This window comes from Gekko japonicus, unplaced genomic scaffold, assembly GCF_001447785.1.
Source record: "Gekko japonicus isolate JY-2015 unplaced genomic scaffold, Gekko_japonicus_V1.1 scaffold718, whole genome shotgun sequence".
NCBI lineage: Eukaryota > Metazoa > Chordata > Lepidosauria > Squamata > Gekkonidae > Gekko > Gekko japonicus.
Window position 1 is genome coordinate 505,240 of NW_015161425.1, and position 131,237 is coordinate 636,476.

Sequence of the window (131,237 nt, forward strand, 5' to 3'; positions counted from 1 at the left end):
AGATTACAGAACAGACAACACCCTGCAACCCGTCTGGCAGAATTCTTGAGCAAATTAACTTCACCCCTCCCCCCTTATTTTAAGAAATGTGTACTGTAGTGTCATACATAATTGCTGAGATTAGTCAACCCATTGACTTTAATGAACTTAGAAGGGTGTAACTCTTGTTAGGATTGTGCTGTTAATGTACCATAACATAGCCTCGTGGCTTACAGTCATATATTCTTATTGCCCGTTTAATGCCTATCTTTTGTCCTAGTTAGTGAAATATAGATATTTGACCAATTTATTGCTAAAATGAGCTGGGGCATATTTCTCAAGCCAGTTTCTCTAACAACTTGTTCAGTCTTTCAAAATTCAAATTCATAATGTCCAAGATAATTTTTTAAAGTACATATGTATTAAATTTGTGAACCTGATAGCTAACAGTTCCTTTAGGTTAATCCATTTTTTAAAAGATTTTGTTTTTAAATGACATCAAAGTTAAATGTGATTTTTGAAGGTTTTTTTTTTTGAAAAAACTGTTTTGCATTTCCACAAAATTCTACTTCTTCTGTCACAGAAATACAAACAGGGCCATATAGATTACTCACTGTGTCTCCATTGTGTACATTTCTGGCCCAGATCTCCTGTTTTTGTCTTACCGAGAGCTTGTTTCTAATATAGATTTGGATTACAGACAGTACACGTAATTATAGATTTCTTTCACTCTCGCTACAATATCCCTTGTGCACTTTGCTTGCTGGGGAAAAAGGTAATTGTTAGTTTTCAAGGGTACTGGAAGTTAGTCCTATCTGTGGATGGAGCAATCTCTGCCTACCTCCCCAGTCGTGTTTGTTCTTCTATCCTCCTTTGCAGTTCTCTCTCCAAACATCACAATGGAGTTACCAACTTGTTCTTCCTCCTTAATATGTCATTAATTGCCAGAGCAGGGGCAGGGCACATTTATAACGAGACATGCCATCTGTCTTCATTTCTCACAGTGTTTTAAATGTCTCTGTGAATTCGCTCACTGTCATTCACATATAGGATGCCATTCTGTCAGCTGCAGCACTCAGAAAGGTCAGTCGCTGAAGACTGCTTATTTCAAACCCTGTATGTGGGATGCAGCACTTGGCAAAGCTTTGCAATTAGAGATCTGAAAATCACGAATGCAAAAGGATTTCAAATCTGGCAAGATTCTTGCTGCATATCATGTTACAGCCAGTGGAATTTTGGACTCAAGTCGGTTGTAGGTTTCTTCTCTCTGCTATTGCACAGACAGGTGAAACTTCACTCTTATCTTCAAGCTCATCTCATACAAATGTCTTGATCCTGTGGGCGACTAGAAAGCAGTGACAGCCATCCTCATAACAGGACAAATATGGCTGCTGAACAAAGGCCTGGGAGGAATCTCCTTCTATGAACAAGAAAGTACTTTGCCTACATTTACAGTGAAATCCTAACAAATCCAATGGAAGTGAATGGAAGTGAAGAATGTAGCTCTGTTTAGTAAGGAGGTTTGACTCCTGAAAGCTTATACCCCCAAAATCTCATTGGTCTCCAGGCTGCTACTGGACAACTCTAGCTCTTTTGTTTAGGACTATTTAGGACTCTATGTTGTCAATGGCTTTCGCGATCGGAGTTCATTAGTTGTTGTAGATTTTCCGGCCTGTATGGCCGTGGTCTTGGCATTGTAGTACCTGATGTTTCGCCAGCAGCTGTGACTGGCATCCTCAGAGGTATAACACAGAAAGACGGTCAAGGTTGACAATCAACATTGACGGTCAATGTTGACATAAACACAGAGAGTACTCCATCTTTCTGTGTTATACCTCTGAGGATGCTAGTCACAGCTGCTGGCGAAACATCTGGTATGCCAAGACCACAGCCATACAGCCCAGAAAATCTACAACTATTTAGGACTCTGTTAATCTATGTATGTCCTAGAATGATTAACGTCAAACCACCCTTAAGAACATCTACACTTTCCTGCTGAAAAAAAAATGCATGAATCACCCAACCTGTCATAATGGAATGCATTTATAATACAGCAGAACTGGAAGGAGTAGCCCTCAAGATGCAATTATGCTGGGTAAGCAGTGCAATCCAATGTTGCACTGGAAAGAATTAATGAAAGGAGTGACCTACAGAGCAAGTATGGCCTAATCTTATAGTCAGTGTTATTGTTTCCCCCCTTTAATGTCATCCACTGTATGGTTACTATCACAAGTCAGGACAGCCAGAGCAAATGTAAATCACATTTTTCTTATACATCTATCCACCCATCCTCAGTTGTGAAAGACAGGAGTGTCATATACAGATAATTGGCTGATTTAACTCTTGTATGGTCTACTGGAAACTGGCTAACGTCATAACTGTGTCAAGATCTATTCATGTATTTTCCCACTTGTGTCCTGCTTTTAAGATGAGAGGGCTTTATATGATGCCTTCTGGCAGTTTTCTGTATAGGATGAGGCCTGCTTAGCTTCACATGAAAGTTTCAGTAAGGGAGCGGTGGCACAGTGGGTATATCCCACTGTCTTAACATCTGAACTCTGTTAGTTCAAGCCTGTTAGTTCAAGCCTAACAGCCATCCTGTTGTCCCCAGCTCATCGTCCACCCAGCGATTTGAAAGCTTCGGCGAGTAGATAAAATGGGAACCACTCCTTAGAGAGGGTGGGCACGCCAATCTCCCTTGTGGGAGGGCGTTAGCTGACGGTCGGACGTCCTGGTCAAGGCTTGTAAGGCGAAACAGTTTCTTGGCTACGAAAAGAACTCCTGCAATGGATGTCCCAGCCAGGCGGTGGCAGTGTGGCGATCGACATACGGGTCCTGAAGCCTGGCCAGCAAGCAGCCGTGCGGGAAAATGACGGAGCCAGCCAGAAGACGTCTACACCAGGCAGTGACGGCGCGTGCAATTAAAATGAATATATGTTGTCTTCCCTATCCCGTACAAACATTGTTAGTCCCTTGTCTATATTGAGTAACTGTACATCGCTTTGAGCCCACTGGGGAAAGCGATTAATAAATGGAAAGTATTATTATTGTTATTATTATTATTATTAATCAGAATCATGTGATCTGAAATCATTCTTGTTCCCGCTATGTAAAATGGAAAGCATTGTTTTGTGTGCCACTCTTTTCCTAAGATAAATGTCTGGGTCTGTAATCATGGGTCAGATTAGCATCACTTAAGTCTAAGGAACAGAGTTATGGAGGATATGATCTATCAGCTCAAGGAATAAAAGTGCCTTGAAAGAATCCACTCAACAGACAGACTGGGAGCAGTTCTTTGCCTTTTTTCCAGATTAATATAGAGACAGCCATATGAAAACAGTTGCGGGTGATGAATACATAGTGTTTTATTGCTTTCTTTCTATATTAGTTAAACTATGAACAGAATGATGTACCACAACTCGGTTAAAATCAGTAGGACACTACCAGATTGGGGGTGTTCCCTTAAAGCAGGTGTAAAACCAGAGCCAGCCGCCGCCTTAACATAGTAGTGAGAGGCAATGGAAGTAAAGTTTATTCCTTACACTCATGCTATTCTGGAGGGGGTTGGGGCTGACCTGGAAAGTGTCCCACATTCACACTGACATGTGTCTAGTGTACTCGCGAATGCCTGGCCACATGCACAGTAACACCTGGACAAGACTAGAAAATGAAAATAAGCTTTGTGTCATTCCCCCTGCCCTGCGGTGAGGAAATGCAGAAAACTACACATCAAGAACACCTGGACACTTTTTGAAGGTATGTAATGCCTAACATTAAGCCATGTACATCATTTTTTGACTCCATTTATTCTTTTCTTGGTAATAAGTGATGGAGTGGATCCAATCATTCTCTAAAGAGCCCTTTTCTGGCCTAAGAAGCTTTCCTCCAATTTAAGTAGCTCTTCTGTTGGACCAAGAGCCATAGGGGTGCCAGCCTCCAGGTGGAGCCTGGAGATCTCCCGCTTTTACAACTGATCTCCAGCTGACAGAGATCAGCTCCCCTGAAGAAAATTGTTGCTTTGAAGGGTGGACTCCATGGCATTGGACCATGCTGAGGTCCCTCCCCTCCCCAAACCCCACCTTCTCCTGGATCCACCCTCAAAGTCTCCAGGTATTTTGCAACCCAGACCTGGCAACCCTAAAGAGCCATGTAAGCTGGAGGAAGACTCCTTAGGCTGGAGGAATGCTTCAGACAAGGGTTGCCATATCCCCACTGGCACTGAGCATAGTGGTGGAGGAAACGGGTGAGGGAACAGCAAAGCACAATGCCAGTGTGTCACTTCTGACTAGGAACCTGGAAGAGACATTGCTGTGTTGCTCGATGTTCTAGGAATGCTCCTGATCTCATCAGATCTCAGAAGCTAAGCAGGGTCGGCCCTGGCTAGTATTCGGATGGCCGACCTCCAAGGAATACCACGGTCGTGACACAGAGGCAGGCAATGGCAAACCACCTCTGAAACGTCTCTTGCCTTAAAAACAAGTCTAGCTCGCCACCTAGTGGTGCATAATGCTAAAAGAGCTAGAACTTTTGGCTGCCAGACAATCTTAGGATCTCCTGGCTATACTTCACACATGGCCATATCATCATCATCATCATCATCATCATCATCATCATCATCATCATCATCATCATCATCATCATCATCATCATCATCATCATCATCCTGACCTCTATGGTAAAGGGGGGGATCCCAGAATGCTGCATGACACAGTGATGGTACTTATATTTATTTATTTATTTATTCCATTTATACCCTGCCCTCCCCGTGATGCAGGCTCAGGGTGGCTCACAGTCAATACATGAATACAGTTAAAAACAACATAAAATCACCTAAAACGGTGCATCATGTTTGTGGGAGTATGAGGGCACTTGTATCTACAGGAGAGACCTGCAGAGACATGTGTCTCCATGGAAGGCCATGTGAAGTGAGGGAGAGGACAAAGGGACAGAGAGGAAGGGTCAGAGGGTTAAGAGAGGCATCCCATTCAAGGAGGTAACACCTATACACATTTAGAGTGATGTAGCGCCCCCAATGTCCAGGCATGCTGAGTTATTAGCAGTTAGACCCCTCCCACGAATGGGCAGTTTGAGACAAAACGGCCCTCTTTAAACATCACCCCAAAATCATGTGTGTACTGCACTCCCTAGGCTAGACTGCACTGCCTGGCCTAGAAGTGGAACCAAGATGGAGCTGGTACAAACAAAATGGACACTGGCCGGACACAGGCCTGGGAAAATATTTTGGTAGGTGAGCCAGGGCAGCTGACTCGCTAATAGCTCTCCTCCCCACCCTAAAAAGATATACTTACTCTAAACAATTTCCTGAGAAAACCTCTCCTCACCATGACTTAACCCCATCGACATCCTGTCACACCTTACCTCGTCCATTCACCCTAATTAGGGCTCTTCATACAACCTGGTAGCTTTTCCCATCCTGTATTCAAGGATCTTCAAGGAACATTAACACTTTTAGTTTACATCGAGTAATCTCATCAAGTGCCATTAACACCATTCAGGCAAACCTATCATGAGTTTCCCAAGGTCTTTGTTCACCCTGGGAAATCCAATCAAAGTATTGGTTTAAGGGCAAACATGTCAGACCCCCCCAGGGATAATTTTTCCTATAACTGGACACACTCTGCCCTATGGTAGTGTGTGTGTGTTCTCAGAGCTAAACATTGCACCTCCGCTTACGTGTGGGCTTCCACCTTCTCTCAAGGAAATGCTAGCCGTTTCTCTTGCTGTCTTCTGCAGACCTCGCTCTCCAAGACTTGGTAAATATCACCTTCCCCAAATCACTTTTCCCACTGCTCCCTTTTATTTTCCTCTTTGTTTGTGTATTCCCTGTGTGCTTTGTGTTTTTGCTCTTTCATTCTTTTTATAATAAAACACCTTTCTGGTTGAACGGCAGCCTGGTTTATTTTGAGAGTCTTCTAAGGGAACAATCCTCGTAAACATTGGTGGAGATCCCTAGCTACCCCCCTCTTGCTTGTCTCCAATTATGCTAATTCCTCCCCTCCCCCATTAATTAAGCGACTTCCATTTGGGTAACAGAGTTGCTCAATCTAACAGTTTGTTAGTAGACAATTCATACCGCCGTTATACACCTAAATATGGGGAAAGACCAGAAGACTAAATTTGTAATAAAACTGTCTGGTTTCTTTGTTGTTTTAAGTACTATGTGTTTCTAAAGTCCATGTTAGCAAGAAGCAAATGGTTCAAAATGGTAGCTTGAGAACAACCTGTGCCTGGATGAAATAGCTGTGCTGTAGCCATGGAAATTAATGATGAGGTTAACAAGGAACATTACAATGTCAAATTGGAAGTTCTAGAAAGGAAAACTGAATCTACTGGTAAGGCTAGAACAGAAGTCTTCAGAAAAGAGTGAATGGTGTCGATCAAGCAAACTGAGACCTTAAGCAGAAGGTCAGTGATCTAGGAGATGATTTCCTAAAAGCACATCTGAGTTACAACAGGATCCTGTGGGCACAATAATAGTCCCAACAGCTCAGATGACTTAATAAAATCAAAGACGATGATCATGTAACAGAAAAAATATATATCATGTCTTAGGTTATATTTTGGATTGTGCTAAGAAAAAAAAAGATAGGACTTGGTACTTGGTTCCTGTATAATCTGCTAGTAAAATGTTAGCAACAGGAGCTTCTATAATATAATTAGGTTTGTCAGAACTGATCTTAATAGAATTGACCATGACAACAGTGAGGATTAATGGGTCTGGCTATCACTGTTTATTCAGTTTAAAGGACTTTGTGATATCCAGGAGTTCAGCGGAATACATATGGGAGCTTTCTTCATTAATAAATCATTGTAGAAAGAGTTCCCTGAAGAAAATAGTCTTGATGCACTCACTCTCAGGCCCATGGCCAGTATTTTGCAGCTTGTCGGGCAAATTTTTTCCTGGTGGGGCTGAAGTTCTCCATGCAGAAAGAAAAGCCATTTAGCCAATAGAAAGCTATTACCAGAATAGATCTCTAAATTGCAAGCTGTCACTCACTTTAGATGTCAGTTCTCAGCTGCTGCAAGTTAATCACTTCTATAGTCAAGGAAGCTAACACTTAGGCAGAAAAACTCTCTTAAAGGAGGCCAGTTTCTTGACACAGAGTTAGAAGGGATCCTAGAGGTCACCTACTCCAACCCCCTTGCTCAGTGTGGAAATTAGTCAACTACAGCACCCCACTCTGCTTAAAAGAGCACACACCTTTTAAAAATGTTTTAAAATGATTTTAAAAAGCATTTACTGGAGAAATTCTTGTGGGGCTGTGGCCTCAAGAAAGAGGGTGGAGTCCCCAAAAGCCCCACTGTAGCTATGGGCCTACTCACTCTGCTTCTTAAAGGTGTTAGTTTAGGCCTCAGTTACCGAGGAGCAAATCAAAAGTGGCCTAGCCTGACATGTTGTCCTCTTTGAACAGGTATAAGAGAATCATAATCAGTATTCACTGGTTACAGGAACAATGCAACCCTAAACTTTTCAGGCCTGTTGACTTCAGCTTGACTTAGAAGGGTATGACTCTGCTTAGGAAACTGAATAAGTCAGTGTCACTGTATCAATATATCTACTTCTCATCGTGGCCCCATCTGTGGATACTCAATCCAGAGGCTGGAGCCATGAGTAGACAAGACATTTCTGCCAACTTGAGAAAAGCCACAGGTTTGCAGAACAATCTGAAATGTAAATTTGAGGCTGCCATTTGAGGGGAAAACATAGAGTTTCCCCCTCAAATGGCTGTGGCCCCGCCCCCAGCGTGCCCGGCATCGTGACGTCACATCCGGGTGACGTGGACGCCGGGGTGGGGTTTCCCCCGGGGGCTGATTCCGCGGGGGCGGAAATCGGACCTCCAAAGCGGGGGGAAATCCACCCCCCGGGGGGATTTGGCAGCCCTAAGGTACCACCTGGAGTCTAGCAACCCTAGTTGGGGTTATTTTCACTCATTAATATGAGGGGGAGAAATGGCTTGGGAAAAGGGCCTCACAACCAGCCCCAGCCCCCACAAAGGAGGCAGGGAGACACTGCTGGCTTATTTAGGCTTGCCAAGTCCCCCCGGGGGGCGGGGAAAACCCCGCCCCAGAGGCCCATTACCTGCCGGCAGCGGATAAGGCCCCAAGGGGAACCCCACCCCCAAATCATGCAACGTGCCTGGTGTCAGCACGTCACCTGGAAGTGACACAGTTGCATTGGGGCCTTGGGGGCGGGGCCGCGGTCATCCAAGGGAAAACTCTATGGTTTTCCTGGAGCGGCGCTGGAGTCCTCCCGCTGTACATACAGCGGGGACTTGGCAACCCTAGGTTTACTCCCAAGCAGAAGGTGCTGGGCTAGGACTGCCAGGTTCTCCAGGTGAGTGGGCAGGGGATGGGGAGATGTGGGCACATTGGGGGCAACACTCTGGTTTGTGGGCAAAACCTCTATGATAGAATTAGGTTCTTACCGTAGAGTTTTGCCAAAAAACCAGAGCGTCGCTTCCGGGTGTGTCACATTTATTTTCGGTTTCTTGCCTGTTTGGGGAGGGGGGTAATTTCTCTTGGTTCCTGATAGCCCTGAAGTGGGGGGAGGGGCGTCAACCCGGGGGATCCCCCACCTCCAACTGGCAACCCTATGCTGGGCCAAGCTGGGCAGCAGCCAGGGGAGGCCCAGCAGACCTGTCCCTCACCAGGTGAGGTGAGGCTGGATGGGTGTTTCCTATCCCCCACTGTGGGAATGCTAGGCAAGCACATCCTGTCCATCACTGTGGCAAGGCCTGGTAGGTGTATGCCATCCCTTGTTGTGGCAAGGCTGAGCGGGCACATTCTGTCCCTCCTCATGGCAATGGATGGCATGCACCTGTAGTGAGGCCTGATGGTCATAGCCTGTCCCTCGTCACAGCAAGACTGGGCTGGGCAAGCGTGGGCAGGGAGGGTGCATCTCTCAGCATGGCAAGCCCTCTTTCCCCATGCCTCTGGCTTGCACCCACACCTCTCTTTTGGCAGGGGATAGCCTGGACTCTTCCGGTGACCTTAGTGGACAGTCTGCCCCTGTTGTGGTCCCTGAATTCCCCCCATAAAGCTTGCCATTCATACTGTCCTGTGGTGTCTGCAACCTTGCAAGCTTGATCCAACGCAACTACTTGTTTACTGTGTGGGAAGTTTGATGCTTCATGTCTTGTTTGCCATGCACACTCCAGAAATGGAATTCAGAGCTGCCATTTCACAATGTATTACACAGATGCATTCCCCCCTCCACGCTCACAAATCATGTAACTAGTCCTACACCTTTATTCACTTCCTCATTTAAAGAAACACACCTTGGAGCCAAGCAACCTAATTATACTTCTGTTACTCATCATTCTGAGACAAACTAATTATAATTCTAAATACAAGGTAGGTGAGGATACAGGAGAGAATTAAAGCTGACACCTTAAATCAGGACTAAGTGTTACAGCTTAGTCAAAAATATCTCCATCTGAGGCAGAGATGACTAAATGAAGTATTATTAAGGAAGGCAGATAAGAAGACAAAAATAGTACCTTCTGCCCCTTAAATGCATTAAGCAACTTAGCTATGTCTTTGGATATGTCTGCAGCACTGGCCTTCCACTACTGTTTTTAACATTTGGTGTTTTACATTTGAGAAATTTTCAGAAAATAAGCTTTTCCCTCATAATATATATATTTATATATCTAATTCTCAACAGTCCCCTATGCCTGTGGATACTTATCTCCGCAAACAGAGGGCACTCTCTCCCCCACATAGGTTTTTCTACAGACTCAGGGGACTCTGTGGGTCTACAGAAAAATCCAAAAAGTAAAAAAAAAGAAATCTCAAGGAGGGTTGAGTCCTCCCCCCAATACTTTTTGAAATGGCTGCCACAGGGATCTGCTCCATGCTCCACCACATCAACAGTGAGAGCTAGACTGGCTGATAGCCAGAAAGAGAGAGATAATGAGTGGGGGAAGAGGGGAGGAAGCAAAAGTAGAACTGGAGTTGGGATTGGGGAGGATTCCTCCTGCAGTATGAGTGGCTAAATAGCAGGAGGAGATTTTAAAAGAACATCTGAGCTTCTCACCCCTACTTCTTTTGCTGCGGGCTCCACTGCCCTCTTAAAACTTTCTCAGGTGGAGGCTTCCAACTGCTTCTCCCCCTCCACCAGCTCAAGAAAGACTGACTGGCTGAGAGTGTGAGAGAGGCACACAGAGACAGACAGAGAGAGCTAATGGGTGGGGGATGAGGGGAGGAAGCAACAGCAGAACTGGAGCTGGGATTGGGGAGGATTCCTGGCTGTTGCTTGCCCATCTCCAATGTTGTTTTTCCTGCAGTATGAATGGCTAAATAGCAGGGGGAAGTTTTAAAAAGACACCTGAGCCTGCAAAGCCTTACAAGGGGGGGATCGTTTTTACCCCAATCTCTGTAGCTGTGGACTCGGCTGTCCTTTAAAACCATTGTCTGGCTTCTAACTGCTTCTCCCTCACCACCACCAGCTTGGGCACCGCTTCTTCCCACTGCTTCTCTCTTCTGACTGGCTATTTATTTTATTTATTGTATTGTATTGTATATCAGGGCTCTTTTTGTAGAAAAAGCCCAGCAGGAACTCATTAGCATAATAGGCCACACCCAACAGCAGGAACTCATTAGCATATTTGGCCGCACCCACATGTTACCAGAAGTGTGGTCATCCAGCCATACCCATCTTTTGCTTGTTATTCTGTTTACCTTGTTTGTTGTCAAAACCCAGGGCCTTTTTTTGTAGCAGGAACTCCTTTGCATGTTAGGCCAAACACCCCCAATGTAGCCAATCCTAATGAGTGTCTGCTGTTGGGTGTGGCCTATTATGCTAATGAGTTCCTGCTGGGCATGGCCAACTTGGGAGCCAGCTGGAACTCCGTTCCTGTGCGTTCCTGCCCAAAAATAGCCCTGATTGTATTGTATTGTATTTATACCCCGCCCTCCCCGCGAATGGGCTCGGGGCGGCTAGAAGTCAGAGAGAAGTTATAAAAGGGCAGCTGGGCCTTATTAATGGATGGGTGGGCACAGTGACTGAGAGGTAGGGGGCAGGTGGAGAGGAGGTGGGGATTGACACATCTCAGGCTGAAGAAGACTAGAGCCCTGCAACCACACAATTCTCCATGGCAAGGTGAGAGACTGAATGAGCAAAGGTGCTCATGCTGATCCATTGATAAACCAATGGCCATTTAAACAGCTGCTTTTGGCAAGGGCACTCAGAAGGAGAGTGGTACAGGACACCTGAAGCATCTCAAGACCTACAGTACCCAGTAAGACAATCTCTGAAATCTCACCTCACATAACCAAAGTGATTGTAATCCCCAGGCAAACTCCTCTTTGAAGCCAACTTCAGTCAGGACTAAGTAGATGAGTACAATTTTAAAACAAATTAATAACAGTTTTATTAGAAATATATATATAGCACATATTACAACATTAACTTATTTGGCTACCAACAATACTATAACAAGAACCCGAAAAGTTGAAATAACATATTCTGTAGCAACAAAATCCCATATTCATCTTGGCCCTGGCCCTCACACCAACACCAACATCATTGCCAACCAGACGACCAACAGCCTGGATTAGGGGTCGGAGAACACCCAGCAGTTCGAAAGCGTGTAAAACGCAAGTAGATAAAATGGGTAACTGCCCCTAGGTGGCAGAGGGCACCCCTCCTCCTTACGAGGACGTGTGGCAGGAACGGCGGCGGCAATGGTGACGGCGGCAGCCGAGTTGGCAATGGCGACGGTGGCAGCGGAGTTGGCCCTGGCGACCCAGCGTGCGCGAGGCTGGATGGAGGCGGAGTCATGGTGCGCGGTGGCGTGGCGATGCAGCGCGGTGCAACCTGCAGGATGGAACCAGAGTTGCAGCTGGTGCGTTGCCGAGCACCGGGTGAAGCCCACCGGAAGGAGCCACGGTTTAAGACCTGCTCCGGGCGCCAGGAAGTGAAGTGCAAAGAGCTGCCAGGGACTGAACAACAAGCCGAGCCAGGAACTGAATAACAACTGAGCCCGCGGCCGGGGTGCTGGTAGGTTATCACCCCCCATACAAAATAATGTGGCCCTAGTTAGGGATAAATAGCTGTGTAAACCGCTCAGAGACCCTCCGGGGTCAGAGCAGTATATAAGTCGAAAATAAAATAAAATTTTAAAAAAAATAACTAAATAAATGTTGAGAAAGTGCCGCCATCTTGCACTATGTTTTGTTCTGAGTAGTAATGGTGTTATATACTGTGATTTTAACTATTTTGTTCTTAGTATGTTGTGGAGTTTTAATGTATGCAATCATATGTACGTATTGTAAGTCGCCCTGAGCCCGCCACAGCAGGGAGGGCGGGATAATTTTTTTAAAATAAAATAGATAAATAATAAAATAAATAAATAAAATATTCCAAAAATTAGAATATCACAATACACTTTCTGAAGTTAAGCATTTGAATTATCATATTCTTAAATAAAGCAAGAAGTCAACATAACCTTTCATTAACTGATGCAAATGCTAAAACCAGAAACCAAATCAACTAAAAATCTGATGAACATGAGCCAGTTTCATTTTGTGCTATTTGAGAAGACAATGCTTCCATCAAGCAGAACTGAAACACTTTATCAAACCAACCTGAGACTGTAGGTGAGTTCGAATTTTCCAAAACTTCACTATTACCATTCTTGCAGCAGGACATAGTATCACTATTAATTCCTTTCTTGTTGCAAGTTCTTTTTGCCAGAGGTTGAGCAACATCAGCTCTAATCTCAATGGGACTGTGTGACCAGTAATATGAAAAATTTGTTTTTGTACCTGTTCCCAAAACTGTTGAATATCTTTACACTCCTACCAGCAGTGCTTATAAGAGCCTACAGCACCACAACCCCTCCAACAAAATTTAGAACTCTTTGGGTGCATATGATGCAATGAGTACAATTATGATGCTACTTATATGAGTCCCTATGTTTCTTCCCACCACCTGGGAATGCTGGTTTAGAATTTCATATATATTCAGTAAGCTTTTTTCATAAATAGGTGAGGTTTTGAGACATTTCTATGCTTTGGAAGAACACATTGCAATCACAGCTCTATAATATGACTGCAGATTTGCCTTTAATTTTCTTCTGTGAACACTGCCTTAAATATATCATTGTGCAAGTAGATAATATATAACAGGAAACTATCTTTAAAGATGAATGCATCCTGAAAACATAATGGATATCAATTTGCAAGCATCATGAATGGATTTAATAGGTTAAGTTATTCAACTTGTCTGTAAACAAATGCTTACCCTATCCTTCATTACTTCCATGTGATAATGGAAGATTTATTGTTGTGCAGCCTGCCCAATGTGTGTGCATCGTCTTTGGCATTGACTAAAGTTTTCACATCTGCTCACAAGTGTCAGATGTAGGTCAGAAACAGTCAATGTTTCGAGCAGAGAACGTGAATCCAGATGGTTGCCACCTGCATTCTGAACAAAAATTTAGTGGAATAATGACCTAAATAATCCAGCCTGAAGCAGTTAAATATATTTTCTATTTTATTTTCCACTTTGTAAGCCGTTTAGATACAGATATAGATAAAGATACAGATATATAAAACCTCACATTTTGAGTGTTCTAACCTGAAATACATATTTAGTGCTTGTGAGAGGTATCAGTGTTTCAATCTGCATCCCTGGCAAAATTCCCACTGATTTTAATTGACTCTGGAATACACCCAACGTCAGCAACAGGACAGTGCATCATCTACAAACCAGGTTCCATAGATGCTATATTAGAAACACAAGAAGCATCCATTAGTAACTGCGATAGTGGCTATGATAGGAAAAATTAGACCTGGAGTGGATTTGGGTAAACAATAATTTGTTACCCTCAGAATGAGTTAGAGTATCAACCGTGGAGGGGGTATTAAGTTTTGTGTGGGAAGGACTCAATTTTGGGTAAGAGAGAGGAATGCAAACGTGAATGGTTATTGAAAGAAATGGGAGGTGCTGCCCCAAGGCAACGGCTGAGGGATCAAGGCTCCTCTTTGCCCCAACAGGTCCCGCCGCTATGAGACCAGCAGTGGCGACAGAGAGGCACACCGGGGAAAGCGAACAGGAGATCTAGCATCTTAAATATTTCCTTACCTTGTTGAAACAAGCAGCCGATGAAGCATGAGTCCATATGCCTTTGGAAAGCTTCCCCCAAACCCTCAAATATAAAAGTGGAAGGAATCAAGCTGCACTCACCCTGGGGGAAAAAGAAGCAATTTTAAGAGGTAAAGGGGAAAGCTGATTGGAAAGTATTATACAGCCCAAATAGAATGCAGACTGGTTAAAGAGCGAGATCTAATAAACTTACAGAGACTTTTTTGAACTTTTTCCTAATGTAAACACTGTCACATCGGGCTGAAAAAATTATGCCGAAAGTGAGATCTTCTTCAGGAACTGCTAGCTCAGGAGTTTCTGCTTCCGAACCAGAAGCAACCATAGACTTTCCTAATATGATAGCCACTGCATTGTGCCCTCTACTGGTCCAGATGACCCATCTTAATAATAACTTTGAGACTCTCCAAAAACAGCTAAAAAAACTAATATAAAAACAGAAAAAACAGCAAAGTTGTTGAGAAAAGTTGATGCTAAGACAAAAGCATTAAATCAGAGACTGGAGGCAGTGGAAAAAGAGAAAGATTCTGATAAACAACAGCTGCTGCAACTACAAATGGAAAAATCATCATATATCCTGAAATTCCAGGGCATTCAGGAACAAAAAGGAGAAAACCTCAAGGAGATTTTAAGTGAAGCCCTGGCACCAGTAGTAGATCTTAAAGCGAAACTTATACAAAGTGAGACGGATGTGGTCTATCGGACTTATCCAGACTACATCAAGAAAAATAAACTACCAAGTGAAATATTTGTGAAATTCTCCAAGAGGTCTACCAGAGATGTAATATTAAAGTGACTAACGGAATTACCCTAAAAATCAAAGGAGAAGAAATGAGAATTCTAAAAGACATTCCATTTGAGATAAGAAAGAAGAGACAACAATATAGAAAACTGACTACTGTTTTACAGAAAAATTCTACTCCCTACAGATGGATCTTACTAGAGGGACTTATCTTCAACTTCAAGGAGAAAAAATAAAAAATAGACTCTGTTGCAAAAGCTAAAGCATTTTTGGAGCAGCATCAAAAACAGAGAAAGAAAAAGGGGAAGTGGAGGACAACAATGCAGAAGAAGATAACAGCGAAAATATAACAGGAAGTAGTGGCAGTACACTGGGCAGCTCCTCAAGAGAAGACTGAATCTGATATGGGAGCAGCTGCCCCCAAACTCCTCAAAGACAGATGGGACTATGACAAAGATAAGCGTAAAGGGGAAAAGAAGAAATAACTGAATCATTTCTGAAAGTTTAATTTTATTAAATCTAATGTACCATTAGACAGTTTGGTGTAGTGGTTAAGTGTGTGGACTCTAATCTGGGAGAACCGGGTTTGATTCCCCACTTCTCCACTTGCACCTGGCTGGATGACCTTGGGCAAGCTGTAGCTCTGATAAGAGCTGTTCTTGAAAAAGAGCAGTTTCTGTCAGAGCTCTCTCAGCCCCACCTACCTCACAGGGTGTCTGTTGTGGGGAGGGGAAGGGAAAGGAGTTTGTAAGCCGCTCTGAGACATCTTTGGGTAGTGAAGGGCGGGGTATAAATCCAAACTCTTCTTCTTCTTCTACCAAAATACACCTACTTGGCTAATATTTTTTGTGCTGAATTATATTTGAAGCAGTTAATCTCATCCTTCATCTTTAGAATGTTAAAGCTAAGGGAAACTTTGAAATAAGCTATTTGTATCATATTAGATCCTTGTTTATAGGTTTTAGTTAGTGTTTCCTTATCCCTTGCCCTGTGTAGTATGTAGTGAAAATGCAATAAAAAGTTGCTGGTTTTTTAAAAAAAAGCATGACATGACATGACCCAACCAAAAACAGTCCAGTAGCCATACATTACTGCCTATCAGGAGTCCCTGCTTTTTCTGTCCAGGGCAGGAAGCCCCCAAATGAGGGGGTTATGGAGCTCTTTTTGGGTCAACATACAAAGCCGGTGAGTGGCCTCAGGCTTAGTAGCTTACCGGTTGTGGCCTCAGGCTTAGTAACTTACGGGTTATGCTGGCCTGTTCCAAATATAAACATAGCTGTTCCATTTGACCTTTCTTGGAAACTATTTCAGGGAAACTACTTTTTACACTTTGCAGTTCATGACTATAATGTATTCTAGTCCTGAGGATGTCTACTAGAAATGTATCTAACAGTCTATAGAAATAAAAGTCCAGACTCTATATCAGAGGTGTCAAACTCATTTGTTACAAGGGCTGGATCTGACATAAATGTCACTTTGTCGGGACGGGCCATGTCTGCCATAAAATGTAATGTCAGGTACCAGACATGTAAACTGTATAAAGGACAGCAGCTCATCAGCTTCGAGTTGGTGTATCCTCACTGCAAGGCCCCATGGGCTGGGAGGGGGTATAGAGGAAAACCCACATGGGTGGACTGGAGAGCCAGCGGTACAGCCCTGGGTAGATGCTCCCACACTGCTTGACTGCTGAAGACGAGGTTGTTCCGCCATGCTGAAGCCACAATGTGAGTGACTCCACCCCCTCCTCTCCCCGAGCAGTCTTCTGTTCCCTCTCTTGCACCGGTTGCTCATGGGCCGCATAAGAGCCCTGGACTGGCCAGTTCTAGCCCCCGGGCCTTATGTTTGCCACCCCTTCTCTACGTCATCTTGATCCTATGCTGGCATTGCAGAACCTAGGGCAGAGGTAAAGGTCTAATCCTGACCCAATAAGATGACACAGGATAACTATTGCTACTTAATTCGTTGATGTTTCTGAAATAGCCATCGCCCCTTTGCCTCTACTGGCGTCCCAGATCTCAGAGGGATTCCTTACATAACACTAGAGCAGTCATACAAAAGGCACAGTGATGTGGGAGGGACAGACCAAGAGCCAGGTCTGCTTTACCTACGCAACAGACACATCTTGATGGAACCGACACACCTATTTTCTAGCCACGGCCTTATCGATTAGGTAGAACTGTCAAGAGACTGAACCGGATGTCTCTCTCTGCCTTGTTTGCTAAGCATGCAATACAGCTGGAGTTGTAGGAGTGTGAACTTCTATTTTTATACCGTTGAGTGGATCTGTGTGGGGTGGAGACATCAGACAGTTTCTGAGGGTACTCCAGATACATTATATAGAACAATAATCAATCAGAAGGGAAGTTGTATTTCATTTGGGAGGGCAGAAAAAAAGAGAGCAGAACTTGCTGGCTTGAATGTACAGAACATTCTGTAAATCCTGCTGGGGAAAATAAAGGCAGAGGCGTATTTATGACCCCGGGCAGAAGCCTGCAGCAGGAGCAGTCAGCAAACACACACAGAAGATTAATCTTTGTTGTGCTTCTGGCCAGGCACGTATAGGGCTAAATGATTTTTGCACAGCCATTTAATGGATGGGCAAAACAACTTCGCCAAAGCACTTAAAGTGTATTCCATAGCTCCAAATGGAGGCCACATTATTACTCTTGGGGAAAGGCCCAGCAGAGAAAATGAATGGGTAGAAATGAGTGCCCTTCCCTTCCGATCCCTAATCTCCTTAATAAGATTGCCTGTTGACTAACAGACTCCTCATACTTACTTAATACAGCAACCCGGCTTCATTAAATTTCAACTAACTGTCCAAACATCCTCCACAAAGAGTTTACTATGTTCCCTTTTTTTTCCCCCTGCAGAAAAATGGGCTTGGATTAGTTGTGCATATTTTCTAGTATATATCAGTAAACAAACAAATAATGGTCAAGTTCTTGGGGTGCAATTCCATATCTGACTTTGCAGAATCATCTTGAGCATGAAACTTCCCAGTGGCTTTCCCTCCTACAGAACAGATAATGTCCTGTCCTTACTTACTTGCCGCTTTAACAGAGACAGTAAAGCAGCAGGAGTGGTTTTCCATTTACTAAAATGGTGGCTCCCTCCCCAATTCTGGCTATGAAGGGCAGCATGTCAAAATTTGCTTCAAGGCAGGTAGTTTGGCTCAGTGGAAAAAGTCTGTTTGCTCTATTTATATGCAGAAAAAAGACACCAGTCAAGCCCGTTTAAAACCAGTAGGTGAAATCTAGGAGGATTTCAGTGAAAAATGTTTGAAATAAAATAAATGGACATTGCTAGGGGATAAAATAGTCTTGTTCTTCCTTTTAAAGGACTCACATATTTTTTGCGCATATGTGTTCATCCTTATCTTTCTAAATCAAAGTTGTATTTTTAAAATGCTGTTAAATAGTTTATGAAGAGATTTTTCAGAATATATCAAGATTTCAAAAATGTGTCAAAATGAATGAAGAAGGGAAATGAATTCTTTGGCTCCACTATGGACACTAGCCAATAGGGACTTGCAACAGCCCCCCTGCACACAGTTGTGGAATTAAGGCTGCCACCCTTCCTAAAGAGGGAATTTGTGTTTCCAAAATAAATTTCTGAGTCTTGAGATAAGAAAACAGGTCTTTTTATGGAGTATTAATTGATTAAAGGTCAGCAAGCAGCAGAAAGGTAAATTTTCCTTTCCTTGAACAGGAAGTAAGTATCTCATGATATCCTTGAGGATAAGCTGGTTAAGTGTGGGCTGGATGGTGCAACTGTTGGATGGATTCATGGTTGGTTGAAAAATCGTACCCAACGAGTGCTCATAAAATGGCTCTGCGCCTACGTGGAGGGAAGTCTCGAGTGGAGTGCCCTGGGCCCGGTGTTGTTCAATGTTTTTATAAATGACCTGGAGGAAGACATAGAGGGGATGCTTAGAGTAGCACAGAGGATTTATCCTCTGGTTAACATCTGAACTGAACAGAGTTGCTGTCAATTCTAGCCCGCACTGGTGTGAGCTACCAGCCTTGTCCTCAGCTCGCCGTCCACCCAGCGGTTCGAAAGTTTCAGCAAGTAGATAAAATGGGTACCACTCCTTAGAGAGGGTGGGCACACTAAACCCCCGTAGGGGAGGTGTTAGCCGGTGAATATAATGTCCAGCTCTTATGCTCAGAAGACTGGAAAAAATACCTCTTCGGCATCAAGAAGCCTGTAATGGGCCAATCCGGCCAGGCGGTGGCAGTGCGGCGCTACGACTCAAAAAGCAGCCCAGGAAGAATTAACATAATCAAGCCAAGCCGAAATGAATGCCCGGAACACGACTGAAGCCTACAGCTGAACAAAAATCCCCGTCGGCTGCAAACGTGTGTGATTTAAAGAATTACATGTTGTCCTCCCTTACCCCTATCATTGTTAGTCCCTTGTGAAAACCTGTGTAACTGTAAATCGCTCAGAGCCAGCAGCTCTGCAGGACTGAGCAATCAATAAATCAAAAGGTATTATTATTATTATTATCAAATTTGCAGATGACACGAAGCTAGGTGGGATTGCTAATGCTGAAGAAGACAGAGTCAGGATTCAAAATGATCTAGATAGGCTGGAACAGTGGGCTGAGACAAATAAAATGCATTTCAATAGAGATAAGTGCAAAGTCCTACACTTAGGTACAAAAAAAATCAAAGGCACAGATATAGAATGGGAGGGACTTGATTTGACAGCAGCACATGTGAAAGGGATCTAAGTGTTCTGGTTGATCACAAGCTAAACATGAGCCTGTAGTGCGATGTGACTGCGAAGAAAGCTAATGCAATCTTAGGATGCATTAACAGAAGCATTGTGTCCAGATCACGAGAGGTGGTAGTTCCGCTCTATTCTGCTGTGGTCAGGCCTCACCTGGAGTACTGTGTCCAGTTTTGGGCACCACATTTTAGGAAGGATGTTGACAAGCTCGAGTGTATCCAGAAGAGGGCAACTAGGATGGTGAGAGGGTTGGAATCCAAGTCTTACGAGGAAAGGCTGAAAAAGTTGGGTATTTTTAGCCTGGGAAACAGAAGGCTTAAAGGGGACATGATTACAGTCTTCAAATTTTTGAAAGACTGTCATGTAGAAGATGGAGCGGATCTATTCTCTCTTGCTCTGGATTGCAAGACTAGATCTAATACCTCCTAATGTAAGAGTGGTTGAGCAGTGGAACAGACTGCCGCAGGAGGTGGTGGATGTTCCTTCGCTGGACATTTTGAAATGGAGGCTGGACGACCATCTTTCAGGTATGTTGTAGGGCTATATTTTGGCTATGCTCCTGCAGAGTGCAGGGGGTTGGACTAGATGACCTGCAAGGTCCCTTCCAACTCTAACATTCTATGATTCTAAGCAAAAGTTTCTTCCGATGTTTAGATTAAGGCTTGTTATTTTACATTGTCCTTAAATGACTGAAATCAGGGGTGTGCAGCAAGGTGGCCACATTTTTTTGGATTGCACCAAAATGATTCTAGGTGTTGAAAATCCAAGAGGCTTGTGAAGAGTTCCTCAGGGATGTCTAAATTTGGTGAATAGGTACAAAATTGAAAATGAAATTTGATGCAAAACAGTATAAAGTGATGATGTCCACTGCAGGCAATATATATATATATATATCCTAAAGCTTAATAAAAAGTGAAATTGGCATGCAGTGGCAGTGAGAAAGGCACATTCCAGGCTAGGGATGATTAGAAAACAGACTGAAAAATAAAATGGCCAGTATCATAATGTCATAAAACATGGGACCTCATTTGGAATTTTGCATAGCTTAAATCACCACATCTCAAAAAATTATTCTTTAGATCTAAAATAGTGCTGAAATCAGTGGGAAAGCGTCTGTTCTGCATGCAGGAGGTCCCAGGTTCAAAGACCTCTGCCTGAGACCCTGGAGAGCCACTGCTAGTCTGAGTAGACAATGGACTGATGGTCTGTTTCAGTATAAGGGCAGCTTCATGCATGATCATGATGTGCAGCTCAGTGAAAAAGACACCCAAAATCACAGTGTTCAAAGCATCTTTGCTCTGAGCATTTGGGCTTTTTTAATTAAGCAAAAGGTATTGAAGGGGAGACATAATAGAGGTTGATAAAATGACACATGATATGTCGGATGTGAATAGAGCGATTTCCCCCTCCCTTCTCTTTCCCATAACAGAACTCAGAGTAACACAACCAAATTGAACAGTGATAGATTCAAGATAGGCAAGCAAAAGGACTGCTTCACACAGCCCGTAATTAATTTATGGAACCCACTGCCACAGGCTTTGGAAAGGCATTTGTCACCAAAGGTGAGTTTATCAATTGCTATTAGTCATGATAATTAAATGAAACCCGCAGGCTCAGAGGGAGTATACCACTGAATGCCAGGTGCTAGGGAGGTAGCAGAACAACAGTAGGAGAGGACCTTTGTCTTTGTTGCCTAATTGCAGGCTTTTTGGAAACATCTGGCTGACCAGCTGGGAAACAGGTTGCTGGACCCAATGGACCTCCAATCTGATCTAGCAGGGCTTTTCTTATGTTCTCAGATGAAAAAAATTTGCAATCGTCCAGGAAATGTGCAAAAATGGTTTGACCAAGGGCGGACAAGAATGGAAATGGGTGCTGCAGGCAGTGAGGCTTTGTGATACTGTCCTCATAAATCTGGAAACAGAAAGGGATGGTTCCATGATTCTATGGCTTCATGACTGTGATGTGCAAATGCTGCTATTGGTACTGGGTGCAGAATTCAGCATCCTGAAAAAGTCTCTGCTTTCTTTTTCCTTTAAAAAAAAGTATTCGCAGATTGAAGCTTGAAAATATGGGCAACACCTGCTAAATTCTTAGAAGCCAGGTGAAGATCTTGTGTTCAAGCTATACATTACTGAAGTCCTGCCAGTCCTGTGCTACCCAGTACTATAGCATGAGGGGAAAAAATGTATCAAACAACTTTGTATAATCTATACCAGTTACACAAATCAGCTTTATTGGCTTGGAATTTGGGTTACCTTGATGCAGTCTATTTAGGCTTGCCAAGTCCCCCCGGGGGGGCGGGGAAACCCCCGCCCCAGAGGCCCGTTCCCCGCCGCCAGCGGATCGGGCCCTGGGGGGAACTCCACCCCGACGTGCATGTCACCTGAAAGTGACACGGCCATGCCTGGCACGCTGGGGGCGGGGCCACGGTCATCTGACGGAAAACTCTATGGTTTTCCCTCGCATGGTCGTGGTCCCGCCCCCAGCATGCCCGGCATGCCCGTGTCACTTCCGGGTGATGTGGATGCGGTGCGTGTGCGCTCCAGCCGCAAGCCGGGAGTCCCCCGCTGTGGCTCAATTCTCACTTGGCAACCCTAAGCCTATTCAGTACTTTTAGTATGTGTGTCCCAGATAGGGTTGCCAGCTCTGAGTTGGGAAATACACAGAGATTTTGGGGGTGGAGCCTGGGGAAAGTGGGATTTGGGGAGAGGAGGGACCTCAGCAAGGTGTCATGCCATAGACTGGACTCTCCAAAGCAGCCATTATCTCCAGGGGGGCTGATCGTGGTTGCCTGGAGATCAAATGTAATGGTGGGCGATCTCCAGGTGCCTCCTCAAGGTTGGCGGCCCTAGTCCCAGACCACCTTGGGTTCATCAGTCAGAGCACACAGAGCACACATACTTCCATTCATGGACTTTTTACACAATACACTGTACTATTAATGTGAAAAGGCTTTCTCCTTTACCTACGAATATATGGCATAATCAAGCAGAATCCATATTTGAAAGAACTTCATGAATCTAGCTTATTTATTTATTAGATTTATATCCCACCCTCCCCGCTGAAGCAGGCTCAGGGCAGCTTACATAAAAATTTAAAACAGTTTAAAACCAACATAAAATATAAAGTGCTATACATTCATAATTTTCCTGTGCAGCGGCAAACATATCCAATATTTTCATGACAAGAGTCAGCCAATACAACAATGGCTGTGGAAAGATCTTGGGGAAGGCTCTGATGTTATAACCAGATGTTAAATGTGGTCAAATGTGGTCAAATGCCTGATGGAAGAGCTCCGTCTTGCAGGCCCTGCGAAATTGTAGTTGCGTTTTAGGATGATCTTAATTTTAAATCCAAGCTCTGCCCATTGTTTGTGATACACATTCAGCATAAGGAAAACAATAACTTTAATTTCAGCATAGTCTCGCTAAAAGGGTAAGCAAGACACAAATTATATTTGATTTCCTTGTTTTAAAACTGAATGATCCAAAATGTTAGTAAAAGCTTTCCCTTTACTGAATAAGGCACATCTGATTTATATACATCAATTTTTACTACTGAGGTGGCCTTGATTAACGGCAGCTGCTTTATCAGGACAGAACCAATGCAATTTTTACAATGCAGTCCTAAACAGACTTATACTGCTCTAAGCCCATTGCCTTTAATGGACTTAGAAGGGTGTAAGTATGTTTAGAAATGCAGTGTCAGTGATCAAATGAGTTTTCAAGCCAATTGTCCATCTTCCTCCATGCTGTGTACTATAAATATTCTCCTCATCACTTTATCATTGAGCTGCAAGATGATGAATCTGATTATCTGAGATCATTTTTAGGTTTTAATCATATCATTAATGGCAGACTAATTGCTTTCAGCAAAAGTGATTGTCCTCTGTTGTCGGGTGTTCAAAAATTCCTCTTCATTTAAGCTACCAAATAGAGTTGTAGTGTCCAGAGCAGGGATTCCAAACCCTGTTGGGCCTGGGGGAATATCTGGAGTTTTGCAAATGAGCATGGGAATACCACCAAAAAATGGTTACCACGGGAGGCAGGATCAATCACAAAATGCCTGTGGGGGTAATCACAAAACAGCTGGAAGTTCCAAGTCACACATCCTCCTATGATGGGCAGCTATTTCTGAATGGGCATTCCCTGGAGTCCCAAAGGTGATACCTCCTGGGGACATCGGAAGTACCTCCTGAAGGAAAGACAAGATTGGCTCTTTGCATTTGATAAGTGATAATATGGGGAAGACCCTACTGAATCCCAGGAAACATATCAAAAAGGACCTCCTGTAGGTATGCCAGATGGTCACTGCTATATTTAGCAAGTAAGTAAGTATGTGTTTACTTACTTCATTTTTATTCCATCTTTCTCCCTAATGGGAACCAAAAGTAGCTTATATCATTCTCATCTCATCCTGGCCGCACCTGGAGTATTGTGTGCAGTTCTGGAGGCATCACTTCAAAAAGGATGTAGACAGAATGGAGAAGGTGCAGAGGAGAGCAACGAGGATGATGGGGGGCCTAGAGACCAAACCCTATGAGGAAAGGGACCTGGGAATGTTCAGTCTGGAGACGAAGAGGCTGGGGGGGGGGCATGATTGCACTCTTTAAGTATTTGAAGGTAGGGGTGTGCAAAAAAAATTCGGTCCAATTCAGTTTGGCCGAATCAGGCCGAATTTGATTTGGCTGGCCGAATGATCCCCAAATGCCACTCTCGGCAACTTAAGCCAAATCAGATTCGGCCAGGGGTGCCTGGGCAAGCCAAGGGAACCCTCCAAGGGGGGGCTTGCCCAGGCTTCCCGTAATTAAGGGAGCGTGCCACCTCTGCAGCACGCTTCCTTCATTGAAGGGAAGGGGTGGGAGCGGGGAGGCATTTAAATACCTCCCCATGCTTTCCTCGGCTCGCCCGCTTTGGTGGGCAAGCTGAGGAAGGCTTCTAGAGCCCCCCACCCTTCCCTGGCTTGCTCGCCTCTGCGGGTGATCCAGGAAGGGCCGGGGAGGGAGTGGGGAGGCATTTAAATGCCTCCCCATTCCTTCCTCCGCTTGCCCGCTTTGGCGAATTTCAGTGGTTACTTTTTGCGGCAGGCTGAATCAGATCAGAGAATCTGATTTGGCCCACTATTGCCCGAAAGGGAGGGCGGATGGCCCTTTTTGGGGGGTGCATTTGGTTCGGCACATCCCTATTTGAAGGGCTGTCACTTAGAGGAGGGCAGGGAGCTGTTCCTGTTGGCAGCAGAGGATAGGACTCACAATAATGGGTTTAAATTAAGGGCCGGAAGGTACCGGCTGTAAGAGTTACTGTAAGAGTTGTGCGATAGTGGAATCACTTACCTAGGGAGGTGGTGAGAGTGTGTGACTGGACCAAAGTTACCCAATGGGCTACCATACAGCAACCAAAATGGGTGGGGGGAGACGAGATTTGTGCTTAGCCAAACAGGCTTGGAGCAACCCAAACCCCAGCTTATGCCACCAGCATCACAAGGATTCACCTTGGACTCGACCGGTAGCTAAGCAGGTCTGGAAGGCAGCAAAGACCTACCTCCATCTTCTCCCACCACTTCAGCAGTGCTGCCAGTGTCCCAGTTGCTTGGGCAGAGATGTGGCCCTGTGTGCCAGGTATAATGGGCTGCTGTGCCACTTGGCATTTGTGCCTAATCCTGGACTTTTCCAGTGGCTGTTCCTAATGTATGGAATGGCGGCAGTGATGGAAAGTGACATCAAGTCACAGTCAATGTACGGCAACCCCACAGGGTTTTCAAGGCAAGAGAAAAACAAAGTTGGTTTGCTATTTCCTGCCTCCGCATAGCAATCCTGGACGTCCTTGGTGGTCTCCCATCCAAATACTTACCAGGGCTGATCCTGCTCAGCTTCCGAGATCTGATGAGATGAGCAATCCAAGTCAGGGCATTTTTAGGAAACAGCGTTCCTGATGTTGTTAGGAAGGCTTCTACTCTGTTGAGATTCTGCATATTTTTAATCGTATATTATTTTTATTATAATTGTATCTCACATTGAGTCCCGTTTCAGAGAAAAGTGGGCTAAAATGTTCCGAATAAACAAAGAAACAGCTATCAACATAGGACACAATATCTCCACTGCTACTTTACGACTACGTACCTGGAATGATATATGACATTTAATCAGTGCAACATATAATGTGTGAGAAGTAAACAGCTAATTTGTTTTACTTCTACTTTGCTGTAAGGTTGACGGGGTGGTGGTGGTGGTTTGCAATTTATTATTCCTCTCTGTTCACAGATCTATACTTAATGATCTGTCAAGATGTCTGTAATAAACCCCTCTTTCAGAAGCGTTACAGTAACTCACTCCTGGCTAAAACCTGCATACCTATTCAATGTTTCAAACCCCATTATTCTTCCCACTTTTGAAAAAGAAACTGGATTTTACTGTCCATAATAACTGGAAATCCATGGGCGTTCAGTTGTGAGGAAAGGGTTTACTAATGAGGGCTTCGTTGTGTTTCCATGTGGCCTTTTGCTTTTGACTACTCCTTTATTACTTACCCTCAAACCTTAGTGTATGCTTAATCTTACTTTTATCGAAGAAAGGAGGAGGGTGCTGGGGGTAAGAATTTCAGTTTATGGCTTGTTAGTGTTGCCTCGCCACCCCTCCTGCAATTTTTCATACGTAGTATACTCCGTGTAGTAAAAATAACTACTTTGGTCAATTATTAATGAAGACTGTAAAATTAATTCTTAATCCCAACTCCCTTGCCTCTCATGTCTAACTCCGTTGATTTTTAAATAAAGGCATCCTGTGTGTGCAGAACAATAAATAACTGTTGTTTTGTTGATTTCATTGCCAGGGGCTTTCTTGGGGTCAGGTAGCCTGCTGTTATCAGTAGTCTAAAGAGGGATGAACTTCTCTTTTGGGGCCATAGTAGGTTTGTCAGCTTTCAGGTAGTGGCTGGAGATCTCCCAATTACAACTGATCTCCAGGTGACAAAGATCATTTCAGCAGAAGAAAATGGCTGCTTTGGAAGGTGGACTCTCTGGCATTATACCCCACTGAAGTCCCTCCCCTCCCCAAACCCCCACCCTCCTGAGGCTCCGCCCCCAAAATCTTCAGGTATTTCCCAACTCCATGCGTCTCCAAGGTTTCTACGACTTACAAAAGGGTCAAAGCAGCATCCTTCCCAACATTTAGCTGCCTTCTTGGCAAGAGCAGCAGGAACCCTCTTGTCACTGTGAAGAGAAACTAGGGTTGCCAGCTGCCTGGAGAAAGAAGATGTCCTGTCCCTTGAACAGAGGCTTAACGGACAGTAATTGAGTGGGTGATGTTATCTACCTCTGTGTCATGAAAGCCATGAAAAACATCGAACACTCATTTTTTTTCACATTAAGCCTTAAGGCTTCACATTAAATTGACAGGATATTTCTCGCCAGACTTGGTTGCAATCTTAAATGGGAATGTCTGCGTGTATGCCATCCATATGCACACCACACTGGGGAACAGGAGGACAGCAGGGAGAGAAAGAGCAGAGGAAGACTAGGGCTGCCCACTCTAGGTTGGAAAATCCTGGTAATTGGGTGTGTGTGTGGAGCCATGGGAGGGTGTGGTGTGGGGAGAGGAGGGACCTCGGTGGGTATAAATACATACTGTCCACCCTGCAAAGTAGCCATTTTCTCCAAGGGAACTGATCTCTGCAGTCAGGAGATTAGTTGTAATTTTGAGAGATTTTCCCCAGGCTCCATCTGTAGGGTTGCCAGCTCTGGGTAATACCTGGGAAATAGCTGGAGATCCTGGGGGTGGAGCCCAGGGAGGCCGGGTTTGTGGAAGGGAGGGACCTCAGCAAGGTATGATGCCATAGAGTCCACCCTCCAAAGCAGCCAGTTTCTGTAACAGAGGGAGATCTCCAGGTGCCACCTGGAGGATGGCAAACCTATCCATCTGAAGGTGGGCACCCCTTAGGGATACCTCTACCAGCTGCACCACCTTGCTGAGGATACCCCCCCCCCATTCCTGTTCAGGTACCTGTAATGCTTGGGCATGGCCAAAGGTGCAAACTGAAGGGCTCGTCACCCTTAGGCTCTTAGCCTGTGGCTGGAGAAGCCAGCATATGAGTCCAGGACTATGATACAATTAGGGTTGCCAGCTCGGGGTTGGGAAATACCTGAAGATTTTGGGGGTGGAGCCGGAGGAGGGCGGGGCTCGGGGAGGGGAGAGACTTCAACAGGGTATCATGCCACAGAATCTGCCTCCCAAAGTGGCCATTTTCTCCAGGGGAGCTGATCTCTGTCGCCTGGAGACCAGTTGTTCTAGTGAGAGACCTCCAGCCAACACCTGGAGGTTGGCAACCCTGGCCATAATACAGTATCCTGTGGTGCTGCCGTTTTGTTATTGATTAGTTTTGCGTAGCATTTCTTTTCCTAATCATAAGCCACTTTTCATCCCTTTGGAGAGAAAAGCAGAATACAAATAATTAACTAAAGGGACTGACCCGGTGGGAGTTTGTGTCAGGTATGAGGAGGGAGGAGTCGTTTAGGAGATCGGTCCTGCATTAACAGTTACATGAATGGCCGTGTCTTATCTCTGACTAAAACACTAACGACTGAATTGTCTTTTACTGGCACAGTTCAAAACACAGTAACCCGCCTGGCTCAGATGCTGGAGTAGACTGCAGACCTACATAACAGGGTGAAGAGGAAGGCAGGGAGGCCTGCAGACAGTTCAGCTAGGGTTGCCAACCCCCAGATGGTGGCTGGAGATCTCCCAGCGTTACAGCTGGCCTCCAGACAACACAAATCAGTCCCTCTAGAGAAAAGGGTTGCTTTGGAAGGTGGACTGTGGTGACATTTTACCTCGCCAAGGTTCCTCCCCTCCCCAAACCCTTCCCTCCCCAGGCTCCACCCCCCAAAAATGTCCAGGTATTTCCCAACCTAGAGCTGGCAGCCATGAATTCAGCCCAGTAGTACAACTGGTGAAAGATTATTTGGTTTGGCAGCAGCACAAGGAGGAGGTACAAGCAACAAAAGGTCTCTGTAGGAAGCTTTCCATCCAGCCTGATCACAGGAAAATGGTTTGCTGTTTCTGATGATTTCCCACAAGCAACAGATTTATGTGGTGACATATACCTTTTATATATATTAAATAGCTTCTTTTAAAAATACTTTAAAGAGGGGGGGAGGGTCCCTTTCTGCACTTTTATGGTTTGTGATAATTTCAGAGGGATGTTTGGCATATGACCTCTAGTGGCGAGAAGAAGAACGGTGCTTGAAATCCCCAAACGGAGAGAGCACGTTCATTTCTAAGGAAACACTCTGTTACTTGGAGAGAGAAAAATAGAAGAACACAAGTGGAGACCCGCAACAAAATGTTGCGTACTGAGTTCATCTTGAAATCCATTCTCTTTCTTCCCCACCCCCAGGCTCTGTCTCTCCCCCCCTTCTCTCTCTCCCCCCTTCTCTCTCTTCCCCCCCTTCTCTCTCTTCTCCCCCCCCCACGATGGTGAAGATGAGGATGGCGGCCAAGGTGGAAGCCACCCAAGGGGGCCGCTCCGAGGCCGGCGGGGAGCTGTCCAAGCGGCTCCAGTTGCCGCCTCGCATGCCGCCGGCCCCGACAAGCTGCTCACTTGGCCCGCATCCCAGCGGCCCCAGCCGGGCTAGCTCCACGTCTCTCCCCCCTCCTCACCGGTCTTTCTCCCCTGCCGCCGCTGCTGGGCCTCACCGGCCGTTCGCTCCCTTCCCCCGCACGCAAGCCCGGTAGGTCGCAGAGCGTCTCCTGCGCATGCGCAGGAGATGCTCTTGCACTTTCGGGGGGATTTAAAGATCCCCCCGAGATTTTTTTCAACTTTTCTTATTTTTGTGCACACGTGGGGAGTGGCCCACATGTGCACAAACCTCCCCTGGCCCCTCAGCTGCCCCCGGAGAGCTGATTTAGCGATCCGCACTCCGGGGGCAACTTCGCTATTAGATATATAGATTTTATGGGTTAAAAGGATTAGTAAGGAAAAGTTGGTTTTCAACCTGAGACACGCGAGACAAGAATTTAGGGGGAAATGGGAGGCCAAAACAGGCTTAACGACACATACTAAAGCATTTCAGTGGATCTGGGAGAATAGGGAGACTGCTGTAGTGGTTAAGTGCGTGGACTCTAATCTGGGAGAACCGGGTTTGATTCCCCACTCCTCCACTTGCACCTGGCTGGATGACCTTGGGCAAGCCGTAGTTCTGATAAGAGCTGTTCTTGAAAAAGAGCAGTTTCTGTCAGAGCTCTCTCAGCCCCACCTACCTCACAGGGTGTCTGTTGTGGGGAGGGGAAGGGAAAGGAGTTTGTAAGCCGCTCTGAGACACCTTCGGGTAGTGAAGGACGGGGTATAAATCCAATCTCTTCTCTTCTTCTTCTTAATTGATATAAATATGAAAGAGAATTTTCGAAAAATCTGTATATGTAACTCCCTCACTGTGAATCCTTATATTTAAACTTGGGTCAACAGAATACTATTCTCATATAAAATGCAAATTTATTCCACGTTTTTGCATTCAATTAGACCTGGATTCAGATTACAGATACAATCAAGGAGACGACAGGATATCTAATACCATTTAGTCTGCTCACTTTTTACCTGCTTTATTGAACTTGACCTCATTTTGTGTGATTGCTATACCAATTCTCACGTGTGTTTGAAAGCATAGTGCCAAGTTGTTGACCTCCATCCAAACTGCTTGCTGCAGTCTCCAAATAGTGCTACTATGCCATTACAGTATCTGCCAATAGGTGCCATCCCTGATGACATGGCATCGTTCTGGTAATTGGCTCAAATTGTTAAAAATGAAAGTAAACAGATGGAGAAGTTACCAATCAGGGCTCAACTAGATGTAGGTCTGCCAGCCTCCAGGTCTGGGTGGGGGGTCCCTCAGCTTTTGGGGGCTCCAATCCGGCCCGGCCAGCTGGCAGGCAGGAGAGCTGGCAGGCAGTGAGACCTTTCAGCTTGGGGAAATGACACAGGAGGGAAAACATCGGGATGGTCCAGCAAGCCCCCAAGTCACTGCTGGGTATGTGACCGGAAGAGACATCACAGCAATGCCATGACAGCAGTCCCCCACCCCCACATTTTCTCCCACTGCTATACTGGACAGTAGCAGGCAGCCAGAGGCAGGAGGGGGTTCTCCTGCTCCCACTGCAAATGCATTGCATGTAAAAATTATCTCTCTAAGTGCCTCATTTAAGACATGCCTACAGATATGATACTTCTTGTGGCAAGCTCAGGGCCTGATGATAGAAGTGTCAGTATCCTTTGGTCCTATCCACATGCATCTATTATAGCCAGCGCTACAACTAATGCAGAAGTTGAGAGAACATAGCCACTGCTAAGCTCAAAGGGGAAAAGGAAAAGCCTTTGTCTGAGTCCAGCGCGCCTCCCCAGAATGCAAAGGGGATCCTGGCTGTTCGAAAAAGCCCAAGGTTCTTGCTCAGCACTTCTGATTTCGGTTGAACAGAGGGGGTCATTGAAAGTATCAAGTACAAACATGGCCTAAGTGATTTGCTCAAGGTCAACCAGGGAGGGCATGTCAAACTCATGAATCATACTTGAATAGCCCAAGGCTCATATTTTAGTACATCAACTCAGCTTAGTATCTTGAGCACCAGGCCTTTCTCTTCCCCCGTTTGAGCTGTCAGTTACGGATTTAGTGAGCAATTTCAGACATCCTGTCAAAAAGTGGTAGCAGGAGGAAATGGAAAGAGAAGTTGATTAAAGAATGACACTTACAATGTCAATATTACCAGAGCTTTGGATTTCATAATATTGTTATATGATCCAACTCTAGGTTTTTTTTATATTTCCCAGTGGTGTATGCCTTTGCCTGGTACCTGATGTCTCCACATTTTATTCCTCAGCACCTTCTCTCACTTGCTTGTTAAACACTGTTCATGTCATATGCAAAAATTACCCTCCATTGCTCAATGTAAGATGCATGAATTTGCATGACGGGTTCTTCTTCCTGGGTGAAACAGATGTCATGGTGTCTAACAAAATGAAGCACGTTTGTCATTTCAGAGCCAGCAGCAAGTTACCATAGCAACCCTCTAGCATTGTACTCTCAGCTGCTGTACATTAGGATTCTCTGTGGAGCTAAGAAGTCCACATTAGGTAGATGATACACAGGTAACCCAAAAGTTAAAATCCCTGCCTTTATGCGGGGCTTGTCTTCCACCTGTCTCAAAGCATAAAATATTAACAAAGCAGCTTCGGAGGCCAGTGCCTCTGAAGTTATAGTGCATACAATCGGTTTTATTCTTATAAATCTCTGTAAGTTCTTCCAGTGTTTTCTGGCAACAAACACAAAGGTAACATACCACTAAAGAAGTCATGTCTCATCAGCAGTAGAAATTCCAACCCAAGAGGAGAAAGGTTTCTGGGTGTGCATGTGGATTTCTTTTTGAATCCCAGCCAAAGAAATTAAGCAAAGGAAACATACATCTTGATCTGAACATCTGGATTTGCTGTCAGGCCACCAAATCATCTTCTGAGTTCAGATTTTGGGGGTTTTTTTTAAGGTGGCAGTGCCTCTTCAGTGACTCAGAGCTTTCCCAATCCTAATACTGGGTTTATATAGTTAGTCATGCTATATAAATATATTATATATGAATATGTATTGAACGTGGGCCTTCTTTGAGCAGGGCATGTCTTCCTCTGTTACAATTTTTTCCTCTCCTCCAAATAAAGAGCTGACAAGGATGAATGAAACCTGAGGAAGAATTCCTAAGAACAACTCAGCATTAAAATAGGGATAGTGAGAAATCTTCCTTCATGGATATTTTCAAGTGGCTGACTTCCTTTCCACTCTATGATTCTAAACACAGTCAGTCAGTTTTTAGAGGTTAAAAAGAATCGGAAAAGACCAAGGCGGGCCCAAAGTAACATATTATGTCTGCTCAGACAAAGCTTTATCCTACCTTATTCTCTGACTTCAGTTGCCCTGTAGAGATGCATAGGGTGCCGTTTTATTGGATAAAAGTCCCTGCCCTTGTCAGGTTGGGGGAAGATCAGTACAACATCTGCTCTAGGGCAAGAGCAGAAGACAATAAGGGCCTGACATGCCAGCAGTCAGTAAAATTTAAGGGTCATGGAAAGGCACAAGCATGTCAGTGCTGATTTAGTTCCCATAATAAGCTAGAGTTTTACAAGTGTTGGGGCTCAATTCATATAGCCAACAAATGTGGTATATGGGATGCACATACTGCAACAGGAAGAGAGAAAGTAGATTCTTTTTCTGATAAAAGGAAACAGAACTCAGCAATGCCAGGTATTTCCTGCTCTTCCATTATACTTCATATACATAGCTTTATAACAGGGAAGGCCATATCTCTTGAGGGCTGACAGTCCCAATGAAAATGAACCCTGGGGAATCTAGGAATCCCAGATGAAAACATGTGTCAAAGCAGTGATATTTCAATGCAAATGTTTAGGATTAGGGTACCACAGACCATTTTATCAAGATCTTTGCAGATTTGTACAGCAAAAACCTTCTGTTGAACAGAAAGGTAGGGGCAGGGGGGATATGTTACAAAGAGAGGCCAGTTTAAAATGAAATCTAATTAAGAGAGTAATCAGTCTACTCAACGCCTAGTACTAAACGGCTGTATTTTGCTACATAAAATAAATATATTTCAAATTATGAGGACAGAAATTGCAGTAGCAAACTTGAACACAAGATGGCAGATCTGTTTCTGCAATCATGGTGACACGTATTATGCCTCCCTTTTATAAAGGTCTTTTTGTGGGTATTTGCGTGCGAGTGTGTGTGTGTTTTCCCGGGTTTTTTGCCGTCAAGTTGCAGCTGACTTGTGGTGACCCCGTAGGGTTTTCAAGGCAAGAGATGTCCTGAGGTGGTTTGCCATGGCCTGCCTCTGTGCCGTCACCCTGGACTTCCTTGGTGGTCTCCCATCCAAATACTGACCAGGGCCGACCCTGCTTAGCTTCCCTATCTACATCAGGGATTTTATACAGTACTCACTATAAACATGAAGCCTGAACTGACCATTTCAAATATCTACCCATATGTTAAATAAAATTATCAGGCCAGATGCTGGCCAGAGGGTACACTTTAAAAAAAAATTCTGTGCGAACTCAAACTGTTCCCTTGAACACTCCAAACACTCAGCTGTATCAGCAGGTTGCATAAGGAAATCGTTAGGGATGAAGAAGCTTTCCTTCAGGTGCCACTACTGATCTCATTATGGAGGGACTGCTGATAAGCTTTCCAAGAAACCAGGAATACAGTTTGAAAACTACTTGTTAGAAAAATCCCCCCAAACTTATTAGCAGGATTTGTTCTGTGGTATATCTAAATTAGCGTTGCCGGCTGCAGCCAGCAACCTAGGGTTGTCAGCCTCCAGGTGGGGCTTGGAGATCCCCTGCTTTTACAACTGATCTCCCGCTGACAGAGATAAGCTCCCCTGGAGAAAATGGCTGCTTTGAAGGGTGGACTCCCAGACCCCGTCCTCTCCTGGATCCACCCCCAAAGTCTCCAAGTACTTTCCAACCCAGACCTGGCAACCCTACCTGAACAACCTAATGGGAGGAAAGAGCAGAGACAGGCCTTATGGCCATACACCATAGAGTTTGGGGGTGAATCCTAGGGTTTCAACACTGTCACAACCCCTGATCCGGACTATTCACTTTTTTAAAAACCAGCTTCAACAAGTCCCTCAGGCTGGACGGCTGAGAACCACCCCCCACACCTTCCTTTGCTCTTGCTTTTCCCCTGACCTGGATAGCCTACATGTGATGGAGAGTAAATGGTTAATGCTTTAATTGGGTTTGAGAACCTTGAGTGACAGGGGATTTAAAGGGAATACTTTAGTTGAGAGTGGTAGTTAGGAGTGGTAGTTAAGAATGATAGTGGATTGAGAAGGAGAGTTAAGGAGAGTGATACGATCACTTCTGCACTGTCATTTCATTCGTTTGTCCCTATTGCTTCAGGGTCCCCCCCCCCCATGTGTTTTACTTCCTCTAGTAGTCCCAGAGGGAGCAAAACACATGTGGAAAGGGGGGGGGACACCCTGAGTTAGGGAAATGGGATAAGTGGCCCTTCCCTGAGGGAAATGGGTCCTAGTAAACGGAGTTGATCCCGAACAACTGGTCAAGAAGGGATATTGGAACTTGTGTGAATGTTCCTGCCTTTACCAAGTTAAATATCTTGGAGATAAGAAAGCTTATGCTTGTTTATTTAAGCAGAGACTGCCAAGAAATCTCTCTCCTCAGTTTTAAAGACCTATCTATATAACCAAACAGCTACTTGTTTGGTGAGAAATTATCTGTTGTTTATATTTATACAAAGTTAATTCCTTCATGTTGACTGTTCACCTGCTAAATCCTAAACCTGAAACCTACCTGACCATTTCCCCCCCCCAAAAGTGAAATCAAGCTGTTTGTTAATTGTCAACCTCTTGTGTGCCATTATCCGACAAAAGAAGGATTTTAGTTGGTCCCTCAGTTTCCTAGGCTGGGTCAGTATCTGTCTATATACATTTAAACAATGGGTGGGACAGACTGAGAAACAAGGAAGAAAAGGGGCTGCTCAGCCAAGAAAAAGATAAAGGGAGCCAAAAATGGGAAATGTTATATCATGCTAGCCTGATCTCGTTTGGATCTCAGAAGCTAAACCAAGTCAACCCTGGTTAGTACTTGGATGCGAGATCACCAGTGAATACCAGGGTCGTGACTCAGAGGCAATGGCAAACCACCTCTAAATGTCTCTTGCTCTGAAAATCCCACAGGGTCGCCATAAGTCACCTGTGACTTGACAGCAAAAGGAAATATTGTTTATGTCCTAGGCAGAGGGGGCATACTTGTTTGATTTCTATTTGCTCTCTGCCATGTTTTGAAGGGCAAGCACGAGAAATCTAGGATTTCAAATGTTATAATTATGCTAAGGACTTGCTAATTATAGACTAAAGCAAGTGACTGTTGTGTGCTCTCTGAAAATGCTCACTGTATGTGACATATTAATAAGAAGCTTTGTAACACAGCTCCATCATGTGCCTAAACCTGCAAGGAGGGCCAATTACTTTCTTGTGAGTTAATGCTCCCTGTCCCTACTGAATCCAATAATATCAGATCTGTGCATGAATTTCTGCACCACTGCTCCTTGCTGGAGTTGCCCTTGTTGGAGACTTTTCTTATGCCACAATAAATTCATTCATTTTAAAGTGCTACAATGCTCTTTGTCATGGCTACCACACTACTATACAAACACACACATACCGATTTTATTTTTTAAAAGATGGGTACCTTAACAAGCTGCTGCGACATCTGTTGCCCTTGGATCCAGTCAGAGCAATAAGCGATCACATCTGAGCCCCAAATTAAATGTGATGGTGATGAGGCCACAGCCCTTGACATGGGACTTAGCATTTCCTCAGTATCTTGTTTAAAATGGACTACTACCAGTGCAAAGCGGCTCTGAGGTCCACAGAGCTGCACAGGTAACAGCCCAGTTTCAATGGGATGCCATGTATCGGCAGAAACTCTCACACAGCTGGGTACTTCTGCCAGTATTGCACTCCAGTTACAACCAGGGTGATGTTATAGTTTGAGTGCTGGACTAGGCCTAGAAGACCCAGATTTGAATCCCTACTCTGCTGTGGGAGTTGACGGACGAATAACTGTACTGCTGTGGGAGTTGATGGATAGCCAGTCACACACTCTGAGAATAGCCTACTTCACAGTGCTATAGTGAGGATACAATGGAGGGCAAGAAGACTGATGTAAGCTGTTTTGTGTCTCCACTAGGGAGAAAGGCAAGGTATACATGAGGTACATAAACAAATAAATCCTAGGTCTGAAATGTACAGAAGATGGATGTAGCAAGAAGCTAGAATTAAAACAGACTGCTCTCTTGGCAAAGGTATTTCTTTCTGCTTGCTATTCCATAGGCTTTGTGTTACCTACCAACTGCAGGGGTTGATGTAGCACAACTTCTTGCCTTCTGTGTTCTGATGCTTATATCCAGCTGAACATTTTCATGGGTAGAAGGACTTTCACCTGCAGAGTTAGACATTCGTACCTACACCCAAAATGCCCCCAAATGCTACTCCAGGGAACATCATTTTGAGGGGCATTTTAAGCTGCAGCAGGAGAGGGGAGAAGATAAACTTGTGCTTTGTGGGCGTGAAACCCTTCCACCTATGGAAACACTTTGCCAGATCCAAGTTTATGCCTTTCAGAACAGTCCCAGGTAACCTGTAAGACCAGGAAGTTCCTGGTTCAATCCCTTCTTCCTGATACCCAGATGTCTACTCATCCATTAAGAGCAGACATTATCACTTGCACATGACTGCTGTACAATGGATGAAATGTGCTTAGGGAATGCTATGAGTGCTTGTGTATGAAGACCCTAAAAAATTACTACCCTAATTTCACAAGATTCTTTCCATTTCACTATACAGAAAGCAGATCAATTTGCAGAGTGACACCTCCCTTCAAATGTTTGGGGAGGGGGAAGGATTGTCCAAATGTAAATCTGCACAAAGTTTCCCCTCTTGCCACTCCCTTAACTGAAGCCTTTATGGAAAGTATTATAGGAGCCTTTAAGATGTCATTAAAATGTGTAAATTTGTACCTTGGAAAAGGTTCTTCTAAACAAATGCAATGAAAATCATTCTGAGGAGTACTGCTGTTCAAATGAATGTCCCATTTCCTTTCTTTCACAATCAGATTTCTGCCTGGACTTGCTAAAGAACTTTATCTCCCTGTTGCAAATTCCTTTGTTGGAATCTTGAAAATATTCTCTTCAGACAGTTCTGCTGATCCCAAGATCTATTCCTCTGGGCCAGGGTGTTTGCATGAGCAATGTGTGTGCCGTCTAGTTTAGCGCCTGTTTCATACTAACTAATCTACTTGACATTTTAATGTTCTGATAGAGGAGGAAAAGCACATAGGCATTTGGGCTTCATTTGAGCTGTACCTCAGTGCAGAATCAGATTTCAAGGGGTGGGGGGCTTAGGCCAGGATTTCCATAGTGCCTTTTCCCAGGGCAGTAACCACAACCAGTGTTCACACATCACAGCACCACTTATTTAAAAAATAATTAAGCAGATTGATTTATAAGGTCATATAGGCGCTGCAAGTAAGATTACACTGGACAAATGAGGAGACACTGAAATGTGGGCACACAGCCCTTGGCGAGGGCAGGCAAACCCAGGGGGCTTTTAACGACAGAGTCAGGTACTGTGATGCGTCGTGCAATACTGCATGATGTCACAGCATCACTTCCGGTTGCATAATCGGGATGGTCTAGCAAGCCCCCAAGTCACTGCTGGGTACGTGACTGGAAGTGACATCACAGTGTTGCCATGACAGCACTCCCCCACCCCCACATTTTCTCCCACTGCTGTACTGGGCAGTAGCAAGCAGCCAGAGGCAGGAGGGGTCCCCCGCTCCCACTAAGAATTGTGTTCAGATATTTACTAATCAAAACCCAAACTGAAAATCCCGTTTATTAATATAACAATTATAATCAATCCACATTAACTACAGTTTACAGTATTTAGAAAATCTCAGATCTGCCCAGTACTCTGGTTCCCGGCTACCTTATTTAGCATCCAAGAAGGTCAGAAGCATAGGGAAGAGTGAAGAAAAAGTCACTGGCAGATACATGATTGGCATGAGCCCATTTCAGATTATTGGTGTGTTAAGTACGAGACTCAACACAGCTTTTTGAAAACAGTGATTCAGCTTTATTGAATAGGTGAAGAACGAACACAAAACTATGGCACAACAGGCTCACTTTTAAACTGTGCGGCTTCTGTAACCACGCCCATATGTCAGATAACAACCAATCATTGAACAGAGATAAAGACCAATCAACTATGTTCCCTCAAGAACCTTTTCTGTGTTGTGATTGGGTGAGCTGTTTGTAGTATCCAATCAGGATGTGTACTTGAGGATACTGGAGAGAGATAGAGTTTCTAGACCAAGCTCAATAGCATGTAATGTAATACACAACATGGTGGAAGGAACAACCCACATGTTGAAGGGGAACCAAGCTGCTGCAGCAGGCTCCCTCTCCTGTCTTGCTATATTCTGTTGGCGTCCAGTGTTTCTCCCTGGCCTAGCTTCAATGCCAGAAGTGAGCCAGATTCAGAGAAAGCAATGCACAGCCAGGGTTTACCACCCAAAACACACACACACACACACAAATCAATGTGACAGAGTTTTACCATAGAGTTTTTTAAAGTTCCTAGAAGTACTAATATCAGGAATGATGTGGTGCCACAGCCAGCGTTCGAGCCCCCCCATATCCCCACCCACAGCCCTTCCACCAGTTGCCAAGTACTCTGCCTGTTGTGTCACTGCCTGAAACCCCTAAGAAATGAACTTTACATGGATCTATATAACATTTGGAGTCCACACCCACAAGTCAAGGGTACAAATCTACTTTATTTGAGCTGCAACACACAAAGCCTCAGCCTGGCATGCATCTTGGAAAAGGCCTGCTCTGTGGAAAACCCCCCCCCCAACCCATATGCCTAGTCTGCCTGCTCAGTCAAAAGTATCTGCCACTCAGCCACTGGATGGCAACCAACAGGACATATATTACAATCTGTACTTCCACACCACACTCTAGCACCTTTCCTTGAAGAGATATAAGGGGAAAGGCATTTATCTGAAATAAAAGACTTGCTTTTAAAATGAAAGCTGGAGGTTCAGAGAATGTGCCACACATATTTTTATTATGTCACTTTTATTTTTTTATTTATTTTTTGGCCATCAAGTCATAGCTGACATGGCGATCCCGTTTGGGTTTTCAAGGCAAGAGGTGGTTCACCTTTGCCCGTCTCTGCATCATGATCTTGGTGCGCCTTGGTGGTCTCCCTTCTAAGTACTGTCCAGGGCTGACCTAACCTTGCTTCGCTTCCGAGATCTGATGAGATTGGGCTAGCCTGGGCTACCCAGGTCAGGGCCATTTTGACGTAACACTATTCAATTGCTGATTTTAAAAGAAACTGAAAAGCCCCAGTGGCCCAGGGAAGGGGGAATGGCTGCTCCTGTGAGACCAGGACAAGGTAACTGCAGGAAAACCTGCTATGTGGAATCCCTGTTCTTGCCATGCAGTATCAGCAACAGCCATGAAGAAACTACCCTGTGTGGAAAACTGTTAGATCGCCGCTAACAAAGATCCGGAGAGTGATTTCAGCAAGTGATTCAGCTTTAATGAAGTAACGAACAAGCACTTAAACGCATTCATAACCAGAACAGCTTAACATTGGGAGCTTGGCTCCTTTTAAACATTCCCGGGCTAATGTAGCCACGCCTATTTACAAATAACAACCAATAAGATTGTGTGGATAAGGACCAATGAGAGTTCTTCCCACTCAGGGGATAGGCCTGCTGTGATTGGTCGCTGTTCTGAAGCGACCAATAGTTGTCAGTGCTGCTGGAGCCTTGGCCGGCTCGAAGCTTAACATGGGAGGTGGATTAGGCGATTCATGTAATACTGTCAGTACATTACAAAAACAACTGAATCTGGTGCCAGGCATGCAATTGAGAAGAATCTGTATTGCAAGCCCCTTAACAACCTGGCTCTCATGTGGAACAATGACTACGTAGGGTTGCCAGCTTCAGGTTGGGTAATTCCTGGAGATTTGGGGGCAGAACCTGAGGGGCACAGAGTTTGGTGAGTGAAGGGACCTCAGTGAGGTATAATACCACAGAATCCACCCTCCAAAACAGTCATTTTCTGCAAGGGAACTGATCTCTATTGTCTGGAGATCAGTTGTAATTCTGGGAGATCTCAAGGCCCCACCTGGAGGCTGGCAACCCTTCACTACATGATAATTGTTTTAAGTGGCTCCATGTGGAGGATGTGATGGACTGAGAATAATGGAAAACTGGGGGGGATAATGTTTTATTTCCTATATCTCAGTCTCTTGTACCATTAAGGAGGTATGTGTATCTGTATGACTTAAGATCACTTCAAACCCATATCCTCACTTACTTCTTTTCACTCACAGGTCTAACATGAACCATCTTTCAGCTGAAGAAAATGTGATAAGGCATTTCAAGAGTTTCTATTATTCCCCCATTGAAAATACTGTATCATTGTCACTGATTATTTCCTTTACGCATAGAACTTTCTGAGAATTCATAAAATAAGGATTTCCAGGAACTTGTTTATCAGAAAGACAGCCTAAATCCATAAGGTCTTCCAATTTCTTCTCTGCAATTTTTGGGCAACAAGCAAGTAACAGATGTTCTGTTCTCTCTTTCCAAGCTTTTTCATGTGACAGCGGATATAAATGAATACCCTTTTTCGACACAATCAAGCCCAATGACATCTTGGCAGAAGCAATACATGCTACTGATATTTGATCAGCCTTGATGATACCTAAATTACTACGCTTTTGAAGAAAATAAAATTTGAAAGTTTCTTTGTTCTGAGAGGTAGGCCACACAATAATTCTGAAAATAAGTGCCAGTAAATGAATCATTTCCTGCTATACACCCTACTACTCTGGGAGGGCATGGGACTGGTTTTGGATTTTTAAAGGGATGGTGAAAAGGTATACTGAGCATGCTAATTAGTAGAATGCCAGACAGGGACTGGAGATCTCCCCAAATTACAAGTGATCCCCTGAGGACAGACATAGAATTGCCAAGTCCATTTTAGCCCCCAGCGGGGGACTTTGGGGAGCATTTCTGGAGGGGGCGGAGCATCCCTGACATGATGACATCACATTGGGGATGTCCGCCCCTTGCCCCCCGATGGGCACATGGGGAAACGCCAGCTCCTTGCACTTAAAGGGGCCCCTTTAAGTGCAGGGAGCTGGGAGGCTTCACATGCCCAATCTCCGCTTGGAGATCGAGCGCATGGGAAACGCCAGCTCCCAGCACTTAAAGGGAGCCCCTTTAAGTGCAGGGAGAGGGGTGGCTGCAGGTGTTGGGACTTGGGGGCAGGGCTTCCCCCATCGGCCAGCTGGCCAGCGGTGGGTAGAACCCCCCCAAAAAAGTGGGGGACCCCTGCCAAACCAGGGAGTTTGGCAACCCTAAACAGAGAGCAGTTCCCATGGAGAAAATGGCTGCTTTGGACTCTATGGCATCATACCCTGTTGAAGTCCCTCTCCTCCTTAAACCCCACCTTCCCCAGGATCTACCCCCAAATCTCCAGGAATTTCCAGAGTTGGAAACCTTAAATGGAACACTTTTCTTTACTGGTGGGTTTCAAAACTGGGGGATTCTGGCTATAACAAGGCTAAAATCCCACTGTACTTTGGTTAAACTCATAAATAAGCTCAGATAACTTTGAGCAGCAAAATTATCCCCTTTCCCCAAAACTTAACTTTTGCCAGCAATATCCAGAAATGCACAAAGGAGAAGGCCCAATCCTTTTGAATTCATTAGGCCCAAATATTTTACCAAGATGAAATTCCCATTGCAAAGAATAGCCTGTCAAAGCTCTGGCAAAGTACACTTCCCAGGGATCTTTACGATGGAAATTTCTGTCAAAGGTTCAAGGAACAAGAAACCTCAAGGAACAGCTGTTTCTTTCACTTTCCCCTCATTTAGGGTTGCCAGCTTCCAGGTGGTGCCTCGAGAACTCCCCTAAACCCACCCTTCACAGGCTCCACCCCCAAGATTTCCAGAAATTTCCCAACATAGAGTTGGGAACCCTATCCTACTGCATGAGTTCTGATGAAAATTGAGAAGGTGGAAGGAAGACGAAGACGACAATAACAACTGGCTGTAGGGGTAGCTTAGAACAGTGAAGGTCATACAGGGAAGCGTTTCAAACAGGCAGATCTTTAAGACTGGGCTTCCTCTCAAAATTATCTGGAAAAATACCTCAGAAAGAACGAATCCAAATGAAAATGTGGAGTGCCGGGGCTCTTAGCTCTGTTTTCTTTATTAGTATGCCACATGTTACTGTCATTTTTAAACTTCAGATTACAGGAAATGCATTATAGAATACCAAAAAGGTGTAATCTACATTTGACCAGGAAGTGCCCAGTGAGATAGCATAAAGGAGCAGAATAGTTCTTATGCATGCTGTTGCTTTGGATGAAATATAAAAGTCTCCCCCACCTTTGAACATCACCACACCTTACCACATCATGAAATACCTCCTGACTCTCAAAACACCTGCTCAAACTTTCTGCCTGATATTTAGGATTAGCAGCCAGCCAGTATTTTTGTACATATGTGTCCTGTGGCCAATATTTTATTCTGGAAATCTAATAAAATGACATTTGTGCCAGGTTTGACCATCACTTTGATGTAGTGAGAGCCAGTTTGGTGTAGTGGTTAAGTGCGCGGACTCTAATCTGGGAGAACCGGGTTTGATTCCCCACTCCTCCACTTGCACCTGCTGATGTGACCTTGGATCAGTCACAAGCTCTGGCACAGCTGTCCTTGAAAAAGAGCAGTTTGTGTCAGAGTTCTCTCAGCCCCACCCACCTCACAGGGTGTCTGTTGTGGGGAGGGGAAGGGAAAGGAGTTTGTCAGCCGCTCTGAGACTACAAGTGAAGGGTGGGGTATAAATCCAATCTCCTCCTCCTCCTCCTCCTCCTCCTCCTCCTCCTCCTCTCCACTTTCCCAGTTCCACTCTCATTGACTTACTGGATTCCAACCTAGTCCCAGCCTTGACTCACCCGATTCTGTGGTAGCTTCCTGACGGGGGGAAAGTAGCAGATACTGACAGCCCTACGTGTTTATTTCTTTAGAAAATTTCTATCCTGCTTCTCCATGGAACCTGAGAACTCTTCGTATCCAGCCTGAGGCTGAGCTGTCTTCCATGCTAACTGCCATAAAAGAGGTCATGAGAGAAAGGGTGGGAAGCAGGAAGAGACCTCTCCATTGTCTGGATCAGTCTCCCTGAAAGTCCCTCTTGCTCCAACATTCAGCTGCCATTGATAGGGTCATCAGAGGAGAGGGTGACAGGAAGCCGATGGACCTTCTCCATTATGCATACATCCAGTTCAGTAAAGAATCTCCTCCCTGCAGAATGTTTGTACTGAAATTTCGTGGCGTTTGTCCTAGATTTTTATTAGCTGATTTAGAGCCACTTTTGGCTGAAGATCAGGATATAGATATAGCTAGTGTGCCTTTGACTTGCTTAACTAAGAGTAGGCCCCGTTTGCTTGTTCATAACAAGTCCTATGAGTAGAAATAATGAGCTGGCTGGAGATATGGCTGTGCCTGAATAGAGCTTTTTTTGTGCTGGTTCTCACCGATATTGAGTACTGGCACCTTTGGGGAGGAGTCCCTAAAGTCCTGAGGGAGTACTAGCGTCTTTTAAAAACAAAAACGCACTGTGACTGAGGAAAAATCACATATAGGGATGAGCATGAAGTGGGAAAACATTTCTGTTCATGGTTTGTGGCGTGGCCAGTTCATGAGCCACGAACTGTCATGAACTTTTAGACACCAAATGAAGAAGAGAAGAAGAAGAGATTGGATTTATACCCCGCCCTTCACTTGGAGTTTCAGAGCGGCTTACAAACTCCTTTCCCTTTCCCTCCACACAACAGACACCCTATGAGGTAGGTGGAGCTGAGAGAGCTCTTTCAAGAACTGCTCTTTCAAGGACAGCTCTTGTCAGAACTATGGCTTGCCCAAGGTCATCCAGCAGCTGCAAGTAGAAGAGTGGGGAATCAAACCCGGTTCTCCCAGATTAGAGTCCACGCACTTAACCACTACACCAAACTGCTTCAGTTTGTGAGGTCCATGATGTGGTAGAATGCCCCCTCTGCAAGCTAGAGACACTAAACTTGCAGGAGATCTCTGGCGGACTCTCCTCTACCTGCCCTCCAAGTTTGGTTAGGATTGGATTTACATGGTCAGAATTAAGGCCCCCCCCCCCCCGAAGATGTCCCCAGGAAAGTACTTTCTGGGGAAATGACAGGTACAGGTTCAGGAGTGTATAGAATGGACTCTGTGTAAGTTAGAGTTATCAAACTCACAGAAGACCATCCCATGATGCTCCTCTACATGTGCTCGACGTTATGTGCAGATTGGACTTATGGGGGCTGAGTTATGGTTCCCCAAAGAAGATGCCCCCAAGAAAGTGCTTTTAAGGGAAATGTCAGGCGCAGATTCAAAAATGTATTCAATGGACCGCCTGCAAGCTACATGCACCAAATGCACAAGGAACCTCACCCTGCCAGCTGTTCCTCTACAATTTGGGGGCAGATGGCTTTGAGATATGCTTTTAAGTTTGGTAAGCATTTGATTGGGCGGAGACAATCTGGAAATGTATCCATTCGGGAACCACCAGGAACCACTTGAATATTCGTAGAAAGTTCATGCCAGTTGACCTGCCACAAAGTTCAGTTTGCGAACCACAAACCAGCGAAAATTCGTCATGAACTTTAGCTTATGAACAAGTTTGTACTCATCCCTAAACACATAGGGTTTGTAATATGAAGGTTTTTAAAAAATGTTGTATGATTTTTAAATCATGGTTTGTGGTTGTAGCTTCAGTGCACCTCTTTGACCCTTTATATTGTTTTAAAAAGCTCAAAAACTATGCAAAGTTAGCAAACATTACTTTTGCCCAATTTCAACAGCTTGCAGCATATGGCTTTTCTTTTCAGACTGCTCTTCACGCAGTGCTGGCTATTGTTAGAAACTTAAGGCAAATATTTGCCACCAGTGGGAATATATAAAATGGTTTTATTTTTGCAAGCTGCACTCTTCAGTTCAAAGAAAATTTATTTCAGGCACCTTAACACCATCAAAATATAACATGAGTTTATCATCACGCCCACCAATATTCTTCTGGTGTATTCATATTTGGAAACTCTGAAAGGGTTAGTATGCCCTGCACAGGCCTTCGTTGCACAGTTAATACCTGGAAGAGAGCCCATCAACAGCCATTCGTCACCTCTGAAGATCAGTCAGCAAACTGCTGAAAGACAAGAGTTCTCAGAATCTGTTTCCTTGTAAAGGACAGCAAGGCAGAAAAGCGGCAGGGTACAAAGTGCAAATACGTGAGTGCAACACTCTGGCCAGCAGCAGTAGGAGTCAGGAATCATCCCCCAAATTAGGCACATAACCAAATGTAACCCTGATAAGAAAGCCAGCCACACATTGACTTAAAATGGTCAACAGCCAGCACACAACAAAGGTTCACTTACAGATGAATAAAATAGGGCTGCAAGCTTTAATCCATTGGTCCAGTGGGTGGGTTGGGACCCACAAATGGTATGAATCATAATCACAGGTGCAACCAGTGGTTCCAGCAGTTTCTTTCTTGCTTAAGATTTGGTTGTTATTGCTTTTTTTTAAAAAAAAAAAAGGAAAGGGGAGAGAGAGAGAGAGTTGGGCATATACAGTGAAAAAGTAAAAAGTTCCGTGTTGTAGGTTGGCACTGGTGGTTGATTGTGCATCTGAAAAACTGAGGGGTTTTTTCAAATCCACAATCAACCATCAATGCCTACCTACAAACTAAGGATAAAGAACCAGTGAATAACATTAGACTTACTTCGAAGTATAACTTTTTAGGATTTTTACCTCAGTCCGTTACATAACATGCATGCAGTGCTATCCTAAGCAGGTCGACTTAGAATCTATTCAACAGAGCTTACTCCAAGGAAATTGTTTTTAGGATTGCACTCATAGTCAACTAACGCTTGAGCACAAGGTTAAAATTTTGCTCCTGATTAATCAGCAGAGTTGACAAGCAGACGCTGGAAGGACCCACTCGTGTGCCGGTTATATTAATGTCCCATTTCCTACTTCCCAGCCTTGGAACTAACAAGAGAATAATGAGAATCTGCTTTATGTTGTATCCAAAACAGGCAGCTTTTAGAATGAAGTTGATGTGTCTTTCTTTTCAGTTGTATGAACCACAGAATCAGACATTGGTCAAGATGTCATTTGACATAAGCATACTGATCAGGGGTCATTTGGGGGGGGACGCGGGGGGACGCCATCCCCCCGGGTGAGGTGCGGGAGGGCGGGGCCTGGAGCTCCCTGCTGGTGCCCGCTGGAGGTCGCCGTCGGCTGTGGGGAGGACACACTTCCGGTGATGTCAGGGTGTGTGGCATATGCTAATGAGTTATGCTAATGAGTCCCCCTAGCTCTTTTTCTACGAAATGACCCCTGATACTGATCATACCTTCTGAACGCATTAGATTCAAACTGTAGCCTCTTTTTGTTTTTGAGAATTTTGTTTGCATTGGTCCTCTAACCTTCAGCAGTTTCAGGGGGCTGCCACAGAGTTGGAAACATGGTTAAGATCTGCTTGCGTGAGCTTCTTCTACTTATGCAAGTTTGGATCTATCCTCACTTTTTTCTGAGCAAATACTTTTTGTCAAGCAAGACCAAAAATAACTGTCTGTCTGTCTGTCACTCACTCAGATAACCTCCAATTAGAAGGCCAAACTATTCTGTTCTCAAGTACATGTCTCTTATCACGGGAGGTGGGAAAAGAAACAGAAACTATGTGATTGTCATGGGGAGAATTGCAGAAGAGATTTCTACTGAGGTCTCTGGATAACATTCATTTTAGTAGTTTTGCCACTTTCTGGGTGCAACGATCTGATTATTAAGGAGATGAAAGTTGTTCAGAAAGATTCTCAAGGATGCAACCCTCAGATTAATTACTTTGAAATAGTCACTTGGAATATTGCTTTTAAAGAAGATCAGGGCCCATGACAGGTCATGGGGTAGGGACAGTTTGGAAAACTGCCCACAGCTCTCCCTCTCCAGGATTCTCTAAGCTTTGGGCTCCATTAGAGGAAACAAATCAGGCATCTTGGTCTATGTATAAAATGAAATGTGTATAAAATGAAAACTGGGCTCCTATAGCCTCAGTTTGCCTTGGGGTTGTACAGGAAAGGGAGAGAGGTTTGACAAGCCAAGCCCTTACATCTGCTATTAGGATTTTAAAAGAAAAGCATTTTAAAGGAAAGGAATTATTTCAAATAACAAGAGGAACCTAAAGGATTAACCCACAGCTCCATTTCCTGCACAGTCCGAGGCAAATTGAGGCCTTCAAGGTCTTGAGCAGGATTAGTTGTCCTCACCTCCCTTTTCCTTTTTTTTATAGTCAGTTGCTGTCAACATTCCATGCTCCTGGAGCATATTCAGTCCTCATCAAATCTTCTTTGGAGGTTCCATCTTGTTTTCTGAGTTGATTTACAAAGTCATATTTTTCAACATACCAGGCGATTATCCTGAGTACGTGAAACCCCTGTCACCCACCCAGCTTTGCTCCTTTTATTACCTTAACAGGAGCCATTTACTATTTGATACAGTGACTGATTCAGGGCTTGTCAGATATCAGGAGAGGATTTCTATGCCACTCCATGCCCCAAAATCTTCCCTTCAAAATTCAGTAATCCTTCAGGGATCTGAGCAAGCAAAATTCTATTCCATTTCCTCTTTTTTCCTTTTAATGCATATTGAGAGACTGTCACTGTTCCATTCTTTCTGCAGCATTTTCAGTCCTCATCAGGTTTGAAAAATGATTTCTGCATACCCAAGGAGTCCCTGAATATATAGACACCCCTGCTTCGGAGAGACGGGCTACTTTGAGGAAAGAGAAAAGAATGCTGACAAAATTTATTTAGTAGTTCTCACACAAGCAGGCAGAAAGAATGGCTGAGGAAGAAGAATAATTTCATTCCCTTCTTTTTGCACTGAACTCTGAATGGTCGGAACCTATAGCGACTGTGGGAAAGGAAAGTAGCTCCATTTCCCCCTTTGCCTCCTTAAATAACACTTGACAGTTGTCAGTGTTCTGTGGGTTTCCAGGTAAACATACTCAGTGCTTCCCTCTCTTATTTTTCAGTTTACAAATGGATATCTGGGGAGTCCCCCTGTTGTGTCTTGCCATTGACATGTAATGTAAAGCTTGAAACCTCAGCCGGATTGTAATCTGGAACAACACCATTGGCTGAAGCATGTACGGTAACCAATGAAATGTACGAGTCTGTGCTGGAGGGAAGACAAATGATTGGGTGTTATCTCTGTAACCTGATTGGATATTAACTATGTGAGGGCGTGGCTACTCCAGCCCGGGAGAGTTTAAAAGGAGCTATGCTCCACTGTTTGTTGTTGTGTGTTGTCTGATGCTGTGTGATCTTTGGAAGTTCTCGTTCTCAATAAAGCTGAATCACTTGTTACTTACTTCGTTGTTGAGTTGCATACTTAACACCCCCAAAGTATGCAGAGAAATTATCTATATATGGCCTCATTTCAGCTCCTCAACTGATAGGCATGGGACAGTCAGCTTTACAGATTTGGGTGGTGATAGTGGTAAATGTATACACTGAACTCAGAGAGAGGATCTGAAAGCAAATGTGAAATTCTTTCTTCTCGTTGTATTAGAATCACAGCTCAGAAGTCAGGCTTTGTTTTTTTTAGATGCACAAGTGTTATTCCTGAGCATGTGCCCGTGCCCTTTAAGAACCTGAGAAGTTCTTCCAGATTGATTACATCTTTCTGCACAAATGCTTGCAGCCATGCACATTGTTCCTATGAAGAAATGTAACTGAAGCATCGAGCAGGAGTATAAATGATATGATATGCCCTAAAAGACAATCTGACAACGACAACACAGAGGAAGCGGACATAATCATTTTTTGTTATAAATTTTCTTTGTTGGGCTTTATCTTCAGTGTGACCCCAAGGAATGGAATAACTGCTGGTTTTGATTTTAACTGTGCGTCATCAAAGCCACAAGATACATTTACAAATCTCTACCTTCCCCCTTCCTCCACAGCTACTACTAAAGTCCGTAAAGTAAGTTCCTTTTTAGTGAAGTATGCAGATTTCTCAAATAGTTGTCTGGTATTTGATTTTTTAAAAAATAAAGAAGTGCTGATTTAACATGTCAAAATATTCCAAGTAAGGCCTGATAGTTACATCTAAGAATTTGGAGCTGTGTTGTAGTTGGAATGTCAATGCAAGAAACTGCTAAGATTAAGAATTAGCTCTTGCATCAGGAATCATTTTAGCAAAGTCCTTCAAGAGAGAGGCTGATAGGATCTAATTGAAACCGGCTGCTTAAAAAAAAATCTATGTCTCTGATAATAAAATTCCAAAAGGATTGTGTACACCAAAGAATGTAGGCCTGGACACGAGTGGTCTTTTGACCTTCCATAAAGTGTGCAGATTTCTAAAACTCACTCGACTGTTTGAAAACTCCACCATACCACATATTCGTATATTTTAGGATCATCATACTATTTGGTTTTCAGATAAAACCAGAGGGTTTGTATCAGCAATATACGAAATCAGTGTGGGCGATGCATTCTTATATTAGATATAAATATTTGCATTGACTGTCTTGGCTACAAGTTTTCTTATTGCCATGATCATCTTGCTTTAGGTAAAAAGACTGACCCTAGCTGGAGATGAAACTTAACTCTCATTGTATTGCTTTTCTGTATTCATCCGATCCACCTTCTCTAGCAAAAATGGCCAGTATTTAAACATAACGTTCGGCTGTGAAAATCAGATTTTCTCTTTGATTTCCAGCTATGTATTATTTATGTGAGAACTCAAATCGATGTTCCCCTTACGATATGCAAAGCCACTCAACTTTGCCAAAGACAGAGAATATCCTCTGTAGAAGTCCTATTTAGTACTTCATGATGTTAAGAGTGCAATTTCATGCTCAGACTGGAACAACCCCATATGGCATTTCACTTGAAGTATCTTGCTGTGTCTTCAACATTTAAGCTAGGTCAATGGGCTGGATACAAACTAATTTGTGTATCAGTAGAAGAGTAGAACAGAGCTTTCCCGTGTCCTTTCTCCCACTACAGCCCATTGATATCCACTAAATGCTGCTCCTGGGGGGATAGGAAATCCTGAAGAACAATATGAGGAGGGTCTACACCAGGAAGGGGGAATCAGTGAGTATTACCACTTTGTCTGGATCCAACCCAGAATGTTGCTGGAAATATATAGCATTTCCTTGTATGCTCAGTTTTTTCACAGTAAATGTATTCCTTATAATATTCTTGAGTTTTCCATGAGAACTTAGAACTTCTGGCCTAGGTCTATATAGCCCTTGTTCCTATCCATTTTTGGATAAAGTTAGTTAGGAGGGTGAATGACGGGAACATACATGAAGCTGCCTTCTACCAAGTCAAGCTCAGTGTTGTCTATTCTGCTCTCAAGAATCTCAGTGAGGTATCTGTCATATCCCCTAGAAAAGCTGATGTTCTACCACTGAGCCAAGATTCTGCAGGTGGAAAGTTCACAAATTTGAGATGGGGAATGGCCATGGATCAGTGGTAGAGCATCTGCCTTGCATGCAAAAGATTCCAGTTGCCATCCCTAACATCACCAGTTTTTTTAAAAATCAGGTAGTAAGTGAAGTGAAAGACTTCTGCCTGATACTTTGGAGTGCCAGTACTAGCTGAAGTAGATAGTACTGACTTTGATAGATCAGTGGTTTGATTCATTGTAAGGCAGCTTCATGTCTGAGTGCCTCTTGCAAAGAAATTACTTATGCCAAGCAGAATTTTTAACATCATCATCATCATTATTATTATTACTACCACTTGGCATTAAGGACATTAACCAAGACATTGACACACACACACACACACAGAAGATAAATGAAGCACTTGTTTTGCCTGTTTTAAGGCAAACAGAGACAGATATTTTTGCAGCATATCACAACAGAGCAAGAAGAGCATTAAATTCCCAAGATTTGGAAGCTTGGATCACACTACCCAACCTGCCTTTCTGGTTTTAAATTACAATTTGGCTCATTACTTAATGCGATTATCTAACCTCATACTTTCCAGATAGTTTGAATGCTAAAGTCAGATTTTTTTTTTTTAAAAAAAAAAGCTAAGAGTTTAATTAAATTATCCTAACTTTGTTCCCATTTACAAAGTATTTTTAGAATCGTGTTTGCACAGTAACGGGGGGGGGTAGGGGGGGGCCGGCTGGTATTTAAACCAATCATCAAAATGTGGGTCTCCTATTTCATAGGGGAGCTGATCTATGTGATCCTGCAAAGTACACCCTGTCCCTAACTAGATTACTTTTCTTTTCCTAGCCCTCTCATGCCCTATTAGATACCACGAATAACTGGCTTTTAGTCTGCAGCGATAACAGTGAGTCCCAACACCCTGGCTCTGCTTCCAGAGGTTTTGCAATATGTGGATTAGTACCTCATACCACTGTATTCAAAGCTGCATCACACCCAGAAAAAGAAATGTTATATACATTTGGTGCACCTAAAAGAAAAATGCACATGTGTTTTGCATGTTTTTCACAGGGTGTGTCATGTACATACTTACTCCTGGAAGCTGAGATAGGCCAGGACTTCCTACTGGATAGACACAAAGCATCCAACGCATTTGCCGTCACCTAAAATGTTAGCAACATTGTGCATTTAACAGATTAACATAAGTAAGAGTTTTGGTGGGAGCAGTATGCATTTTACATCTCCACAATGAAAGAACTCTTTTAAATATGTGGTTCCTTTAAAAACAAATTTGCCCACCTTGCGAGGCGTTTCCACGGGGTTGTATGCAAATATTAGGCCATGAACAACAATAAGCATAATTATTTGAGGAGAAAAGAAGACATTATGAACTGCTGCCTCAACACTTCACATCTGTGAAGCAAAAATAATCAAACAATACTAAAATACTTTGACGTTCTAACAGAAAAGACATTGCTGTGTTTATTAATGCCCTGTTTTCAGTAAACTTGTTCTTTAATAGTTAATATTCCTGAGTTTTGTCTTGGATATTCATAAGGTCTGGCCTAGGTTCCTATAAGCTTCATTCTGCTACTTCTGACCCACAAGTAAAGCAAAGAAATTACTCATGCCAAGCAGAATATTTTTAAAAAATATTATTATTAATACCACTTGGCATTAAGGACATTAACCAAGATATTGACCCCTGAAAAGAAGCCAAATGAAGCGCTTGTTTTGCCCATTTTAAGGCAAAAAGAGATGGATCTTTTTCACAACAGAGCAAGAAGAGCATTGGATTCCCAAGATTTATAAGCTTGGGCAACTGTTGTGTAGTGGGTTCAATGCACTGAATGATCAGGAAACAGCGTGATTGTCAGCACATGTTTACTAGTACACAACATAACAACAACAAATACCGGCCGGGCGGCCAACTATATACAGTCCCCGTGGACCACCCACAGGTCCTATTGGAGGGTTTAAACTGCCCGCCAAGGTTCCTATTGGTTTACTAGGTTTCAGGATCCTAGTCCCTATTGTCTCTGAAAGCTGAGCTCTGGTATAAGTTGCTGGCACCTAATGGCGGTCAGCGGACATAACAACAACACTACCCAACCTGCCATTCTGGTTTTAAATTACACTTTGGCTCATTACTCATTATGCCAGTTTGGTGTAATGGTTAAGTGTGCAGACTCTAATCTGGGAGAACCGGTTTTGATTCCCCACTCCTTCACTTGCAGCTGGCTGGATGACCTTGGGCAAGCCATAGCTCTGATAAGAGCTGTTCTTGAAAAACAGCAGTTACTGTCAGAGCTCTCTCAGCCCCACCTACCTCACAGGGTGTCTGTTGTGGGGAGGGGAAGGGAAAGGAGTTTGTAAGCCGCTCTGAGACACCTTTGGGTAGTGAAGGGCGGGGTATAAATCCAATCTCTTCTCTTCTCTTCTCTTCTCTTCTCTTCTCAATGCCATTATCTAACATCATACTGTCCAGATAGTTCAAATGCTAGATTTCCCTAGTTTGAATGCTAGACATGCTTGAGAGCTAGAGTAGTGTAGTGATTAATAGTGGTGGACTATAAGGTTTGATTCCCCACTCCTCTACATGCAGCCTGCTGGGTGACCTTGGGCCAGTCATAGTTCCCTCAGAACTCTGTCAGTCCCACCTTCCTCACAAGGGAGAGGAAGGGAAGGAAATTGTAAGTAGGGATGGGCATGAACTGTCTCACAAGCCAAAATTTGGCACGAACTTAGGCTGGTTTGGAGCCCCAAACCAATGTTCGGGGGAGGTGCTTCCCCAAACATTTACTAGACTTTTGTCCTGTTCAGCTGTTCAGGGCCATTTAAACCTAACCGCTGAGTGGTGCAGGCTCGCAGCTGACCTGTTAGGTTTAAATGGCTGTGAGCCATTTTACCAGCCGGTTCCTCTGCCACTTCTAAGTGGGGGAAATGAAATGGACTGGTGAAAAGGCTGGCAGCCATTTCAACCTAACAGCTGATGGGTGTACCCACCCTGCTGTTAGGTTTAAATGGCCGTGAGACATTAAACTTGTTGGTTTTGCTTCCCCCACTTCAAAGCAAAATGGACTGGTGAAATGGCTGCCAGCAATTTCAACCGAATAGTTGATGGGTGCACCTGCCCTGCTGTTAGGTTTAAATGGCTGCGAGCCATTAAGCCCATCATTTTACCCCCCCCCCCCGCTTCAAAGCAGGGGGAAGCAAAATGGATGGGTTAAGTGGCTGTCAGCCATTTACCTCTTCCCAGGAGATCCCCACCCTTTCTGCTACCTGGCTTGGTTTAGGTGGACTTTTGGCTCAGTTTGGTTCAGGGTTCATTTCGGGGGCTGCCCCAAACCCCAAACCAAACCAATTTGGATGTTTTACATTCATGGCTCATACCTAATTGTAAGCCACATTGAGACCCCTTTAGGTAGAGAGTAACAGAGTATAAAAACCTACTCTTCTTCTTACACTGATGGCACCCAAAGCAACTCATTCGCAAACATACCAAGATTTCCTTTATGCACAGGTATCATATGGTGGTCATTTCTCTGTGGTATTCCAACTGACTATAGTTACTTTTTACTATTTATTTATTTAATAGCTAATGGCATTTCCAATTACTATAACGTGCCTGGCAATGTGGAAATCTTAGACTGACCATTGACCACAAAGCAGCAGCTAATCAAGGGCCTAGACAGGACAGGAATGGTTTTATGTTTTGGATAATAAAAGAGCACTTTTGGCAGTGGGCTTGGTAGCTCTGGCTTCCCTAGTCTCCGGTGCCAGCTGCTGTTGCAGAAATAATAAATCTGATCTTTGCTTAGAGCTTATTTTCCCTAAGGGATGTTCCAGCTATATTCAGAAGTTGCCCTTATCCATAGATGCTGGAGAAGCTCTGTGTGTCCTGTTGATTTATTGATTTGAATTATCATTCCATAAAAATACTTCTTTAGAACATATTGTTTTCTAAAGTATCCAGAGGAGGGAAAAGCAGCAACAGATGGCTTCATTTCTGTTTTTGGTTCTCTAAACTATTCAAAAGCATCATCGTACTCATACACGCAGGGTCTGACAAAGGAGTTAAAGGAAGGTTATTCAAAGACACAAATGTAAAAGGCCTATGACAGTGAAATTCACCAGTAGGCCTGCGACACAAAAAATTAATTGCCTTTTTTACCCCACAACTAAGGAGCTTCACCAAAGACCACAAACTATCACCAACAGAGAGAGGTGAGCCAAGGAAGCCACTTTCTTGAAAGAAGTGAGACCCACTTTGGTGTAGTGGTTAAGTGTGCGGACTCTAATCTGGGAGAACCGGGTTTGATTCCCCACTCCTTCACTTGCACCTGGCTGGATGACCTTGGGCAAGCCATAGTTCTGATAAGAGCTGTTCTTGAAAAACAGCAGTTTCTGTCAAGAGCTCTCTCAGCCCCACCTACCTCAAAGGGTGTCTGTGGTGGGGAGGGGAAGGGAAAGGAGTTTGTAAGCCACTCTGAGACACCGTTCGGTAGTGAAGAGTGGGGTATAAATCCAATCTCCTCCTCCTCCTCCTCCTCCACCTCCTCCTCTTCTTCTTCTTCTTCTTCTTCTTCTTCTTCTTCTTCTTCTTCTTCTTCTTCTTCTTCATCATCATCATTATGGTATCTGGAACAAACAACTACCAACAGTCTTATCACCAGCAGAGAGAGGGACTAACAAAACCACCTTTCCATTTTCCATCATTGGCAACATTGTAAGAATGACTCTGGGAGTAATCTAAGCAGGTATGCTCAGAAGTTTAATTTTATTCAGTGGGGTTTACTACCAGGAAAATCTTCTTAAAATCACAGTATAGTCAAGCTGGGGCAGAAATCCAGCTCTCCAAGTTTCCATTAAAATCTTCAGTATGATGATTTTTTTTGTTCGCTATGATTTTGCGTTGATTTTAATTGATTGGGTTAAAAAAAAACCTTACGGTTTGATTTTCATTTTTAGTTCTGGAGGAGTGGTATAGAGATGGCAAATGCCTAAATTACCAAGGAGCCGGGTTCAGACTAAGAGACAGCATGCTTGAAATTGGCTATTCCGCTTGTCATGTTATTTTCATCTTGGGTTCTTCAACAATGCCTGAAGATGCTTCTTTAGTGGTCACTGATGGCTAGAAGATCCTTGCTTGCCTGATCACTTTTCCACAGGCAATGACCAACGTTCCCTCTAAGCTGTGGAGTCTTGTGAGTGAGCAATTTGGCTACTGTATACATTAGTTTGCTCTGGAGCCATCCTTCCTGAGCTGAGACAAAAATGTGTGAGCTGGAGGCTAAAAAACTGTATGCTAGCTCACACTAACTCAGCTTAGAGGGAACACTGGCAATGACTATTTGTTCAATGCTCCCCATCTTCTCAGGTAAGGGATAAATAAAATTTAAGTTCTATGTTCCAGAAGTAAAGTGGCATAGGTAAAGGTAAAGGTTCCCTTGCTCGAAAGCCAGTCGAATCCGATTCTAGGGTTGCGGTGCTCATCTCCGTTTCAAAGCCGAAGAGCCAGCGCTGTCCGAAGACATTTCCGTGGTCATGTGGCCGGCATGACTAAACCAAGGCGCACGGAATGCTGTTACCTTCCCACCGAAGTGGTACCTATTTATCTACTTGCAATTTCTTGCTTTCGAACTGCTAGGTTGGCAGGAGCTGGAACTAGAGACAGGAGCTCACTCCATCTTGCGGCACCCGGGTCTTGAACTGCTGAACTACTGACCTTCCACAGCCTGCAGTTCAGCGTCTTAACCACTTGAGCCACCGCAGCTCCTAAAGTGGCATATAAACATGTTAAATAAATAATAATAAAATGTAGCAGTGTGACTACATCCTGAAAGGAGAGAAGTCTGACAAAGCAATCCTAATCCTCAATTTATACTTGGAAATATAATATTTCTCCTCAATTACCCCGCACTGCCAGATCTCGGAGACTTTTCTTGGTGGTATATGCCACAGGTAAGAACACGCACAATGGAGGAACTCTGCCTTTATAAGAGGGGAAAGGGGAGGGAAGAAGAAACATGGCGAAGGAGAACAGCCTTGTTAAAAATCCCCTGTTCACACTGGGCTCTCACCCCCAGCCAAGGAGTTATCATTGCATCTGCAAAAGCAATGACATAAGTGAAAATCATTGTGATGCCCTTAACGAACAGCCCCCAATGAATCTTCCCACCTCTTCTCTGTTTGCCCCCATAGCAACCACGGCTTCCTTGCTTATGACTCTTTTTTTTGGGGGGGGGGTACTTGTGTGTGTCTGCACCTGGAAGTCACGTTGACCTCTGATGACTGACCCCTGCTGGGACCCTGGGGGATATTGGGGGGGTGGCTGAGTGGGGCCTCCCTCTGTCCTCTGGGACTTGGTATTCCAAAGAAGTCTCCCATCCAAGTACTAACCACAGTCAACCCTGCTTAAGCTTCCAAGATCTAATGAGTTTGGGCTTGCCTGGGCTATCCAGGTCAGGACCTTACTTACGACTCTTTTGAGCTGTTAAAGGGGGTTCCTTTTCAGCAAGTAGATTGTGCTTATTCACAACACTATGCAGTTCCCATTCAAATCTGGCATGCCCATCCCGATGGACAAGATCCCGTTCGGTTGACTTGGAACTTAGGTAAGTAGCAGTGTGGTCCTAAGCAAAATTATATCCTTCAAAGCAATGTGACTAGAAGAGTGAATCTCTGCTTAGGACTGCAGTACAAATCATGTTCAGAAAAAGTTATGTTTCTCCATGAACTGTCCCTTTTAAATCTTGTTACTTCCCTTGAACAGAGAAGTTGCAAGCTCTTCTGATTCTCTGTGCCAAATTAATTGCTTCCTTAGTTGCCATCATACTCCTGAATGGTTCCCATTTATTTTCCCTTTGCAGCCAAAGTGGTTGTTTTTTGATTTCTTTAATTTTCTATTCTCAAAAGTGCACAATTACCATATTTAAAAATATAAGAAAGTGAATAAACAGTTGCTGCAAAGAGAAAAGCAGTGATTGGATGGACACATACACACAAAAGCAACACAATTTGATTATGGACCATTCAGGACTGCTTTGCAAATGAAATGGAAATAATTAATTAGATGGAGAAGCAGAAACTGGTTTAAATTCATAGGGGCAGGGAAGAAAATGTAAAGGAACAGTAGTCCTCAGAAGATTTCGTAGTGCTTTGTCCATCCATATGGAAATGACTAGCATTCTAATCATATTTTAAATGAAAACAAATAGGGTATTTTATAAAATGGGGGAAAGCCACAGATAATGCTGCAATGCAATGGATTCACAATGGATCTGAACTCTGAAAAATGAGTAAATGATTACATATCTATTCCAGATTAACAAGGCCACCCAAAGCAGAGCCACACCCTTCTAGGTTGATGGGCTTCAAAAGGTGTAACTCTGGCCCTGACCTGGATAGCTCAGGCAAGCCTAGGGTTGCCAAGTGTTCTTACCATGCCCGGCGGGGGAGCCTCGCCGGGCTCCGGGAGGTCCTCATCGGCGCGTGCGCGCGAGCACCACCAGCACATCACAGGAAGTGACGTGCTACGTCACTCATGTTGGGGGCGTGGCCCAGATCGTCGGGGGGGAACCATATGGCTTCCCCCCCGACGATCTGCGCAATGCCCCCAACGTGAGCGATTTGGCTGTGTCACCTCTGGTGACGCAGCTTCGGGGGGCGGAGTCCCCCCCGGGGCCCAATTCCGCCGCGGCGGAAATCGGGCCTCCAAAGCGGGGGTTTCCCCGCCCCCACTTGGCAGCCCTAGGCAAGCCCGATCTCAGAAGCTAAACAGGGCCGACCCTGGCAAGTACTTGGAATGGAGACCTCCAAGGAATACCAGGGCTGGGATGCAGAGGCAGACAGTAGCAAGCCACTTCTCTAAAATGTCCAAGCCCCACTAGGGGTCGCCAGAAGTCAACCATGACTTCCAGGCATACAAACACACACTCCTCACACAAAAAAAATCTGACTCTGCTTAACGTTGCCCTGTACCTGGTTAGTATAGATACCATTCTGCACTGTCAACACAGTAAAGCAGTGTGGTGTAGAGGTCAGAGTGGTGCAATAGCACTGGGGAGAGCTGGGTTTAAATCCTTGTTCAGCTGTGAAACTCACTGAGTGATCTTGAGCCAGTCACTATTGGGCAGCCTAACCTACTTCACAGTGTTGCTGTGAGGATAAAATGGAAGACAACCATAGGTGCCACATGAGCTCCAAGTAGAAAGATCAGGATACCTGGTAAAAGAGGATATTGTCCAAACAGCCAAGGCTGCCAGCAAAGTAAAAAGGGTGTATTGCTAACATTTGTCTTTTCAGGTAAACATATTCAATACTGCTTTAAATATGTAGTGAGGACTGAGTGCTGTTGAGTGGAATCAGCTGTCGTTTAGAGCTTTCAGGAGTTATTGCTACTGGAGCAGAATTCTCCAACCAAAAAGGCTTCCAGGAAATGAGGTGCAGTGTGCTAAGGCCCCCTATTCTTGCAAAGGTGCTTTAATCTTTCCTTCATAAATCACAGATAGTAGCCATTTGGTAAAATTTCATAGAACACTTTAATTGCTTTATTAAATTAAAAAATATGTTGGCTAAAAGCAGGTAAGTGTTGTTATTGTTCAGTCGCACAGTTGAGTCCGACTCTTCGCGACCCCATGGACCACATCATGCCAGGCCCTCCTGTCTCCCTTTGTGCTCTGGAGTTTGCTTAATTTCATGTTCGTTGCATCTATGACACTGTCTAACCATCTCATCCTTTGCCGTCCCCTTCTTCTTTGACTTTCAATCTTTCCCAGCATCAGGGTCTTCTCCAGTGAGTGCTCCCTTCTCATTTGGTGGCCAAAGTATTTGAGCTTCAGTTTCATTATCTGGCCTTCCAGGGAACAGTCAGGGTTGATTTCTTTTTGGATTTACTGATTCGATCTCCTTGCAGTCCAAGGGACTTTGAAGAGTCTTCTCCAGCACCATAATTCAAAAGAATCTATTCTTTGACGCTTGTCCTTCCTTATAGTCCAACTCTCACAGCCATACAGTACTACTGGGAATACCATTGCTTTGACCATATGGACTTTTGTTGGCAGGGTGATGTCTCTACTTTTTATTAGGCTGTCTAGGGCCCCGGTCACACGGGAGGATTTGCCCCGCAGGAGGGACGGATCGGGGGCGCATCAAGCTGGTGCGATCATACCGCAACATCTGGGAAGCGGTGCGCACCCGTCCCCGATCTGTCCCTTCCGGGCGAAGACGCGGCTCAAAAAGGTAGTAGCAAAACAGCACTACCTACTGGCTGCCGCGCAGCATGGACGGGTGTCTGATCGCCGACACGCCCGTCTCTCCCGCAGCATGCGAGGTCCCGCCGAACTGCGCATGGACACACATACGCAGCAGACTCGCCTCGCTCTCCAGTCTGTGGCTTCCCCCCGGCATCTGATCATGCCGGGGAGGAACTGCATGGCGGTCGGGGGGATCTGTCTGATCCCACAGCCGCGCTTCTCTTTTGATGCGGCTCTAAAAAGCCACACTTCAGCCGTGCCTTTCCCCCTAGTGTGACCGGGGCCTAGGTTTGCCGTCGCTGAAGTCTGTCACTGTTAAAAGCAGGTAACTACATTATGGCTGATTCTGCACCCATCTGTTTCCTCACAGTTTTTCCACAGCCATGTCGGGAGGTTAATCTCCCTCTACACTGCATGCTGCTTTCACTTTCTTTGTTCATCGGGTTTTATGGTACCTTCTGCATAGACTTATGGCTGTTCAGGGGTGATTTTGCAGTCAGTACAGCGTTGCCCTGGGGTATCTGAATGTGGTTTTGAGTGGCACCTTTTCCTTCCTCCGCTTCTGATTCGAAGGGAACAATAAGCAGACAACTTGGCATGGCTTCATTGATCTCTGTCAGTTCCCCCCGCCCCATTTCCCCCCTCTGTATTTATCACCTTGCCGTGGATTACTTGGCTCAGGCAGCTAAGGACCGCTGAGGCAAGTACTGACACAGGAAAATCTGCATACCAGATTGAATGAAAACAGATATTTTGAGGCAAGGGGAAACCAGGTTGAGTGTTCAGAAAATGTGGAATGAATGCCAGATGCAGAATATATATGATGAACTGAATGTTTCTTTGGCCTCTAGAGCTAGGGTCTTGTAGTGGTTAATGTATTGGACCAGGCTTTGAAAGACCTAGGTTTGAATCCTCACTCTGTCATGGAAACCTGCTGGCTGGCCTTGTATCAGTCCAGTCTCTCTCTCTCTCTCTCTCTCTCTCTCTCTCTCTCTCTCACACACACACACACACACACACCCCTACCTCATAGTATTGTTGTGAGGATAAAACAGAAGGAAGGAAGCATGTTTCTGTAAGCCATTCTGGGTCCCCATTGGGGATTTAAATGGGGTATATTGAAATAAACAAGTGAACCAGGCTTATGCTTAAATTAATGACATGTGGAAGGCTTAAGAGACCACTTGGTTGAAGTTTCCTGACATTTAAGCTCTGTTTTTTTCTTCTTCTTCCAGCTACTCAGTTACTTTTGCAGTTGCAACCGGCACACAATTACATCTAAGCACGTTGTTAAATGAGAACCTGTCTCCCTTAATTGAGGTTTGGATTGGTGGATCACGAGGATGAACGTAGATGTAGACTGATGTAATTTTAGCATGATCGCCGGGCAGCAGCTGAGTGAGAATTAGCAAGCACTGCAGCCAACATGAGAAAGTCAGGAAGCAGCTTCTTTTCTGGGAGATCTCACTGTTCGCAGATAGGGGGGAAAAGGTTGGCGGTAGGACAAGGTTTGTTAAAAATGCTGAATGGAAAAATTGTTAGTACTCATAAAATAAAAAAGAACTCTACTCATGGCCATCCAATGAGATTAATGAGTGGGGAAAGAGGAAAAACCGACATGAAATGGATTAACTCAATGAAGGAAGCCGTGGCCTTGTGTCTGCAAGATCTGAGCAAGGCCTGAGCAGTGAGAGGGAGTTTGGGGGGTAATTAATTAATTATGGCCGGGGGGGGGGCAGTGGTGGAAAGTGCTGTCAAGTCGTGGCAGAGTTATGATGACCCCATAGGGTTTTCATGGTGAGAGACCTTCAGAGGGGGCTTGCCATTGCCTGCCTCTGTGTAGCGACCCTGGACCTCCATGGAGGTCTCCCACCCAAGCACTAACCAGGGCTAACCCGGCTTCATTTCTGAGATCTGACGAGATTGGGCTAGCCTGGGCCATCCAGGTCAGGGCCCGATAATTCATGTGGTGGTGAAAAGTGCCAATAAGTCACAGCTGATTTCTGTCAAGCCCATGGGGCTTTCAAGGCAAGGGGCATTCATAGATGGCTATGCGTAGAGACCCTGGATTCCTTGGAGGTCCCCCATCCAAATACTAGCTACGGCCGAACCTGCTTAGCTTCTGAGATCTGATGACATCTCAGGCTAGCCTGGGACATCCAGGTCAGACACAGATTTTTATTTTTATGTAGAATAATTAGAAGAATTGGTACGGCTACTATCTATGGCCTACTATACAAACTTGTAGCAATTGCAAAAGCATATCAGGTAATCCCAGCACAAAATTTCTTATTAATTTTAATCAAATTTATTACTACATATATGCAGTGTTCCCTCTAAGCTGAGTTAGTGTGAGCTAGCTCACAGTTTTTTAGACTCTGGCTCACACATTTTTGCCTTAGCTCAGGAAGGATGGCTCCAGAGCAAACTAATTTATGCAGTAGCCAAATCGCTCGCTCAGAACTTTAATGCCAGTAGCTCACAAAGTAGAATTTTTGCTCACAAGACTCCACAGCTTAGAGGGAATATTGCATATATGTACTTTATACAATTGATATGTAATAATCTGGCTTCCTCCCCCCCTTTTCTCAATAATTTCAGAAAACAACATATGGTTGTGTAAGGCCCGAAGGGGCCGAAACGTGTATGGTCCTTAGGTCAAAAAGTTTTACCCATCTATTGTATTTGCATAATAACTAACTTGGTTGTATAAGCCTTTTAAGTCTGAGACTTAGACTTTTTTTTTTTACCGCAGTATGTTTTAGCTATGTGTACACTCTAATAAACATATGTATTTTTATATAATATAGTTGTTAGCTTGACCCGATTTGGGGATAGAGCCTGGAGAGGACAAGGACATCAGTGGGGGTACAAGGCCATTGAGTCCTCCCACCAAAGCATCCATCTTCTCCAGGGTAACTAATTTCTGCAGTCTGGAGATGAGTTGTAATTCCAGGAGATCCCCAGCTCCCACCTGGAGACTGGCATCCCTGTGCCCAAACTGCAAGTGAGAATTCCAATTACATCTAGAATGGTGGAAGCTTTCGCCTACTTAACTGAAAGCTGGGAGGGAGGATCCTTTGCATGAGAGATAAGATCCCTGATCATTTATGCCAACTGGGAGGACTGGCCATTTAGCATACAGGGAAAATTCCTGGTGAGCTGTTGCCCTGGAGTGCCACTGGTGGCCAGGGGTAAGCAGAGCTAAGCCTCAGCATCTCTGCCAGCATTGCAGGGTCCACTTGGTTTGGACCATTTGGTGGCAACAACGATTGGTGTCTGCTAGCAAATTGCCTTCTCCAGTTGATGGTGGAGTGGGAAGAGGCAACTGGGGAGCTGATGCACATCACTGGTGTTGCTGGTTGGGCCAAAGCTGAGTGGTCCCTGTAGGGATGGCTTACAGTTTCATAGGGACCACCCCGTTCGGATTGCCCCTGGAGCCATTTTAACTTCTCAGTCCACCCTGATGGCAACTGTGTAGGAGACAAAAGTCACCGATAGAAATGTGTTTTCCACTGAAACCAATGGGAACATCCTCCAGTGACCTGAACCTGTCTCATAACAATATTAAACAACCTGTACAAAACTATCTCACTAGCAGTGCAATCCCATACAGAGCTACATTCTCCTAAGTCCACTGATGACAAAGGGACTTAGAAGGGTATAACTCTGTTTAGGATTACACTGTAAATGGAACAACTATGAACCCAATAAAATTCCTGTGAATGTTCGTAGTGAGTAGAGGTCCAATTCTAAGTTTATTAACCGGGCAAGGAAGTTCGGAAGCCAGGAAAGAGGGGACTGATCAACCAGGTTCTATTACAGAAGCTCTACACTTTGGGCCAGAAATACCAAAAGTATATTCAGGACTGGTTGACTTGGACCAGAGGTCATTTCGGGGGGGAACGCGGGGGAACGCAGTTCCCCCGGGTGAGGTGCTGGGGGGCAGGGCACATGATGAAGCCCTGCCCCCTGCTTCCAGCCGCCCCGCTTCCAGCCCTCATTCAGCCAGGAGGAGGCAGGAGAAGAGGGAGGGTAAGTTGCTTCCTCCCCGCCTCTCCCCGCCCCTGCCTGCCTGGGGCCAGGGAGGGCCTTGGCGGGGCTTCCTCGCACTCCCGCTGGCCTTGCAGGTCCACCGCCGGGCCCCTGATGTCAGGGGGTGTTGCATATGCTAATGAGTTATGCTAATGAGTTCCCCTAGCTCTTTTTCTACGAAATGACCCCTGACTTGGACCTTGAGGTATTTATACTGAGATCCCAACCAAACAGAATACTCGAGAGCTGAAATATCAAATAAGCAATAAAGTGGGAAAAAGTTCTGTACATCTTCCAGGTTAATTTGGGTTTCTGTCTTCCCATCCAAATGACTCTGGTTTTAATCTCCTTGGGGACAGCACCATAAGTAGGTTAATAAATAAACCTAGATGGTGAAAAATTAAGCTGCTGGATGTAGGAACTAAGCTGCCAGGGAGATCTCCTGGGTATGAAATACTGAGAATGAAAACTAAGATCCAAGATTACAAGATGGTGGAGACAAAGCAGTCCGGGGAATGAGCACTGTTCTAATGAACTCTATCCCTCAGAAAAAAAGACTAATCTCCAAATTTCGCTAGACAGAGAATGGGTTGGAAAGTTTCAGTGTACTACTTTCCCTTGCTGGCTGTGTTCCCTGATCCCTTGAGGTACCTATCACACACACAGCTGCTATTTATTAAATCTACAAAATTAGATTAAGGGCTCAGGAGCACCGCAGATGCAGAGTTTAATCAGCTGTGTTTCTCATGAGTGGCAGGATAGTGATGTCAAAGTCCTACAAATATCTCTCAAGCTCTCTTTCTAGGTGGCAAAAAATAGGGTTGCCAGGTACCCCCTGACTGGGCATGGGGTGGGGTTGCCAGATCCAGGTTGGGAAACTCCTGGAGATTTGGGGATGGAACCTGTGATGGACAGGGATCTCGGTGGGGTACAATGCCATAGTCCCCCTCCAAAGCATCCATTTTCTCAAGAGGAACTGATCTCTGTAGTCTGGAGATGAGCTGTCATTCCAGGGGATCCCCAGGTCCCACCTGGAGGCTGGCATCCCTAGCCAAAACGGTATTCATCAGTGTGGTATATTGGTATGATTGCCTTAAGGACAACTCCCAAGAGGCTCTCTAGAAATGAGAGGCTCAGGTCTTGTGACCATAACTGGACCAGGAGTTAAGAGTTACTGAGGCCTAGTTGTGGCCTATTCTGTTAGTTGGCTGTTGTGTTCCAATAAACACAGACCGATTTCTCACTAGAGCTGCGTCGCAGTTGCGCTGCCCTTTGCTCCGTTTTTATTGGTCAATTTCACACCCGAAGCCGGCGACCGCATTTTGACCCGTGGCTTCGCCCGATTCCCCCCGCGGTTTTGTGATCCTGTTTTTTGAGGATAGAAACGGGGCAAAGGGCGGCGCAACAGCGACGCAGCTCTAGTGAGAAATCAGTCACAGTTCTTACCATCACTACTGCCTCCAGCACTGATTCTTTCCCTCCCTAAAGACAAAACAATCAATGCCATCGAATATAAAGTTGTTAAAGTTCAATAGATTGTGACACCGCCTCTGTGAACCAGCCTGGGGGAGGGGGTCAGCAGCTTGAACAAAATGAGGTTCCAAAGCTTTCTCCTGTTGACAAAAAAAGGCCCCCAAATGCCAACTTCTGGATTGCAAAGCTAGAGCTTTCCCCCTGAGTGGTGCTACAGCGTTATAGCCTACCTGAAGCCACACACACTAAGACCGATTCCGCAAAAGCAGTTGTTCCGCCCTTGGTCTGCTGTTTCCCCCAGTTGTACCGTTCAATTTCCCACTATTTGCTGCGCTGCCTCAGTTTGACCTGCATCTTATTTTTTTAGGATCAAGAAGATGCGGGGGAAATTGGGGGGGGGGGATGCGAATCAAAATGCAGCTGTGCAGCAAATGGTGGGAAATTGAGCAGTACAACCGGGGGAAATGGCAGACCAAGGGTGGAACAACTGCTTTTGCAGAGTCAGTCTAACTTGACAGGGGACTGCTTTTTGATCTGAGATCTGTCTTGGGCTCATTTCCATTAGAGATGAGGGAAAGTCTGTCCAGCATATGCTCAGAGGATGCCTGATATCGTTTCACTATATCTTGGCTGAACCCAGCACTAAATAGCATCTGGGTGTATGCTAGGCAGAGTGCTTGGTTAATATGGCAGTAAGAGCATCATCAAGCATGCTTTGAAAATTACTCATTTGTCCTAGTCCTTACGTCCCATGGGTCTCTACTGCAGAGGCAAAGGACATAATTAATACTCCTCTTGAAGCTGATGAGCTTTGAGATACCTTCACTTGGGTTACTAACCTCAAGGTGGGACCTGGAGTTCTCCCATAATTGTAACGGATCTCCACATTGCAGAGTTCAGTTTCTTTGGAAGAAATGGCAAGTTTGGACAGTGGACTAGTGTAATGGAAGAGTGACTACAGAGGGTGGATGTTTTTAGGACTTCCAACTTTTTTCTATTATACCCTAGTTGTTGTTGTTGTTCAGTCGCACAGTCGAGTCCGACTCTTCGCGACCCCATGGACCAGATCACGCCAGGCCCTCCTGTCTTCCGCCGTCCTCTGAAGTTTGCTCAATTTCATGTTCGTTGCATCCATGACACTGTCTAACCATCTCATCCTTTGCTGTCCCCGTCTTCTTTGACCTTCAATCTTTCCCAGCATCAGGGTCTTCTCCAGTGAGTGCTCCCTTCTCATTTGGTGGCCAAAGTATTTCAGCTTCAGACTAGGATAAACTGATTATTGCCAGTAAAGACAGAAAAGGCCAGAAGTTGGTTGGATATTGAGGAATGGGGACAGTTGTTGGCTGGCATGATCCTCCTATGGACTTTCAGAGAGTGGATTTTTCTACTGAATACTGAAGAAAAAACCTGAAGAGGATTTTGAGAAGTTTTAAAAGCTGAGGGGAACATAACTGAAAAGCAGTCACTTTATACAAACACAAATATTTAAGACCAAAGTGTTAGGATGACATACTAATACTGAGGACCCCCAAACATACTAATTAATGGAAGCCAACATGGTGTAGTGGTTAGAGTGTTTGGACTAGAATCCCTACTCTTGGATAGTAGATAACTCAATGAGAATGTCGAGACAGTGTGCAACTGCAATAAAAAAAGGCCAACGCTATGCTGGGGATGATGAGGAAGGGTATTGAAAACAAATCAGCCAGTATCATAATGCCCCTGTATAAATCATAAGTCGCATGAGGGTAAGTATAAGACTCTAACAGTCCTCTTTTTTCCATAAATGGAACTTTGCTGTTGGACTTTGCTGGAAGAGGAAGGATTACAGTCAGGACAGGAGACAGCAGAGAGGGCGGGGGCATGACTCAGTGGTACAGCATCTATACAATATCATGAAGTTTTGGGGTCAAGGCAGAGCATCTGATCTTCACACAGAAGGCATCAGGTTAAGTTCCCTGCATCTCAATTTAAAATGATCAAGCAGTCACAGAAAGCACCGTCAAGTCACTCAGAGCTGACTCATGGCGACCCCATAGGGTTTTCAAGGCAAGAGAGGTTAGAACACAAGAACATAAGACAAGCCATGTTGGATCAGGCCAGTGGCCCATCCAGTCCAACACTCTGTGTCACACAGTGGCCAAAAACCAGGTGCTATCAGGAAGTCCATCAGCGGGGCCAGATTTGGGGGTGGAGCCTGAGGAGGACAGAGATTGGGAAGGGGAGGGACTTTAATGGTGTATGATGCCATAGTGTTTTCTCCAGATGAACTGATCTCCGTAGCCTGAAGATCAGTTGTAATGCCAGGAGGTATCCAGCCACCAGCTGGAGGTTGACAAGCCCAGTGTCACTCCATTTAGTGCTTCACTTTCAACCTGCTTCTCAACAGACTGTTGGAATGTGTGTTAAGTATCTATGCCAGCTGTGTATCCTATCCAGGGGACAAAGGTGCAGGCGGGAGTATTTACCACACTTGTGAACATACAAACGAGGGCTGCGATCGAGGGCTACAATCCAAGTTGCTGCTGTTGCTAACTTAGGATGCTTCACAAGGGTGCTCAAAACGAATCTTTAGGTTCCGGAACACAAACTTCCCCCTTTAAATAAACCTCGGCCCTGTTGCTCCAGTAGCTAATGGAGCAGAATTTCTGCAATAAAGAAAAACACTTTCAAGATGTTTTTTTAAAAATAAGCTGTCATAACAATACTTTTCCTATACGGATTCTCACTGAAACAGTTTCTTGAACCATGACCTGATGATGCACGTTCACATGGAAGTAAGTCTCTCTGCATTCAGCTAGGTTTACTCCCAAGTAAGCTGCGGTGGCTCAAGTGGTTAAGACACTGAACTGCAGACTGTGGAAGGTCAGTAGTTCAGCAGTTCGAGACCCGGGTTGCCGCATGACGGAGTGAGCTCCCGTCTCTAGTTCCAGCTCCTGCCATCCTAGCAGTTCGAAAGCAAGAAATTGCAAGTAGATAAATAGGTACCACTTCGGTGGGAAGGTAACAGCGTTCCGTGCGCCTTGGTGTTTAGTGATGCCGGCCACATGACCACGGAAACGTCTTCGGACAGCGCTGGCTCTTCGGCTTTGAAACGGAGATGAGCACCGCAACCCTAGAGTCAGATTCGACTGGCTTTCGAGCAAGGGAACCTTTACCTTTAACTTAAGCGTACTGAGGAGTGCAGCTGTTCAGTCAAATCCCTCTACAGCCTTACTTGGAAGTAAGTTCTATTGAGTTCAACTATTACTCTTGAAATAAGTGTGCTTAAAATTGCCACTTAAGCGTCCTATAAAGTAGATGGCTGGACTTTACCAGAGGCTCAGCCATCCTTTCCACTGTCGACCTGTGCTCCTACAAAGGAGGATTCCTTAAAAGGCCAGCCGCGCAGAGAGGCTGTGGCTCTTATCGCTCAGATTGGCTGCTTCTTTGGAGATAACTGTATTTATAGCTCATCCGGCAAATGAACTCTTGGTGTTCTAATTGCTAAATACATAGTTTGGGTAATCCAATAAAGCAGTGCTTTGTCTCCTTACTCCGTGACCGGAGCACACGGCGGTCATCCGGCAAGGTAAGAGCAAAGAGTCCTGCTGACTTTTCATGTCAGAATAATGGGGGGAGGGGGGACGGGTTTTAGGGAATGTTTGTATTTCGCTTCCTGCCCACCATGGCACACAGCAACACGCTCATACATTTTACCCTTCAGTTCTACTGAAACTCTGTGAGCAGGAACAAGGAGATCAAGGGCCACTGTTGTGTTAGTCGCTTATATGTTGCTGAAATGATGCACGCTGGCTGGGACTTTTGCAGTGCAGTTTCCCCAGGGCATCAGTGACATGATGGAGAGCTGTTTTGTGGTGCCGTCCTCAGCAGAGTTCTAAATCCACTGAAGCCCCTCCTGAGTCCACTGAAGTCACTGGGTTTACAGCAGTGTAACTCGGCATAGGATTGCACTGTCAGTTATGTTTTATCGCTCTTTCTACCGTGCTGTTCCTGAACTGCCCTGTCCAAGAGTGCTTTCCTCATTTGAAAATAATATTTTTAAAAGGGACACTGCCCTTTTCATAGCTTTTTTAAAAAAAACCCAACACAGAAAGAAAATAGTACCTCTGAAAAGATCTGTATCTTATTATAGAAAGTTGGAGCCCTAATGTATACCTTTCAAGTAGTTCTGGCTGCAATCTGTGCCGACTCCCTTAGGGATAAGGGTGTCCTGTTGGGCACCGAATAGTGTCTGCCAAGTAAATAGGCATAGAAGGAGGCAGCTTCTTTGACTGCATCAGAAATGACAAGGTATTTTTTTTTAAGTTTGGCTTTTGTTCTTTTTGACTCTGAGTATGTAGAACCAGAGCAAAGGTAGCAACATCTTTGAATAACTCTTGGGATTCTTTTCTTGACCCTTCTGTCAAATGGCCGTAGAAGATTATCCTGATTATATGTTTAAACAGCTACGCTTTGGAAGTCATGGAAGCTGTCCTAAGGGAGAAAAGAAACGGCATGTGTCTGTGTTCAGCTCTTTGTGACTGGAGGGGAATTCTTCATAACTGTTGTGCAAAATAACATCAACAGCTGGTGAACACCCATTAGAGAACATCTACCCCACTGAAACTGCCTTTTAAATTGATCTCAAGGGAATGATATTTTTCAAGCGGAGTTTGCAAAGAATACTTACATGGGAAAGCGCAATTGTGTAAATGAGGATTCTCGTGGCTTTGTTATTTCAATAAGTATTGCACTCCTGGGGACAAGGATTTCTCCCAGTTTTAATGCTCCAAGACGAAAACCGATGCTTTCCAAAATGATTTCTATTACAGCAGACCCAAATTTAAGCAAACTAATTTCGAAATTAAAAAAATTCACTGGAACTGTGGATAACCACTTTGGGGGAGGGGGGGAATTGTCCGAAAAATGTGTAGGAGAGAAAACTGGCATGCCAGGCTGAGTTGTTCTGGCCAAACTCTCCCCCAAAGAGAGCTACTTGCTCAACACACAAGGCTTTCTGCGTGCCTTATGAAAAACTGCATCCTTCTTAATGATTTTTAAGTTAAATGAATTGCTCTTAGGTGAACTATTCTGTCTGTAGGCTTGGTTGCATGTTGAACTCCTGTGCTATAGAATCTCAGTCCAGATGAGCAGAGTCAGTTCATCATCACAGAACGCTGATAGTTCGCTGAGTGAAGCCTGGCTGAACAAGTTTCATGGTTCCCGGGCTTTGTAAGATTAATATGAATGTCAATAGCTGTTGCCCTCCATGGGATCAGTCAGCTACATTTTTGGAAAACCTTAGGTCAGTACTTCATGCTCCAATTGTTGGGGGAACCACTGGGTTTGCCCCAAAGCTTCCTGCAGCAAATGTATATGATGTAGAAGGGAGCGGTGGCGCAGGCAGTACAACGCCTGCAGTAACAACACTAGCGAACAGCCACAATGGCTGTTTGAGACCCACCGCGGCCGGAGTGAGCTTCCGGCCCTAGTCCCAGCTCCCGCCCACCCAGCGGCTCGAAAGCATTCGCAAGTAGACAAATGGGTACCTGCCCTAGGTGGCAGGGGGCACCCTCCTCCTGGTTGTGTGCCGGGAGTGTTGGCAGCGGCGGCAGTGACGGCGGTAACAACAATGGCGGTGGAGCAGCTGGCGACCCAAGGATGCGGCGACCGAACCGGATGGAGGCGGAGTTGAGGCGACGCGACGGCAAGAGGACGCAGCACGGCAGGAGCCTAAGGGACGGAAGCCGGGAGCTGCAGTCAGAAGCGGTTGTGCATTGGAGGAGCCCACCAGAAGCCTGCCGGAGGTAGTCGCCGGCCAGCCTGAGGCGCCGGGAACAGCATCCGAAGCCCGCCCGGGAAATCAGCAAAGAGGAGAGAACGCGCCGCTTGGGTGTCGGTAGGCAGCCCCTCCCCCGTCGAATTTGTGGCCCTAGGTTAGGATAACAACTACATAAGTAGTATATCTGTAAACCACTCTGAGACCCCCTAGGGGTCAAGGGCGGTATATAAATCAAATTGTAAAGTAAAGTAAAAAGAAAAATATGCATCTTGGAAACACGATGGAAACATGGTTATCAGACATGCACTTCATTTCCGCACGTTGTACATTTTGCTGCATGAAACATCATTGGCTTGCAGCAACTGTGCTGTCCTGTCCAAAAAGGATAGAGTATCACCATACATAAGGCTTCAACTGTTGTTAATCCTTTCTTGTGCTTTTGGGCTGAATGTGTGCCACAGAAAGCAGAGGTGAAGAATTGGGCATTTCCCGTCCCAGAACCCAGTCTGGTGAATCTTGCCATCTTCCAAGATCCAAACAGAACTTTAGGCTCAGCAAAGGGAACTTTTGATGTTTTTCTATTACTTTTGTTTAATCTGCCTATACCATTTCCCCAAAAGCAATTTTCCTTGCTTCATGGGGAAGAGGGAAGAGTAGGAGGACAGCCAACAGTCTAGCTGGTTTGGATGAATATAGTGGCCTTTACAAACTGTAAGTGGTCTGCAGCACCTCCAGATTGATTCTCGGGGGGGGGGGGTGTCACATGACCTATAGGGAAGAAATGAGAGCCTACTTTCTCTCAGGAAATAAACCAATGGGCTAGGAGCTTCCCCACTTTCTCATTTTCCTTGCTTGCAAGTTCCTATTTCCGGGGGGAGGGGTGTCCCTGTTCCACATGTGTTTTGCTCCCTCTACTGGTCAATTCGATATCACACAGGTTTATGTCTGGCATAAAAACCTGCAGTCTAAATTGCAGGGAGGTATACCGGGCATACACCTCTGTGATATCGAATTGACCACTAGAGGGAGCAAAGCACATGCAGAACAAAAAAACCCCTCCACTGAAGAAACAGGAACCTACAAGCAAGGAAAATGGGAATGTGGAAAAGCCCTAGAATTCAAAGGGCTACCCAGTTATCGGCTCTGTGTCCTCCAGTCAGGTTTGTACTTGCCCCCAAATTCCACCCCTGGCTTTGACTTCTGTTTCTAAGTAAACTACTTTTAAAACTTCTTGAATAAGTTGTTCTTCTATTCTTTGAGCATCCAGCTCATACCCTTGATGACTACCTTGAGGAAGGTAAATTCAGGTGAGTAGCCATGTCGGTCTGAAGCAACAGAACAAAGGTTGAATCCAGTGGCACTTTTAAGACCAACAAAATTTTATTCACGGGATAAGCTTTCATGCGCATGCACAGTTCATCAGATCCTTGGGGAAGGAGAGGGTTGACTTTCCTTCTGAGGTTCCTCAATTCAGCTCATTGGCAGTGTCTATGGTAAGCAGAGTAGCAGTGCCTTCCTCGAATCAAATCATTCTGCCAATTGTGGCAACTAAAAGCTCTCTCTCTCTCCCATCTCTGGGGTTTCACTGGATTGGATCCAAAGTACTGATTTATTTGGATGCTCTGCTTGTGCACAAGGAGTTGTTAATCTTATCTGTTCCCTTGGCAAAGAAAATTTAGACCCTGCCCATTTGCATGTTTGGAAGTACTTTCTGCTAATGCATGTGAAAGGGGGCTGGATTTTGTCCATTGTCCCCTCAATGCTGATTCCCCCCCCCAAAATGAAAAATCAGAGTACTCTAATACTTCTCTCTCCCTTTCCTCTGAAATATGGTTAAAACAAATCCCAAACTGGAAAAAATGCTTTGGGGTTGCTATATTTTCAAGGGTTCTTGTGCATCTGTGTGTTTATAGTTTGCTCTGTGTGTGGCAGAGCAGCAGAAAGTGTGTGTGAGAGAGAAACAGAGCTTCCATGATAAACATATTTTTTATGCAGCCATTATTTCAAAGGAATGGTCATTTACTTGAAATATTGCAGTGTTAATTTGAATAAACAATTCTGACTGTGAGTCATAAAAGAATGCATTGTAATTCAGAAAACTGACTACATGTGGAAAGAAAAGTATCTAACAGACAAAGAAAAAAATCAGAACTGGGCTCCTTGCTCAACATTTCAGTACAGAATAGCTTATCCTGCAGTATTATTTAATGTGTGAAGCAGTGTCAGACATATAGAATCATAGAGTCGGAAGGGAGCTCCAGGGTCATCTAGTCCAACCCCCTGCATGATGCAGGAAATTCACAAATACTTCCCCCCCACCCCCAGAAGATAACAAAAAACCTCCAAGATCCCTGGCCAAACTGGCCTGGAGAAAAATTCCTTCCTGACCCCAAAGTGGCGACCGGCATTTCCCTGGATGTGTAAGAAAGGGCCACAAGAACTAAGCACTGATGCAACCCTTCCTGCCCTCCCTCTCATGATCTGCCTAAGTGCATAGAATCAGCATTGCTGTCAGAAGGCCATCTGGTTGTTATAGGACCATATTCTTTCTCTAGAACTGTCAGATAGAAAGTGGGAGATTTACTCTTGATTTGCTTCTTTCTGAGACGCTACATGTTTCCTACAGTTTTATTCCCTGGTACTTGAGTGGTGGCTCAAGTGGTTAAGACGCTGAACTGCAGGCTGTGGAAGGTGAGTAGTTCAGCAGTTCGAGACCTGAGTGCCGCATGACGGAGTGAGCTCCCATCTCTGGTTCCAGCTCTTGCCAACCTAGCAGTTCGAAAGCAAGAAATTGCAAGTAGATAAATAGGTACCACTTCGGTGGGAAGGTAACAGCGTTGGTGTTTAGTCATGCCAGTCACATGACCACGGAAATGTCTTCGGACAGCGCTGGCTCTTCGGCTTTGAAACGGAGATAAGCACTGCAACCTTAGAGTCGGACTCGACTGGCTTTCGAGCAAGGGAACCTTTACCTTTTTACTTTACAGTACAATATTAGCAGCACTTGCTTAAGACTAAGCCCCACTGAATAGCCCTGAGCAGGATTCTGAGTAGACTTGCTTAGGATGGCAGTGTTAGTCCACTTACTGTGTACATTTGGATCCCAGGTTATTACAGCATCACAGACATGATTTAAAGCTGAAAGGAAGTTTGTACAATGCATTATTATGGTGTACATTTTGTATTATGCTGTGTTTCAACTGACTGCTTTCTAAAATACGAAATGTTTGTAAAGCAGTCGTCAATATTCTGACGTTGCAAATCTAAGATCTCATTTAAATATTAAGTGTTACCTCACCTTAACAAATATATTTAATTAAAACTGAAAAAGGTGCATCACAAGCAGGACCAATTGCTAAACCGTTCCTCCAGGTCACAACCTTAAGACCTACCCATCTGGAAAGTGTTATGATACACAGAGTAATCACAGGCTACAGGATCTGAGAGTCAGTTTAGTGTAGTGGTTAAGAGCACGGACTCTAATCTGGGAGACCTGGGTTTGATTCCCCCACTCCTCCACGTGCAGCTGCTGGTGTGACTTTGGGTCAGTTATAAATTCTCTCAGAGCTGTTATCTCAAGGGCAGTTATTGAAAGAGCTCTCTCAGCCCCACCTACCTCACAGAGTGACTGTTGTGGGGAGGAGAAGGGAAAGGGATCGGAAGCCGCTCTGAGGCTCCTTTGTGTAGTGACGGGCAGGGTATAAATCCAATCTCTTCTTCTTCTTAGTTTCTACAAATCTGGGTAAAACCTCAGGTTTGCATAAAAATACAAAAAAGTTCTAAAATGCAATTGGTGGGACAAAAAAAATATCTCAGAACAATAACAGCAATCCCTGTGCGTGCTCAGACATCATGGGGGGAAAGAAGTTTGGATAGGATTTTGGGTTGATGTTGCAACCCCAGGTGACACCAATGGAAAGAGGTGAGTGGGGGAGGCAGGAAAGGAGAGGCTTCAGGGGCGGGGGGGGGGGAGGACGCGGCAAAACTGGAGGGGAGTGGGGGGGGAGGGGACAGGTGGCTGGAGACAGTGGGGCATGCATGGGAAAGTGCAGATTTAAGGCAAAGTTTGCATTCTTGGAATTGTTACTTGCTTTATTAAAATGTCTGTGTTAACTGATAAAGCTGAAATGTTAGCATTATGGTTATTGCCAGGACGGACAGGAAAAACCCCCTCAAGGAATGCAGGTCTGTATAGGGCTGTGTTTCTACGCTGTCACATCATATTATATTATGGTTTCCCCGGCAACTTGTAAAGGATTCTAGTTCATACTGAAATGCTTACACCCTGGTCTGTGTGGTGGTTACAGCAAGAGCCCTCCTGCAGCGAGCTTTAATCCTTTCTCTTTCCACCCCCCACCCCGCGCCCCATATCCTAGGGATTCTGAGAGCCTGTCCCATCTCTAGTGTATGGAGTGCATCTCTCTTTCAAGCTGTAAAATCAGAGGGGGAAAATGGTAGCTGGATTTGTTAAAATCATTGTTTCTCCAATGTATTAATATGCTTTACTCGGGTTTTATTTGGAACAGAGGTCTGCTTCAGAGGACCCTGCTACATCTGATGTGGTTCCGGTTTGTTTGTTTTTAAAAAATGAGAATTATGTTGCAGCAATGTTGAGCAGTGGTTAGCGTTGTGGAGGTGTTGCGTCACCATTTCCTCTTGGACACAGTTATGCTCAAGGTCACCCCCAGCTGCTTTTCTCACCCTAAAGGACAATAGGAAATGACCCTGCGGAGGAAATAACCCTGAAACTTCCTAACCCTCGACCACCTTTGCTCGGCACAATAGGTCTGTTTTACAGCAGACGAAAGCAGAAGTACAAGCATCATCACCCATACTAACTTAACCAGGGCCGAAAGGGCGTGCGTTAGTCTATGATGATGTGAGTCAATATTTACACTCTAGACAGTGTTCCTGCAAGAACTGTTTAGGTGCAACATGGAATTAAAATCTTTTTTTTTTTAAAGGACACATAGGAGTGGAAATCTGGCTTGTTTGATTTATATCTAAAACGAAGGACCGGACCAATAAAACACAATGTAAGGATTGCTTGGGGGGGGGGGGGTAGGTGTGGAGAGGATAGTGTCGAATGCCAGCTGCACTGAGCCTCAAAGAGTTAGTGTCTCTGGTGCTTTTGTCTCCTTATATGGTAAAATGATACACAGGGGTTTTCACTAGGCTGTGAACGGCAGACGCCTGTTTCCACACAGACAGCTGAGCAGAAATCCGGAGAGCGGCTCGCTTAGGCTGGAGGATTCCCCCACTCACTGTACATGCTCCCTGCTCCTCTACCCATTTTGCTAACGGATGGGATGCCCCACACCAACTCCAGAGAGTACCATTAACGGTGTGTAAGTAGACAACCCTTTTTTGTCACCCGGCAACCAATAAGAATCCTTTGAAGGCTCTGTTGTAAATAACAAAGTAGATGATGCTAGGATAAAACAGGGTGTTAGGTGAGGCTATAAAGGAATAAGGGTTTTTTTTATTTTATTTTTAAAAAGATAATAGCCTTTGTTGGGTAGGTTCAATAGGGTAATTGGGTAAGATAATCGGTTAACGAGGTGGCCTTTTGTTTTGGCAAATGTGGTATAGGTAGAAATAATGCATTTGCATTCAGATGAAATGTTCCGTGGCTGAACGGTAGGTGGGAGGAGGCACTGTCTCCACTGCCCCTGATATGGTTTTAGCAACCCAGTGCCATGCCGGATAAGCCCCTGAGAAGGTCATGAATAAGGGAGAGCTCAGATTTTGGTTTCTTTACTCCTCCGTGAATACTTCCTGCTTCCCGGAGCAACAAAGGACCTCATTAATTTTTGCAGCAACCGAAGGCACAGGAGAGAAAACAGCCTTGCCCATTTGCCATCACACACAGAATGGCCAAAAGAGAGGCGTCACTTAACAATGTAATCCGGTGACCAAAGCCTCTTGATTTCAGTGAGATTAGATGGGAGTAACTCTTCATTGGATTGCACTGTCAGATGCTTTTTTTATATTTTATTGTAATCTATTTTAAACATAAAAGCACAGAGTTAAATATTTCTCTGTTGCTCTGATATGAATATCGGTAATGCTTCTACAGCTAAGAAATGACATGCAAGTCAATCTCAGTGTTCATGTTACAATTTTACGGTGGGCTTCTTTCTCCATAGCTATTTTGGCTATAATGTCTGAAATATAATGTCTTGGGTTACTACCTATTCTAGTTAAAGATACTTTTTGATGTTGCTCAAATACATTTATTAGTTAATCGAGATAAAAAGTTTACTATGTTTGTCACCTTGAATGGAAGGATGGGACACATGAATGAAAATAAGTACATTTTAGAGATATTCTGGAGAATACAAGTCTGGGGCGACAAGGAACCCAAAGGTGATATGGATAAGTTCTGTTTTCATAATTTTAAACATATGTGACAGTTAGTCCCATTGTTCTCCATGAACTGTGGTTACAACTCACTACATCATGCCCTTGGGTGTGTGGCAAATTATACTAGATACACTTCCTCTGGATTATCCTCGTGTTTATTTCCTGTCAATTGCCTTTCACTTTTTAAGTTACAAATTAAGACGTTTCTTTGTATTAAAAAAAAGCAAACAGAAGATACATTTTCAAAGCCAGCATGTGAAACTGCATGTTTTAATTAATTAATTAATTAATTAATTATTAAATTTATACCCTGCCCTCCCAGCTAAGGCCAGCTCAGGGCGGCTTACAGAAGAATAAAACAACAATCAGTGATATCAATAAGCCTAAAACCATATAAAACAATTAATATTTAGCAGATCAAGATTGTGAACGTTACAATGCTAATATGGGGCTCAGAGCAAGGGGTGGGGTGGGGCTGTGCAGACACAATGTGGTAACACTGACAGCGTCTGGGAGCGTTTCTTTTAAGTCAATTATGTTGATGCCCCATTCTAGCCTGCTCTGGGTTTTGCTTCCTTGAAAAAGGTATGTGCAACATACTGAATAGGTTGGGCTGCCAAACTTCGGGTGGCACCTGGAGATCTCCCGCTATTTCAATTGATCTCCAGATGAAAAGATAAGTTCCTCTGAAGAAAAGGACTGCATTGGAGGGTGGACTCTATGGCACTATGCCCTGCTGAGGTCTCTCCCCTCCCCTCTCCAAACCCCGCCTTCCCCCACACTCCACCCCCACAAATCTCCAGATATTTCCCAGCCCAGAGCTGGCAACCCTATGAGCTAGGGTTGCCAAGTCGATTGGACTTACCGGCGGAGGAGCATTGTCGGGGTCCGGGAGCTGCTGAGGGACACGAGCGCGCGCCACCAGAACGTCGCAGGAAGTGACGCACGACGTAGAGCATGTTGGGGGCGTGGCCCCAATCGTTGGAGGGAAAACCATAGAGTTTTCCCTCCGACGATTGGGGCCACACCCCCAACGTGATCTACGTGGTTGCATAACTTCCTGTGACGCAGCCACACTGCGCTTCAGAAGGCGGGGTTCCCCCGGGGCCCGATTCCGCCGCGGCGAAAATCGGGCCTCCAAAGCGGGGGTTTACCCGCCCCCACTTGGCAGCCCTACTATGAGCAGGCCTTGTGGGATCAAGCACACAACAGGATAAATCAATTACTTTGCCCCTTTTGAAACACCCACAAGTTCACAGAAGGGGCAGGGCAGTTTATAAAAGGGGATGCTTTTGCCCGTCATGCACAGCTGACTGATCCCATCCTACTGAAAGTGCATGGCTAGGCCCTTCTGCAATGCATCCCACCCTGTGGCCTAGGTTTTCTCCTTCCTTAAGGGAGGCAAGGTCCAGGAGACAGGAGGAGTCTTTTTCTTGCGGGCTTCTCTGACCAAATGAGCTTGTCAGCAGATTCACCCAGAACTCCTTTCTACAATATATGACCACAGTTTTTGTGGGTTTCAACTTGTTATGCAACCGTAGCATGATTGGTGCCTCCAAAAATGGGGGGCGGGCTGGGGTTGGCTGGGTGACTGTGGCTGAATAGCAGAGAAGATTCCCAGGTAGACTTTCCTTTGCCTGAGAGCTTGGATGGCTGCAACCAATCAGAGAAGAAAATACAGATCTAGATGGCCCAATGGTCTAATCTGGAATAAAGGAACTTCAAACATTCTCCTTGTGAAGCAACTCTCAATACACCTTGCCACCACACACACATACGCACACACACAAAACCTGCCACAAGGATAAATGGGCAAGCATGCCTTCCTACCTGCTGGTGTTGCCTTCTACAACAGCTGTTTGTTGAGCAAAAACACAGTTGGTTGAAGCTGTACACAACTGTGTGGAAGGTTCAGCTTGCTCCTGAAGTGGAATTTATGTATTTATTGTTTGCCTTTCTTAGTGAGACTCAAGGTGGATTACATAATGTAAGTGAATGTGGTCAATAGGAGGAGACATCTAATAAGCACTGTAACAGAAGCAAGGCATAAGTGAAACAATAATATGTTAAACAATGCAGAAAATGAACAAAGTTTGAATCCAGTGGCGCCTTTAAGACCTACAAGTTTTATTCAAGGTTTAAGCTTTTGTGTGCATGCACACCTCCAGATACAATGAAAAGGAAGTTACCAGTCCATACGTATAGGTGGAGGGTGAGCAGTAAATTAGCATGCAGCATAATGAAGATGTTTTACAGATTCAAGCGCCAAACAGGAACCACAAGCTTAGTTTATATGGTTACTATTTGTTTGGGTTCAATTTCGGGAGGAAACATAGTGAGGGAAATAAAGGAAATAAATATGACAAATCGGAGAAATGCAGAAAATGGTAATACATAAGTAGAAATACAGTGTAGAGAGAGCAAGACACTAGAGAAAGTGTAGAGAGTGGAGAGAGAGCAAGTTATGTTTTAACTTATTATGAAAGGATGTATATTGTTTTATCGGTTTTATTGGCAATTGGGCTACTGTTGTAAGCCACCCTGAGCCTGTTCATGGGGAGGGCAGGGTATAAATTGAATTAATAAAAAATAAATAAACAAATGATAGATACTAATATGCAGGAGTATGGGCCACATTCCCATTGCTTTTATTAAAGCATGTTCCTGAACCATTTGGTTATAATACGGCCCTATCACTTCTATAAAAACGCCCTCCTAAACAATTCTGTTTTCCATAGTTTGTGGAATGTCAGAAGTGTCGGAGCCTTCTAGAATTCCTCAAGCAGGCCATTCCACAAACAACACACAATTTCTTAAAACATTTTTTTGTTAGCAAACACACCCCACCTTCATGCCATATCTCAAAAAGCTTGCAGAGATAATTTATTGTTATTTATTTATGTGGGGAATGTATATAACACCTCCAGCAGGTCTCTGGATAGGCAGCATATAAATCCTCCAAATAAATAAAAACTTTCTAAAGTAGAAACCTTCAAACCTTCAAAACTTTCTAAACCTTCAAAACTAAACCTTCAAAACTTTCTAAAGTAGGCACGAAGGTGGGGAGTGTCTTCCATTCCAAGAAAGAAAGCCAATAATTCACTGAGCATGCTCAGACCCTTAGTAACATCTCAAATGGTCCTCCTCAGCTTCCCGGCCAATGACGTCTTAGGTCTGCAGGACTTCATCTAAATAAACCAACCACATCTCATTTTGATAACTAGCGACCAGAGTCTGTTATTGCAAGACATAAATATGAAAGCATTTCTTAGGTTCAAGCCAAAGGTGGAAGACAAAAACAAAAACCCACCACAAGCAAAACCTCTCTGAGGTCCTATCACGGCTTCGCACTTTCCCTTCAAGAATATACACAATAACATTTGAATTCAGTGAGGGTTTTGCTTTAGCCTGACTTACTAGGGCGATCAATTATGACTTGATGATCTTACCTTTCTTTCTAGAGAATGACACAATTTCAGTCATCTTGTCTCAGCTTTTCTTTTGTGATTTCTAGTAAAGCACGTCATGTCGATTGCAAAATATGTTGATGAATAAGAACTTAGTGTAACAGTTTTGACCAAGAAGTATGAGGCAGCCAAAGTACTTATATCTTCCATGTCATGTGCATTTATTAAGGCATGTTTTTACAACTAACGACTGTAAAATATTACAAGGAGCAGTGATGGCTGGTGGCCAACTGCATCAAACTACAGCGCCTGGAACAGCCTCTTCCTCTTAGAATCATGGAATCACAGAGTTGGAAGGGGTCCTACAGGTCATCACTTCCAACCCCGCTCTCATAATGGGGGTTTCTTTTCTAGCCAAGAGTAATATAAACTTCCACACAAATTACTATAGCAACAGCATTGTGGTATTCATTGCTTACATCACGGGGGGGGGGGGAGGCTGTGATAGGGTTGGTTCCCATTGGAACCCCTCCCACACACACAGGGTCTTCCTGCCACTACTCAGCTGGGTGGCAGGAAAAAATATAAGTGAAGATGGGGGATAACTCCAGTGAGACCGGAAGTGACATCAGTGTGTTGCTGGGGAATACTCAAGCATTTGGGTAAAAACTCTTGTGCCCCACTGCTTCTGTGAGTCTCCTGCTGTTTGCCAGCCTTGTATTGGCAATCCCACTTTCCAAACCTCGCCCTCCCCAAGCTTTACCCCCCCCCCAGATCTCCAGGGATTTACCAGTGCAATCAGTTGCAATGGCCCAGTTCTTTTCCCCTCTTGGAAACAGGCACTTGTCAGCTGAGAGAAGGTTCTTGTAAAGCAGGGGTTGAGGGATCACAAGAAAAGGATGGGGAATGAACCCCTAAAACCCTTTTCCAGTTGCTGTTCGGCTTCTGCTCCTTGACAATAAATGACATACGTCCCCAAAAGCAGGGAATAAATGTTGTAAGTAAATAAATAAGGTACACACCTCAGCAAAAGCCTTTGCTGTGTGAATATCAATGGGATGTGGTGGCCAGAGTTCTCCCACTATTACAACTGATCTCCAGGCATCAGAGATCAGTTCACCTGGAGAAAATGGCCACTTCGGAGGGTGAACTCTACGGTATTATACCGCATTGAAGTCCCTCCCCTCCCCAAACCCCACCCTCCTCAGGCTCCACCCCCCCAAATTGCAAGTGATTTCCATCCCAGCCTGGAGCTAGCAACCCCATTAACCCCTTGTGCATATAGCAATTTTGTTCTTGTTCAGTCGCACAGTCGAGTCCGACTCTTCGCGACCCCATGGACCAGATCGCGCCAGGCCTTCCTGTCTTCCGCCGTCCTCTGAAGTTTGCTCAATTTCATGTTCGTTGCGTCTATGACACTGTCTAACCATCTCATCCTTTGCCGTCCCCGTCTTCTTTGACCTTCAGTCTTTCCCAGCATCAGGGTCTTCTCCAGTGAGTGCTCCCTTCTCATTTGCCCCTTTGCAAATGCTTCCCCCTCTTCAGATTGTCTTTTCCCAAATTGGGTTTATTCTGCTTTTGGAGCTTGGGTGTGGGAAAGATAAAATGACTTGGGAAGCATTGGCAGGGAAGAATTAGTGGGGAGAAGGCAGGGTTCGAATTCTCCTCCTGCTGATTCTCTGCCTTTACAGTAAAACCTCATATTTCCTTTAGCCTGCATAAATCTGTCCTCAGCTGGAAACCACATGGCCAGATAGGAAAGGGAATGCTTAATACAGGAAAATATCCATCAACAAAGTAAAACATTCCTCTCCGCTGCTAATTTGAGCAGGGCCATGCCAAAATGGTCAGGCATTGTCAAAGTAAGTGTACACACACTGATCCATGAATTAACTCCCATTTTCTCCTGATTTGTCCCAATGCATAGTTGGTGTTGGGTTAGAAATTGACTCTCCCACAACCTTTTCATTGCATAATTGAAGCAGAACATGATGCAATGCTGGCCTTTTATGACAACGGAATGACCCACAATTCCCACCTTCATTTAAACTCATTGCACAGGAAACATTAACAGAGCTTCTGAGAAAGACAGCCCGCATGACAAATATCCAGGAATAATTTGGCAGTACCCATGGCTTTCTGGAAGGCAATAACTAGGGCCATGCCAGGTTCCAGTGGGCCACCCCCAGCTCCTCTTTCCTGCTACTGTTCCAGGATCCCCATTTCCCCACAACCCCCAAGACTCCCACCAGCCCTTGAAGAATGCAAACATAAGGATGAATTGCCTGTGAGACTGGTTAGAGTGGGGGGTGGGGACAGAGAGAGAATGTGGTCCAAGGTCAACCAGTGAACTTCAGGGTAAGCGTGGATTTGAAATCAAGTCTCCCAAGCTCCATTCCACCACTCTAACCACTATATCTCACTAGCACTATCCAGATGGATACTGCCAACTACCTTGCATAGCTAATGATGACCGTCATTTCTTCAAGGATCTTTGTTCCTTTCTCACTTGCATGGATTTGTAGCTTTGGGTGGAAAATAGATCCTGGAATTATCAGGAGAAATACCTGATGTTTCTGAGAAATGTTTGTGCCAAGTACTGGGTAGGGCAGAAGGAAATAACACACCCCTGGTAGCTCCATTTGCTAGGCTGCAGTTGTAAATCTTTGGATTTCTGCCTTTGAAATGATAACAAAAATGCTTACTTCCTGTATGGATTTATGTCAACAGAAATTCTAGATACAGATCTTAATGTCTTTCATGAATGAAAACAAATGGATCATAAAACTGCACAGAGGCACAAATGAGAGTCTCATGCATGCTTTCTAAAGCACATCACTACAAACCCCGAATGACAATATCTTATATAGAACAGAGTGCTAGCAGAATATCATGAGCGCTACAAGCAGTCACAAACATAGGGAAACACAACATGAATGGAAAATTAAGCAAGAAGTTCAACTGTTGGTAGTAGCGTTGCTAACCTCCCAGTGGTGGCTGGAGAGCCAGTTTGGTGTAGTGGTTAGGAGTGCGGACTCTGATCTGGGAGAACCAGGTTTGATTCCCCACCCCTCCACAGGCAGCTGCTGGTGTAACCTTGGGTCAGTCATAAGTTCTTTCAGAGCTGTTATCTCAAGGGCAGTTCTCAAGAGAGCTCTCTCAGCCCCACCTACCTAACAGGGTGTCTGTTGTGGGGAGGGGAAGGGAAGGAGATTGTAAGCCACTCTGAGACTCCTTTAGGGCTGCCAAGTGGGCCCGGGGGGGCGGGGAAACCTTCGCTATGGAGGCCCGATTTCCACCGCCGCCGAATCGGGCCCCGGGGGGAACTCCGCCCCCCGAAGCACAGCGTGGCTCATGTTGGGGGCGTGGCCCAGATCGTCGGAGGGAAAACTCTATGGTTTTCCCTCCGACGAGCTGGCCACGCCCTCAACGTGAGCGACGTAGCACGCGTCACCGAGGAGCTCCCGGAGCCCAGCGAGGCTCCCCCGCCGGGAAAGGTAAGAAGACTTGGCAACCCTAGACTCCTTTGGGTAGTGAAGGATGGGGTATAAATCCAATCTCCTCCTCCTCCTATTACAACTGATTTTCAGGCGACAGAGATGGAACAAAATGGCCGCTACCAGTAGTACCACTCCAGTTGCCTCCTTCAGTAACAAGTTCCAAGACTGAGGGAGTGCTGCAGATTTTGAAGCTTCTTCGAGGCAGTGGCATGCAACTCATATTCTGAGATCACCTGATTCCCAGGACCAAAAGGATTCTGGGTTGTGGAGCTAGTATCTTGGGGTTGAGTTGTCTGCAGATCTCTTTTTAATGGCATAAAGGAGAAGGGATTAGTCCCTGACGTTGTACGTCCTCTCTGTGGTATTTGATCCTAAGGGGCTACATTAACTTAATTTGCTCTCAAAGTTATTTTTCTCTAGTTTTAATATTTTAAAAGTACCATTCCAAATGCATTCATTCTCTTGTGACTTTCATCCTATTATCACTTTCTTACTTGACAGAGCTGCGAAAGAGGATTATTTGCATGTGGTTTTTTAGCCCTGCTTTTTTGCCCAAACTAAGAAAATACTTCCATGGAATTTCTGTATTCCCTTTTCCTTTTATTATGCCATTGGGAATCCAAATTAAAGCACCGGAAATTCTTCTTCACAGTAATTGAATTATTTGAGTTAGTTAGGTAATCTTAGAATTAGAGCCAAGTTTAGCATGCAGAAAGAGCCTTTCTTCCGCTGTACTATTTCATATCTTAGACCTTTTCCCCATCTGATAAACCTGTCTGTACATGAAAAGCTAACTCGCAAGAGGCAAGAGTGTTGGCCTGACTTCTTCCCTTGGCACGCGACTTCTTAGTGTATGAGGAGATAATGACATGGGATTGCATGTGACTGCCCCCCACCTATTTACTTATTTATTTCCTTCGTTTATAGGGTATAAATGCTTCCCAATGAGACCCAAAGCAGCTTCCATTGTTGCCCTTGCTTCCATTTTATCCTCACAACAACAAGCCCGTGAGGTAGGTCAAGTTGTGTAACTGGCCCAGGGTCATTCAGGGTCACTCTTCCATGGAAGAGTGAGGATTTGTACCTGGATCTTCCAGGTCCTAATCTAACACTCTGACTGCTGCCCTAACAGTAGAGTTTGCGCAGCTCTCTTTGCAGTCCAGGGGCTGGATTGGTGCGTTTAATTCTTTTCTCAATGCTTCATGTCCAAGGGGAGCTCTTATGTCTACTGAAGGACAGTACTTTCAGAAGTGTTTGGGAGAAGCGTGTAGATAATAGAATTGAGTCCCTGGGCCTTTCCCTTATTATGGGTAGGGATGTGGGCTATCACAAAGCGCTGAGGATGATCAAGAAGAAGGTAACCGATCTGGACTGTGTTAGTTAGGGTTGTCAACCTCCAGGTGGTGGCTAGAGATCTCCCGCTACTACAACTGATCTCTGGGCGACAGAGATCAGTTCATCCAGAGAAAATGGACACTTGGAAGGTAGACTCTTGTGGTATTATATCCCACTGAATTCCCTCCCCTCCCTAAATCCCACCCTCCTCAGGCTCCACCCCCAAGATCTCCAGGTACTTCCCGACCCAGATCTGGCAACCCTGAAGCATACAACTGTGTGCAAGGCTCATGTTCTATTTATGTTATAGGGATTTCCCCCCCCTGTGGACCATGCCAGTCTTGAGCAGGTATCAGCATCCTACAAAACCCTGAGTGTTGGCAGATACCAATTCAGTAACAGCTCAATCTGTTGCCAGATTTTTGCCAATAGTGATATCTTTAAGGTGCTGCTGAGATGGGTTTTAATTTGTTAAAGTTTTCTGTGAAAACTGTATGTGAGTATTGTAATATTTTATATTCTGTCATGTATTTTATTGTATAGAAATATTTTTTGTTATGCTTGACCTTTGGCCAAAAAGAGCTTATTTGTAAAAGGAAAAGGCTCTAACCACTGCACCACACTGTCTCATGACAGATACCAAGAACCACCAACCAGGGACTGTTGCTGCCCATCTGATAGGCCGGTAGTCAGTGGGCTGCCTTCTGAAGGGCAGTTCTGAAGTAATTTTCTTTTTGCACTTTTTGAAGTACCATTGTTGTGAGGAAACGGTGGCGCAAGTGGCCCCTTCAGAGGTAGGCCATGCAGAGGTAGTCCTACTTGGCAATCGATCTGTGTACTCCTCAAAAGTTTCTAGTGATGCCAGCTGTGCAAATGCAAACCATGGTGGCTTGGGTGGAACTATCTGGACTGTTTTAAGATTTTCTTTGTAAAAGTAGCTGCATGCCAGGTTCTCTTATGCTTTCTATGCACAGCTATTTGTACATATTAAGGCAGAAAATGCAAATAAAACTATGACTTTGTGCCTCCTCCATAGGATGGATAGGATGTGGTCAGTTGATAGGGAGAGAGTATAAGGGGAAGAAAGCACAGATGTCAGGAGATGATAAGGTCAAGGGTAGAAGCTGCAACCTCTTGCTCATGGGTGAGCATCTGAGCCAGATTTACAAGAGAATAAAATAATTCTGGTTGTCCAGGCTGTATGTTTGTTGCGATGCTAACATGGATCCCACAGAAATATTTACAAGGGAAATTTGATGTGCCAAAGCTAAAGAGTGATTCCCATTGTCCTCCCCCCCTACGATTCTCCTTACACATGCAAATGAGACATTAAAAGCCAAATGGAGAAATCTAGCATAAGGTAACCAATAGATAGAGTATTGGACTCTATCAGTGCCCAGAACTACCCAAGTTCAAATGGCCATGAAGCTCAGGGGAGGGGCAAGTCAGCCTCTAATCTACCTTTTTCTGAAGTTGAAAACCTTATGTGAGCTCACTGGATGAATGGAATGCTGTGTTACAAATATAAAAATAATAATACTTGACCAATAACATGCCTACCCAACCCCCCCACAAACCTGTCAATTTTAACATCTAGATCTCAGTTAATTACTCTTAGCATCCCACAATTAAGGATACAGTTACACATCACTCTCCAATTCTGACATAGTTATTTGCTTCACTGTGTTCCCTCCATGTAATTAAACCCAAGCAAATGGTGACTATATGAACTTAGCTTGTTATTCCTGTTTGGTCCTTGCATCTGTTAAAACATCTTCATTATGTTGTATGCTAATTTGCTGTTCACCGTCTGTATGTATGGACTGTTAACTTTCATATCATTGTATCTGAGGAAGTGTGCGTGCACACGAAAGCTCATATCTTGAATAAAACTTTGTTGGTCTTTAAGGTGCCACTGGACTCAGACTTTGTTCTACAATTTGATCTACTGGTATTGTAACTTGAAGCTGCTTCTTCTCTTGTCATTAACAGGCCAGCTGAGGCCTAGATGTCAAAATGACAGAACGCTTTGACTGCCACTACTGCAAAGAGTCCCTCTTTGGCAAGAAGTACATCTTGAGGGAGGAGAGTCCCTACTGCATCAAATGCTACGAGAACCTGTACTCCAACCCCTGTGAGGAATGTAAAAAGCCTATTGGCTGTGACTGTAAGGTACCCTGGACATGCATTTCATTGCTCTAATTCCTGTGTCAGCTTTTCTGCATTGGCCATTACGCTTTTTCCAAGCTAGAGGGATTTTAAAATGAAATCAGGGATGTGGTGATGGGCTCTGTTTAAATTCAGTTTAGTGTGCCGTATGTGGACTGCAACATTTTAATTGGCCTAGATACCACCGCAGTACACATCTGGTTTGTTTTCTCCTGTTACTGTGAAGAACACTGCTACCAGCCTGTGGATGTGTGCGCATGCAAATATATATGTGCAAAAATATTTTCTTAACCTTTCAGGGGGAGGACAACCCCCCCCCCCAAATCTCCTGGCCTATAAAATGTATCACCTACTTTTGGTCCCTCTAGAAAGTCTGGTTTAACAGAAATGTTGAAAGATCAGATGACAACTTTACTCTCCCAGTCCATCAATCCAAGTTGAAAGGTTCAGTTGATTAATTCCTCACTGCTTGCCTTGAGATCTGTTGAAGCTTGGCGAGGCTCAGAGGTTCTTGAATGTTGACACATACTAAGTGCCCCAGGGAGTAGGTTTTTTTTAAAAAGGTCAAAAATTAACCCTGGGAAAATATCGCTACCTTATTTCTGCTTGGCAGCTTGTGGAGTCTTTGCACATGTGTTTCTGGGATATGTTACAGGTGCCACAGGGCTGTCTCCTATGAGGTAGGTTACCCCGAGAGTGTGTGACTAGCCCAGGATCACCCAGCAAGCTTCAATAGCAGAGAGGGTTTCGAACCTGGATCTCCTAGATCCTAGTGCAATATTCTTTTTAAGTATCCAAAGGTATACTTTTATTGTTTTCTTATATTCCTAAACACAAACATAGACAACTACAACAAACAACATATAAACCAAGAGACTTATTACAGTTTGTTACTACCCCTAGTCCATCGCTTCATTATTCTCTAATATTTGTTAGTATTCTCTAATTCCATTATTATATATTACTACATACTCAAATATTATTTTGCCATATCAGCTTAATCTTTAACTCCATTCACATAGTCCCTTCCAGGTTTTTTGGAATGTCCATTTCTTCGTGCCTCTCATTTCCATAGTTAATTTATCTATCTCCTAGATCCTAGTGCAATATTCTAACCACTACGCCTACAAGAAAAGTTGTAGAAAAGGTGAAGGTGAAGAAAAGTTATTAAATGTCTCTTACAAAAGGAAGTATAAGTGTTATAAATATTGCCCTTCTGACCATAAGGCAAAGTCTGTATTTTAGCTTCCTTAATTTGTATAGAAAAGAGCTTGTTTGAGCTGGAGCTAAAGGTCTGTGTACAAAACAAATTGACAGAGAAAGATCACTGCCTTTCCCTTTCCCAGCAGCTCCTTTTGCCCCCTGAAAGGCCATTACTGAAGGCTGAGAAGCCTTCCTGACCAGCATGCCACATAGTGTGGGGAGGAAGATGCAGGCAGAAAAGGTAACAAAAAAGCACACAGGAGCGACTTCACCTGCTTTTCTGTCCTTGCTGCCTGGCATTTTGTTCCAAAGGCTCCCCAACTCTAAGTGGTAGCTATTCATAAGGCACAGGGTGGGAAAAGGAGAAGGCGGGGAATACACGCCCCTGTAGACTCTTTCCAGACTCCTCCAGGTCCAATCCAATGGTGTCAGCTGCCATAATTATTTAATCAAATAACATTTAAAATCAAATAACTTAAAAAAAAATCTTCAGTCTACTAATATTCTCATAAGTCTTTTAGCATTTCAGAGATAAAAAAGCATGAACAGCTTTTACTTTAAACGCAATTGTAAAAAAACCCCAACCTTCTAGTAGGCAACGTACGTATTCATAGTAACTTTTGTTGACAGCATCAGCCTTGGCTCTGCTGGAAGAAACTTCCCTTGAGTGCTGTGTTGATACCTGAGCCTGAGTTACCTTGCACTGGGGCATTAATGATCATGCGTTCAATAAGGCTTTTGCATATAACGGCAAACAGATTTTAGAAGACACACATGCCAAAACAATGTCCAACAGACTGCATATGCAGTGTGGAAATCTGTCATTTACAATGCAGTCTTAAGCAGAGTTACACCCTCCTTCACCCTTTCAAATCCACTGAAGCCAATGAATTTTGTTGTTGTTGTTGTTCCGCACAGTCGAGTCCCGACTTCACGACCCCATGTGAATTTACAAAGGTATAAATCTACTTAGAACTGGACAGTTAGAAGCCATGCCGTTTAAGAGAATAATTACACTATCCCCCCCCCCCCATAACTCATGGACTCTCAAACTGCTTTGCAGATCGTTCATATCGCTGCTTTTCTGTATAGTACTAAGTGCTACATTGACATCAACTATACTCAAATGCAAGATTTAACGTTCTGTCTGCTCCAAAAAAATCTTTACAACAGGGTGGTTTTAAGACCATGGTTTTTCAGCTTGCTTAGTAGAGAGCACTTCAAAAATCTATCCAATCCATCTATAACATACATTTTATGTTATAGTCTGTATACTCCCAGAGCTGTTTTTGAAAGAAAACCTGGACTGCTACTCTAAACTGAGAAACAAAGTTAAGATTTATCTTTTGCGCTGTGCTACATTAACCTTGGCAGCTCATAAAAAGTCAATACACATTTTTGCCATTGATTTCTGTCCTGCTGCATTCAGTATAATTATTACTCTGGATTTTGACTAAATTGAACTTTTGGTCACTATTATTGCTGATTACCTTTGTATTACTGGGCCTATGAAATATTGGGGGCCTTGGTTTTGGCTGCAATTTAATGTTTAACACAATAAGCATTTATAAACCACATTTCAAGTATTCATGGGTCTTCATATACATTGTCTTAGTAAGTCCTTCCAAGAGTTCAGGCAATTCATTCAGCATGCTTTGTGGTTTGGGATTTCTACAGGATCTGTCCTACAAGGACCGGCACTGGCATGAAACCTGTTTCCACTGTTTCCAGTGCAAGAACTCCCTGGTGGACAAGCCTTTCGCTGCTAAAGAAGACCATCTACTCTGTACTGAATGCTACTCTAATGAGTACTCTTCCAAGTGTAGTGAGTGCAAGAAGACCATCATGCCAGGTTAGGACTTGAATGTTTTGTGGTTAAGGGTAAACTTCAGGTAACCTCCTCCAAAGCCTCCAGGAACCAATGGGAAGAACTTCTGGGATTCCGTATCCCTCTGACATTCCACAGAAGAACAAGGGGACATGTCCAAGTCACACATCAAGGATTATTGATCAAGCTCCTCTCCCAAATCCATATTGCTGAAGACTCTACTCTGCTATGTGCTTGTTTTAGAAAACATAAATGCTGCCTTTCCAGAGACCTATTCAAGGCAATGTATGCTATATTCTTATCTTGTGCAATACCCCATCTTAGTAACCTCAAAGGATAATACTAGCTACTCAGCTCTAGTAATATTTAAGCAAGGCAAGCCCCAAAGGCAAACAAATAGGTACAAAATAAAACAGTGAGTTACAAAACAGTTTACTATAACTTACGGAGACAGAACTCACTTGAGGCAGGCAATATTCTCCATAGTGTTTTTTATATTAAAGACTATTTTTTAAATTAAGGAATATTTGTATACTACTGGAAGAAGTGGCCAAAGTTGAGAATACAACATTTGTTGTTGTAAGAAGCCAAAGCTCCCACCACCACACACCCCACCAGCTTACTCACCAGACTGTCACTGTTTCCTTCTCATGGTGACTGAGAAGCTTTTAAAGTGTGACTATTCATAGCTAGCGTGATATCAGAATGCAAGCAGTTAAGTGACTCAGGGTGCGTTCAGACAGGTCTTTAGATCCACGCGAGGCACAGGTGCCTCATGGATTTAAATGTAATGTCTAGACATCAACATCTGGGAAACGTCTGTCTTCTGTGAGCATCCCATTTTGCCGCGCTTAGTAGCCGTACCAAATAGATCCTACTTTAAATCCACCATTGTACCACCAACGCCCCATGATTTTTGTATATGGCCATCATGACGCGGGCATCTCGGGTGAGAACGGGACGTTTTAGGGGACGGCCATCTTGTTCTTAGAAACTTTAAACTTCGGAATTGGTTTAGAGGAGCACCAAAATTGTTTATTAATTGTGATGTATTTTTAACATTTTGTATGTGTCATTGTTTTATGGGCGATACGCCTTGTTAGCCGCCCTGAGCCTTTGGGGAGGGCGGGATAGAAATGTAAATAATAAACAAATAAATCTAGAGTTTTTGGTTCCGATGGGCCACTGATGTCAGACCATCCTGAACGGGTGCCATTTTTAAAAAATCTTGATTCTGCACATGCACGAATAACCAAGGATGTAATATCATGCCTATGTGCATGCACAAACTTTTGTTTTTTTTAAAAAGCCACCGTGCACACGCCTCATTCAGTGGATGCCGTCTAGACAATCCACAGTGGAAGCAGTGTGCGGTAAGGAGATTCCCCTGGGGGATGTCTGGTCATGCGAGGATGGATTAAAAAGATCGGGATCAAATTTGAGCCGGCATACTGGTGGGATTAGCTGTCCGTCTGAACGCACCCTCAGAAAGGGCAAGAAATCAGCCCTTTCTGCAGTGTTAAAACTGATGGTGAAGAGCATTGATTCATTCAGGTTTTGCTGTCCCCAAAGCTCCCTAGACATCCTGAGTCCTGGCTTCAAAGCAGCGGGCCAATTAAACATGCTTTGATCTTTGTTACCGGAGAGGATGAAATAGCTTGGAGATGTGACTGTTTTTACTGGCAGATTCTTAAGTGCCGGGCTGTTGTTTTTTTTTGTTTAAGTTTTTAGGTCAGGAAGCTAGTGTGTAACCAGCTGGTGATCCCCGGTAAGAAAAGAAAAGCGTTTTGAATTGGCTTTCATCTCAATTATCTTCAGATTAATTTTTATGCTTGATGAGCCATGGCATTAAAATTAGAAGGGTTTTTGTTACATGATAGGAAAATATAAACCAATATTACGCAAGAGCATGCAAAGCAGATGGCCCTAAATCGGTCACAGTTCTGCAACTGACAGAGGGTCTTTGATTATCCCCATCCCACCGTGCCCCACAGTAAAAAAGCAGACATCCCCAGCTGCACGTAGATATCACATTAACGTGCTTATTGTGAACCACAGGGACCTGATTCAGGGCTTAGATAAAACTGCGCACCCTGAAGAATGTAAACAAAACTTCAGCACTGAATGAAAACTTGTGCTACAGGACCAGGCAGTAGGTGATGTGAATGGCCTTACCCTGAGACCCACTGCTAGTCTGACTCAGGACAGTAGCCAGGATTTTTGACTTGGGGAGGCACTTAAATAAGTTGGGGGGCACCCACACACACAGGCTGTGTCAGGAGCGAAGAGAGTAAAAGTAAAAAAACACCAGAGAGATGAGGGCGCCGGCAGGCAGGGTGACAGCTTGGCTTGGTGCGGCTGTGACACACAAAAAAAATAAAGTAAACCAGCTGAATGGGAAGTTGGGAGGCCTGGGTGGTAAGTCGGTGGGGGGGGGGGCAGCACCAAGGTGTCCCACAGCTACAGGCCTGGTCTGACTAGACAATATTGACACTGATAGACCGATGGTCAGATTTAGTATAAGGCACCTCTGTGTGCGCGTGAGTATCCACCACAAGATGAAGTAGGAATTGGGGGGGTGTCAAACTCATTTGTTATGAGGGCCAGATCTGACATAATTGAGACCTTGTTGGGCTGGGCCATGTGTGTCATAAAAGGTAATGCCAGGTAGCAGAGAGATAAACTTTATAAAGGACACAGACAAACACAATTAAATATTTCTTTAACTTTAAATAACACATTTCCAGGGAGTTCGACACCCCTGCTTAGCTGTTATTACAAAGATGGTATCAGCTAATGAGAGGAACATTTCCATTCACTTCCCTCAGAAATACTAATTTCTCCCCCCGCCCCCCGAGTTTGAACAGGTCTTGCTATAAATAAGAAACCCAAGGGCATGATGTAGGTACCAGGTGCCACATGAATAGTGTAGTCCTATGCAGTTACTCTAAGTCTTGCCTAAATCCAGTGAAAGCAATCAGTCTAGACTGTAGAAACTCTACATAGGATTGCACTGTGTTGACTTGTCCAGAGCTGTACAAGGAGTAGAAAGAAAAATTATACTGTACCAGAAAAATTGCATGATTTCAAAAATTACAGATAACATACACAAAGATGCATTGAAGTCTGTCTACAGCAAAAACAGTGGTGCACGCACATGGTACACAGAGCAGTAACAGTAATTACTAATACAACATTAGAGTCCAGTGGCACCTTTAAGACCAACAAAGTTTTATTCAAGGTATGAGCTTTCATGTGCATGCACATGTCGTCAGACAATGAAATGGAATTACATATCATAGTTGTATATATAGGAGTGGTTTGCTAAATTAGCATGCAAAATTGGATGCTTTTTTTAACAGATCCAAAAGAATGACAAGCTTAGTTCTGTTTTGGTTCAACGGGGGGGGGGAACAACATAGGTAATAAATATATTAGAACTAGTTATGCCAATAAAGGTTTATTTATGTGTGTGTATATTAGAACTAGAGACTGATGTGTGAGAATCCCGTCATAAGAACATAAGAGAAGTCAATGTTGGATCAGGCCAATGGCCCATCCAGTCCATCTCAAGGGTATCACTATATATACTCCCTCCCCCCCAGCTCATTTCCTCCAGGCTTCCAACTCTTCTATTACAGCTAAAAGCTGTAGTAACACCCAGGAGGAGGATGGCGGGGCAGAATGTTCAGGGACAGCCAGATGATTATTGTTCTTGGGAAGAGGCTGCCTGGTGAAGCAAACAGAAACTTGTCTTCCATCAAGAGCTGACGTAATGGGCAACAGAAATAAAAATGGAAACATGGAAAAGAGTATAATGTGCCTGGCAGTGTGGGAAATGCATGAAAGGCATGGGACAAGCTAAAAATACTAGAAAAACAGAACTGGATTTTCAAAAACTGATCATAAAAACTCTGAGATATGCAATTAAAAAATAGGAATTGTGGAAGAGACTAAAAGGAAACCAGAACGTGGGGAAAGAAAGGCCATATCAAGACTGATCCCATTAGGCCATAAAATATTCTCACAGCTGTTTCCTTTACAAGAGACTGTTGGTTCATTCCAACATTATTATTCTACCATAAAACTCATCAGTTTGTATTTCAGGAATAAGGAACCTCAGGTTCTGAGGACGATGAGAGATGTATGGTATGGTGTTACTGTATCAGTGATCTCAACCCAAACATCTGCTAACTGCCCAGGTTCTCATTACGTATTAACAGAAAGGTGGAGTGTGGTTTTTAACTCCCTTTCTCCCCTATAATACCATGAAAAATAAGCTAAGTCAAATTAGTAAGCCATTTAAGTACAAAGCAAGTAGGGTGGAATTTTATTCTGTGCTCTTCTCTTAGGAACTCGCAAGATGGAATATAAAGGAAGCAGCTGGCACGAGACCTGTTTTATCTGCCATCGATGCCAACAACCAATAGGGACAAAGAGTTTCATTCCCAAAGACAATCAGAATTTCTGCGTGCCGTGCTATGAGAAGCAGTTTGCCATGCAATGCGTCCAGTGCAAGAAGGTATTACTACTGTCCATTGCCTTTCTCAATGTTACCTTTTTACCATTGCTTTGCGATGAAATGCGTAATCGGTAGCCAAAGGTCAACACTCCCGATTCAGAAATATGTGACCTTTTAGGTCTGTCCAATTCTGTGAGGGCAACATTTAAGATGCGGCAGACTGATGAAATGCTGAACTCTATCAAAATGGCAAATATTGCACATTTCAGGTCCTTGCAGTCAAGAAATTCTTGTAAACTACAGGTAATGGGAAGGGAGTCATCATAAAAGTCACCCGCCAAAGAGATTCCTAATCCGCAAAGCCAGGATGGGAAGGATGAAAGGAAGCATTTGCCCTCGGGAAGGATGGAACTGTAAAAAGAGAGCCCAATTTTGAATAAAGCATGATGGGGGGAGGGTTGCCATTTAAGGAAGGGAAAGGTCAAAGGCCCCCACACCATCTAGGTTTCAGACCTGGAATTATTCTTCAGATCCTGTACCTTTCTGTTTTTGAGGACATAGGAAAAGCAAGCCAAAACTTCCCGAAAAACAGCTCAGTTTGGTGTACTTGGCTCTCCCTTCCCCACTGTATCCTCCCAACAACTGTGAGGCTGGTTAGGCTGAGGGAGATACTATCCCAGGATCATCCAGTGAGTGTCGTAACAGAGTAGGGTTTCAAACATGAATCTCTCTAGTCCTAATCTGACGCTCTCATAAAGACAACTACAATGCCACAACACGGTGTACAAGCTTCGCATAGTATTTACTGTGTGTCTTTTGGCTGGTTCTAATAAAAGGTACCACTTTGCTTTCGGATTCTGCTTTAGACCAGAGTGGCTGCCCTCAGTAAGCAAGACTTTCAACAGTCTAATATTGAATGTATGCAAGAGCAGGCCTCTGGAGCCTGCTAGGCATCTACTACAACCTGACGTGGCATTTCTGTGAGCAAGCTTATAAAATGGAAATTACAGCTGAAAATGCATACTTTCCCCTACAGCACTATCAGCAAAGAAAGGCAAGGTCTAAATGCAGTAAATGAATAAAAAGAAGTAAGACTTCTCACCTAAAATATCACCACCTGTTTGCCGCTTCTTCCTCCTCAAACATTTGTGAGGTGAAAGCAAAGCGGGGCAGGGGACTCAGACCACTCTTTTCTTCTACTGCTGATTTAACAGCCCATCACTACAGGAGGGATTACTTACCGGGAGCAGCCATGGCACAAGGAGTGTTTTGTGTGTACCGGATGCAAGAAACAGCTGTCTGGGCAACGCTTTACTTCCCGGGATGAGTTTGCCTATTGTCTGAACTGCTTCTGCAGCCTCTATGCTAAAAAGTGCGCAGGGTGCACCAATCCGATAAGTGGTAAGTTATCTCGCTACCATTTAGTTCAGAGACCGACAACAATTAACCCAACTCATCTGTCCATCCCCCCCCCCCCCCCCCCCATGCAAATAATTTCCAGGGAGAATGTGGTAATACAACCAAGGGTTGCAGTTCACCTTGTGCATAACAGAGCTTCAGTTACAACCAGAGGAACACAGAACACACACTGCTGTGGGAAAGAGCGAGAGAGATAAAAATGCAAGGGTACAAACAATGCAAATATCTGGCTGGACCCAAATAAACATGAGCAGAAACTGCACTAGATGTGTTCTCATACACAAGAATTTGTACATTACTGTAACAAAGATGCTCGTGCTTCTGCTTTCATAAGGCCCAAAGAGGCAGATAATCTTCAGACGTTTCACTTTTCTTGTGCCATGCTCCCCCATGAGGTGTGAAACAGCTCTTTCGCAAGATAAAGGCCCCTGCCACACGTGGAAGGCTGCCTAAGGGTCCAGCCCTTCAAGTGCACATGTTGTTTCTTGAGGAAAATTAATTGCTGGAAGAGATACAGGGATGGATCATACAACACATGAATGCAAAGAGGTCACAGAATGGATCTCTTCCACATTGCTCTTCGTCCCCAGTTGCCCCGCCTTCCCTTCCCAATTCAAAAAGTGCTCCTGTGGGTTCCGGGGGTTTGGAAAGACTGGGATGAAATGCTGGAAGCAGCAGCAAAGGGAAATTGGGGAAAATTGCCCCTGGGCCTAGACTTATCTTTTGCTCTTTCACAGATGAGCTCATGGAAGGCAGGAGATGGTCCACAGAGATACGTTGAGGTTTAATATCTTCAGTGCTTGGATCTGGTGCCATTCTGTTGGCACACAGCAGCTTCTGGGGCGGATCAGCTTTTTTGTGTATGGAGGAGAGGGCATTTTTTTTGCCAATCCCCCTCCCCCTTCTGCTGCCTTCCAATTGGCCATCCACATGGTTCATTCAGGTCTCCTGATCTCTCCACAGCAGCTTCTTAATGCCTCGTTTGCTTTTACAGGGCTTGGAGGAACCAAGTACATCTCCTTTGAGGAACGCCAGTGGCACAACGATTGCTTCAACTGTAAGAAGTGCTCCCTGTCCTTAGTCGGCCGTGGCTTCCTCACAGAGAGGGATGACATCCTGTGCCCGGAGTGTGGGAAAGATATATAAGACTGCCAAAGTGGAGTAAAAATAGGCTGCGTGTGTCTTCTGAAATAAGTATTGACAGTGTGTACGGACTTTGAGCAGAAGTGAGAAATGTAGTGTCCTGTTTTTCAACATCATATATTCTCCGCAGTTAACTTTTTTTATTTTCGAGCTTGTGGAAATGCACTGGAGGAGAAAAGGGGGAGGGGCCTCAGGTGATTTCGACATCCACTGTTTAACGGTTAAGTCAGGATCAGTCGAAACACCAGGATGTGTTCAGATATTACTAAAAGAAGTTCCTCTTTTCAGGGGTTTTCATCCTAAAACTATGTATGAGTTTTGAAGAAGGGGCTTTGGGACGGATTACAGGAACGGCTGTTTAGTGTTGATAGACTGAGGGCCAATATTTATGATGTGTGAGCTGGCAAACATGTAAGTGATTCTATGTTGGGTACGTAGAGGAGATCATTAATAGGAAGATTCGTGGTCACGCCTTAAAATAAGGAATTAGAGCTTCAGTTCTGTGTATATGAACAGTGGAGTAGGTCCATTAAACGTACAAAGGGCCAGACTGCACGAGTTTTAAATAAATGTACGTAACATACATTATTGCACATATCACAGGATCATCGCACAATCGTACATCATCTTGTTCCAGTTTTTAAAATTTCATTGCACCTTGTATTTTATGAAGTAATAAATTTCTAACACAAGTCTGCAGTATTTTGGTCAACTTTTTAACATCTTAAAAATTTACATTTAATACGAACACTCTGGATATAAACCCTACCTGCACTCCCTGTATCAGGAAACAATAAATGGAGGCTCAAAGGAAAGGATACTCCATCTGGGATTAAGGCAGAATAAGAGGAAACTGTGCTTACAGGAGTTCATTCTTCCCTCAGCCACTAGGCAATATTACCCATTTTGGCTTCCATTGACTCTTTTACCTACAGCATCATCACATGAGTTCACTTCCAGCTTTATTTAATACTACATATTTTTCTTCTGCCTTTACTCCTTTAAGGCACCTGTGTCTGTGCCAGAAATACAGTTGAACAATTATTATTTTTATTTTCAAATAGAGGCTTACAGTTATTTTTTCTTGTTTACCTCAGGTGGCTAAGGCAGACCTTGACACCCACTCCACCTTACCCAATCAAGTCTACCACATCCTGAGATACTTTTTTCCTTCACACACAGACCCATTTTTGTTCGGTTTTAACACCCACCTATGGGAATATTTTGGCCAATCCAACTGCATGATTTATGGAGTTCTCTTTTGACAAATGTGGCTATCTGCAATCTCCAGTAAAAAAGGGAGAAACCAGTAGGTTTCCAATAGCAACAGCTTTGCAGCAAAATCATTTCTTAAAAAAAAGCACCGCACAGCTGTGCAAGTATTTTGACTATTCAAATGTCAAAAATTTTCCTTCCTCTTCTGAAAGATTAGTTAAGGATATAGAATACTACCAAATACATTAGAACTTCAAATATTTGCTGTAGACCCCCGACTCCTGACAGGAAGGCATTTGGGGCTACAAGGGGGAAGTGAGAGTTGCAGCAGTGTGTTAAAACTCTTTTGTCCACAGCAATGTGCCAGTGCACCAAGTCCAGGGAGTGGATCACATGCCCTCCTCTCTTTGGGTAACCCAGGGAGAACCACCAGGGCCTGAAATGAACACTGTTACACATGACAATGTGTTTGGACACCACAGTCCTTCTTTCCTAGCTAATGAATAAGCTACTCAGGAGTGGGATCTGTTTTTCTTGTTTGAATCCCACTCCAAGTAGTCAGCCTCTGCTGTCAGATGATCGTTTCAAACCTGGAAAACACACTAAATATGGTTAAACACACTTGGCACTCATATTTTAACTCTTGTCCAAATTGATCAAGAGGTCCACTTTATCCAGACATTTTAGCTCAGCATTTTAAAATATGGGCTAGGTTCCAACAACCAAACTAAATCAAAACAAACCCCCAAAAGAATGCAACTTAGTATGTGCACACCAATGTGGTTTGGGGCTTTTCTTGAATGGCAGTCTTGAAAATGAAACACCCCCCCCCCCCAAGACCCCCCCCCCCCAAGATATTATTGAGTATGATGGTCTCCTGAGGGAACTACAAACAAAACAAAATCTGAGCACATCTAAATAGCTCTTTGGATCCTAGCCATCATTTTAATTTTTTTGCATGCCTTGGTCATAGAACATATTCTGTTTTACAAAGACGGTGCTAATCATAACCCACATTTAATTCTCTCAAGATGGTATAGAAAAAAATCTCAAGTGTTAATAATAATAATGGCCTGGAGCCTGCCTAGATTTTTGCAGACTAAAGCAGAGGGAGATTTTTGCTAATCCCTCTGGAGGAGACCTCAAACCCATACTCCCCAAGCAATTCCTGGGGATCCCATAGGAGAGGTGTTTTGGAGGGGGGTGTTTGGGGGAGAAATCAGCAACAGTCCTCCATGAAACCACTGAAATCTAGGCAAGACCTAACCCAATGTTAGTTTTATCAGGCAAGAAAATATGTTTTGGGAAGAACTATGGAAACATTTCTGGGTATACACTGTTTTCTATACAACGAAGTACAATATCTATATTAACCACTGCAGCATTTAAACACAAGGCTTTTTAAAAATGCATACAAAATAGAGTACCATGCAAAGTGACATCCGCATCCAAGATTAAACACTGAAGCAGTCATTCTGTGCATATTTCCCTATGAGTTATACTTACCATAAAAGACACTGATCACATACCACTGTTACAGAGGAACTGGGTATTGAACAAATGTGCAGCCTTGTGAGGAGAACCTTGAATCTGTTTATGGAGCATGCCATACAATAAATGAACTCTTTGGGGTTTCAATGGTCGTAGAGCGCAGTACCTCTGCACTGGATTGTCCTCTAATGTGTTTTATATAAGGTGTTCTACACGGAATGTGTACTACAAACCACAGTCTCTCACCTATAACTACCAAAGAGTTAGCTTTTGTGTAACCATAACACAGAACATAGCTCTTGGGAATTCAAAGCAATACACCAACACCGAACACATATATTCATTTGTCAAGCAAATATGGTCCCTTATCCATGTGTTATGAGAACGCTTTTCAATCACAGTTTGGAAATCTACAAAAGCATAACTACACTGATCACGAAGTATAATAAATATGATGAATTCCCCTGTTGGTCAAACTGCTTTGTATTAGTGATTAGCTTCATGCTGGCCTCATTAGCAGTCACTCTGCCTCCATTCTAAGTGGTGTTGCAACTTAGGCTGGTTTCAAGTGCCAGTAGCAGGGTGGCCACCCAGGAAAATGCTTTAATATACTTACTTACTTCCCATCGGGACCCACAGGAGCAAGCCATAGGGTCTCAAGGCAGTGCAAATATAGGACACAACAGGCTATTTAATAAATCCCTCTTGCAAGTCATAATATGTATTACATCATAATACGTATTACATAATCTGTATGTAATGCATTACCTCAACCACACAGATTCCTCCCAGCAGAACCATTCAGGTATCATAACATGAAACTACCTTGTTTCTTCTCCGGTCCCAGCTCCTCTTCCGCATCCAAAGCAGATCGGGAAGAACTCTAGCCTCTTCCTTTTTCCAGAGTTGTTCCTTTTCCAGAGGAGTGCATCTTGTAAACCATTCTGTTTGTGAAATGTCCAAGAGAAGTATAGTTTCCTCCCAGGAATCCTTGAAACATGAGGTTAAACAAGATGCTTGCCGGCGACGCAGGCCGAAACCTCGCATGCAGCACTGAAAGCAAAGATGTATCAAAGGATGCAGGGGCTGAATATGGCCGTAAGAAAGCAGAGAACCGGGGAGCTGCATTTATTTTCCAGAAAGCTCTGCTAGGTGTATTAGGGAAAGCACCAGCAGCCAAACGAGGGGAGGCATCTCCAAATGGAATTCACACAAACAGCCTTCATCACAGAAAAGAAGCTTCTGGACCAGGGCACAACTTGAGACATCAGTCTGCAGGGGGAGAAGATCCCAGTTGTAGGGAAAATCCACGAAAAGAACAAATTAATATTTGTGTCCAGCAGGATAAACAAAACTCTTATGGGTCAGATGGTAGCTCAAGATGTGTATCTGTCATTTCAAGATCAGAAAGAGAAGCAGAATTGAAACTGGAATCCAGGTCTCAGAAAGCTAGTGTAGAAGAAGGAAACTACAGTTCTAACCGCAGTGAAAAAGAGGATGCCAGGTCAGGATGCAGCTCCAGGCATGCCCCTGGAACACTGAGACGTGAAGATGAACCAGAGCTTACACGAGAACTGAAAAACCAGAGTAGCCCAGCAAGAGAGGACATTAATACCTCTGTTGGACAGAATAAAAAAAAACTTCGCAGATTTAACAGCAGTTCTGAAGATGTGGCTAACTTTTCAAGACCTGAAGGCGAGCAAAAACATAAACAAGTATCAAACAAGCAGCAAAGTAAAATTGCTGGAGAAACTGATTGCACCAGACTGAGCAGAAAAGAATCTTGGACACCTGAAAGCCACTCCAGGCGTGTCTCTGAAAGTGCAAGACGTGAAGGCAAAGAAGTGTTCAAGCATGGAAGCAGCCATCAGAAAATGGCTGCGAAAGAATCCGGTCCTTCCGCAAAGCAGAAAAACGTGGTGAAGGAACAGTGTACTGCCCCCAGCTTGGTTGACATACACAGTGAAACTAAAACTCGGTTTGAGAATTTCCAGAGGACAGTTCTCTTTGAACCTTCTTCAAAACTCGCATTTTTGGATGAACATGATTCAGACGTAGACCAAAAGTATACAGAGCAAGGGGAAAAGCCTTCAGAGAGAAATGACTGGTCTGATGTGAAGGATACAGAACCATGGGCTTTCTTCTCACAGGATTCCACCCAGAATCACAATACTTCCGAAAGAAAAGACACTTCAGCATTGGCCACAGAGTTCATAATGTGTCCTCCTCAGCTGTACGGCTATAAGATGAAAGACTATGCAAAATATTGGATAAGGCCAGAATATTGTAGTCCTATTTCAAGCCCCTGTGAAGATACTTCATTTCACAGTTCGTATTCCAGTCATTTTATAGTTCTATTCTAGTCTGTGACATTTCTTTAGATACCTCAGTTGCTATTTCACCAAATGCCTCAAAGGATAAAGAACCTTCACTGGAAGATGTGCATGGTAGGCCACGTTCACTTGGTTCTTCACTGGTCTGTGAGAAAAAAGGCAGAGAGTGAAGTATGGATGTGGGACACCATGCATTCCACACCCAGGAATTGGTCTGCACACAGTGAGAGAACTTGCCTCCCTCAAGGAAGTGCCGTCATCCATGGGGTTGGCTGTTCTAAGATGATACACCCCAAAAAAGGGACTTATAGGAAAGCGCAAGACAGCATGGAAAAGAGCTGCTGCATGAATGCTGGTTTGAAGTAACAGAGGCTCTTAAAGTGATTATTCTGTAATGCAGATGGATATTTGGGGTTCACAGTGCTGTAGATAAGCCTGGATCTATGGAGATGTCTGAAAAGGGTAAGATTCCAAGTGCTTAGAAGAAAAGGGTCCCACCTTGATCTTATTTGTTGACTTATTGATTTTAGTCAAAAGTGACTTTCCTTGTAATTTACCCATCCTTAGAGAAAATAAAGAACACAGTATTGGCTTTTTAATTTGTGTTTCAATTTTATAACAGAACATTTTATAAGGTCAGCCTCCATTACATAGGACAAACCCAAGTATGACTGATGTAGAGCAGAGGCTTAGCCTCTTCACAAAAGAAATTGTGCTTTTAAGTCATAAAGGCCATATTGGAGTGTTTCTCTTAGAACAAACCACCAAGTCATTGCCATAACATGCCTCCTTTGCTGTTCACCACAGTTAAAAGACTTTTTCTTCTGCTAGTGTGTATGTAGCAATATCCTTAATGGAGTAATGAAGTGCATTTCCTGTATATGATAGCTGAAATTTTTAAAATCTGTAAGCAAAATGCATCTTCTCAAACACTGAAAATTGTGGCAAAAACTTATTTTTAAAGAGAACTGAGACTGTGGATACTGATTAAGGAGCTAATGGTGGAAGACCTTGTGATGGGGAATGCTAGATGCATGGAAAATTAGTGAAAATAGAAATATCAAGATTCCCATGTAAAACCCTGGGTAATTTTAGTTACTTTTTATTAGACTAGTTCTAACCTCTTCAATTGATTTATGTGATAAGGAAAAAATATATAATTTGTATATATAAATTTTTTATATATAATTGATTTTAAGTATTGTTTAGACTTTAAAGAGCTTATTTGCAACGTTAATTTTTAATAAATATTGGTACACTTTGTTTATATAACAGATTCCTGTCAGTGAGGCAACTAATTAAAACCTTGTAGTCATTTACATTGAAAACAAGTAGTGTTCTCTAACTTTCTGTTACCTTCAGTCCAGGAATTCCACACTGTATGCAAAAGTTCTTACTGTTAGGTACATGTATTCCCATTGTTGAAAGTATTCTCCAGTGTTTGTGGAAATGGAAACAGCATTTTAAGTAACCTCTTTTTCTTTGCGTATATGCAAGAATAACAATACAACCATGCTCTATTTTTTTTAAAAAAACCATGAAGCTACCATTACAGGGTAGGAGTTCTTGCTGCATGGAATTATCTGTCCATACAAATACAGGAAGCTTCTGATGCTTTTTTACTAGGTGGCTGTAGCCAGCAAATACAATGTGACCCTCTTCAATTTAGGGAAACCTGTTCATAGTGGTTATAGGGTAAAGAGACCAAGAGTTTGCTTATCTGGAAATGGTGTGAATGCTCTGACAAGCCAAAACAACGACCAGCCATGTGCTGCCTCAACTCCCATTTGAAAAGTTTTCTAGGTTGCAAGGAGCCATGACCTCAAAATGCTTTTGTAAGACCAGACATCATATCAACAGCGGCTTCACCAGGAAACAGCCATACGAGTCCATAAGATTCTGACTACCGCTCTTTCTTACTATATTCGTGACAGGGACACAAAGTCTGGCTTTAGGTTTTTGTACATATATTTTAATGACTTCCTGGCTGAAAAGTATGCACATATTTTCTGTGATCTTGGTCTATTGATGTCAAAATAAATATTTCCATTTACAAGTTCATATTCAGTTCCAAATACAAAAATAAGGACACCAATTTATTTTAAAATAGCACAAAGTTATGAAAAACAAAAACTTGAATATTTATTTCAATACCCTCAGAAGGTTGTCCAGGCCTAAAGTTCTTTAAAGACATACGAAGATACTAGACTGGCAAAAGATGCTCTTCATGAAAATATAGCCAAGCCATGATCAGGTATATACAACAAAGAATTCCATGTTTAAGAAACTTGGAACTAATATATTTTACAAATTCTGTAGTCAGGTTTAGGGCTCAGGTTATACCATTTACAAAAATGGATACTTGAAAACCCCAGTGGGCACAAGGCTTGTGTTAGAAAAAACCCACAGTGATATTTTTTTTAGAGCATCTGCACTTACAGGCATGCTTAACTGTAAAAGCACACATATGCATGCAGACACACAATCCAACCCAAATCAGTCAGCTTCAAAGGCAGACAAGATGACAGCACAGAGAGGGCCCATTCATTTAAGAGATTACTTTTAACTCAATTTATTTAAGTCAGATAACGGTACTAAAAAGACAGCTGTTTAGATATAAAACACACAATATTAAACGGTGCTGTACCAAAGTACAAAACTCACACAAGTGTTCAGGAATCAAGTATACTTCAAATATACTGTATCTTTAAATGCTCTGAATGGACATGATCCAACTAAATGAGTAACTGTAAGACCCAGTGATTTCAACAAGAGTGTTAAATAATATATTTAACATTCCCACTGCAAGAAATGACACTTTTATTTAGTTCATTTTGGCTGCATTTACTCTTTATTAGTATAAGGAGGTGGAAAATTCTTATGGCAAACCAATCTCATTTAAAAAGACATTAACAGTTTCAAGCTGGCAAGTCATGAAACTAAACTGTCACAAAATATTTCACTGAGATGTCACAGAATAGAATCATACAGTTGGAAGGGACCTCCAAGGTCATCTAGTTTACCCCCCTGCACAATGCAGGACATTCACAAATACCCCCACACCCCCAGTGCCCCCTGTTCCATGTCCAGAAAATGACAAAAAACCTCCAGGATCACGGGGGGCCAAACTGACCTGGAGAAAAATTGCTTCCTGACCCCTAAGTGGCAATCAGCATTTTCCTGGGCATGTAAGAAAGGGTCACGAGAACTAAGCACCGATGCAACCCTTCCTGCCCTCCCTCTCATGATCTGCCCAAGTTCACAGAATCAGCATTGCTATCAGATAGCCATCTAGCCTATGTTTGAAAACCTCCAAAGAAGGAGATGTCAACAGCATCTTCAGAGCATTTGAGTAAAGAAACTTTTTTTCACATTTCTATCCAATGGTTCCCAGGATGTAATGATATTGTGAGTATGGGAGCATGACTGTAACACATCCAGCTCAGACAGTTTTTACAACATACAAGAAGAATCCATGGGGTTTCAAAGAAATCCACCATATTTATTCACAGAACAGGAAGGGGCCAGATTTGTTTTGTTTGCAAACTTCCACTGCTTATTCCCAGTACGAGTTTGCCTCCCATTTCAAATGTGTGTCTTCCACATTTGTATAATACGAAATACTAATACATGTACCGCTTTAAAGTACAGTACTAGCTCACCCCCTACATTTCTCTTTGAAACCTTCAATATACTATATACAGACGACTAGACAGTGCCTTTCGTCTGTTTATCTCCAACGATGAACAGAAATCCATTTATCTCTAATGACAACAAAACTTCAATTTGAAGCAAAGACACAGTTCAGCTGTTTTTCCTAAGTCTGTTAGAAGCAATAACAGTCTCACAGGAGGCTGAAAAAAAATCCCAGATGTCATTTAAATATTGATACTATCACCCAAGAATTTGAATTACTTTTTCTAGCCCTGATCCTAAGCCCTACCAACAGAACCATTATGTATGAATGTATTCAGTTACCATGGGAAGTCCAGAAGAACATGGAAGCACTATCTTCCCCAGCTCCTAAATATACATATACAGGAATTTGTATGTACTGAAGTCAGTGCCACTGTGCAAGTTGAGCATGAACCCCACACAAATTTTCTGTATCAAGTCATGCGAGGGCTGATCTACAGTATACTTGACAATTCCAAAGGTGGACCGGTGGAACAATCTTGTTCTCTGCAAACCAACCATTAGAACTGAAGTAAACAAATCAAAGTGCTATATGGGAAGTACTTTTAGAGTGACTGGAAAAAAGACGGTTCTGCTTTCTACTGTGGAGCTGCTGATATTATGAAGAACCCACTGCAATCTGTAACCCTGGTTAAATATGATGTAGCTATTCAAAAAACGGAGGCTAAATATTATTTACATTCCAAGAACCTTACAGATTCACGGCCACGTTACATGTTGGATCTTCTTTTTTGCTTCAGTAGGTTGTAGACCATTCTGCAGGGAAACAGAATTAAATAATGTTGGATTTGGTATATTGAAACATTTAAGCAGACATCTTATGATACACAGAGCGTGGCTTGTGTTGCCATCTTGTGGCTAAAATAAAAATATAATTTAGCTGTAAGTAAAAGCAGAGTCCAATTAAGCTCCTAATTTGAACATCAGAATACTTAGACTCCTGCAGACACTGAAAAATCTACTGAAAATACTGATAGATATGCTTATATCTCCAATATAAGTGATTCCAGACTGTTTTTAATGCAGCTCATCTTCCTAAGGAAAGGAAAGTTTTAAAAAGCCTGCCATATTTCCAAATAATGGCTTGGGGACACTGGCTGGATACACTTCTGTCCATGGGACCACCCCACTTCTTCTGGTCCCCACAATAAAGCTTCGGGGGGGGGGGGGGAACTCCCAGGAAAAAGGAAGTCAGAGGTCTGCAGCAGAAAGGTGGAATTGCCAAAATGAGAAACCCTGACCACAGAACTCTTCAGTTGGATCCAAGCCACTGACTGTGTGATCTCATAAAGGTGGAATAAGGCTATTCTGAGTAAAATCATAATCAATTGTTTTATGCCTATTTATATATTTAGATTGATAATACAATTGTATTAATATAAAAGATACAGGGTTTGATCCAGTAAATTACAAGCAGATCAAGCTTATGCAACAGACCTTTGCCATCTTTCCTTTTCTACTGCAGCACCTCTCCCAAACCCTCAGAAAGCTGCTCATAAAAGCTGCCTGGAAACAGCAAGAAAGGGGGACTGGCAAAAACCAATACTTCCCAGGCTTGCATGAGTTCTTCTGCAAACAAAGAGCTCACTCAAGAGTGTGGGAGAGGAGTTCTATTCATTTCCTGTTCCGACTGTAGCCTACCCCCCATTCATTCACCCATACCATTCTTGGGGTGTGCGGGTATATGTGGGGGGTCTCCTGAACCTCAGTCCACTTTGGGGGGGGGGTTAGTCTGCTGCTCTGGGAAGGGCAAAGATTTCTCTGGCAAGCTTGCTTCATTTGGATCCAACCCATTCGATTCAAGGAATCAGAAACCTACAATGAACTTGTTCATACAGTTTTGACATGCATGCCATGCTTGGAAACAGCAACAAATCTTCTAGCGTGTTTCTGTTTTTAAAAGTTGTAGAATGTTGAGGGTATACTTACTGCTGTATCTGATTCTTCTTTTGGTGCTGTTCTCTTTAATTTCACAACAGTAGATCCAGTAGCAGACACTAATGATGACGTCTTCTGACTAGCCGTTACATTGCTGTTATTAATTATAATATTGTTGTTCTTGGCCTCATTAACGTCCTGTGATAAAATGGAGGCTGATGTACATGTAGATGAATCTGAAGGACCCAAAAGTCTCCTACAAGTAGTATTGGTGCTTCCAGCTGTAGGTAATTTTAGACGATTGGCAGCTCCATTCTCTGTCTTCCGTATTTTTATACTTGTACTTGTTGAGCTACCATCAAACACAATGAGGGGCCGTTTCCTTAGATTCTCCACAGCAGCAGTGCTGGACAAAAACAGTGGATATTTCTTTGGAAAACAATATAGATCGCAAATATTCCTACTCATTTTCATGGAACTTTCCCCAAGTTTTTGTGCTTAGATGAGACTCTTAAACTTGTAGGAAATTAATGTACATGCCAACACTAGCATAATCAACAGATATTCACTTCAGATTTAACTCCTTATGAGAGTTATGAACATATCAAACTAGTCATTTTAAAAAATTTCTTTCTAAATTGGCTTCATCAAGTAGATACATCTATTCGCACTGGAACACTATACTTCTACTTAATTATTTTAGCTCCAGAATGGTAACTGTGTTAGTCTGTTATAGCAAATATCAACAGGAGCTTTATGGTACCTTAAATACTAGCAAAATTATATTCCAGCCTCAGCTTTCATGAACTACAGCCCACTTAGCCAGATGGTCCACTGTTCACCATAATAAAAACTATTTTAGGCTTTACAGACAGAATGCATGAGGCACTGTTTCATCTAAAGTTCCTTTAGGGCTAAATGTTAAGAATTCACAGATCCCCTCCTTAAATTGGATATGCTTAAAATGAACCATCCACTTGTAATGCATCATCCCAGATTTTTGTGTATTTTCCCTATTTTGATTATACATAATGAAAACAGGACACGCATAAATAGAAGCTGCTATCTATGGATATGGATGATTAGCAGCCAGAACAAACAGTGAAAGTAAAAAGACCCCGACCTAGAATACATCTAAACTTTATGGATTTAAACTGAAGTTCAACAGAAGCAGTGTTTTCTCCCTCTAGCAGATCACTTTAACTCAGATGATCTGCAGTCCCCAAGCTCTTCTTCCACACTGGTGCTGACCCAATTTGTTACATTTGGGCTCTGGGAAAAAGCAGGAACTGTGCATAATGGGCTTTTTCAAAACCACTTCCGGCAGATAGTATCCCTATCCTAAAAGTGACCAGATCCATTTTCCCATTCTGTTTATTGCCAACCAAAGCACAGCTGTCTACATTAACTTCTCCTGCTTCGTATTTTTCCTGCTTCAACTGGTTGGGGAAGGGGGGGGGAGTGTAGCAGTGAAACATGTTGTTTCTATAGCACACTACAGATTTTAGAAAATATGTTTACTTAGCTCCTTGGCAGCAGCCAGATAGCTCTCCATGTGCAAATGTATTACACAAATAGCACCACTAGAGAACAGAGGCACACTCCTCAACTGATCTGACCTTAGTAAGCAGTTTTTCCTACTGACTTTGTATTGCTTTTACTAATAATCTCTTAGAGCTAATACATAATGACATCTTATTTACCACTGGGCGATACAGGTAAAATACTTCCTGAAAATTTTCAGGGATAATTCAAGAGAAACAAAGCAAGCAAGAATTACCTCTCATCAACATATTTCAACACCTTCTGGCTTCTTTTCTTTTCCATCAATTTCCCCCATCTTGTCTTAGGCAAGGTCCGCTGAGGCAATGGTATAACATGTTGAACATAAAGATCAGTAAGGCCTTCTTTATTGAGCTTCACTTCATCTTCAAGTGGTATATTTTTCTGGTAAAAAAGCAGCCAAACCCACAATGTTATATGAGTGAAAATCTCCTAAGTGCAATAACTGAAAATATTTTCAGTATCACATGTAAATCAAAACAAACAGGAATGCAGAAAGATTGGCTGACAAATTTTGATTTTGTGAAATATTTTCTGTACCTATTCTACTTTCCCACTTGGGACACAGAATTCACTTCACCAACTGAGGTAAATTTTAATCTCCTTTAGGGTTATTAGGTGAAACCCATATATAGAAGAACTTTAGTGACTACTGGGAACTGCAGAAGGCCTGCATAGGTAAAAGGTACACCACACACAGACAGAGAATTAAGTATAACTTTACACAGAAGAAAGGCACTGGAATTCAGGTGACATATAACTATTCCATATACTCCACACGTCATCATAACAGAAATACTGTATCTCTAGATCCTTATGAAAACAAAAGCATGAGTATCACACTGCTTTCTTAACCTCTTATCTGGAAGTAGACTTGCTGATATATATATATATATATATTTAAACTGCTGAAGCTTGACATGTAGATATATACCAGATGGGTGTTTTCTTGGCAAAACTATTAAATGATAATGAAAGCTTCATTTGATTAAATTTTTCATGTCAGACTGCTGTTAACAGAACTAATGTTAAACTAGGGCAAGAACAAAAAAGGTGGCAACTCACACAAATACACCCCATTATTAGAACATTATGCCACCTCCTCCAAAGGGAAAAGGTCAAAGTAACATAGCATAGCGGTTAGAGTTAGTGGACTTGGATCTGGGAGACCCTGGTTCGAATCCCCAGTCTTCCATAGAGGCTCACTGGGTGACCTTGGGCCAGTCACACACACTAAGGCTAGCCTACCTCGCAGAGTTGTTGTAAGGATAAAACAGAGAACAATACAAATCACTTTGGGTTCCCCACTGGGGAGAAAGGCAGGGTATAAATGAATAAATAAATGTGTGAAGGCAGCAAAGATGTTAGAGATGAAAGTTCCCCAACTTTGACAGTGTGAGGACTTCTTCACCATATATATTTCACTGATGGTGTAAGCACACATAGATAAGTGTCACATTTACACTGCTCAAGTATATGCAAGCATGTCAATGGAACACTTGTTCAGTAGGCAGTGGGGCCCTCTTCCTTCAGGAAAACCCCACACAACATATGAAACAGCACTGAAAAGCTGTTTTAGTGGAAGGGCTTCTGACAACATCCCCTTATTTAAACAGCCCCTGCTTCTGTGTCTTTCAACAGCACCTTGATCTACAGAGACTGAACGGTTGAGAACATGTACCTTGATGTTGGATTGCCAACTCTGGATTGGGAAGTACCTGGAGATTTGGGGGGTGGAGCCTGGCGAAGATGGAGTTGGGGAGGGGAGAGACAGTAACAGGGTATAATACCATTGAAAGCAGCCACCTTCTCCAGGGGAACTGATCTTGGCCGTCTGGAGAGCCACTGTAACAGCGGGATATCTCCTCGATGCCATAAGTATTAAAAAGCAGCCCCAACGGAGCAGACCATTCAGTCCAGCAGCATTCTACAAAAAGGGTAGCCATTAAGCCTCAAGACTGCCATTCTTCTGTGCATCAAACTGTCGCGGGAGGAGGCTCCAACCAGCTTCCTTCAAGTCGGCTGGCAACCAAAGGGTGCCCCAGTACAAACAAGAGAAGCGACGGCCCGCTGGGAAGCGACATGCCATCTTACTCTGGCCAAGGCAGACCCAAGGGATGCATCTCCCCAGGTGGGCCCCGATGAGGACCCAACTGAAAGCCCAGAATGGCCCGGCGCAGGGTTTCCTGGCCCCTCCCCCCCCCACTCTGCCGTGCCGCTATACCTGCTCCAGCGTGAGCAGCAAGAACTCCTTCGAGAGCAGCTCCGGGTGCAGGAGGTGGTCCGCCTCGGTGTCGCTGCTGTTGCTGGCGCCGCCATTGCTGCTCCCTTCCCTCCCAGACAGCTCAAGGGCCCCGCGCGCCGCCATCTTTCCGAGCACGAACCTGATTGGCCGCCTGAGCATTCCTTCCGTGACCTCACGCGGGGCCGTACTTCTTCCGATTACTCTGAAATTCCTGCGACAGGACTGGGAAGGGGGGAACAAGGCAGGAAGTCGTCAGCGGGCGCGCATGAAAGTGACGTAGCGGGGAGAAGACATCCGGTTAGGGCGCCTGAAAGGGGAGAATTTATTCATTCATTCATTTCGTCTTCTTTCCCTTGAAAGGGGAAAATTTATTGTCCCGAATGCGTTCTGGGGACTAACCGCAGAGATCTGGGTTACTTACCAATACATGCCCATAGCCACAGATTACGCCAGAAAAATTAAAGATTCACTGCTTTGTGGCATAGCCACGGTGCAGAAGCATAGTTACAAATTAGATCCCCATGCATGCCGAGGATTTTTGCATTGGGTCGTCCCAAACCCGTTAATTTTTTAAAAAATTTATTAAATTTTTAACCCGCCCTCCCACCGAAGCGGCTCAGGTTAACATATCCAAAGCCACAGTTGTCACCACAAAAGAGGTCATTCTGGCTCCCCCAGCTCTCCTTCGGGGCTCCTTAAAAAGTCATGGCCGCAGCCTCTCGATGGCAGCTGCGATGCCTGTGGGGGGCGGGGCGAAACGTTCGGCCTTAGACTCTTAGGGGCAAATTCCACCTCTCCTGCTCGGACATCACAGGTGAGAGGTCATTCTGGCTCCCCCAGCTCTCCTTAGGGATTCTTTAAAAAGTTATGGCCGCCACCACTGATTGCCACTTTGGGGCCAGGAAGCAATTTTTCTCCAGGCCAGTTTGGCCCCCAGTGATCCTGGAGGGTTTTTTTAAATCATATTCTGGGCGTGGAACAGGGGTCACTGGGGGTGTGTGGGGTATTGGTGATTTTCCTGCATTGTGCAGGGGGTTGGACTAGATGACCCTGGAGGTCCCTTCCCACTCTATGAGTCTATGATTCTATAATTCACCCAGGCTGGCTGTGGGCAGGCCAGCACCTCTGTCAGGCAGAAGCGCCTGAGATCCTCCCCCTCCCCTTTTCCTTCGCCCGACTTGGAGGCGAAAGGAAGGGAGAGGGGGGGAAAGAATGGATCCCAGGTGCTTCTGCCTGTCAGAGGGGCTGGTGCACACTTCCGGTGATGTCAGGGTGTGTGGCATATGCTAATAAGTTATACTAGTGAGCTCTTGCAGCTCTTTCTACTAAATGACCCTTGGGGTTGCCAACCTCCAGGTGGGGACTGGGGACTTCTGGCTTTTACAACTGATCTCCAGCTGGCAAAGATCAGCTCCCTTGGAGAAAATGGCCGCTTTGAAGGGTGGACTCTATGGCATTGTACCATGCTGAGGCCCTTCCCCTCCCCAAACCCTGCACTCTCCTGGACCCACCCCCAAAGTCTCCAGGTATCTTCCAACCCAGACCTGGCAATCCTAAATACAGAAGTGTAATGGTCTCACATTACTGGCTCCTGCCACAATAAATTAGTTTGATTGATTGGAACAGCAAGGTCAGAAACTGGATCTTCTTAGTCTGGGCTGTATAAAGATGGAGAGCTTCAGCAAGGGAGGCCAAATAGTTGGGCAGCCGCTGCCTCGCCCACTACTGCTTTGTGGAACCACCATGGCACAAAACCATGGTTCTAAGGCACAGGTCATACTTTTGGTCACCCCAAAGTCACCCTGCCTCAAATAATACATAATGACTATGCCCAGAGACTGTGCCCAAAAATCATAGATCCACCTTTTGTGGCATTGCCACGGGACAAAAACATAGATCCAAGGCATGGATCCTAATACATCCCCAGGATTTTAAAGCTGGGTCACGCAAAACTCACCATCACTTAACACATCCATGGCCATGAACTGTACCACAAAATTCACAAATCCATTGTTTCTTGGCACTGCCACAGCACAAAGACATGACTCCAAATTATGTATCCTCGTGAGTTTTATGCTGTGTAATCTGATTTGAGTTTCAGTGAGAAAGGCAGACTACAAATAACATAAATAAATATATGGGATCTGTTAATTGCTTAGGGAGCCTTTGGGATTCCAGTCTGGAACAGGCCTTTTTAATCACAGAGGTATTAATGGGGGCCACCAGGCAAACATTCTGCACATGCTCAATGGAATGCTCTTCACTATTGTTTCTATATTTCAATGGAGAAGACCGACTTATCCCCAGTTTAAAGTAAAAACCTAAGAAGAGCCTTCCTGGATCAGACCAAATGACCATCTTGTCCAGGCCAGTTTTAGATTAACAGAAAATATATTAGGAGGAAAAATAAACACTCGCTTGAATATCAGGGACAATGTTCTGCATGCAAATTTCACATGTGAAGTAAAGCATGGAGCGTAAAAGCAAGGAGCCAAGCATGCTACAAATAAGTATGAGCTCCTAGAACCTAAGCCTAGACCAGAAAGAAGAGGCAATGCTCCCCTTTTAAAAGACCATTCCTAATGAAGGACATGAAGTACAACAACCATCTTCCATGCTCAGCCAAAACCAAAATGTCGTCCTTGAAGTGAAGAACTAGATGGTGCTTTGAGCAGAGGAAGGAAAGCTAGGGTTACAGTATCTCCAACCATCCTACCTCTTGCTTTTAACAAAGTGACAGGCTGTAAAATCGTCCAAAATGGACCACTGTACAGTACATATTTCTCATGTTACAAATACAGAACTGAAAGAAAAGCTGCCGTAACATATTCTTTTTCCCATAAGTACAAAAGAGACAAATCCATGATAGGACAGCAGACACAACTCTCTTTTGTGAGATACAGGGCCCTTGTTGTGGTCAGCACACCCACATACAATATCAGACATCAGCTGCGTGCGTAGAATGCACTAAAGGAGCTTCTGTTGGTGAATAGGTAATTCAGCTTAGTGGGACCAGAGCATTCCAATGGGCACAGTGTCAAGGGGAAAAAAGTCATAAGGACAAAAGCCTCTAAAGAAAGAAAATTGGCATTCTGCCATTAAACTAACTGGCCCAGAGTATATGCTCCAATGTTATGTATTTGACTAGCTGGTCACCTGCATGGAATTCAGTATAATTTCAAATGCATGGAATCATGAGCTGGAGAAGATTTTGAGATCTCATACTCCCCCTGATCTATCCTTTGGATTCTCTAAGCTCTCAAGGGCTGGACCACGCTGATCCCCAACACTTCTTACCTTTCAACACTCAGCTGTTTTCAACATTCCATCCCTTATGGAGATGCTTAATCTTCATTAGGCTGTTTCTTGGGGCTTTATGGGTGTCACCACCTACAGGCAAATCACTTATAGCGGAATCTGTTTCACTGACAAAGAGGTGATTTAGCAAAGAGCGTCACTCCTGCCACTCTCCACCTTGCCCACCTTCTTGCTTTACAGGGGGACAGCTTTACAGCTTTCCCAAGCCCTTCAGGTAGATAAATGTGCAAAATTACCTTCTCTCCTGAACAGATTTCAATGGAATTTGAACACCATCCTAGCACAACTAAAAAAAAAAAAAGACTAAAACAAGCAGTGTGCTCAGATCAAGACATCTGGCAAACAGGAAAATACAGTCCTCAGTTGCAGTTAAGGGTTACTAAGGATACTGAACATGCTACATAAAGTATGATGTTTTCTAGTGAGTGGCTGCATCATGTATATATAGATATATGTTGTCCTCCCTTACCCCCATAAATCATTGTTAGTCCCACGTTGAATGAGTAACTGTAAATCGCTCAGAGCCAGCAAGCTCTGCAGGATTGAGCAATTAATAAATTGAAAGATTATTATTATTATGTAGCTCTCCTCCGGGAAAAAGAGAGTTAGTGAGATAGGTCTCCTTCTCAAGTGCCTTTCCAGTATAATTTCAAATGCATCCATAAGGACAGCTTGTTAGGTGAAAGCCTGACCATCCCCGAAGTCCAAAAACAGCACCTCAGTAATCCCTGCTGGGTGTACAGCAGAGATTCACAACTGCACTCTGCAGAAGCCATGTACAATGCAGGGTACCAGATTGCTCTTGCAGCCTGAAGCCAGGGAACTGGGGCAAGCACTGTTGCTATCCTGGATGAACAGACTAGCCTTGTGGACTTACTATTTACTTCATTTATACCCTGCCTTCCTCCCCAGTGGAGACCCAAAATGGTTTACATACCCAGAGTAATTAACATGCGAAAGTTACTGCCACAGGAAGTGCTGGCGGCAACAAGCATAGGCAGCTTCAAGAGGGGACTGGATAAACATACACAGCAGAGACCTATCAGTGGCTATTAGCCACAAGGTATAGCTGGAACACTGTGTTGGAGGTGGTGATGTTGCATTCTTGGTGCTTGGTGAGCAACTGTAGGAGGGCTTCTGGAGTTCTGGCCCTGCTGGTGGACCTCCTGATGACACCTGGGTTTTTGGCCACTGCGTGGCTTCTCATATTCTCTTATGTTCTTATTCTCAAGGGAGGGCCCTGCCACAGAGAAATTGGAGTAAAAATATGTTCAGTGGTGGCCTCTAACATCATATCATGATGGACCTTAAGTATCAATAGTGTTAACTAATTAAGGGGAATCAGACAAGTGGACTACTGCACAGGCAATCACTATATGGGACTGGAAAACTTCCCTTGCTCCCCTGCCCATTCCAGCATCCCTGGGAGTGTGTTGCTAGGACCAAAATACAAGTTTGGAAGAGTTCAAAAATGCAATTACTTGAGGGCTGGCAGAGTGATCAGAAAGATAATTCATATCAGAAAGTCGTCATTAAGTGCTGCTTAAACCATCTAAAGGGCAAGTACTGATGGCTAATTAGGTCTCAGTATTGGTCTGGAAGGACTCACATCTCAAATTTGTCAGTGCTACAGACCAGTCAGGGTTGAACTTGCTTCTCCCAGGGGCTGTCATTTCACTCTGTGACCTGTAATTTCAGCCGGGCCAGAGCACAAAATCTATTGCTAGGGACAGTCATTCTACTCTCCACCGTTATTCCAGTCCCAGAGCACTGAGTCTATTCCCAGGGGCTAGCAACACCAGGATCCTCATGTGATGATTCTTCTAGATGACTCTTCTGGTGTTATTTGAACTTACCTTGTTAAGTGTGATTATTTTCCTGATGTTGATGTCATCATTAGTTTGCAAACTATCTAGCTCTTGAAATTTGCTGTTTAGATTTTATACAACTACAAAATTGTAATTGTACTTTAACTGACATTCTATATAATGTACACGAAAAAGAAACAAATAATCATAAATGTTAATGTTTTCAATGATGTTTATTTAATTTCCCCCCAAAAATATTTAGCATCTCATTGCAGTGGTTTTCCTGGTGTTGCTAGTTCTTTAATTACACTGTAATCCTTCTTATGCTTCCCAGGGGCTGTCATTTCACTCTGGAGGCTGTCATTCCAGTCCCAGAGTAGCCCAGATACCTTAATGGAAAATCCATTCCACATTTTCTTTACAACTCATTTTGTGCTGCAATGTATTTCAATGGAGAGCATGCAAATCAATTGGCATTCCTACTGCGATTGCATTGTATTGGAAAGCTAATAAAGCACCTAGTATTGAGGTGTGGTTTAAGAAATTATGGAGCCATTATTTAATGGATGCAGTCACAAATAAAATAAATTTCTTATCTCAAAAGCCAACTCTAACAATCTTCACAGCTAAATGGTACCCGGTGCTTGACTACTTATCTCAACAACAATTCATCTCTTCTGATTGGACACACTATCACAAATGGATTTAAAGACTGAAAGTTTGTATTATTACTTTGAAATTCTTTTCTTTTCTCTTTTGTTTCATTTATTTAATTTATTTTTTGTTCTAGTTTAATATATATTTTCAAGGAGGTAAAATACTTATGCTTCATCAGACAGAATAAATACATCTCCGAAAATTGAAAACATACCCTGTATGTATAAGAGCTGTTAAGTTATAGTTTATACATTGTGTTATATTCACTTCTTAGCAGTTATGTAAATACTTGTTATAGCAATGTTAACATTTACAAAAAATAATAAAAATATAAATATTAAAAAAGACTAACAAACTTTATTGTAGCATAAGCTTTCGAGAAACACAGCTCTCTTCATCTGATGCATCTGTAGCTTATGCTACAATAAAGTTTGTTAGTCTTTTTTAATATTTATATTTTTATTATTTTTTGTAAATGTTAACATTGCTATAACAAGTATTTACATAACTGCTAAGAAGTGAATATAGCACAATGTATAAACTATAACTTAACAGCTCTTATACATACAGGGTATGTTTTCAATTTTCGGAGATGTATTTATTCTGTCTGATGAAGCATAAGTATTTTACCTCCTTGAAAATATATATTAAACTAGAACAAAAAATAAATTAAATAAATGAAACAAAAGAGAAAAGAAAAGAATTTCAAAGTAATAATACAAACTTTCAGTCTTTAAATCCATTTGTGATAGTGTGTCCAATCAGAAGAGATGAATTGTTGTTGAGATAAGTAGTCAAGCACCGGGTACCATTTAGCTGTGAAGATTGTTAGAGTTGGCTTTTGAGATAAGAAATTTATTTTATTTGTGACTGCATCCATTAAATAATGGCTCCATAATTTCTTAAACCACACCTCAATACTAGGTGCTTTATTCGCTTTCCAATACAAAGCAATCGCAGTTTTTGCTGCATCCAACATGACTTCCACAGTAGCTTTATGTGGTCTAGTTAGTAGATCTTAAAGGTCCTATCCGGTTATTGTTTCCAATGGGCAATCCTGTCACTCCTTTTAATACATCCCTTCAAAATATATATATATAAATAAGGGGCGGAGCTGTGGCTCCCTGCAGCAAAAGGTCCTGCCTGAGAAACTGCAGAGCCACTGCCAGTCAGAATAGGCAACACAACCGACCCTGACAGGCCAAAGGTCTCTGACTCACTATAAGTGAGCCTCATACCCTGAAACCCATCACCACACCTGTAGAATGAAATGCTGCAGCTGACAACAAAAAAAAAGCTTTACCGTTTGGATACCGATTCATATTTAAAGCATCTTCTCTAAGAATCACCTTCTACCCGTGAACACAGCAGGACATGCAAACGGGATACGGCCAGGGCAGAGTAGGGACAACAGCAGGGTGACCCTTGTTTCCCGCCGCTCTGGACTAACAGGAGGCAGGCCAGGGAGAGTCACTCGCCGAGGACCTGCCACCGCCCAAGGGGGAGTGGGGTGGGGGGGGCTTCCTCGAGGTATATGGAGTACGTGACCCGTATTACCAGCGATGCCGAGCATCGGGCCGAGGGAGACCAGAGGGCAGGCCCAGGCAAGGCAAGGCTGGGCGGGCGAGGGGACCGCTCAGCAGCCTCCACCTTCGTCTCGAGGCCTCCCTTTCTTCTACACCGCCGGTCAGCTCGTCCAGGTCCCCTCGACGCCGCTGTCCTGACTGAGGGCGCTTTCAAACCCCGAGGGCGGTTCCCGCCACAGCCAAGCCCGCCCACCACCCTCTGAAGAGGCAGTGGCCCGCCCCCGCCGCCGACTTCCGGTTCCTGAGCTTATTGCTCCACTCGCCTTTATCTGAAACGCCCTTCCTTCCAGCTCTCCCGCCCAACGCTGCAGGGCCCGGATGGCACGCATGCGCACCGAGAGGCGGGAGGCAGCGAAACCCACGGACCGGCTACCCGGCGGCCTGACGTGTTTCCCGTTTCCTCCTTCTGAGCCGCACAATTCGCAGATAGGAAGTGGAGAGTGACAGTTTCCGGACTGATGTCAAACGGGGGGTTGACGCTTTTGTAGGGATGCTTCGCTGAAGGCAGCTGCGACAGGGACGGGAGGGAGGCTGAACTGGAGCCAATGTTCCCTCTAACCTGAGTTAGTGTGAGCTAACTCACAGTTTTTTAGCCTCCGGCTCACACATTTTTGTCTCAGCTCAGGAAGGATGGCTCCAGAGCAAACTAATTTATGCAGCAGCCAAATCGCTTGCAAACAGCTTTAATGCCAGCAGCTCACAAAGTAGAATTTTTGCTTACAAGCCTCCACAGCTTAGAGGAAGCATTGCTGGAGACCGTTTAAATTTTAAACTCTTTACTTTACAAATAGCTCCGCTTAGCTCTCCTTCCCCGGAACTCCATTTGACAACCCTGTGTTTATTTTATACTTTATGTAACATAAATATTATAAAACAAAGTTTGAGTCCAGTGGCACCTTTAAGACCAACAAAGTTTTATTCAAGGCATACGTTTTCGTGTGCAAAGCACACTTCCTCAAATACTTGCACACGAAAACTTATACCTTGAATAAAACTTTGTTGGTCTTAAAGGTGCCACTGGACTCAAACTTTGCCATGCTGCTTCAGACCAACAGGGCTACCCCACCTGAATAAAATTAGGGTTTCCAAGAATATTTGCCACCTTGGGGACCCTGAATTGGGTGGAAAAGTGGCATAGAAATGTCTTTTAAAGGGGGGGGGGTAAGAACTGGAACTACACATCTTCAGGGATCCTCAAGTTTCCCCCCCACAGAACTTCCCCTAAATCTAGTATCAAATCACATGTCAAAGCCAGGATGATGGAAGGAACCTAAAAAAAACAACACAACACCACCCAGATCTAATACTTTGTGGTGCAGCAATAACACAAAACCAGATCTGAGGCATAGATTCTGCATGGGTTCTCAATTCATATGGGATTTACACTGAAACAAAACCACTGTCATACTGTAGATCATGTCTTAAGTTTATAGGCAGCAACACAAAAATCATGCATCCACCATATTGTGGCACCATGATGGCACAAAAACGTAGTTCCAAAGCATGGATCATCATTATTTTTGCTTTGAGTCACTCCAGACTCATAATCAACTCATGTATCATGTCCATAGCCTCATATTACGCCAGGAAAATCACAGAGCCACTGCTTCATGGGACTGCCATGGCACAAAAATGTGGCTCTGAAGCACAGATCATTATGGATCCTCAGGAATTTTGCGTTGGGTAACCCTAAACTCACTATCGAACCACAGGTGTTCATGGCCACAGACTGCATGACAAAAATCACACATCCACTGCTTTGCAGCCTCTTGAATTCATAAGATTTTTATGTGGGTTAATTTGCTGTAATTTGTGGCCAAGGACACAATCTCTGATTGGATAGTGAGTTTGGGGTGATCCAGTGCAAAAATCCTGAGGATCCGTGCTTTGGAATTGTATTTTTGCACTGTGATGCTATGTGATTTTTGTGGTGCCAGCTGTGGCTACAGATATGATATGTGATATGATGGTGAATTTGTGGTGACCCAATGGAAAAATTCTAAGGATCCTTGAGGAGCCATGCTTAGGAACCATGTTTTTCCACTTGAAGCAGCGAATCTGTGATTTTTGTGGTATAATCTGTGGCTATGGACATGATTTGTTGGCGAGTTTGGGATGACTCAATAGAAAAATATTGAGGATCCATGAGAATCTGTGCTTTGGAACCCCATTTTTGTTTTGTGGCAGTGCCACAAAGCAGTGGATCCATTATTTTTGAGGCACCAGCTGTGGCCATGGACATGATATGTGATTGGATAATGAATCTGGGGTGACCAAAAGTACAAATTTTGAGGATCCGTGCTTCTGAACTATATTTTTGTGCCATAGTGGCACCACAAATCAGTGAATCCATGATTTTTAGTGGTGCAATCTGTGGCTTTGGACATGATATGTGATTTGATGGTAAGTTTGGGTGACTCAGTATAAAAATTCTGAGGATGCATGAGGATCTTTGCTTTGGAACCATGTTTTTGTGCCATGATGGTGCTACAAGGCAGTGGATCTGTGATTTTTCTGGTGTAATCTGTGGCTATGGACATGAGATGTGATTTTATGTTGAGTTTGGGGTGACCCAACACAAAAATCATGAGGATCCATGCTTTGGAACTACATATTTGCAGTGGATACATATTCAAATGATCTATATGACAGTGGTTTTATTTTGTTTCACTGTAAAAATCATATGAATTCATGAGCATCCATTTAAAATTATTTAGATCTGACTTTTGCCCAGTCTGCTCCAATTGTATAGCCTTAGGGAGAGATGAATAATGAAATTATTATATTTTCTGAGTTGTGTGTACAAAATTCTTAGACAACCTGCAAACCAGTGCATGATGGTTTTCTGAAACAGCTGATTAACCTTTCGGTTACATCCAGTGCAGTCCTAAACAGAGCTGCTCCAGTGGATTTAGAGGGGTGTAACTCTGCTTAGTGACTTGGTATTCAGTTATGCCTGTTTACTTTATTTGTATTACTGCATCCACTGTGATGATGGCTTTTGAAATGCCTTTCATATCAAAGCTATTGAGGGGAAAGGAATGGCACAGGTCCTCATAAGCATCTGAGAATTTTTCCCTATCTTCCAGAATGTTATGAGAAATATTTCTGCATACAGCAACAAGAAGAGGCTTCTAACAATTATCTGTGCAAGTTACACTGGTAATTAATGAATTCTAGTAAAATTACAAGATTTGCTTTTACAGTTCTTAATAGTAAAAATTTAATGGAGATTGACTGTGTTATCTCCCTTGGTTGCAATAAATCAATATTTGTTTTGTTCTGCAACAGTTCTTACTGGGTTTTTTGCTGGTTTATTGCCCACGTATGATATTTTTACTTGGAATGGGAGACTGTTCTTTGGTGTATGTTTTTTTAAAAGAGTTAATGAGGAAAAGAATGAATATGCACATAGCTATACATTCTGTAACGCACATAATTATTGTCAGAGTGCCACATACACACACTTGGTACAAAGGCTAATTGTACCTGCTTTCAGGGGTACTATAAAAAGAAGAGATGACAAAGAACACTATTTAGTAGTCATATAATGGAAGTTTACAGTTCCACCCTAAATAGAGTAACAGTTTAAAACCTATTGGTTTCAGTGAACTTTGAAGGTTGTTGTAACTCTACTTAGGGTGGCACTAATAGTCTTCACAAGCTATTAATGGTGCAGTTGAATCCAAACTAAAGGGAATGTCTTTCCTTTCCCACATGATACAAAGGCAATGTTATTATTCAGAAGGTTCACTGGAATGATCAACATTTCCAGGAATACATTCTTCTAAATAATATAAGCACTACTTTTTACAGTACTATCCTATGCAGTTAATCCAGAGGTCATTTCGGGGGGATCGCGGGGGATCGCAGTTCCCCTGGGTGAGGTACGGGGGGCGGGGCACATGACGAAGCCCCGCCCCCTGCTTCCGGCCGCCCCGCTTCCGGCCCTCATTCAGCCAGGAGGAGGCAGGAGAAGAGGGAGCGTAAGTTGCTTCCTCCCTGCCTCTCCCCACCCCTGCCTGCCTGGGGCCAGGGAGGGCCTTTGCGGGGCTTCCATGCACTCCCGCCGGCCTTGCAGGTCCACCGCCGGGCCCCTCATCGGGCATGGCAGTGGAGCTGCAAGGCCGGCGGCGGCCAGGACCGTTGGGGGCGGGGTGTGTGGCCTTATGACGCACTTCCGGTGATGTCAGGGGGTGTGGCATATGCTAATGAGTTCCCCTAGCTCTTTTTCTACGAAACGACCCCTGAGTTAATCCAGTCTCAATAGATTTGTATGTACTCGAGTAACTTGAAATAGCCTGTTATGATTTCTTTTTACACACAATTATTGTACAGCAGAACAGTTCCAGGCATGCCAAGCCTGAATATTTAGGTTGCCAGCCTCCAGGGGTGGGGGGCTAGAAACCTCCTGGAATTACAACTGCTCTCCAGACTACAGAGATCATTTCCCCTGGGGAAAACGGTTGCTCTAGAGAGTGGATTATACCCCACTGAGGTTCCCCCCACAATCCTAATCTCCACCCCCAAATCTCCAGGGGTTGCCTTGAGTTGGCAATCCCAAGGAATACTCTTATCATATGAGCAGAGGTCATCCTGAGAAGCAAATGTGCATTGGCTCACATGGCAAACCCATCCTATGACTTATTTACTTAAAGGTAAATCTCAGTGAGACTGTAGAACAAATTTAGTAAAAGGTAAAGGTTCCCTTGCTCGAAAGCCAGTCGACTCCGACTCTAGGGTTGCGGTGCTCATCTCCGTTTCAAAGCCGAAGAGCCAGCGCTGTCCAAAGACGTTTCCGTGGTCATGTGGCCGGCATGACTAAACACCAAGGCGCACGGAAGGCTGATCTGTTCCACTGCTTCAGACCAACACGGCTGACTACCTGGATCTCACTGAGACTGTTTGGTTTAAGAGGTAAATCTCACTGAGACTTATTCTCAGCCGGATCCTATGCACATCTATTCGGCAGCCTCCCTCCAACCAACCACCCCCGGTAGGGTTTCCAACTCTGAGCTGGGAAATACCTGGAGAAGATTCTGAGGGTAGAGCCTGGGGAGGGTGGGGGTGTGGGGAGAGGAGGGACAACAGCAGGGTATGGTGCCATAGAGCCCACCCTCCAAAGCGGCCATTTTCTCCAGGGGAACTAATCTCTGTCGCCTGGAGACCCGCTGCAATGCCGGGAGATCTCCAGCCACCATCTGGCGGTTGGCAACCCCAGTCCCAGAGTATTTCAGAAGCCTGCCGTCCGCACGCAGCGCACCCCGGGACGTCCTTTTGCCACAGGAAACGGGCACTAGGCGCACGTCGCCTCGCCTGCCTAAGAGAGAAGGCTGGCCGTGCCTGAGGAAGGGGAGGCTCTGCTGCTACTGCTGCTGACACACGCCGCCACCGCCGCCCTTGCCTGCCCTTTCCCCGGCGCATTCTCCGCCTCTCCTTTCCCTTTCCCTTCCTCCACCAGGAGGAGTCTGTCGGCGAATGGGGCCTGCCTTGTGACCGGAAGGACCGGGGAGCTGCCCCCGGAGGAAGACTCGGCGGCGCTGGCTCGCAACGGTGGCGGGAGAGTCGCGGGCACGGCCGGGCCTGGAGCGAGGGGGAGCGGTCGGCCTTGCCGGGACGAGGGAGCGGGCTGAGCGGGTAAGAAGGCAGGGCTGAGGCACCGGCCCCTTCCCACGCCTGCCCGTCCCGGGCCCTGTCGCTGGGGCTGCGTTGCTCCGGGGCGGCAGGAGGAGCCGATGCCCGTTCTGCCCACTTGCCTGCACCCACCCGGGGTGGGCGTGGTGGCGGTGGCTGCCCAGGGGCCGGCTTGGCTGGGAATGCTGGACCTGGCCTGGCCTGGCCCGGCTTGGCTGGGGCTGCTGCAGATGCGACCAAATGTCAGGTCTCTTTCTGTTGGAAGAGAAGGGGGAGTGGGGGGCTTGGAGAAGCAAGAAGGGGTGTCTGTCAGGTCCAGAAGCACCCAGAACTTTCTTTTTTTAATGGCAAAGAGAGGTATTATCTGTAAGCCAGGTCTGTGGAATGCTCTTGCTGAATGACACAGGATAACGTGCTAGCTTTCGGATTTCTGAGAGCAGTGGGAAAACGGGAGGGAAAGGGGGGGAAATGCGTTTCTGTGGCTGTCCGAGAGGAGCGTCTATGATCTGGCCTAGTAACCTGTGTCTGCAGATGCATCCCCATGTGGTTGGATGTGTTGCGCTATAGCAATCCTACATGTCTTGGTGGAGACGAGAATATAGTTGCAAGCCATCGCTATAGTGCCATGATAGCCAGTATTATGTAGATACCTGGGATAGGTATTTATGTGGTCCTCTATAGAAAACTAGAAAGCAGGGTTTTAATCTAGCTTTCTCAAACCTACAGTGCAGTCTTAAACAGGCTTCAGGAGTTGGGATTGCACTGCTGCTTTTCTGACATAGAAGAATTTTTATATGTATGGAGGAGTATTCAGTTATGAGAGGATGGAACCGGTTTATCTGAGAGTTCTGTTTGCTATCACCGTCTTAGGACAGAGGGGCAGGCTAGTGTTTTTATTTAGTAAATAAAATATTCATAGCTTGCCTCTCACCATAAAAGGGGACTCAAGGCATCTGTTAAGATAAGACATGAGCAAATCCAGAGGGAGCTCCCAAATAACGTTTAGTAGTGTTAAGATGAATAGCATCTCACGAGACTTAAGTCACAAGAAATGTAGGAAAATTTAGTCTCCAGATACCCTCCTAATTTCAAAGAAGCGGCTGCTGGAAAAAAACCCACCCTAATGTTGTCAAGGCAAAATGCAAAAAAATTGAAAATGCTGTTAATAGGCCATCTTTGAAAATGTGAGAATGCTCCCTAAAACATTATAATGCTTGTGTGTCATAGTCTTGCAGTTTAAAGGTTCAGCATCTTAGGTTCTGTAGCATGTTCTGTTGGCCGAATCTTTATAATGGCTCATGACATTGTGAAGAAGTGGTGTAACCTAAAAAGAAGTTCCATTCTGGACAGCGAAATTTCAGTTGACTCAAATAACAGATGTGTCATGTTTGGCAATTCTTGATAAACTACCGTACTTTGTCACTGGTGGGGGTGTTGTAATACTTAGTTGTGGTTGTGGCACTGCTCATTTAAGACTGGGTTATACTTTATTTTGTTAGAAAGTATAATCGGTATGTAATTACTCTTAAGAGTTTGAAGCAGGGGTCATTTGGGGGGGGGACGCGGGGGGACGCCATCCCCCCGGGTGAGGTGCGGGAGGGCGGGGCCTGGAGCTCCCTGCTGGTGCCCGCTGGAGGTCGCCGCCGGCTGTGGGGACGACACACTTCCGGTGATGTCAGGGTGTGTGGCATATGCTAATGAGTTATGCTAATGAGTCCCCCTAGCTCTTTTTCTACGAAATGACCCCTGGTTTGAAGTCATTTGGGAAAACACTTTTCAAATATAAAAAGTGCTATGCTTGATATATTGATGGAATTTTAAAAGTGTAAATGGCTGTTTCTTCTTCAAACGGGACTTATATGCAATTATAGATATGGAACAGCAGGTTTCTACCCCCTAAGGTATCTTAGTTATTGCTAATAGGGAACATACAGAAAGAGTAAGAAGTTGAAAATAGAAACAATCAATACTGTGGTAAATAAAAGGATTTTTTACTATCTGGATTTACAGTCAACTTTGCATATAATCAGCATTACAGAATGAATGCAAAGACCTTCAGCTTGTATGTACTAGAAGGGACAGTGGGATTTGTGCTTTTCATCATAAGCAGTAATCAGTGTCCCAACTGAAAAACAAACTTGTGTCTACCTTAATACATCATGGGATTAGGAGTAAATTAAAATTTAAATTCTTACACAGTTTATCTGTTTTCTTGCGGAAATTTGTACACCAAAATTATTTCAAGGCCATAACGTCTCCCAAATCCCTGGAAATAAAATGAAATATCAGATTTAGGAATGAATGGTCTTTCAGAAATTGATGATGGTTAGGGAAATGCTAGTATGGTCTAGAATATTGTGTAAATGACATGATACAACTTTCACAGGGATAATTTTGTCCTGTGTCTTACCATCAGAACAGTGAAACGGGGTTACCCGCCTACATGGTACTGCATTTGGGGAGGGAGGACTCTACAAGTTTGCAGAGAGACATCTTAGTTTGTGTAAACACAGAAACAGCCCAGTGAGGACTTGAGCATGTTCATTGCTTTCAAGGCCACAGAATGTTGAGAACATTTGAGGGGAAGGAAAATAAAGGTGATTTTGGTATTTTCAAGTCCTTAACAATTTACACTATATTTGAGTGGGAAGGAAAGTGACTAATGGTTCTAATTTACCCCCTATAAACTCCCCCCCCCCAGGCTAAAGATTTGCTTAACCAGGGTCAGAGGAATGTGTCACTCACCCAGGAGCTGAGGAAGGGATAGAGCAGGGGTGTCAAACATACAGCCCAGGGGCCGGATCAGGCCCCCCGGAGGGCTTCCATCAGGCTCGGAGTGGAACTGGCCATCTCCTGCTTCCAGTTCTGCTGCTGCATCATAGCTTGCTTCACCAGACTCTCTTAATCACTCAGCCATTTCATGTTTTAACTTGGGTCCTAGACTCAGAACTCTGAGCATGAGATTTCTGTGGTGAATGTCAGTAAATCAAAAGTAGGTTTGCAGCTTACATAGCTAATGTTTTAAGCATGTTTTTATTTTAAGTAAAAAAAAATCTTTGTGTTTCTGTCCTTTATAAAGTTTATATATCCGCTACCTGGCATTACATTTTATGACACACATGGCCCGGCCCAACAAGGTCTCATTTATGTCAGATAACAAATGAGTTCGACACCCCTGGGATAGAGCCTCTATGAACCTCTAGTATCCTGAAAGAGATGGTGAAGTTAGGATTAAGGATGCATGCCTCATCCTCAGTTCCCCCTTCCCCCTCCAAAAAAACACCTGTTCTCTAATATGTGGCGAAAGGGGGGGGAGACCCCTGCTCAGCAGTTGTACAGCTAAACATTTTCCTGATCAACAATCAGGGCAGGTGCTGCGGTGTTCGACTTCTAAATTCAAGGCTATGTGAACAGGAACCTATTCCTGTAGCTCAGGAATCTGACTCTCGGATGATATTAAGGAAAGGCAGTTTTCTGATCACTTCATGCACATCCAGACTCTGTTATTTCTTGTGGACCTCTCAATTTGTTTTCTTTAATATGGGAGTTGATGACTGAGTGCCTGTAAGTAGGCAGTGAAATGGGGACGGCTAGGTGGAACTTTCTGCATACACTCCAGGTATGGGGGGGGCGGAACCCTCCAGGAGTAGCCTGATGAGGAATGAGCATGCTCACTGCCTGCAAGGGAACATTGAAGATTCCAAACTGCTGAGCAGAAGTTGAATAGAAATGGAGGTAAGTTTGGGAAAAATTAGCTTACTCAAGACCCTAGCAGATCCTTGAGTAGGAGATTTGAATGAATGAATGGATGGATGGGCTGGAGCGGGATTTTCCTAGATATATGGTCTTTAGGTCACAAAGGACATGTAAGTTTGCATCAGTCTGTTTAGAATGGAATGTTTTCACAATTTTGCTGTTTTGTAAATATGACATATGCTGAGTTACAAATGATGCATGTTGTTAAAGCTATACAATGTTTATATTTGGTAATGAGGTCAATATTGCATATATTTAAATTTTCTCCAAAAAGTGCATGATTTTCTGCATGATTTTCCAAGGGGGGGATTCCCCCCCCATAGCATCAACATTTTTGGAAACTTTGTACCTCTAATGAGAGCCCCAGCTTCCATTTATAATAAAAAAATACTATGCATTTTTGTAGTACCTTTCAAATGTTTGAAGTGCTCTGCATACATTATTAGAGTAATCCTTATAAAATCCCTTAATATACCACAAGCCTGCTATGACTGAAAAATGGTGGCTGGCTTAGAGAGCATGGCTAAAGTAAAATGTGAACTGGGAGCTTCCTGGATCACATTATCAGCTGACATACTACATCATCTTTTTGTGTATATTACTAGGAATAAGGCCTATTGTGGAAATAAATACAATGAGCTCTAGAAAGACGCTCTGGGCGGGTGCCCTGGCCTTGGGCACTTAGCAGCAATTTGCTGTGGTGACCTCAGTAGGGTATAACGATACAGAGTCCACATTTTCTCCAGGGGAACTGATCTCTGCCGTCTGAAGAGCAGTTGTAATTCTGAGTAATCTCCAGACCTCATCTGGCAATTGACAATAATGGTTCCCCAGGAGGAAATGGCTGGTTTGGAGGGTGGAGTCTATGGCATTGTACCTGTCTGAGGTCCCACCCCTCCTCAAACCCCACCCTCTCCAGGCTCCACCTCTCAAATCTCCAGAAATTTCCCAACCTGGAGGTGGCAAACCCTTCTCCTTCCCAGCCAACCATCAGTGTACCATTTTCTGCCCCTCTGACTTCAGGTTTCCATTTTCTCTCCCCTCCCTGCAGCCAGTACCTAGGAAAAGTACAGTCTTTCTCCACAGTGGGGACCAAAGCAGCTCACATCATTCTTCTCTCCTCCTTTTGATCTGCACAGTAACCTTGTGAGGTAGGTTAGGCTGAAAGTCTGTGAGGGGTCCAAAATCATCCGGTCAGTTTCCACAGGAAGAACCTGGATCTGGCAGACCCTGCTCTAAAGCACTAACTGCTATATCACACTGGCTGTAATAGGGGGGGCACCTCAGCAGGGTATAATCATAGAATCATAGAGCTGGAAGGGGCCATACAGACCATCTAGTCCAACCCCCTGCCCAATGCAGGACCAGCCTAAAGCATCTCTGACCAATATTTGTCCAGCCTCTTCTTGAAAGCTGTCAGTGAAGGGGAACAAAGCACCTCCCTAGGCAACTGATTCCACCTTTGAACCACCCCGTTTTTTTCCAGACATGAAAACTGCAACCTTGTTCCCCTTTATAAGGACACCCTCCACTTTACACTTTCTTCAGAACGATAAAGGAGTGGGACCCTTCCTGACCTTGTTATGTATGTGCTTGCAGTGCACTATTTATGTGCTGAGAGGCAACAAGTAGTGCTGATAACCTGTGTGAGAGTAAAGGAAACAGATTTCAGATGCCCTCTCTTCGTCTCTCCACTGTAACCAGTATAGAATCATGGCACATATTAAACAAAGGGACTAAACTCTTATATTTTTTACAAAGGTTGGAACCACTGTTGTTGGGTATTCCTTCTAGACAGAAGAATTCGGCAAGTGAATGATTACAGTAGTCAGATTGCTAACAAGTTGGATCCAATCTGTGCAAATCGCTTCATATGTTGACACTGAGATATCTGTTGTTCTTGAGTATTAGAATATTCTTCTACTTAATGTGAAGGAATGTGTTCAAAGTCTCTCTTT

The 131,237-nt window shown here is 44.0% G+C and overlaps 3 protein-coding genes across 15 annotated transcripts in view; 2 read left to right on the top strand and 1 right to left on the bottom strand.

The window, feature by feature from the left end:
• Positions 1–49,085: 49,085 nt before the first annotated feature.
• Positions 49,086–98,791, top strand: FHL2 (four and a half LIM domains 2). 13 transcript variants are annotated; one of them, XM_015428654.1, is made up of 9 exons: positions 68,942–69,074; positions 73,894–73,958; positions 76,232–76,303; positions 76,430–76,615; positions 87,868–88,047; positions 90,925–91,099; positions 95,428–95,597; positions 96,752–96,938; positions 97,951–98,791. In XM_015428654.1, exons 5-9 carry the CDS (start codon positions 87,892–87,894, stop codon positions 98,100–98,102), a joined length of 840 nt encoding a protein of 279 aa, XP_015284140.1. In that variant the 5' UTR covers positions 68,942–69,074; positions 73,894–73,958; positions 76,232–76,303; positions 76,430–76,615; positions 87,868–87,891; the 3' UTR covers positions 98,103–98,791. The 13 variants fall into 13 exon arrangements, with proteins under 13 accessions (XP_015284175.1, XP_015284140.1, XP_015284122.1 ...); XM_015428636.1 differs by lacking the exon at positions 73,894–73,958 and adding an exon at positions 85,468–85,553; XM_015428649.1 differs by lacking the exon at positions 73,894–73,958 and adding an exon at positions 85,468–85,553 and having other exon boundaries at positions 76,430–76,611.
• An 8,274-nt stretch (positions 98,792–107,065) lies between these two features.
• LOC107125141 (chromosome unknown open reading frame, human C2orf49) lies at positions 107,066–112,658 on the bottom strand. Its single transcript, XM_015428598.1, has 4 exons — positions 112,500–112,658; positions 110,493–110,659; positions 108,764–109,118; positions 107,066–107,590 (listed from the first exon to the last, which is right to left on the bottom strand). The coding sequence occupies exons 1-4, from the start codon at positions 112,641–112,643 to the stop codon at positions 107,534–107,536; spliced, it is 723 nt and encodes a 240-aa protein (XP_015284084.1). The 5' UTR covers positions 112,644–112,658; the 3' UTR covers positions 107,066–107,533.
• A 12,793-nt stretch (positions 112,659–125,451) lies between these two features.
• The window catches only part of TGFBRAP1 (transforming growth factor beta receptor associated protein 1), a 30,477-nt gene continuing 24,691 nt past the window's right edge, over positions 125,452–131,237 (top strand). The window contains exon 1 of the mRNA XM_015428580.1: positions 125,452–125,526. The gene's annotated coding sequence lies outside the window, so the exon portion shown is untranslated. The remainder of the gene's footprint in view (positions 125,527–131,237) is intronic.

Coding starts and splice junctions, on each gene's coding strand:
- FHL2 (XM_015428689.1), top strand. CDS start 87,892: ATGACAGAACGCTTTGACTGCCACTACTGCAAAGAGTCCCTCTTTGGC. Junction 95,598..96,751: donor AATGCGTCCAGTGCAAGAAG/GTATTACTACTG, acceptor CTGATTTAACAG/CCCATCACTACAGGAGGGAT. Junction 96,939..97,950: donor GTGCACCAATCCGATAAGTG/GTAAGTTATCTC, acceptor TTGCTTTTACAG/GGCTTGGAGGAACCAAGTAC.
- LOC107125141 (XM_015428598.1), bottom strand. CDS start 112,643: ATGGCGGCGCGCGGGGCCCTTGAGCTGTCTGGGAGGGAAGGGAGCAGC. Junction 110,660..112,499: donor TGCTGCTCACGCTGGAGCAG/GTATAGCGGCAC, acceptor CTTTTTTACCAG/AAAAATATACCACTTGAAGA. Junction 107,591..108,763: donor AAGAAGAATCAGATACAGCA/GTAAGTATACCC, acceptor GTTTCCCTGCAG/AATGGTCTACAACCTACTGA.